Source organism: Anopheles marshallii, chromosome 3, assembly GCF_943734725.1.
Source record: "Anopheles marshallii chromosome 3, idAnoMarsDA_429_01, whole genome shotgun sequence".
Taxonomy (NCBI): Eukaryota; Metazoa; Arthropoda; class Insecta; order Diptera; family Culicidae; genus Anopheles; species Anopheles marshallii.
The window spans coordinates 51,285,144-51,422,107 of record NC_071327.1 but is presented as its reverse complement, the minus strand read 5'-3'; the positions used below and the strand labels follow the sequence as shown (position 1 = coordinate 51,422,107).

The 136,964-nt window shown below is 42.7% G+C and overlaps 4 protein-coding genes and 1 pseudogene across 4 annotated transcripts in view; all 5 read right to left on the bottom strand.

The window, feature by feature from the left end:
- Positions 1-3,410: 3,410 nt before the first annotated feature.
- Positions 3,411-3,812, bottom strand: LOC128712774 (uncharacterized; annotated as a pseudogene).
- A 1,774-nt stretch (positions 3,813-5,586) lies between these two features.
- On the bottom strand, positions 5,587-8,094 carry LOC128712773 (SCO-spondin-like). The gene is made up of 4 exons (XM_053807647.1): positions 8,028-8,094; positions 7,753-7,950; positions 5,888-6,055; positions 5,587-5,810 (listed from the first exon to the last, which is right to left on the bottom strand). Exons 1-4 carry the CDS (start codon positions 8,092-8,094, stop codon positions 5,587-5,589), a joined length of 657 nt encoding a protein of 218 aa, XP_053663622.1.
- A 10,309-nt stretch (positions 8,095-18,403) lies between these two features.
- LOC128711342 (protein still life, isoform SIF type 1) lies at positions 18,404-110,691 on the bottom strand. Its single transcript, XM_053806211.1, has 30 exons — positions 110,562-110,691; positions 110,180-110,364; positions 110,002-110,120; positions 108,995-109,193; positions 108,776-108,922; positions 108,295-108,560; positions 108,133-108,223; positions 107,822-108,035; positions 107,532-107,751; positions 107,244-107,460; positions 104,245-104,425; positions 103,909-104,166; positions 103,584-103,713; positions 33,193-33,338; positions 32,700-33,111; positions 30,943-31,554; positions 30,661-30,847; positions 30,468-30,582; positions 30,231-30,382; positions 29,771-30,084; positions 29,503-29,697; positions 29,318-29,426; positions 28,907-29,224; positions 28,584-28,741; positions 28,297-28,484; positions 27,137-27,308; positions 26,872-27,058; positions 26,636-26,786; positions 26,434-26,537; positions 18,404-18,483 (listed from the first exon to the last, which is right to left on the bottom strand). The coding sequence occupies exons 1-30, from the start codon at positions 110,666-110,668 to the stop codon at positions 18,404-18,406; spliced, it is 5,934 nt and encodes a 1,977-aa protein (XP_053662186.1). The 5' UTR covers positions 110,669-110,691.
- Positions 110,673-113,471, bottom strand: LOC128711343 (uncharacterized). The gene is made up of 3 exons (XM_053806212.1): positions 113,387-113,471; positions 110,929-111,043; positions 110,673-110,697 (listed from the first exon to the last, which is right to left on the bottom strand). Exons 1-2 carry the CDS (start codon positions 113,447-113,449, stop codon positions 110,945-110,947), a joined length of 162 nt encoding a protein of 53 aa, XP_053662187.1. The 5' UTR covers positions 113,450-113,471; the 3' UTR covers positions 110,673-110,697; positions 110,929-110,944.
- A 21,263-nt stretch (positions 113,472-134,734) lies between these two features.
- The window catches only part of LOC128713923 (protein lin-28 homolog), a 4,072-nt gene continuing 1,842 nt past the window's right edge, over positions 134,735-136,964 (bottom strand). Inside the window, exons 2-4 of the mRNA XM_053808795.1 lie at positions 135,182-135,285; positions 134,945-135,120; positions 134,735-134,870 (exon numbers count right to left, since the gene is read on the bottom strand). Of these exons, the coding sequence (XP_053664770.1) occupies positions 134,735-134,870; positions 134,945-135,120; positions 135,182-135,285 (416 nt within the window). The remainder of the gene's footprint in view (positions 134,871-134,944; positions 135,121-135,181; positions 135,286-136,964) is intronic.

Genomic DNA, 136,964 nt, shown 5'->3' with positions numbered 1-136,964 from the left:
ACTTCATTGTGGATCGTTAGTCATTACTCTGGATAACACCGAAAAGTTTCTTTCAGAGCTTATAAGGCTCGCGAACGATTTTATAGCAGACGGATGATCGTGAAGAGGCGAACTGCATTAGATATACCATTCTTAATCCATTATCCATGTCATGCGTTTAACTAGCGATGCAAAAATATGTTCTTGCTCTTATCGTATTGCGAAACATGAAGCAAACTTCTACTCAACAAAGCTCGTAAGGAACACACACCCCACCGGCCATTTGTCGTATTAATCCGGCCTTACAGTAACATCCTGGATGGCACATTTGACTGGTCAGTATCGGTTTAGATTAGCCAGGGAGGCACACTGGTTCACTGGAGTCTCTGCAGCTGTCATAATACTCACCAACAGGACAATCTTCTGCTTCTAGAACCAAGTGAAACAAATAAATGAAGATGTGTTGTTAACATTTAATTTACAAAAGTATATCGAAAGATAGACCTACTCGTAATGTAAAGCATAACTGTGAAAGTCCTATGTGTTAAAATCGAAAGAACTAACGATGACTTCATTGTAAAACGTTTATCCGCAATACCTTTCCTCGGAAATGATTACGTTGTGAGGTACTAGAACATGTTTCATTATATGGTGAACGCTTGACGAAGATATGACGAATGACTGATTCGATGTACTGTTTTTTTAATATAGTGCTAAAATTCGATTTCAAAATAAGCAACAATTTTATCTAACCAATATGATGGTTTGTATATTTAAATATTAGTGCGCAGCATTAGCCCATTAGCTAGGGTTTTGGAAATGCTGAAAACAACTATTAACAACCTCGGTTTTTATACTTTACCACATGCAACCAATTATACACAGCTGATAATATAATCCGTTTAAGTCAGGTGCTAATAATGGCCGGAATCATACGTACAGCCAGTTTTTTTGCATGAGTTTCAACGTTTCCAGGCTTATCAACTTACAGTTCCCCATAGAATGGACAAGCCAAATTCAGCCTAGGAAAAAATGCTCGAAACAAACATAACAAACCATTTTGTTGGCTGGTCTGAACCAGATTAGGCCATGTTTCCCTTATGCCGAAAATTGTTAACAAATATTTTTAACGAAAACAAAGGATTATTTTAATAATCAGACTTATTATTATTTTTTTTTATTCAATAAGAACGGCCAGGCCGTATTGCTTTAATCAGACTTATATGTTGTTTTAAATGAATTAAATTAAAATCAAATTTTGATACTTTCAACGATTTTTCTCAAATTGTAATTCCGCAAAAATGACCCGTTGTTATTCTTTATGTCAAAATGCTATTTCCTTCACGAATATGTACATAATGATACAGCCCGATACCTGGATTATTTGGCAGATACAGGCTTAAAGCTTAAGCTTTCTAACTTATGATGTATGTTCTGTCCCAATATTGGCGCGCAGTTGAAATATTCGGATTAGGTGTTGGGAAAGCGTGGTTCGTCCGAATGATATTTGATTCGGTTGATGTAAACCAATCCTCACGAAGTAACTATAATTCTAGTCATTGACATAACATTGACTGCCAATTCAAGATCATTGATCTATTTTATTAATGAACTTTGACGCGTCGTGGATTTGAATGCATGCAGAGCTGGAATCATCCTTATTATCAATTTGTGAGATTTGTTTCATGTCTGCTCCCATCTAAACCTTTTTAACATCGTAGTCATTTCCCATACCTATATCTATTAGCAAACTTTGTTAATGATTTATTTTATATGCTTCAAAGAACAAGGCTGTCAATCAGGAACAAAGCGGTTTTGCATCTGTAGAAAGTAGTACAGGCAAAGTAATTAGTTGAATTAGTTTAGTAATTAATTGAATGATCAGTATCTCGTTGACGAATTTCATTCAACAAACGTGAGCATTCGCATCAATCTGTTCAATGAGATCTGTAGTTTACAACGATGAGCTTCCAGCGCATTTGTTTGGCTGATTAACACCAATTTCATTTAACAGCAAAAGCCAATGTACAAATTTGCCATTCTTAGTCAAGTGTCATAATATTTATTTTCTCAGGTGATCGAGAATGGAGTCGCCCGGTGGTTTAGTGATATAGTTTATAAGTGTTGGGTAGTTTGTAAGATATACAATTTTTAATAAACTTTTTCTTCTTTATCGACACAACAACCTCTAGAGGTCAAGGCCTACCATTTCTGGCTTTCTTTGACTTTATTTACACGTAGCCTACGAAGGTTTGGCGAGGATTTTGGACCAGTCGTGTGTGAGGACCGGCGCCAATATCAATACATTACCGCTAGTGTCTCCCAACTTCGGTTCCTTCATCTATGTTGAATGGATCGTGAAACAGTACGGTTGAAATTACAGCGTTATAAAGTTTTCTCCGGATTGTAAGTACCAAACGAAAGCGAATATTTCAAGAATGTCCAGTATTTGAAGGCAAATAAGGTGTCCTATCGTCTCGCGAATGGGGGCAGCTGGTAGTCTCCGATGAAGGCTCCGTTCTCTACATAACAGAACCGGTTCCAAATCCAATCCATATTTTTCCACATATATGGAAGTCTGGCTACCTATCTAAATTGTTAAATAAAAGAATATCAAGCAATACAAATCAATAAAATGTCCTAGCTCCCTAGTCCCGCCAATGGAAGCAACCGGCAGTTTAACGGGTGCAGCAGGATTGCAGAACATACATTGTATTATATTTAAACCCGATCGTTTTTTTTCTTGTGATCTCCTGCTTTGAGTAAACCTAGTCAAGAATTAGACGCCAACTTATCTGTTGACCGTTGTCATCCTATTTATCCTTTTTTGGAAAAAAATGCCGATTTCATTCCCTGGCTGAATATGTGTCGATAAATAAAAAGAATCACCTCGGTCGAGTACACCAGGGACGAAGTGACCTTTCACTGTTTGGTGAAGGAAGTGTCTGCAACGAATGTGAATTGTATTTTAGCTTAAGTTTCTTTTAGTTATAATGGCCTGGTCGTTCCTCTTGAATAAAAAAGAATCACCTGAATCAACGACCGTATTATAATCTTAGGTACTCCTCAGTTTGCAATGTTCATCAACGATCCTGCCGAGCGGGTTCCAAATCGGTTTAAAGAGCGGTCACCTATTGGCCATTACAACTCTTTGGAGTTGATTGTCCACTCTGTAATTCCTTAACAATGTTCCTTTCTCGCGGGGTTTAGGAGCTTAGTTTGATCAACCTAAGTTTTAATTATTTTGTTTGTTTTCTTAGTTAAAAGTACAGATACACAATCAGACATTTGTGCATAACAATAATTAGAGCAATGTTTTTGATTTTTGATACGCTCGGTATAGTGAGGTTCCGTTATTATTTTTATGTATAAAAAAGTGGGGTTCTTTGATCAGTGTAATTAATGCTCAAATTTCTTTTTATTAGATTCGTTTAGTACAGCTCTTGTATATTTCTGTTCCCAATTCTAATTAATTGACATGTAATATGGACACTGACATTCTGGAATGCATTTTCCATTCTTAGACTCACGAATGAATCCAGGCTTACAGAAGCACCCTTGCACACACTGCAATGTACAAATTAGCTCTTCCCGATCCATGCAGGTCTTAGGACAAGCTGTACCGCACTCTTGATACTCCTCGTTTGGTCCACACACATACGAAGGGTACGGATGAGGGTAGGGGCAAGCTGTGGAGATACGAACAAAATTATAGACTTAGATTGCGATATGGACGGACATTTTCCCCACAACGCGTAATGCTTACCGCATAGTACGTTCTGGAGCGAAAGGATCAGCACGATCAGAGAAGCGATCATCGAAGCAGGTTTCATCGTGACTGTGTTGATGGTTGTGGCGGGTTTGATGCTTGAAGTAACTATCATGGATAGATGTGGAATGATATTCCGTTGCTTGAAGCAAGTACGTTTTATACCTACAGAAACAAAGCGATAAAGTAGTTGATCATCGACAAAATATGCAGGTGCAGTAGACGCTGGCTTTGTGTAAGACTATGTGATCGAGCATACCATCATCGTGTATCGACAAGTAAGCTACATTATGCACGCGTTTATGACATGTACATGGTACCGGACAATCAACATTGAAAAGAATGTTTAAACCTTTGAAGTAGGGAGTTTATTGAAATTTAAGTTCTTTAGGTTAGTATACATATGCGCCAACAAACTGAGATTCTCACAATGAGAAGTTTTGCTAGAACGTTTTATTTCTTTAGTACGCTTGAGAAACGTAGAGATCAATGGCGCATTTGACAATCATTTTTTGTATTATAGATATGTTAAAAAATTTCTATTATATATTATAAAATATTTTAAATACTATTTTATGTTATAAAACCGTGATCAATAGAACAAATCTAAATTTCTAAGGGCGATGTAACAATAACTTAAAATTATAGTTCATTGCTATTTTGATTATTTTATTGGTAAACGTTGTTCGCGCCTATGTCTTAACAATATCTTAAGCTTCAACATCGCTTTTACAAGCAGACTTACCGAGAGTCTTCGAAGTTTGTACACGGTAGAAATTACAGCGTTATAAAGTTTTCTCCGGATTGTAAGTACCAAACGAAAGCAAATATTTGAAGAATGGCCAGTATTTGAAGGCAAATAAGGTGTCCTATCGTCTCGCGAATGGGGGCGCTTGTTAGTCACCGAAGAAGGCTCCGTTCTCTACACAACAGAACCGGTTCCAAATCCAATCCATATTTTTCCACATATATGGAAGTCTGGCTACCTATCTAAATTGTTAAATAAAAGAATATCAAACAATACAAGTCAATAAAATGTCCTAGCTTCACGCCAATGGAGGCGATCGGCAGTTTAACGGGTGCAGCAGGATTGCAGAACATACATTGTATTATATTTAAACCCGATCGTTTTTTTTTCCTGTGATCTCCTGCTTTGAGTAAACCTCTAAAGTAAACCTCTAGTCAAGAATTAGACGCCAACTTATCTGTTGACCGCTGTTATCCTATTTTTCCATTTTGGCAAAGAAAATGCCGATTTCATTCCCAGGCTGAATATGTTTCGATAAAATAAAAAGAATCACCTCGGTCGAGTACACCCGGGACGAAGTGACCTTTCACTGTTTGGTGAAGGAAGTGTTTGTGATGAATGTAAATTGTATTTTAGCTTAAGTTACTTTTAGTTATAATGGCCTGGTCGTTCCTCTTGAATAAAAATCACCTGAATCAACGACCGTATTATAATCTTAGGTACTCCTCAGTTTGCTCAGCAATGTTCATCAACGATCCTGCTGAGCGGGTTCCAAATCGGTTTAAAGAGCGGTCACCTATTGGCCATTACAACTCTTTGGAGTTGATTGTCCACTCTGTAATTCCTTAACAATGTTCCTTTCTCGCTTAGTTCCTTTCTCGGAGCTTAGTTTGATCAACCTAAGTTTTAATTATTTTGTTTGTTTTCTTAGTTAAAAGTATAGATATACAATCAGACATTTGTGGATAACAATAATTATAGCAATGTTTTTTTTAAATTGAATACGCTCTGTAAAAAATAGATAAATAAAAAATGGGGCTCTTCGATCAGATTGGTTTAGTACAGCTCTTGTATATTTCAGTTACCAATTCTATTTCATTGACATGTAATATGGACACTGACATTCTGGAATGCATTTTCCATTCTTAGACTCACGAATGAACCCGGGCTTACAGAAGCACCCTTGCACACACTGCTTTGTACAAATTAGTACTTCCCGATCCATGCAGGTCTTAGGACAAGCTGTACCGCACTCTTGATACTCCTCGTTTGATCCACACACATACGAAGGGTACGGATGAGGGTAGGGGCAAGCTGTGGAGATACGAACAAAGTTATAGACTTAAATTGCGATATGGACGGACATTTTCCCCACAACGCGTAATGCTTACCGCATAGTACGTTCTGGAGCGAAAGGATCAGCACGATCAGAGAAGCGATCATCGAAGCAGGTTTCATCGTGACTGTGTTGATGGTTGTGGACGGTTTGATGCTTGAAGTAACTATCCTGGATAGATGTGGAATGATATTCCGTTGCTTGAAGCAAGTACGTTTTATACCTACAGAAACAAAGCGATAAAGTAGTTGATCATCGACAAAATATGCAGGTGCAGTAGACGCTGGCTTTGTGTAAGACTATGTGATCGAGCATACCATCATCGTGTATCGACAAGTAAGCTACATTATGCACGCGTTTATGACATGTACATGGTACCGGACAATCAACATTGAAAAAAATTTTTAAACCTTTGAAGTAGGGAGTTTATTGAAATTTAAGTTCTTTAGGTTAGTATACATATGCGCCAACAAACTGAGATTCTCACAATGAGAAGTTTTGCTAGAACGTTTTATTTCTTTAGTACGCTTGAGAAACGTAGAGATCAATGGCGCATTTGACAATCATTTTTTGTATTATAGATATGTTAAAAAATTTTCTATTATATATTACAAAATATTTTAAATACTATTTTATGTTATAAAACCGTGTTCAATAGAACAAATCTAAATTTCTAAGGGCGATGTAACAATAACTTAAAATTATAGTTCATTGCTATTTTGATTATTTTATTGGTAAACGTTGTTCGCGCCTATGTCTTAACAATATCTTAAGCTTCAACATCGCTTTTACAAGCAGACTTACCGAGAGTCTTCGAAGTTTGTACACGGTAGAAATTACAGCGTTATAAAGTTTTCTCCGGATTGTAAGTACCAAACGAAAGCAAATATTTGAAGAATGGCCAGTATTTGAAGGCAAATAAGGTGTCCTATCGTCTCGCGAATGGGGGCGCCTGTTAGTCACCGAAGAAGGCTCCGTTCTCTACACAACAGAACCGGTTCCAAATCCAATCCATATTTTTTCCCATATACGGAAGTCTGGCTACCTATCTAAATTGTTAAATAAAAGAATATCAAACAATACAAGTCAATAAAATGTCCTAGCTTCACGCCAATGGAGGCGATCGGCAGTTTAACGGGTGCAGCAGGATTGCAGAACATACATTGTATTATATTTAAACCCGATCGTTTTTTTTCCTGTGATCTCCTGCTTTGAGTAAACCTCTAAAGTAAACCTCTAGTCAAGAATTAGACGCCAACTTATCTGTTGACCGTTGTTATCTTATTTTTCCTTTTTGGCAAAGAAAATGCCGATTTCATTCCCAGGCTGAATATGTTTCGATAAAATAAAAAGAATCACCTCGGTCGAGTACACCCGGGACGAAGTGACCTTTCACTGTTTGGTGAAGGAAGTGTCTGTAATGAATGTGAAATGTATTTTAGCTTAAGTTACTTTTAGTTATAATGGCCTGGTCGTTCCTCTTGAATAAAAAAGAATCACCTGAATCAACGACCGTATTATAATCTTAGGTACTCCTCAGTTTGCTCAGCAATGTTCTTCAACGATCCTGCCGAGCGGGTTCCACATCGGTTTAAAGAACTTTAACCTATTGGCCATTACAACTCTTTGGAGTTGATCGTCCACTCTGTTATTCCTTAACAATGTTCCTTTTTCGCGGAGTTTAGGAGCTTAGTTTGATCAACCTAAGTTTTAATTATTTTGTTTGTTTTCTTAGTTAAAAGTATAGATACACAATCAGACATTTGTGGATAACAATAACTATAGCAATGTTTTTTTTAAATTGAATACGCTCTGTAAAAAATCGATAAATAAAAAATGGGGCTCTTCGATCAGATTGGTTTAGTACAGCTCTTGTATATTTCAGTTTCGAATTCTATTTCATTGACATGTAATATGGACACTGACATTCTGGAATGCATTTTCCATTCTTAGACTCACGAATGAACCCAGGCTTACAGAAGCACCCTTGCACACACTGCATTGTACAAATTAGTACTTCCCGATCCATGCAGGTCTTAGGACAAGCTGTACCGCACTCTTGATACTCCTCGTTTGATCCACACACATACGAAGGGTACGGATGAGGGTAGGGGCAAGCTGTGGAGATACGAATAAAGTTATAGACTTAAATTGCGACATGGACGGACATTTTCCCCACAACGCGTAATGCTTACCGCATAGTACGTTCTGGAGCGAAAGGATCAGCACGATCAGAGAAGCGATCATCGAAGCAGGTTTCATCGTGACTGTGTTGACGGTTGTGGACGGTTTGGTACTTGAAGTAACTATCCTGGATAGATGTGGAATGATATTCCGTTGCTTGAAGCAAGTACGTTTTATACCTACAGAAACAAAGCGATAAAGTAGTTGATCATCGACAAAATATGCAGGTGCAGTAGACGCTGGCTTTGTGTAAGACTATGTGATCGAGCATACCATCATCGTGTATCGACAAGTAAGCTACATTATGCACGCGTTTATGACATGTACATGGTACCGGACAATCAACATTGAAAAGAATGTTTAAACCTTTGAAGTAGGGAGTTTATTGAAATTTAAGTTCTTTAGGTTAGTATACATATGCGCCAACAAACTGAGATTCTCACAATGAGAAGTTTTGCTAGAACGTTTTATTTCTTTAGTACGCTTGAGAAACGTAGAGATCAATGGCGCATTTGACAATCATTTTTTGTATTATAGATATGTTAAAAAATTTTCTATTATATATTATAAAATATTTTAAATACTATTTTATGTTATAAAACCGTGTTCAATAGAACAAATGAATAAATTTGGAAGGGCGATGTAACAATAACTAAAAATTATAGTTCATTGTTATTTTGATTATTTTATTGGTAAACGTTGTTCGCGGCTATGACTAAACAATGTCTTAAGCTTCAGCATCGCTTTTACTACCAGAGTTACCGAGAGTCTTCGAAGCTTGTACATCGTAGACATATTAAAAGAATGTTTAATTGGAAAGAGAATGCTAAAGTACACGTATACACAGTGAAATGGTTTTTTGAAATGAGTACGTAAGCGTGGACAACCTAAACAGACGAACCCAGAAAACGATCTGGGCTAGTTGATCAAGCATTCAATTTATCGACAATTGTATAACAAACAGAAAGAAAAAAAATTATATTTATTTTGGATTTATCAATTGTACTATGTTGGACACAAATTTGTGGCAATGCATTGTTTCTTATCGTTTCGCACGTATCCCTTCTTACAGAAGCAACCTTTTACACATAGTTTGATGCAAGGTAAACCGTTATCCTTATTCTCGCAGGTTTTTTGGCAGGCCCAACCACACGTATCGTATTCTTCGTTCTCACCACAAACAAACGAATCTGCGCACAACTTTGTTCGAAGAACAAAGCAAAGTATAATATATAATATATATTATATTATATTATTATATATTATATTATTATATAATATAAGATTAATACACTATTTTAGTCTTATGTTACCTTCACTGGATGGTTGCGCTACCACAACGGTAAGCAGAAACGCCACCATAGCAAAAACTCCAAACGTAATGTGCATGTTTGGCGTTGTTTTCTTCACTGTTGATACAACCTCTCGTGGACTGCTGACGCGCTTGTGACACCGTTGCAACAATGTAGCGCTAGATTTATAAATAGCTGTGCGAGTACGTGAGTGTTGTTACTTGCGTGTATGCACGTGAATGAAATTGTTGCACACCGACGCATTGGGGAATGTATTTGCTGCATACCTGTTCTTGCTGTGTCGCATCGCATCGCGACCTCGTATGTGGTCCCCTTGTAGCGTTGTCACGCTTTACAGTTTTACAAGAATTACATTACATAGAAGTTTTACATTTAGCTCGTAGTAGACTCCACAAAACGAAAATATAATTTAAGACTGTGGAACGCGACAAATTAGGCTCAAATCGACCACAAATGGTATGGTACGTGGTATGGTAATGGTATTAAATAGTCTCGAGTCAAAAAGGTCGCGATTATGGATTGGCATACGACGGCGCTCGACAGCGGCGTATCGACAGTCGTTTAGCGTGTATTTGCAAGAACCCACTTCCATTGTGGTACGTGAAACACTAAAACTCCCGATCATTTCCAAAGCGCCCTGAAGACGCAACTGGTTTGGTTGGTTGCGGATTGACAGGAACAACACCGAGTGAAAGTGTCCTAGTGATGCCAATACCAATAGGTATGCCACGAACAGAAATGGGATAAAATTGCTCCGAAAATGCAGCTTCAAAAAATCATTGATGAGATGAGAATTGGAGAGTTTTCTATCCATATTACGATCGGTCGTCAAGATCCAAGCTAACAGTTTCTTTAAGTTACAAAAATCGCAGTTTTTGTATCGAATATAGTGTGTTTTTACAGGGAGTTCTAATTCTAAAGAATGAAATAAACAACATAGATGCGTGTCGTGTTTTAGTGTAAGGTTAGGATTTTTGGTGATTTTATGGATTTATTTTAATGGGGGGGTTGCACACATTTTCAAACCCATTTCGTTTTCAATAATACTTGCATCATGTGACGATCACTCAGCCACAAGCGCAACGAGTTCCATATGGCGGACCATTAATTACACCACCACGTCTACGTTCTAGCTGAAGTTGCTTGTTGGAAGTTATTTACTCTGTATAAAAGAAATCTTGATTTGAAAGACAAAGAATTTTCCGCCACGTCACGAAAGATTGCAGGAGACAACTGGAGGAGATGCACGTTGTAGATTCTGCACAAACACAAAAAGAATTCGCAAAGTTACTTAAACTATCGCAGCAAATCATTTCGCATCGATTGAAAGCAAAGGGACAATGATCAGGAAGGTGAAGAATTGGGTCCCATACGAACTTTTACATCGGATTGTAATTGGCGATGAATACTGGCTACATTCTCATAATGATAATCGGAACGGATTATGTACGTAAGGATACCTCGACCAAACCATATCGCCTGCAGCTAATCCAAATACTCCTGGCCAACAAATCATGCTGTGCATTTAGTGGGACAAGCGGTGCGTTATTCTGTTATGATCACAGTTCGCCAACAACAAATTATGCGTTTCAACCGAGCATTGTAAAAAAAAAACGGTCCCAATACGGGGCGAGATACGATTAAGTTGTTCTACAGGAAGTCAATGTACGGCTACATGTTGTGATACCTGGAATACTGAAGTATTACTTAACCCAACTTAATTGTTATTAGAATCGAAGGTCATCTCAGAAGGATGCCAAGCGGTTCGAACAACCAGATAAATAGTGGGCCACTTGCGTTTTATTGCAAAAGCGTGGGAAGGACGAGTGCAAAGACGATCGAAAGGAACATAAACGTGGAAATGGGAAGTCCTACTCCATCCAAACATTGCACTTTCGGATTAATATCACTCGATGTATCAAGATCTGACAGAACAGCACTTCTCCAAATATGATGAAGTCATAAAATGGCTCTTTTGCGTTAGCAGACAAAAAGCCGTATTTTCCTGACGCTTTACGAAACTTTTCTAAAAGATGGGAGAAGCAACGGAGAGTGCTATAAAATAGTTTTAGCCAAGTATAAATAATCTTTTTTTCGCATAAAACGCGTCAGAATTTGATAAAACATATGAGCTGTTTGGTACTCCTTGTAATTAATCGTAGTAACCGCTGACCGCAGACGAAATATCAAAAGATCGCTTGGAAAAGATTCGTGATTGGTATAAAGCAAAGGATGCTCTAAAAAAGAATCGCGAATCCTTGAAGAAGGCATTATAACATTCGACAAAACTTAATAAGATATAAAAATGCTATAAGAGATCCAGTAGGATCAGCTACAGAAACAGTTCATAACGTTCATAAATAACGTGTAAGTTGTATGATTTTAAAATAGGGTTCATTCAATTATTACGTAACGCTGTTAGGGGGGGGGGGGGGGGGGGGGGAGGGGGTTCCTTCAAACGTTACGGTTTGTTACATATTGGGAGGGGGGGATCAACTTTATATTACGTTACATAGAATAAGTTGTTCAGATGGCTAAATTATTGATGATTCTATTTTTCGTCATTCATCATTGCCACTGCTGCATAGTTTCGACCTCACTATTTGGGTCTATTTTAGTTGTGTGATTTGTATTCGCACCTTTATACATTATACATTAAGTGTAAATTTTTCTTTAAATTTAGTCTCAGATTCTTCATTTTGTATCATTATTGTTTGTATTTGTATTTGGAAAGAAGAATGGCGCCATTGTCTCGAGAATTGTCAGGCCTTGTTCTACCTCATGATCATTACGGTACCATTACGGAACCCATGATGAAAGACTTCGAACTATTGATTTGGAATTAGAGAAAAAGAATTTTAAGTATGCAGGTGAAACAGCTGCAGAAATATGGAACGATATAACATTCGGTGGATTCCCCGTAGTTTCGGATCATATTGACCCAAGTTCCTCTGAGTTATCGTTTGATTCCATACTTAGCTGTGATGCAGAATGGTGTTCATCACATGTACGCACTTCACAGTACTTTTTGCAAATAGTGAAATGTACAAATCGCAAATATTGCAGCACACCCAGAAGCAGCTTCGATATAATGCCAACGCAATTAATGTCTGCTCCGATTCGCATCAATCAAACTGCAGATGGGATTAAAGCCGTGTACCCAAGTTTTTCCAAAACGAGTGGATAGTTTGTTTCACTCTTCCTTAATAGCTCGATTAACACTGCAAAGATCCTACCTAAATCTCTTCCATCATACAAAGAGCTGCCATATGACCTATATTGTCCTTAATTACAAAAGGCGTTACAAAGCAGAGTTTGTAAAATTTGCGAAATATATTTTGCTTCACAAGTTTTGCTGAACCAACATAACCAAATTTATTCCACAAAAGATCGGTTGTTAGAATCGTCGTCACTGTCCAAACACGACGTAAATAAAAGTAAAAAGAAGGTGATTACGATCAAGGATCAGGAGTATATATGGTTGGGTTCAGATGATGAAGATTTGGGACACGTTGTAAACGATGATGCTGTCCCAATCGTCAGCATTGACCATCATATGCAGCCACTTGGCAAAACTTGTAATCTAAAAGTAAAACGTTTAAAAATCAGTAGCTTGGTGTTTTTTTTTCAGTATTATGTTCGAAATAAAAATGGAAGTTAAAATGTCGTAGATTTTTTTTGTAAAATAAAAAACAATTACTGGTTATTAGTGGGTAGGGGGGGGAGGGTTTCATAATATTACGTAATTAATTGAGGGGGGTTCATTCCAGCGTTATGTTTTGTTACAATGGGGGGGGGGAGGGGGTCCAAAATTCTCAATTTTTGCGTTACGTAATAATTGAACGGCCCCATATTAAATTCTGGTTGAAACTTACCAACTTTACTTACCAGAAAGAAGTACACCTGAGCTTTTTCTTTCATAATAAAAAAAAACGGATGCTCTACAAATATTCTTAACGACTTCAGAACATTGTTTTTTTTTTGTTGTTGTTGGTTTTGTTTGAGTGTGTGTTTCATAATGCTGCATTGTTTTGGTTTTGCACCCATTTTCGTTCTTTTGTTTGTTTACCTTGTTTGCTCTATTTCGTTTAACCCATCGTTTGACTGTTTCTTCTTCTTTTTCTTCTGCTTCTGTAGCATTGTTCGCCACTTTCTTTGATGGGTTGTGCGTAAGTGTGTATCCTAGTGTTATCCATGTGAGTGTATTTCTTTATGCTTGTGTACGTGTATGTGTGTGTGTGTTTACATTATCTTTATTGAATACTTAGACATTTCCAAAGGAGTACAAAATCCAACTCAAGAAACGGTCAGGAAACTGAGTTAGCCGTGCGCCTGTGCACCTACCACATGTGACGCGACCTTTTTGGAGCTAATCCGTTTTGCGTTTCATTGACGTTCCTCTGTACGTCTGCTCTGCTTCGCTCCCTTTGCCGCTGTTCTGCCTGCCCTGTCCGCACACTTTCACATTGTTTTACGATGCAGAATTTTCATTGCTAGGTTCGCCTTCCTTTTTTTTGGTTTAGGTTTTTTTTGTGTTTTTGTTTTCGTTTTGTTTCCTTGCTCACGTCTTGTTTTCGCTGACTAACTAGACTTTTTGCGTTCGCTGCATGTTCATGTTCGCTTGCTTTCGTCGTGTTCGAGGATTGTTTGCTAGGGTGCCGGAAAGTTCCGGCGCTTATAGTTAGTTTTGCGGGTAAAATGAGTATTTTTTAGTTTTTTAGTTTTTTTTTAGTATATCAACGCTTATGTCGTCAACAAAAGTACGGACAGAAAAACGGGAAGTATACAAAGAACGTTTGTTTTGCGGATTTCACTCACTTTTTTGCTAGGTGTTTTATTATTCTCCATCTCTCTTGCTCTCTCGCTTCTTTTCTCATTCTTGTCTTGTTTTTATAGGAAATTCGTCTTGCTTGTGTAGTGTGTGTGTGTGTGTATTTTGTATTGAATGTTGGTGTACAAGTGTTTATTTTCATGTTTTTCATGCGTTCTTTCGCAAAACAGCTTTTCAAATGCACGTACGTTAGTATGCGTTGCGTGCCGGTTTGCCAGTTTGGCTTCGTACTTTCGTGTATCATCGCTAGTAATCTTATCAATAATTGGCACAGGGTTTTAATGTAAGAGTTGTGGTTCCTTTTTGAGTGTTTGCATCATTTTAGACTAGAGTGTCGCATTTGTGAGGAGTCTGAATATGTACGTATGTGTACGTAAGTATGTAGGACACAACTAAACGGGCACAGTAAAACAGAAACACCACCGTTGGCTTTAATTTCGGTGTAAAGAACGTGGAAGAGCTTGTTTGCATCATGCACTAAGGGTTCACTTCTGCAACTGCAATAATGATCTTCGTAGAGGATCTTCACCCAGCCAAAAGGAACGCCATTATTGCCCTTCGCTTCTTCTGCAGCTCGATGAAATTGTATTTGTAGCGATCGTGGCATTAGTCGATCGTACCTCGTTATTCTCATTAAGGCTCTCCAACTTAATCAATACAAACACTATCAAATGAACGCACACATACACACACTGAACAACAAACCAAACCGATTGCCGGTGTGCATGAACGTTGGTTTTGATTTCTTCGTTTGTTTTTCTCAATTGTTGCTGCTTTTGTTATGCGTCTAGGCGATGAAACATCATCGATATGAAACGTAGTATGTGTGTGTGTGCGTGTGTGGGTATTAAAATCCTAATGCCGATCGCATGACAATTAGTGCGGAAATGGCATATTTGGTGGAAATGGCGCAACCATGGATCCGTTGCGCGGGTAGTACACTGACTACCATCGTGATTTACCTGTTTATTTAACTAATATATTTCTATAAACTGTCAACGTTTTGTGTTGCATTGTTCTAAGTACGTGTAGTTTTGCAAATATCTTAATTTGTTAGTGTGTGTTTGTATTTTTATGTGTTTTTTTTGTAGTTGTTGTTTCTTACTTTCGAATACTTTCAGGTGCAATTGAAACGTTGCTTTGTAACGAATGTTGTAATGAACCGCTAAGCCAAAATAGTAAAACATAAATGGTTTAATAATTGTTTAAAAAACAAGGTTTAAAATGTTATAACTGTCATTTTTTTATAAAGTTGAAAAAATAAAAACTAAACAAAGTACGAAAAACATACAACCTAACTTAACGCAGCATTTAAGTCACTGTAATGCTTACTTTAAGTAGTAAACAAACTTACAGATAACGTGCCGAACTGTTTACTATTTTAGCATGTATCACGTTAGTGTTGTTATCTTGTAATCGTCTACACTTTGCAATATGTAAGTGTGTGTATGTGTTGTTGTTTGCTTCGTGTGCAATGTGTTGGTGTATGTCACGCGTGTACATGATTGGGAATGTATGTGTGTGTGTGTGGTAATCATAATAATCATTAGTATTTAGTAGTTTTTAGTAGTGTTTTAGTAATTTTGTATAGATTTTCTTTATATTGTTTGTAGGTTTTTTGTGTGTTTCCATGTTTTTTTTTTCTTTCCCCCCTTTGTTTGCTGCTTTATGTTTCGGTTTCAATTTAATTGTTTTTTTTGTCGGCATTTTGCATTGCTTTCCTCCTTCGGATTTTGTTCGTTTGTAGTATCGGTTTTATGCGAGCCTTTACAGTTCGTGTAATCGTCTGCTTTTTCCTGCTTTTTCTTGTATATATGTTTGTAAGTATAAGTGTGTGTCTGTGTGCTTAAGTGTGTTGTTGTTTTTTTGTTTTTTGTTTGCTTTTCTACCTGTTAGTTTGGCTTAATTTTTTTAACTTTATTTTGGTTTGTTATAAAATTCAATTCCCTTTTCCATCGTACATGAAAGTTTTGTTGATGTTGTTGATTTGTTTTTACTATTGTGTGAGTGTGCTTAATTTTGGTTTATACCAATTTGCTTTTTACTTATGTGTGTTTTTCTTGCTCTTTCCATTTTGTTGCACGTACACACATATGCCTCACGCTCACTGTTCACACTACCCTTAACTTGCTGCCGTTCCGAGTGGTAGTGTGGTAGGTAATTTACTCTACATTTCTACTCTGTTTCTGTTTGCGACTTAGTTTAGTATGATCAGTTCGTCATTGTTGTGCCGCAGTCGATCGATCATCGACCACCGGGACGATAAAACAACGAGAACAGTTGTACGGAATGGGTTTGCGTATGTGAGCGCCATTGGTGCAGATAGTAAGACTTGCCCTGTTTGCGTAACACCACAGGCAGGAAAAACAGAAACACACTAAGGTAAACGTTACACGCAGTTCGTTACGCAACGACGCAATCAGAGTGTTTAGTTTTAGTGAGCGATAGAGAGTGTGAGTTTCTTTTATTTTCTACGGTTTTTTTTATTCGGGAAAGGTGTGGTTGTTTTGTGTGTGTAGTTTTTAATTACTAGTCTGCCCTTTTGCTTGTCTGCAGTGGTAGTTTTTTTATTTTTCTTAAGCCGCTGTCATACGCTAGCTTCTCAATTCGAAGTCTAGTCATTCTTTCACTCGATTATACAGGTTTATATTTTATATTCTATTGGTTTAGAATAAAAAATGATCAAAAAGGTAAAAACAAACTCTAAACAATGTTTCTTTCCCGTTACCATCTTTTTCACTTCTTCCCATAACACACAAACACACATACACACACTATTAACGGGTATGCGCTGCACTTCATTCATTTTTTGCTCCACACAAAAGTATCTTCGTTTGACATTCGTTCCTTCTCTCTTTCTCTACTTAGCACGTTTGGTTTGTCAGGTTGTCTGGTTTTATGGTTAGTCATGCTAACGAAAAGGTATATTTCATGTTGCCTGCTGTCTAGGTGTGATGTTTACTAGTGTTTCCTTTGTTTTGTTTTGTTTCTTTGTCTTTACATTGTTTGTTTTGTCAGTTAGAAGATTTGTGAGAGTGTGTTGTAAGTGCCGCGCGTGTGTGTGTGTGTGTGTGTGAAACAGTAATACTTTTCTATCGCAATTTGCAAAGATAATTCTTTCATCTATGTTTTTTTGCTAGTCAACGCTGCTCATTTTCGTTCCATTATCGCTAATACAAACACGGTTACGGATTTTATAGGGTTTGCTCGATGCTATTTTTTGTCCTCTTTTACTTCTTTACTTTTGGCTTTACAATTTTGGCCCGATTCAGGGTCAAATCTCAACGGTGTTCAACCATCTCACTATCGGTTCGCTTAGAAGTGATTAACAATCGTTGGTTGTCGAGCAGCGTGCCACACTGATTTGGCGTACGTTGGAAGGTATGGGAATTCGTTTAAACGACTCACTTCCTCTAGTAATTGGATTGCTGTGTCTGCATTGTTCAGTTGATTTCTCTCTTGCGTGTAATGTGCTTAGACGCGCTTAGTGTCCTTAGGTCAGGTGTTTAAATGTGTTAGTCGATCGGTTCACATTTTGCTTTTTGTTTTTGCATTTGCGTGTGTCTTAGGAAAGGAATAGTAGCTGGAAACGGACGTATCTATTAGGGACACCGTTTACGTAGGAAGGCGGCTGGGTTCAGTTGGGTGTTAGGCGCACTGTGAATACGTCACGTCTATTCTGTCTAGTGATGATCTCCAAATAGGTTAGAAAACACACTATCAAATGCCAGTTGCGGCACGTGCAGCATCTCTGGCGGGATGTTTAGCCCCTTCACTTTTAGATCTCGGCTCTTTGTAGTACTTAAAAATGCCTACATGCACGCATCGTGCCAGAGACGCAATAGTTCTTCGTTTATTTCTTTCTGTTTGTTTCTGCCCCTATGTCAACCTTTGCACAACTGCCCAATCTTCAGCACTGTACCTAAAACTTCCTGCAGCCGTTTATAAATTGCATCCCCGACTGTGACGGTGTCTGCAATATTCTTCTATTGCTCTCTATCATTCCCAACCGATTAAGGCTGCATCCATTTTTTTCAGTGTGCTGTCATGGAGACTCGTTTACAATTCGAGTCTTACGTTAGAGCCCGATCTCTGGGAAGTAGCAATGAAGGAGGGTAGTAATGGGAAAGGGAGACAAGAAGGATATCTTTTAATAGGAGGTTTTGTTTTGGAGGATTACTGGGCATTGCGTTTTTTTTTTGCATGTTTTGCTTCGAAAGATGGGTTGAGTAACGAGAAAAGTTTATTTACTTTCATCTTTACGTGATGTCGACGGGGCGTCACTTAAACTAATCATGTCTCTAGGCTTCCACACCGGGGATCCTACAATTAAAAAAGAAAAACAAATGGCCAGATTTAATGACATTGTTCGAATGGTTGTGTTTATAAGAGTAGGGTTTTGGTTTTGATTTTGGTTTGATTGTTGTTTTGTAGTGATTACTGTTGTTTTGTTTATTATTATTATTATCAAATCAGTGTAGCTTTCGCTTCTTTTTCTGTGTTTGATTTATTTTTTGGTTTTGTGTTGTTCAATTTAGTATTTTTTTGCTTCAATTTGTATTCATCCAATTTCAGCTAACTTAACTTAAAACCTACAGAAGAATATTGGCAGGAAGGTCCGGGGTTAAAGGTCGGTGACAGGATAATTTCATGAAACAATCAATAAGATAGAAGATTTGCACACGTTGGAGGAGTGAATGTTATGTATAGATAACAAGAAATTGGGAAATGAAAAAGTGAAAACAAGTTATAAGAAAAATATGATAGAATGATCAATTCAGATTCAACGTAAAATGGACGCAACAATTAGGGAATCAACGAACAGTGGGCTAAAGGCTAAAAGGTTTAGCGTCTAAATTTTAGCAAAGATTGAAGTAACCATTGCTCACCTTCAGCTCGTATGCTTGTTTTGCTTGGTGGCTTGGTGCTAAGCAGTGAGTATTGTACACACACACGCATACAACATACACGCACACTTTGCTGATGGGGGAAGTTTTGAAATGGTGTGATCTATATTGCTAAGTTTTGATGTGAAATGTCAAAAGAAGTACTTTACTGCATCAAATATTTCACTGCATATGCTACGTTTCTAAGGTCGCTATGATTTACGATCTATATTGCACATAACGTGTGTATGTTGGGATGGAGAAGTTATTTAGCAATCGTTCGATATTCATTAAGCTATACAGTTTGTTGTTTTTTTTATAATAAAGGGAAAAACAGTAATGTATTGATTCACTCTAGATCAACAATATTGTATACTAATAAAAGTTGCACTATTGTACTAAAATCTAGAAGTAAATATAGAACTGTACACAACAACAACAAATAAAGAAGGACAATAAAAACAAATAAGAAAAATCCAAATAAATAACATATATATCAAGAAGAGCATAAAAATGAAAAGGAGAACTTGTAACACATTAAATAAAACGTGGCCAAGAAGGCATAATTATGAAGTGGATGCAAGTGAAGCAAGGGTTTGAGGGGTAGAGCAGGGTATAGCCGATTCTGTTGGAGTGGAACCAGAAGGAGCTAACGGTAGGTACGCAAACAGGTGTGTTAACCATCGGACACTTTCGTGCATGAACCCTCGTACGTCAGTTTTGATATTACTTCTATTTGGCTTCTAAATTTTCTTGCACAAATACTAACACGAGTATGTCTATGATCTTAACTGATCCTCATCAGAGCACAGGTGGAAATACTCAACACTACATGGCGTTCCTCGGCACTAGTTCAGCTTTATCGGATTAGGGGCTGTTAGCTCAGTGATTGGGGGAGGGTTCTCTAGTTGTGAGGTTATGGTAGGGTTTGACAATTGCTAGGAGGACTACTGCTGCAAAGCTGTCAGTCAGGGTACATTCGCCACGTATACACTACACTGCTAATAGCTAAGTTACCAGGGGAATGTTTGAGTGATTTTCTAGTTCGGCAAATAACAGTCGTTCGGTTCCAAACAGCAAAGCGCTGCATGTAAGGCTGTGGGTATCGGTTTATGCTTTCTTATATATGTTTTTAAACTACTTTTTCCTAATGTTGTTGTTTAGTTTGTTACGTCAACCGTGTGCAGCTGCATTAGTCTCATATCGCATCATTAGCATATTGCTGTATCGTTCATGTTTATTGGTATGTATGTAGGTGTGTGTGCGTGTGTAATTTGTCCTTCCTGTCATTGTCATGGAACTGTGTGGATCGCATGCATGCACTATTGCAACAGCATGCAGATGTTACTGTAAAATATATGTCTTGATTTTTTTTAATCGCATCACGCGCAACTTTCAACTTGGATACTGGAATGGTTGCTACAGTTTAAAAGACTCCGTACCAATCGGATAGGATGAAGACGGGGAGAAAAACAGACAAAATGTTAACATACGCGCGTTGCGTGCCTCTGTTTCCGTCCGATAGTTCGTACTTAGTTGACTAAAAGCAAAAATAGTCTAACAGCAATATGAAAAACTCTCGTGCCTAACTAAACATCCTGTCAATCCTCCGGTTATGTGACTCCGGAGGGCCGTTCGGTACTAATCGAGCCATGCGAAAAGTGTGTAACAAATGTGGTAATTTAATTCCATGCTTTCGTTTTAAAAATTCTAGCTAGCTTTCATCTAACTGCCTCTCCGACTCTGACGACCACGCGCTCTAACCGTCCAAGCGATAAAAGATGCATTGTAGAAAAATAGAATTCTCGTAAGATATATTTGCTTTTAAAGTGTTAAACGGTTGTTTTTTTGTCTTCCTTTGGCTACATATATAGTGATTCATATCCGAGTTAAGAATATTCAGTGCAATTGTTTTTGGCTTAAAATTTCCGTTTACAGGAGCTGGTGCTTGAAAGCTTAAGTCGGCGAAATCGTTTCGTTTTTGGGGTGAAATGGTGTTACAACGGATCAGCGGAATTAGTGAACATATCGGTTAAAATGTCTATCTAACTTGCGTTACGATGTCTTAATGTAGTAAGGAGTACGTTTATAAAACGCTGTTTTTCGCTGTTTCTTATTTATTTAACTATCATTAACGATAATCCGGCCCCATTACTGTCATCCGTTTCAGGCGCCATGTTTTTTTTTAAGTTTCGCTAGAGTCGATATTACAATGAGAAAAAGTAATTAAATCTAGAAATCAATTCCACATACAAAAATCTACCAATGGGTCATAACAATTACGATTATAGTACGGTGCGTTATAACTTAAGTAACGCAAAACGCTGTAACGCTGTAAGTAAAGTGCACCGTTACGGATGGGTGACGCGTTTCCTTCTGTGGCACTTGAACAGCCTACCAACGAACGAACACGCACACCGAAGCTGGCCACGCGTTCTTTAACCGATTGTCATATTGTTTACTGCTGTTTGGGTTTCTACTAAAGTCTTGCAACAACAACCATCATTCGTCCATGAACGGAACGTTTGTTTTGACTATATAAAGTTGTAAGATAATTGTTTACTAACGATTCCTAACAGACGAATGGGCACCCGAGAGCAATGTTTGGAAAGAGTAGAATAAACTATAGCCCCTAAACTAAGGTTACGTGTCAGGTGCAATGTGTTACTGCACCGGAAAATGCGCAACAACATCGGCAAATTAGCAGGCGCGTTACGTTGCCGTCGCGGTAGTATTAAAATCGCTTTATCATATCAAATACCGGTAATCAATGTATCGGAATGTATCGCCCTGGCTTATAAGATAATTGGCACAAAATCACAACATTTTCTCGTACGCCCGGTGACTGAACGCCTCTCACTAATCGGTCACCATCGCCACTCCACTCTACAGCAAACATGTCGCTTAGTGGCGGTGTTATCTTTGGGCCCCACCCCATTCTCTATATGTAATATATGTGACCCAAAAAAGGGTATCGAAGGATCATGTTGGTGGAACTGAAAAGAAGTATCTTGAAAATCACATCATTGTCACATCAGACGGTAAGGTCCGCTCCCACACTCGTGCATCAATTCCTTCCGGCCATCCGGGAATCCTTTCGGGGAAGGAGGAATTTTGCTGTTGCTTTCTGTTTTATGTTCCGACCTACACAACGTTGACTATTATTGTTCGAATATGTTAAGTATATTGTTTTGTTTTTGTTTAATATTGATGTTACCTTCTTGCGGTTACTACGTCCTACGTTAACACGGTTATTGGGCTATAAGAGCGCGGTATGTTCTGTTACACTTCGTTATCTTGTATAAACTCACCTGTATTACAATTGTTACCTTGTGTATGTATATTTATATTAGTATGAATATTGGTTTTGCTAACATCCTTTTCCCTAGATATTGTGTGTACGTTTCGCTTTGCTTTTGTTAGTTTTTGGGTTGGTTGCTTCGGTTACATTGATTTCATATTGACTTGCAGCACTATTGCAGTACATCTCAGGAAGGGGGAAACTTTCACACTACGAATAAGATTGTGGTATATGCTTTTACGATGCCGTAACTAGCGGTAGTACTTGATTATGAGATACTTTTGGTTAACGCGGGCTGCACTTGTATTCTGTTGCGATTACATATGGTGTGTACATGTGTGTGTGTGTGTGTATATATCGGCACGTATACGTGTATGAGTCGTCGGATTTTTCCTACAGCAGTACTACCTTCGCCTATCCGGTTGTCCTTCGTTTGTTTCGTTAGTTCGAATCAAGGATCAAGGATGTGAGTGTAGGGTGGGAGTCGGGGAGCTTAAACACAACATTAAACAACGGGATCATCCCGAAACACACATTTGTGTTTTTCCCTGGACAAGGAGCAGGGCGACTTGATTCGGGGTATTTGTCAAATATGGAGAAGAGCCGGAGCACCGACACAGACGACCTACAAGAGTCAATCGTCGACAGTCGATGGGGCACGGTTGCGGTTTCGTTGCAGCCCGTAATTGAATTCCTGCAGCCCCAGTAACCGGGGCGAAGTTTCGTTTCCGTGGTCATTCGATTTTCTCACGCCATACTCTGGCAACGGCACCGGCTACCGAAGGTTTTGCAACAGCAAGAAGCTCTACCCGATGAGCAAGGTTGCGGTTTGCCGGTAATTTGATTTCGGAATCGTATTACCCGACCCGGGGGTTAACGTGCAGCACCAGCAGATGGGGCAGGTGTGGCATAGCTTTCGCATAGCTAACCTATCCATGTGCGGACTGTAGACAAGAGGCCGGAAATGATGTTTGCTGAGGGAATGGCAAAACAGATTGTTCACCGACACGCAAAGCGCAAAAGGCGCGAAATGGAGTAGTTTACTTGTTGCAAATTTGAATATTTAACCCCTTTTCTGGTTTTGGGTCTTGCCAGCCCCTAATGTACAGCGAGCCCGAAAGTTGGTCCACTCGTTCCAGGGCGGAAGGGACATTACAATGTGCTAAAGTTGGGACGCGTAGTGTGAAACTTAGTGTCACTTTTGAAACAAATTTGAATGACTCGCTTCAACGTGCCCCGGTCAGGTGGTAACGTAACGGAAGGAGGATATCATGACAACACCACCGCGACTTTCGGTTGAAATGATACCGAATCCAGCGAAGCTAGCATGCAAGGCTAGTGGTTTGATTTAGTGACAGTGTTTTGATTACATCGCTTCACTTCTGCTGTACTTATTGCTCGCTACGTGTTGAGGTTAATGTATCGGTCTGGTTGCTGCCGACCGTAGTTTGGATATTAATATATGTGGTAATTGTATATCAACTATTTCTTTTCTTGCTGTGCGATTGTTTTGAACGGTTGTTTTGCTACCGGGAGTGCACCCGGTGCATTCACTCACTCTCGTGGTTACTGTTTTGATTAATTTAAGTTTTTGATTTTACTGCTACAAAGCCATAGGGGGAGTTTACTTTGGGGTGCCGCGGTTATTGTGGATGGAACAGAAGGGATTGATTGAGCCGCTTTGTGTGGATTTTTTGTGTGTGAAGTGTTTATATTGCTCTTGATGTGCCAACCAGTTTCCGGGTTGTTATGTTCCATTCGTTTGCCTTTGGTATCATTTCCGGGTTTGAACGGTAAGCACCATTAATGTAACAACAAAAGCACGAGCTTAAACGTGAATTTCATCGTGATCGAACGAGGGTGATTTGTCGAAGCTTGCCTGATGGTACAGTCTGGCCCGGGACGATTTCTTCCGCGCACGGCTCTGCCGCGCGCGGGCTTTTTGCTATGGAGGCTTCATGTCCTGCATGATGCACTCCATACAAGAAGCGTGCGACTGGGAAGCGTACTGCTGCTGCTGCATATGATGTTGGTGTTGCTGTTGAAGTTGCTGCTGGTGCTGCTGCTGGTAGGCGCGCCGATCATGCTCGATACGAGCGTAGTGCAGGTTCGGATTTTGATCGTAATCCAGAAACGAGGAACTGTCTATGGAGCGCGAGGGCGTTAACCGGTACGTACGCTGCGGTGAGGCACCCCGGCTGTGACTTTTCGGAATGGGGATCGGACCGCGCGGACGTTCATAGTGTCGCTCGGGTGACGGTACACGGCTGTAGAACCGTTGGGGAGAAACTCCACCGCGGTGGTGATCTTTTGGCGGTGAGTAATTGCGACTGCCTCGACGCTGGGGAGACAATCCACGGGGATAGCTACCGCGGGTCGGTGAAGGACCTCGACTACTGTAACTCTGCTGTGGCGACAAGCCACGCCCGTAGCTGTGTGGTGATGTACTTCCCCGATAGTAGCCACCACGCATCGGCGAAGCGCCACGGCTTGTGTGGCCGGAACGCTGTGGAGATGGACCACGGCTATTATAGCCACGCTGCGGCGAAGGACCTCTGCTGAACGAACTCTGGGGAGAAATTCCCTTGAATGAAGATTGGGGCGATAGCGAAAGTCCTCGCGTCAGGGAGGTCTGTGGTGAGAGACCACGGGCATAGCAACGGCTCGGGGACACATCGCGGCTGTACACGTTGAGGGGAGAGCTAGAGCGACTGTACGACTTTCGGTAATCATTGTTGGAACGCTCAGAGGAGATACTGTAGCGCTTTTTGCTACCCTCCACGGAGGAAGCGTCAAAGCTAGTGTTGGGCGAGTACCCACAGGAAGATTCGTAACCCTCGATCGAGCGCATCCGTTCGGTACTTCCGACGGACGCACTTCGCTTCGCCCGGCGAACCTTCTCTTCGCGGGTATTCTGATAGATATGTGGATAGTCCTTCTCGACGCCAAGGTACTCGGTGGACAGCGAGAGATAGCACCGATTACCGGTCGCGGTTTGATATTGCTCATAGTCGGAAGACAAGTTGGCGTCCGTTTTCGATGCGGTACTGTCCGAACTTTCCGACGGTTTGCTACCGACGGACGGACTGGACGAACGCTTCAGTATTCCACCGACGATAGCGCCACCGTTCGGTTGCTTCTTCTTTAGTATACCGCCCTCGGATGCCTTCTTGCCGGTAGTAGTAGCAGCAGCACCACCGCTGCCCGCAGCAGCAGCAGCAGCAACAGCAGCACTTGGGCTGGAAGCACGTCTCGCCCGGTCCGGGCTCTTCTCGATACGCACGTGTCGTTCGATGTCGATACTATTGCGCGGGGACTTAATCTTTATGATACGTATAGGGCTCTTTTCGCGCTCTACTGACTTCATGCGCTTGGGTGACTTGGTTTTCTCCAGCTTCGGACTGAGCGTACCATCAGGCGACGAGTTCGCCGATGATGCACTCAGCATGTAGCGCTGCTCCGGATGGGAACCACCGTCACCCTCGGAAGAGCTAAGCCGCTCCTTCGTTGCGCCCGTGGATGACGGTTTCTCACCCGTGTGTTCCGAGCAGCTGTCATCGCTTTTGCCCGACCCGGAACTGGACGACATGTCGTGCTGACGATTGGCGACTGGCATGTCGGTGGATTCGGTCTTCAACGATTGCGGATCGTCGGGGTGGGATTTGTTCGGGGATGGAATGTAGGAGTTCTGGGGTGGAGATGTTATTGTGGTTGTGTGCTGTGTATGGGCTGTCTGTAGTGTCTGTTGTGATGCTGTACCAGCAGTGTCGGAGGTCGGTGGTGAGCGTGCTAGTGGTGGCGGTGAGGCAACTACTGCTGGTGTAACACTACCGGTGTGTGTTGGAGCTGTGCTGTCACTACCCTGCACGGTCTGTTCGCTTTCTAGATGCTTTTCCTTAAGATTCTCCATGTACTCTACTATGTCCGTCTCTATCAGGCTGTCGAGATTGAGGTTCTTGAGATGCTTATCCATCGCATTGTCCGCTTGGTCGGTTTGGTTCGGTCGCTTCTCGGTGGCACTTGGGCCATTCGTCGGTTCAAACATCTCTACAACACTCTTATCGCTACTGGGAGAAAGTCGCTTACCTAGATCCTTCATCAGTACCGGATGGTAGGTGGCCGGCGGATGTGAAGACTGTATCAGGCGCGCCTGGCTGCCGGTGCTGCCCACAGATAGCGTAGAGGTGGTGCTGTGCATTTACGGCCATAAAAACAGAAGTCGAAAAAGGGTTCATCACATTAGTTCCGAAGTAAAGTTTTCGAACCGTTGGTGAGATAAAACACTTACCTCAGCGTTAGATGATTCGGTGTTTTGCCTAGGGACGATTTCGGCTTAACCGTGCCCTGCTGCGAATCATCCTCCCCTTCCGATTTGGTACCGGGGTCCGGTTTTTCCTGCTCACGCTCGCTCATGTTTCGTCTGCATGCAGCAACTTGCTCTGGAAGGAAGAGGCGAACCAGAAGTTAGACCAAAAGAAACCCATTAGCCACATTCTGCACATTCGTTGGTGCTGGTCGTCTTACCTCCGACATCGCCCACCGTCTTGCTGCGCATACGGAACTGACCACTGTACTGTGGTACCGGTGGATCATCCGCTTCCTGGCTGCCCGAGGTCGTGTTATCGTAGTCGATATTTCCAGACGAGTGACGCTGATTGATCTTGGATTTCTTCGGCTTGCCAAGCGTCTGGGAGCCCTGCATGATCTGTGGCTGCAGGCAAACGGAGAGCAAAAGTTACGATAAAACTTTACACGTCGGCACGAGGACGTTGAAAGTTGCGAAACAAACCTGCTGCTTCGGTCGTTCGAGAGTTTGCGAATTTCCGGAGGAATTTCCGACGCCCGTCATCGAGTTCGTACTGCCGCCCATACTCTTGAGCGACGGTATCGACATATTGCGAACGCTTTCCCGTATGATCTGTCGGATTGTCTTGAGGAACGCGTTACGAAACTCGGCGGTGCTGTGGATGGGACGGTGGCCGTAGATTGAATAAATAAATTCCGGATAAGCAATAGCAAACATGCTGGAATGTTGAACGTTCATTCGATGGAAGGAAGTTAGGTCAGTACGTAAACGGTATGTACGGTAAAGTATTTCCGTTTTCTTTAAAATCCCGCAACATCTTGGTAGAAGCAAAAACGAAACCACACCCCAACCAATTCCAACCGTGACGAGCGAAACAATCGTTGCACTGTCGCTTCACGACCTTCTTCGGGTTTGTGTTTTTCATCAGGACCGAGATGAAATAAGGTTGAGGTGAATCGGGCAACGAATGTCAATTACTACGACGACGTACCCGGCGAGAAGGAAAATAGTGGACTGAAGTTGTTTTCTTCTCTCATCGTTCCGTTCGATAGCTATTACGTTAGCTTAAAAAGCTTCCCTACTAAACCGCAAAAATAAGGGTACGATAGGAAAGGAAAATTCCATGTAATGCATCGATCTTGGCAAGCAGCGGCATTGGATCACTTTTCTTCTTGGCGAGTTTACAGCGAAGAAAAACATCGTACAACTGGATTGAAAACTTTTCCAACCGATGATAGAAAATTTTGCAATAGAGTGTACGATTGTGTCCTTGGAGGCGATGGAAAGGGACCGGTTAAGAAACCTTACCTTCGCTGCTGCGTACAGTCGCAGGACGAGGTGCATCGTAATCCGATTTAAATTAATAGATTTCTGTTATTCCGTGCACTTGGTTCGGTTCGGAGTATGTACCAGCAGCTTAAGTGCATATGTGTACGTGTTTGTCTTCGTTGTGGATAGAAAAAAAAAGCTCGCTTTTAGCCGGCGAGACGCTGAGATTGTTTTTCGTCCATGTTACGGTACGGGGTTTCGTTCAGCCTGATTGAATGTGTGATTGAAAACTTTCCCTCCATCGAATGAGCAACTTTCCGCAACTCTTTGTAAGGGGCTGCAGTGCGCTGGTGGAGATTAAGAAAGTGCTTTACCTGTTCGATAGTACGTAAACTTTCTCCGATCGGCGTTGCAGCTGGGATCGTAGATGTATCAGCTCCCAGAGGAAGTGTGAGTCCATGTCCTTGGCGGAGGAAGCCCTTACCTGTACCTCGGTGACCGGTATCAGCACCTGATAGCGGATGATCTCCACCTCGTTCGTGGCATTCTTGCTCGAAACCCCCTGCGTGGAAATGAAGAGATTTCGCATAAGTTTAAGTTAGTTTTTGGGCATGTTGTAAACATTATCCCCCCACCGATAGTGAATATTGTGGAACCGTACCATGAGTTTTTTCTTCTGACGCAAACGCTCCTTGCACAGGAACACGACAGCCGACTTGAAGACGAAGCACATGGCGTGCAGCTCGAGACCCTTCTTGATCTTGCCGAGGAAGTCACTGATATTGAGCCACTCGACGCCACCATAGTAGAGCAGATCACCTAGGTCGTTTGGTGGGTAAGAGAGGGCAAAATTGTAGATCTGTTATAGTGCCAAACAGAAAGTGAAGGTTGGAAATTTTGACGAAAGCAAAAAACACATAAACTGCGAACGAAAGCCAATGGTTGGGAATGGTTAATTGTGGGGACAGTTTGTGTCCATACTACCAGGGCTGAGATCGATCGGTTGCTTGCAGGACTTCTGGTGCTGGCGGAAGAGATGATCGAAGATCGCACCGTACTCTTCGTGGATGCGCTGCATTTCGTTAATGTGTTCCGCCACCTTCTCCATGCCTTTGAGTGCCTCGACCAGATGCAGATGCTCGGCCGCATTCGGGTCGGTGAGGTTGCGAAGCTGTTGCAGTAGCAGCGGGTACTTGAGAATGCGCTGTATCGGTTTGATGAGGAATGACTCCAGAGTGCTGCTGTGCTGTTGCTTAGGGTTTCTTGCGGCCAAGAACTCCTGCAGTGCTTGATTGCCTTCATCTGCGATGGAAGAGATGGCGGGTGTTATGCAAAAAAAATGGAGCCGATAGCGCTTAATCGTGCATTTTAGCAAGTTGAGGCTCGGAAACTTACTTGGATGCAGAACTTTCTGTGCCTTGCTGTGACTGGCACAGAAGGAAGAGTATAGCTTAAAGTGGTTGACGTAATACAAAAATGCAGATCCGATTGCAAACAGTACATTCTGTTGGAAAGGGTTATAAATGTAGTAACAATTAAAGACTGCCCAATACATTTATGAGCGTGAACATCTGCCTTACCTTAAACTGACTAGGGTGCTCCAGCTGGTGGAAGTCTGGCTCGAGATCAAGCGCTTCTTCGAGGTTGTTCAAGAACTGACGCTGGAATGTAACAATCTCTTGGATATTGCCGAACAGTGCAGTAATTTCGGCATTCGATAGGAATGTTTCACGTTTCAGCGGCTCCAGATAGTACTCGAGCAGGTTGTTCAGGTGCTATTTTATTGCAAAAGCAAACAATTATGAGGAATTCAGCAAGAAAGAATGTTGTTCCTTCAAGAAGACTCACCTTAACGTACGATTTCTCGGTATCAACCAGCTCGAGAATAACCTTGCGAAGCTTCTCGGCATCGGTTAGCTGCCGTGATGGGGTCAGCATGACGTTCGACACGGATGATGCGACCGAACCGGTTGGGCTAGATTTGCGTGTCTCCTGCGGTGACCGGCAGAACCCGGTTACCTGTTCAGCTGACTTGAGCAGATTCTCAATCTCGAAGCTGCTGGTGCGCGATGATGGTTTCGAGCGGTCCATCGCTGACAGGTGCGGATCGTTGGAGGAAGGTGCTGGGGAGCTTTCGACCTCGGGCGAGTAGACCTCTTTGCCTGCAATACACGAACGTCCTTTGAACGTCATTTGACAGAAGAACACAGGTAGGTATGTGATTTGGCGTATATTTAACACGGCACAACGTCAAGCGAGGCAGGAACGGCATAAAATGCAATACAATCGTTATGCGATCGATACTTACGCCAACCAGGTGCGGGAACGATTAGGCCTGATATCATCTCCTCGCTGATAACCGGTGGGTCCGATGGTGGTGGAGGACACACCAACGATTCGATAATATCATCGGTAGAGCGCATGATGCCGACGAGATCCGGTGGTTCCGTGCGGGAAGATCTGGCGAGATAAAAGTTCGTTTGTACAGACACCACACAATCAGGTTGCCGAAAAAAAGGAGAATAGAATAAGCAGCAGCATTTACCTCATCATCATGCATAAGGCTTGTTCTTCCTGAAGCACACTTTCCAAGTACATCATGTCCAGGTCGGAAACGATTGCACCGTTTATCACAATTATTTCATCACCTTTAATGACACCTAAAGAAGTCGATCGGAACGATAAGACAGGTTCGTGAGTGCATCGTTAGACAGCGCGTGCAACGTTCTGCTACGTACCGTTCTGCATGGCAACGCTCTTGTCCTCGACGCGGCTCACGTAGCAGCAGAGCTCGTCCTGCCGGTCAGCGTTCTCGATCAGTTCCGCCTCCACCGAGAAACCCCACATTTGCTCGAGCGTTGTTCGTTGTAGTTCTACTTGATATAAAATTTTTGCGCACACTTCCACTACCTCATGGGTGTGTAGCTGAAAGGGAGAAAAATGGGAAATAGAACGTTGGTTGCGTTCTCCATAGGACACCTTTGGTTTCGCTCTTTTCAGCGTACATCGCGTATACTTACATATGTTTCAATCAAATCGTTTCTGTGAGGAACAAAGTAGTTGTGATCTTCCATATCCCGGCGCTTCTTCACCCGCACGAAGTGTTCCATCGGGTTCAAATTCTTGCGACTGCACGCACTCGCCAGGAACTCCTCCACCGACATGCCCTCGCGCAGATACACCGTGGCGAAGGTGTTTTCCGGCAGTGCGACCTTGTAGCTCTTTTCCGGCTCATCGCGTGAGTTGATTTGCATCGAGCGCCGGCTGGAGCCACTGTTCGAACGCGATAGAATCGGAGGCCGACGTTTGGTAGCGCCCCGGCCCGCCAGCAGATTGTTCAGCAGGGAAGGCGACCGAGCGCAGATGAACGCGTGGAACGACGAAACCGTAAATACTCCGAGCTTGTTGAGCGTATTCTTCGTGGGGCGTGATACGTGCGTTAGAAGCGACTTTGGATTCGGCAGCTCGCCGTTCTGCAGCGAGGCCATGTAGCAGCGCAGACGGAACTGTTCGCAGTGCAGACGTTCGAGGTTTTCTTCCCACTGGAGGATCTGCTGCTGGATCTGGTGGCGTGTGTCCGCATCGGTGACAACGCTCTGCTGCAGATCAGCCATATGCTTGAGCTTGTGATCCTGTGTTTTGGGATGAAAAGTAATCGAGCAACAGAAGTACGATTTTGAAAATTTGTTTTTATCGAAACATATTTTTATGGCGAAACTTTTTTGACAATTGAAAAGTGTTGCCACTTTTTCGTCAACTTGGGGTACGATATGGTGCGGCGGTCAGCGGTATTAAGTGAAAATTTCCTGCGGATTCAAATGGTCACCATAGTCATTTCCAGAAAAAATGCATGAAAGAAACAGTTATATTTGTACAACGACAATTTTGCTTGAGGCAATGATTTACATATGCACTTCCATGTACATGTACTTTTACACTTTGAGGTCCAGCGACACCATCGCTGTAATACCAATTAGAGGGGTAAGTGGGGCATTTTTTATTCTTATATCAGCAAAATAACCTCAAGAGGCCTAGGGCCGCCAATTCTGGCAGTCTTTGACTTTATAGCTGTATTTTATAGCTTTGACCGGTAGTTGGTCGGGATGGGATTTTGGAGTTGCAAAAATCATTAATATTAATTGAACTTCAGCGAACTGGTTCGTTTGTTGTGAAGAATTGAACGGATGGTATAGATCTTTCGTTCTTTTATTTTTCATCCAAAATATGTCCCTTACCATTTAACTAGGTCATGTAGTGCTTTCGACCTAACATTACCCGTCGTTCACTAAATGCTTCTACATTTGACGGGTAATGCTTTCAACCAGCCTTTCTAGATCGCTCACTAACTGTTCCAACATTCGACGAGCAATTCACTCAACTTGTTGTGGTAGTATGCGCCACCTATGTTACATTCCGTTCAACCTGCGTTACCTGCCGTTCAACCTGCGTTAAAATCCGTTCTACCTGTGTTCCAAACCGTTCAATCCGCGTTATAAACCGTTCAATGTTCACGTCATTCAATCTGTACAGTTCGCTTAATTACACTTCAAAGAACTGATCGAACTATACTGGTTTAGTTCATGCGACCCAATTCTAGGTGTGATACATATTTTACCAAAAATATTACAAAAATATACGGTCCACGTACCCCTTGGAATAATCCGCGTAACCGATATTTGACGCGGTATGGAACGTGTCAAATAGGATTTAAGGATTTCAGATTCAGATTCTAAATGAATTATCAATAATTTTAAACAAACAACATAACATCACTTACCGATTCTATTGCTTTCTCGAGGCGGAATATTTCCTCCTGCAGCAGATGCAGCGTACCAGTCTTGCCGCGATGTCTAGCGAACGCTGCCGCGCAGGCACTGTGTATGCTGTTCACCCAGTTCTCCAGCTCGACCTGGCAGGGTGCCTGGAACAGGTACGCATCGCCGAACGCCGTGCTGAGGCAGAAGATGTAGTCCCGCTTCGGATGTTCCGGTATCGGTTGCATGATCGCACCGTCCACTATGATCAGATGTTTCGGGGCAGCCTCGACCGAGCGGCCTTCGCGCGAATCGCACGGATAGAACAGCAGGGTCGTACCCTTCAGACACACCCAGTAGCCCTTCCAGCCGCGCTTGCGGGCCAGCTCGATCTGATGCTTCTTGCGCAGCAGCCACTTCTTCACCGACAGGAAGCTGTGCGAGGATGAGAGACAGTGGCGGATAAGAATTTTCCGGTGCAAAAGGATGTCAAGTTTTTGGTGGATGTTTACTTACCCAGCCTTTCGCACAGCACCGGTACAGTTGAAGGATGCGGCCGCCGTACCGGTCGCTTTCGCTTTGTACGGTGAGGCCATTACACTTTCCCCGTCGTCCTCATCCGAAACGGCCGTCGTAAGGCTCATGCGATCGTCATCGGATATCTGGAGGAGCGGAAATAAAGGCAACAAAGCACAGAGATGTATTATGGATAAGTTGAGCTCGGGAATAAATCGATCTTCGCAACGTGGACAGACAGATCCGCCGTAATCCCATCCAGCGGTAGGATAGTATCCCGTCACGAATATGGTAATACTCGTGTCACGAATTATGCATCACTATGTATGTAGCTGTAAAATGGGTGTAAGTGAGCACGATTCATTGTAATTTGTCATCATCCGTCCTGCTTGTATTCCCACGCGGGTTCCATCTACAGTAAACGTGACGTCGAGGGCGTATGAACCGAAGCGTGAGCATACATTTGCATTAGCGCTTTGCCCGTTGGCGATGGCATGATTGATTACGCACCCGCTGGTGGGCCGGCAGGTTTGATACAGCTCGGCACAACAAAGTGTAAAGTGTATTGTAAATTTGCACACGCTGTCACTGTGGCTGGAGGCACACCAAGCGGGAATGGGTGGCGTTACTGATCCGTGCAAAATAATGATGCCCGTAAGACTGTTAACGATGTATAAAGCAACGGGGTGAAATCTTCCTCATTGGTGGGGAATTTTCGGCGTAGGGGTTGCGTGGTGGGACAAATGCATTCAACCGGTTGCATTTCGGTGCGCCTGGTATGCGATTGGAAAATGTTGTAGAAAATGATAGTTTTGCCAGTTTTGCTGCTTGATTAAGCACGTAGTACACACGGCCCATGACCGTTTAATTAAATGCAACGGTGTGTGGTGGTTTAATTTGATGCAAAATTTATTATGAGTATTGAGCGGTTTACAATTCAATAAACAGTTACCACAGGCTTGACGTTTGCGGTGTATAACGTATGGGGGTTGGTGCAATTGTTACACTTATTGATCGTTGCTGAGCGGATAAAAAAAACAATATCCTCCAGTAAATTATTATTATTACGTTGGATTTCATAAGAGATTGACATGTTTGCATTAAGCCATGGGGATTTATTTATGTAACATGAAACAATTTTATCCCAACGAGTACCCAACCCATAAATAGGTGCCCTTTCACTGTCCGGAGAAGGAAATTTCCCGAAATTAATGTGAATTGTGCCGATGATGAAGATTTCGATACATTTAAACAATTCGGTCTGGTCGTTCTTCATAAATTGTAAAAAAAAAACATTTATCATGGTTTTTGACCTTTTCGCTAATAATTGTAAGGATTCTTTGCACAGCAGTCTTAAACAATGCTTTAGTAGCAAACGTAATTTTGTAACTTCTATTACCTGTTACTACCCAATTCTCCATAATAATGAAAAAGCTACCAAAATGTTAAACAGTTTTCCCTATCCTTAGGGAATGTGGATGATAATGGTTACTGCTTCAAATGTCAACGTCACACAAATAACACGCAATAAAGGTCAACCGCACCCATTTACCACTGGTTGGGCTGTACGACATCCGGGGACATTTCTGCGAAACAAATCTACGGTGTGACCTGTGCGATTACGGAAGGTGACATCGAGATGGATGCAAATAGCATAAGGCAAGTAAGCGGGATTCGAAAAATCTCATAAAGCGCTATCATATTTCTACATCTGCCCATGCTGAGAATAGCTTGAGTGGTACAGCAAGTGGTCTACAAGGTGCGCAATATTGTGCGATTATGACGGAACCACAAACCCATGCGCACAGCCACACACACGCCGCTTGTTTCGATCACAGGATCCGTGCAGGATGAAGGATTTATTTGTTTCTTGTTGGGAACCGCGAACGGGTTGGCCGTCGCCATTTGGCGTAGAGTAAATATAGTTAGCCCACGATTGCATCTGCTCACATGTGATTTATGGGACGGTTCGCGGGATAGTGATAGCGCTCGAATAATGTGCGAACGTTGCACATCTCATCCGTATACCGTTGTTCTCCAGCATGATCCGAACGGTGATGCAGTGCTGGTAAATGGTGGCAAGGTACGGTGGCAAATGGGAGAGTGCCGCGTGGAAAGTGAAGCTGTGTAAACAAGATAATAGTCCACTATCTTTTGCATGACCGTTGTCATCGTTGTTGTCCTAGCGTCCTCGGTACCGGGGATGTACCAGGGGAATCATGTTGACGACGTTGACAACAATCCTTCTTCATCTTGTGGAACTCACTGTCATTTCTCTATAATTCATTTCTGTTCTATTTTTTTTGCTTTATTCCGCACTCCCGTAAACGATACAGAAACGGCGAACGACGAACGACGAACGACGATGATATGCACAGAGGTAAAGTTCTTGTTGACAAACTCATTGGCCGTGATACGTATATGGGTGGCGTTGCGAAAGAAAAACAATATCCAGCACACTCAACCCGAGGCTCAAATCTTGCTTATGTTTCATGGCTGCATATTCTGCCATCATTGGCGAGGAGGCATTTTTCATGCGGACCAGAGAAGTCAAACACTGGTAGAAACTCGTACGAGCAACAGCAAATTTGGGATGTTTTTCGTAAACAATTAGTTACCTTTAAAAAACCATTATAATCAAATTATTGCTTAAGTAATCAATTCCCTTTAATAATGAGGACACTAAGTTACGGTACAATTTTGAGTGGTCTTTTTTCTTTAAATTGTTCAGACATTGTAAGATTTAGTACAATATTATCTATGTAATATGCAGAAATTTCAGCATAAAATCGACATATCCTTCAAGCTACCGTATCGTCAACATACTCGGTCAGGTCAAAGATTCAAGTAGGATTAGATTCCGAACAGTTTTTAAGTGTCCTGCTTGATCGCACGTATCGTGAAGCTTTACCAGGTCATCGGTTTAAAAGTCATCTAAGTGAATGTCAATCCCTTTATGAAGAAATGCTTTTCGATAAGCCAATATTGTAAGTTATAAATAAAAGGGCTTATTGGAAATAGCGATGAAAAAAAAACCTTGTATACTTATTGAATGCTACAAAGTTAGCATGAATCCTTTGTTTAAGAAGGTTTTTAACAGACCACTTTGACACTCTGTCGAAGTGCCGTGTGCTTACTGATCAATACCATAGCAAAGGCCACTCAAAACATATTTTTTAGCAATTGGTCTATCTTTAATGTAGATTGAGCGATCGGCGGACCCTTAGTCGATATCAGGCGAATATAACCTCAAAATTATTGAAGAATATCCGCGTGTGAGGTTGGGGCAAGAAGGTTCTAAAGGTTGCCTCTGAGGTCCATGGAGAGTGTTATTGGAGTGGCTATTTTTTGGCATGAAAGTCTAGGCAAGGTTAGTCTTAAAGCTTACGCCTTATGAAACCAACAACTTCGGGAAGAACATTTTCCAAAAGACTACATCCTAGTCCAAGTTACTACAATGTTTCGAGGGATACTTTTCTACCGGAACTTGGGTTGAAGATGCACAATACTTATCTTCTTGGTGGAGAACTTATAATACACGACCCCATGCAGAATGAATGAACGCGTATGACAATGGCTTAATTAAGTCGATTTTTATAACGCATACATTAAGCGCGTAAAGTTTCATTTTAGAATAAGTAGCTAGTTTGTGTGCGTTAAACGTACATTGTTGAATATTCAATAATATTTGCAAACATCTCTATTTTGCAAATTTTAAGCGCAATTATTCAACATTTTTTGCCAAGTTCATGATAAGTTTGACGTTCCTGGCGAAAACCGGTTGCAGCTTGAGCAGAGAACGTTGAACGAAAATTAGAATACAAAAAAAAAACGCATACATCAACACACGTGTACGTCAGGATCCCCGGCAGTGTTATGCAAGCGGTAGAAAATTTTCCGCCATTAATTTTCACCTTCAAGTGAGGTTGCGAGTAAGGGTAAGACATACAGTGCTGTGCTAGCATTCTACACCGCCGTGCTCGAAATGTTCCGTTCGAAAGGTGCAAAGTTTCGCTGCGAACGTCATCACTTTCAGTCTGGGTGGGAAACAGCCAGGCCTTGGGTTTTCTGGTGCCCCAAGTAGCCGGCTGTAGGGCAAAAACGGGTCCAATTGAAGCTGTGCTTTTACTAGTGCACCATAACACCGGAAACGCTGGTACATGGTCCTGCCCAAAATCGGGCAGGTTCTTGAGGTTTTTTTTTCATCTTCTAGAAACAATGTTGATGAAGCATGGTATATATTTGTGTGATGCACCTGCTGCTACTACTGCACGAGCTGCTCACCGGGAGCTCACCCATCCGTTACAGCCCTTTGGGAGTGGGTTTTGTCAAAACTTCACCCAGCACTCGGGTCTGGCAGTGGAAGAGAAAGCAAGCGAGAGTGAGAAGGGGAGGGAAAATAGAGCAAAAAGGCGGGAACGCTAAATCGAGATTGCTATTGAATCCGTGCGCTGGAGGATTGAAGAAATTCTTCCACCGGCACAATGCGCCCAACCCCTTGTCAGCTGTGGTTGGGTCCCCCAACAGAAAGGGGCACAGATTGAAGAATGAAAAAGTCCCTTCTTCCGCTTCTCAATTCTCAACACAGAAAAGAACACTCTCGGTAGCACAGCACCGTGCATCCGGTTCTCGGTATTCTCCAGCTCGGCTCGCCTGCTCTGACGCACAGGCACCAAGATGCTACTTTAATTAGCATTGTGGGTACGGCAATGTTTTCCTACCGCTCGTTCCACTCATTGTAGTAGCATTATCGTCGTTCATCGTGTCACTTGCCATGGACCGGCAGCGCAATGCTTGCGTATTTACAGAACGGATGCAGATGCAATGGTCTTGCAGGCTTTTGTGGCACCGGGGTACAGCTCGCTGCACTACAAGAGCTAGATGCAGCGTGCCCGGAAAGAGTCGGCCTACCGTTCCAATTTTACCAACCGGGGCCAACCGCACCCTCGCCTATCGGCGGTAAAAAACGGGTCACTTCCGATAAACATTAGCATATCTGGTGCGAAGGAGCACCAATGTACAGGACCGTGCTGATGAAACACAATGATAGATAATATTTGCAGTATGCAGATTCGGGCGGCCTCTGCTGCGAGCGGGTGTTGCTTCCATTTCCATCCCACTTAACGGGAACGGGCAGACGTCATCTTTTATTTATGTTATGCAACAAATCTTGTGCTTACTCTTTCCCCCGGCGAACGTCACGAACGCAAATAAGCTCCCGAACCCTTTCACCTTATCGGCAATGCATCTTGACTGGGTAGGGAGTTGATCTACGATACAGATAAAGGTGTTATGGATGATGTTATCAAAGGTGAAAACAATAACAGTTAGCTTACAACGGTGTATGCGCATTGGGTAGTTCAGAAATGGAATTGTGTTGATTCCTTTTATAGATAAGTAATACAAAACGTTAAATTTTTGAGTCGAATGTCAAAAAACTCCGAATGGCTGATGTTGCTGATAGAAACCATTCCAGTTTCATGACCTTAAAAATAAATTTAAAACACATACTACTTCTTACTTGTTACTACTACATACTATTTACTTAGTTCTTTACTGATTTTTAAATTAAATAAATGAATTAATTTCTATAAACATTCACTTTTCTGATTTATATTTAGATAACTTATGCATATTTTATCCACTACTTCTTGGACATATTGAGGGCCATAAATCTTTTGGATTATTTTCTCTTAATAATCCTAATATGTTCCTATATGTATCTTAAATGTTCGTATATGAATCTCCATATCGGTTTAGAACCTTTCCTAGTGATTTGTTTGATATTGTAGATCCATGTTTTGCCCACAGTAACATAATTGGTGTTTTAAGGGACTATCACACGATAACCACGGCAATTGTTTCGATAAATAAGCGAGGTTAAAACAGCGTCTATCTAAACTGTACGATAAACACTTATCGAAACACCTACTCTCGGTGTGCGTCAGATATCAGCAAACATGCACACTGGAACATTTTTCACATTCATTTTGCGAAAAAAGGCGCACAACGACACCGAAGAGAACGATGGCAGGAACCAATGTGCCGTTCCTGGGGTGGTCGCACCCGGTGCGTGAATTGAGCCCATTTCCATTTTTCGAGTCGGTTAGATAAAGCTACCTAATCCGTACGTCGACAAAATTGCAGCAGCACCAGGGTGGGCAGGCCTCCGGTTCGCAACCCCCACGCTTTGGTGCACACCAACCAAGAGAATTGATTCGGTTGATGGAATCTTGAGCACTCTAGGAATTGACAGAAATTCCCAATCAAGGAAAAGCTTTCGGGCGGATGTTGCGTATCGCTGCACGAGATGCATCGTTGTCTTTTGGAACGTTTGCGTTTGCATTTGCAGTGCGGTGGTCGCACTTTTGGGGCGACGTTCGTTATGGAAACCAATCAAAACTAGTACACGGTTTGATGCGTAAAGTACATCGTGGGTAGGGATTTATGAATGTCGTTGTGCGCGTGCAGCGTGCCTAAGTGGGATATATCTGTTTTTTTTTGCTGTTGGAAATGCTATTCGAACAGAAAAATGTATGGACAATGCTTGTCTAAACATCAATTTACAGCTTTTATGAATCTGATGTTGAACGGGCTGTTCGTGCTATTATGGTTCTGTGTAACTTTCAAAAAAACATGTCTTATTAAAAAAACCCAGAACACAATATTTCACTGAACTCTACATGACTGCCAACGGCAAACCCGGTGATTGACATCCGTCCATGTACGAACAAAGCGGGCTATGTCAGCGACACATACTGAGCTGATCATTACGACGGGCAAATACAAGCGTATTTCCAATTTGCAACATCCAGTCTAGAACAGGTGTAACCATCAATCTATGTTTTATGGTGTATGTGTGTGTTTTTTCTGTACGCGAGTATGAAGCACTCGAAATCTAAATCGTAGATCGATTTTTATCATTATAAAATCGCAATTCGTTCCTCTTGGTATTGCTACTCGCGTCCCGTCGTGTCGTGTACCATTTTGGCTGTGAGTTTAATGTGTATAAAGCTTGATTTATTCCTGATTTGAGTTTGATTGAACATTACGATTATGGTTGAAGTATGTGTGTTTGTTCCAAGTGCTGCACACGGGGTGGTGGGTGCTAGGTCATACATTGTACCCAATCCTTTCCGTTTCTACCTTCTGGGTCATGAGGAGTTCAATTCCGTTGTTTAAATCATACATTCTAAAGATGGTTGGGAATAGTTCGATAATTTCTATCCCTGCACTATCTTCTACAACTATGGAAGGAAAAGCAAGGAAACACTAAAACCCGGAACTCGTACCGATGCAATTCCGTTTCAATCTTCACAGGCAACGACTTTCGAATCGTTGCAGCGTCGTAGGTGATGTCGTGCAATCCACTTCTGGTGGACGATGTTCGATTTTTATTATACTTCACCTCCATTCTTCCACCGATGTTGGAGTGCAGGTGCCATGAATGGATGCTTTCCGGTTTTGCGAAAGTGAACATCGTTACTCATGTCTTGATGTATTTGCTGCTGAACGATTTTTATTCCTTCCAGTGAAAGGTTCTTTCCCAAATGGGAGGGGTTTGTGGGAAAGATGCGCCTTATCATGACACGTATGGACGTCCAGTTCAGTCTTTCAAACTTGTAGTAACGGTTTGTTTCAAACCGATCAAATTGTAAAGACCTGCTTAATTTCAGGCTCAAAGTCGTAAGATTAATATAACATGAAGAATTGCGTATGGAATAGGTTTATATTCCATTAAGAAAGAGAGGTTGAGTAGTATGAAGTTGTGGAAACGAACCTACTAAATACAACAATGGTTCAGATTTCACTTAAAGACATGTGAATATGTGTTTAGTATCCCAGCCTCTGTAGATGTGCATTAAAAAATTCGAAGTTATAGTTGTACGACGACGTATTTTTCTATGCATTATAGTTTTCCTTGTATTTTTCAAGCTACTTCCTCTTTTTATAACCACGATCAGTTTCCCTCTTGTGCTTTTTTTTGCACTCTGTTGCTACGAGATTCTCTTTCTATTTCCAATTCCGATCCCCAGGTAAAAGGTGTCACCTATTAGATTGTTCCCTTTGCGGGTTTGATTTAGTACCCACTAGAGGGTGGCACAAGGTGGTGTAAAAAAGGCAAAAATGAATGGAACACAGAAACATCCTTTTTTCGCCATGTTCTCTGTGCTCCGTTGCACCTAGTGTTCCATTTTTGTTGTCAGTTCATCCATTTCCGCTCTAAGCCGGAGCGTACATACCCTTGGGTTGGCAGACACTTTCTTTTAGCGTGCGACGAATCGTAACGATGAAAATGGCAAGAAAACAGGACAGGAATCATCGCCGGGAGAATGCTCTGTGAATGGGTCTGGAAAATTCATTCGGCAAAATTGCAACCAATGGCAACGGTTACGGTCCGGATCATTGTACGGTTATAGAAGTTATGTATGACCTGCCAAAGGAAATGTGCAGAAGATGATGGAAAATGTACTGCACACGGACAGCGCGCCCTTATCGCAGCGCAGGTAAGGGCTCTCCACTCTGCCCGACAATCAATATGGCTACTCGATATGGTATGGCGATGAATTAATTCCACGTGTTTGAGTTTTTTCCGATTCACCTGTCTCGGATGGCAGTAAATTGTATTATAGGTCCAGCTGTGTGAGGGTTGAAATGGCATCCCCGAGCTTCGAGGCTTGGCGAAGGAGTTGTAGTTGGTGCGTCCTAGATCGAAGATGTTGAGATTGAGGTTTGGGTAAAATATTACTTTTAGCCACCAGCACTTTCACAAATAAGCATCAGAATCGTTGCGCTTTTCTTTATTTCTGATCGATCGTTTTGGTATTTCCTATAAAGGCATTATTTGTTGTATTGATTTTATGGTTCAAAAACAACTGGCGAGTAGTCATCTCATTAATGAACTGTAAGAGAACTGGATAAAAATTGGAAAAACTTGAAGAGAAGACGCAAAATTCTTAAAATGGTGGGTCTGTGAGAATTCTACAAGTTAAAATGATGTTTTGTTGAAACTGTTCCATTAATGGATTGCTTGTAAATTAAAATAAAACAAATTTTTTATTGGTCGAAAAACACTTCAACAGAAAGCAGCGCTTAAAATGCAAAAGAATCAGATTTCAACTGATAGCTCTACTTGATGTACCACAAGTTCCTCAATGTATCAAAAATTTAAAATACACAAATTTCTTTAATTTAAAGTCCATAACTATAAATCACTTAGATATTTCATGCCATTGGAATTTAGGTATTTCTCGTTTAAAACAGAAAAATATTTTTACCTGTTATGTAACAGGTGTTTGTAATGTTGAGAACGAGATAGGTGAAAAACTTCATGAAAGTTCACGGAACTCTATCCTTAACTATCGCCGCACTTCATCCCGAAACATTCATTTTAAGTCATGTGTGCTTAAGTTTAGCGAGAAAGGAACATAGTTACTTTAAATGTTAAAACGATAACATACTATTTTGATACATTTCCTTCTTCAAAGGAAGTACGCCTCATTGTTACGTCAGCAACTATTAGCGGAATGAAAGCACGAGCAGCAATAAATAGATTAAACAGTCTAAAGTGACGCTTATGTAAAGCAAACTGAATGTTCATGGACAACGAGTTAGAGCTCTATTGTTCTGCATTAAATTCTTAGATCCCTTTTTTGAAGGATGTACTTAGTTATGGACATTTCACGGAACATGTTGAACGTGGAAACATGCAGATTAAATGTCTAAAACATTAAACCTCATTTCGCAGATTAGAAAAATGTTATCGGAAGGAAACTAATTTTTTTAATAAACAAGAGCTCAAAGGCATTTGCTTCCTTATAAAACATCTCCATATTCCGAATAGGAAAGAGGCTCTAGGCATCTCTAGACAACATTGAAACACGGTGTTACTATTTCGCAAATTAAAATTGCATCTAACCATAAAATGCGAGCTGGCTCGCCGAGGCCCGTCTCAAAGTTCTATGAACTGATCCCAGTCTATCCGTATTCATGATTAGGCGCAACTAATACAAACTGTTCAAAAGTGGCACAAAACGTCCGGATGTGGAAAAACGACTGGCCGAAAAGTTGTGTCCACCGGTGCCCGTGATACACGCAGGTTTTAATGGTAGATGTGTGTGTGTGTGTGTATTTGTGCATATAAGTACATGTATGTGGCTACGAACGCGCCAACTCTTCATTATTAAAACATCAAAGGTTTGCCCCGGTTTGTGGGCGTGGATAGGGCATCTGTTTTCTTTTTTTGCGTTTCAAAATTCAAATGAGACAAATCCGTGGAAAGAGCAGTAAGGGTCACGCGGTTTGTGGCAGAGTGCAGGTGTGTAGCAAGTGTAGCGAAAGCGAGAGTACTAGACGCTGTTCCATTCCAGAGACCGGAAACGTAAAATTGCCGACTCGTAAAATGAGAGTTTCATCAGGCATGCCGCAGCAAAGCGTGCAGATTCGTTTTTGATTCCACCTGACGGTGGGGCCAACGAAGTAAGGAATGTCCTCCATATTTCGTATGGCGGCGAACCCACAGTTAGATCGAAATGCACAAACGATCCGAAGGAGGAAAGTGTGCAGCTACGGAGTGGAAACTCAAGAGGTCTTGGATCAGGCCTCAGGAAAAACAGTGTTCCGAAAAAAATAAGATGGAATGAGAGAAACTGATGATGGTGCAATGTATGTCAAGTAAGACAAATATTTATAGCCCGAGAGAACACGGTTTGGCTGACGAAAGGATCACTTGGGCAGGAATTGAATATAATATGATGTTTGTACCATGGCATGTTCTTCCCGCTTGCTTCCGCAGGCGTACTGGGCGTTTTCCGCGTAGGACCTCGGAACCTTTTCGCAACCATGTATGCAAATATACACGGAACGGAAATTTCAAGCGCTTCTCAGTCAGCTCGGCCCAGTCACACTACCGTCCACCGTAGATAAGATATTCATAGAACGAACGGGTGCTCCCGACCGGTCGGAGACTTTGACTCCATCCCGTCATACCGTGGAGAGGCGCACATAAGTACCCTTTGCTCCCGGACTCTGTTGGGAAAGCACTGAGAAAAATTAAAGACCTACAGCACATGGGGCGTAGATCTGGTGGGTGGAATAGAGATGGGCACTAAAAAAACAACAAAACACACATCTTCCATCTTGTAACGAAACATCGCTCCGGTGCATTTCTTTCTCTTACATTGTTTAGGGAAGGGTTAGGGTTTGCCAAAACGTTGTGCCTCCCTTGAAGGAGCAGTGGACGAGCATCCAACCATGGAGCGAAACATCCGGCCAGCTGTCATCTTTCTTCAGCCTCACGTACCCTCCATCTCTTTCCCCCTTCGAAGCTGCTGCTTGACATGATAGGGACAAGGATGAGTACAAGGTGTCACATTACTACCGTCCGACGGTTGACTGACACTAGCTGACATGGTCCTGACATGTCCAACCGGGTATGCAAACAGGTCTTTTAACAGGATTTTTCATAAATGTCGGCTAGCTGTGACTGTGAAAACGCGTTCATCCTCCACAATAATAAACAACAGCACCCAAAGGGGAACTTATCAAAGCAGATAAAGAGAGAGAGAAAGATAGGGAGAAAGAAAAGAAAAGAGGATACGCTCCAACTCGACTACACCAACGTGCAGTTTTTCGTACCCACCTCAACATTTCCGGACTAAATACGGCTGGCCGTTTTCGGTTACTTATATTCACACACAACATATATTCACACACAACAAAACAGGCAATTGGACATTGGTTGAGAGCACCGGAAATGGATGGAGCGCTGCCCACCAACACCTACACATAACCAATGTCCACATACATTTCCTGTGACCCTTTCGGACAACGTATCGGGGTATACAATATTTGATCCGTGGTCTGGACGTGTTCCTTGCGCAATGCTACACAGTCCCACCGATCGTACATTCATGTTTTGATTACGGGTTACGGTTTGTTTGTTTGTTACTGCGCTAAGTTCATGTTTGAATGTTAAAGACCACCCTGTGTGGAAGGGGTATGGGGATGCATCAAGCTTTTAATTTCTGCCGCATTTGTGGGGTTTGGTTGGTATAGCTGCAATGGAAGCCCAACTCCCCTTTGGTGATGAGTTTTGCTGGCGCAACACACAACGCAAGGCAACAGTTTTGATTACATTACAGTGAACAGAGGAAGTGCAGGGTTTTTTTGTGTTTTTGAGATGACTTTTCTTCAGTAAATTTAATTTATCATTTCGTAAAGTAGGCAACCATGTGCCATAAAAGTTCTTGTTATCCGAATAGCAGTCTTTAGAACAGTAGCAAACGACCAGTAGGAACGAAGCTGATGCTGTAACGAGAGTGTCATGTTCAACTTGCTGTCCTTTATCTTCCATAATTGTACTATAAAATTGAGTAATAAATTATTTTATTTTGTTCCCAACTCTTGGTGCGAGTTTGATTAATTTTATTCTCTACTTTATTGATGGGAAAGTTCCAGTTTTACCTGTTCAGAACAGAACCGGTAATATTCCATAATGGAACAGTATAAAACTAGTATTTCCGTATAACCTACTTTCATCAGAAAATGAGAAAGATCCTATATTATCCTGTGTTTTTATTGATTAATTATTAATCATTAAACAAATTACCATAATTCATTTAAAATTCTTGATTTACAGAAGAATGTTAGATTTAAATTCGTTACTTTGAATTCTTCGCAACTACTATTGACGATCAATTTTTGTCAGAGCACTGAAGAAATTATTCAAGAGAAAACTATCACATGACAAACAGCATTTAGGTACAAAAAGTCTGCTTTGTGATTTTTTCATGAATCTAGGTTTAAAGCGTTCGACGGATGGAACAGAACGAACCTACTAAGTTTGGTATGAAACTCTCAACGCTAGCGTACCTAATTTATTGTGTTTGGTTATATTTATTTATCTTCTTTATCGCTGACATACCCACATAATGGGGGGTTTTTTTCAATGATTTTCCCTACATCAGTGTACTGCCGTCTGGCATATAATTTAGATCAATTATTTACAATTTATTTACTCCCGACGTTATACAACTCAAGCTAATTGTTCACATCCATTTGAGCAGCGTTTGAATTATGTGGAAAGAAGATGTTTTAATAATGATGATACAATTAAGTTAATGATGCATATGCGCATGTAATTTATTTACTCTGCAGAAGACTTCGAATCAATCGATTTAAATATATTTTACCCACCAAATGGGCTATTGGTTAAACATTGATCGCAGTACTGTGAATGATGAGTTGGAATATCATTAAAAGCTCCATTTTCAAAGCATGGAACGTTAAAGTTTAAACTCCCTTTGTGCAGTGTAACATCCATTACAGGCGATTAGTTTGTGCAGAAACAGAAAATGTTCCATCCACCCGCATTCAAAGTATCTATTTTACGATCCAAAATGCCATCGGAACTTCGAGGAAAGTTTTACAATTGGTACAAATCTAATCTACACATAATCCACTTGTTCGGTGTGAACTATTGACACACTCGACACGAAGGGACGACGAAAAGAGGTGGTAAAATGATTGAATGTGTTTGAACTTTGCGGCGTTTCATGGGGAACTTTTAGCAAAATGGCATATTTGGCAGGGTTTAAACGCATTATACATGCTTATCCCGTGTGAAATCATTCGAATCGGCACTGATCGTCAAATATGATTACGGTACTGCATATTATGTTTTTTTTCTTCGCCACAATTCACCGCATGTGCGCTTGCATTCCGGTCGAAATGAAGGTTTTGAATCGTGCAAAAAACAGTTCCGAAATGTTTCTCGAACTGTGGTTGCTGCTAACCGTTCTCAAATGTGAAGGTTGCCCGGTGTGGAGTCGAAAAGTTTTCGACTCGTGTGTTAAGGTGGCATGCAAACCCGGGGGTAAGTTTATTACACGCTGCAACTATCGACAGCGAGCAACTTTCATTAGTGCCAACGGTCCGGCAGCAAAACTTTACTGCCGTAAACCTTTCCGATGCGATGGGGCGTCCATGGAACGATGTCGATCGATCAGCCTTTTCGCTGTAATGATGTAGTACCGGGCTGGCAGTAAAGCTCAGGTGGCATGTGTGAATTACATTAGTTAGATCAGTAGTTTTTCACTCCGCCAAAAGTTAGCTGACTTATGGTTGTGCCTTTGAGTTTGAGGCTGGGCGAGAATACGAAATGAAATTGAAAGCTTTCCGTATTTTACGCCACCAACAAAATACATTAGGACGACGATGATAACATTGTACGAACTAGGCGTTCGCTAAGGGACAACAAAGTAAGCCGTGTGATGATTACGAACCAGGCCGAGTGGCGTTAGATAATTATCATTAAATATCTATTATGGACCAAATGGTTATTTAATACTGTGCCATTTGACCCCCGGTGTGGCCATTTTCAGTCCCAGCTGGTGGGGTGGAAACATTTCAAACGGTCGTTTACCGGCCTCGTAAGACGGCACATCGAGGTGTGAAATGGCTCCGGGTAAAAGTAAACACTATCTTTCGGGTTTTCGATGGGTCAAACCAGATCCGAAACCTCTGTATGGAGGATGCGGATTTTCTTCGCCTTACTACATCATTTCATCTTCCGTTCAAAGGTTGGTGCAGTGCACTATGGGCATGTATTTGGTTACTGACCGATTATTCAGAACAACATACAAAAAAAAAATCTGACACTAGTGAGTTTAATTAAGTTTTGAGCTCCATCTTAACGAGTTAAAAACATTACTTTGCAGAATAATCTTACTTGCAGTTTAATTGTCGAATCTCTTATATCCAGACTATTAGGTTTGTTTCCTTACAATCCGGTTTAACGCTAAATACTCAAATTTTATCATAGTTTATTATCCGAATGATTTGATGTTTTGATCACATCAGCTTTAAAGAATGTACTCAATTTTGGGTAGAGCTTGTGCTCTATAACTCGACTTGAAAATTGTTTTGTTTGAAAGCTCTGCTTTAAAAAGTCCTACCAAATTCAACCAAGTCCAAGTTCGGTTGAAAACAAAAATAATTTGGGGTTTAAATAGCTTTCCTTTGAGCGCAGTAACGGTCATAGGGTACTGCTTAGAGGCATATCTTTGAAATCAAAAATTAGTACTTATTTTGTAGCCATTTTTTGTCATTGTTTTGAATGTGTGAAAAATATCGGAAATGGACAAATCGAGAAAGAAAGACTGTAAAAAATTCAGAAAGTCTTTCTATTTTGGAGTTTTTGAGTGCAACTATTTGGGTTAGTTCAAATATCTTTAAGACTTCTGGAAGGTTTAGATTTACTTTGCCTATTGTGATTGATACACACTGTTAGCTGTTTATTTATAGTCTTGCAAAAATAGGAGTTATATCGGAACATAGTTCTGTATTCGATCTTTTTAAGTTGTACTACAAATTTGTATTCTATGACAATACTTAAAGAAATTATGTTACGTAGGCCAACGATCACGAAATGACTGAATGGTAATAAATATTATTATCACATTTTTGTTGAGTTTGAGTTTGTTTTCCTACGTAAGATCATGTCACCTCAACAGTTTTAGGAAATCGGATTTTATTAGAATTAAATTAATATATTTTAATTTTAACAGCCCTGACACCTGACATAACTCAATTAATCCCCACCCTTTGTGCGTATGATCACCTATTCTATCACAGTGCCATGGTATATCATCCGGATTAAGACAGCACACTTTCTGTTGCGAGTGAAGAACTAGGCAGAGAAAAAAAAAGATGAAACACCCAAAAACCAAAGAAAAACCCCTTTCCCACAAAGGTCTTTGTAACGCACCACTCGAACCAAGCGACAAGAAGCCAGCCAGGCAAACGAAACCTGCGCCCGTTCGTTTCATTTCGTCAGGGCCAGGTTGTTCGCGTTTCCGTTCCGGACCATGTTACTGTGCCCGTTCTAATTACTTAGTCAGAAGGCAGCTCCCTGTCTGGGGTTAGTGGTACCTTTGGCGGGTAGTGGTACCATGATTTAATTACACCCGGAAAGGAAGCATTTTCCTCCGGTTGGCGGCCAGTGAAGCTTTGCTTCGGGTGTTCAAGCGTATAGTGTTACAATTTTCCGTGTCTCGGTACGGTTTAACGCTCGCAAGAAGGGATTCTGCGTCTGCGTTTTGTTCGGTCGACGCATCAGCTTCCAAGTAGGGGCTTTTGATGAAGGTTGAGAACTCGCTTGCTCCGCAGTAATGATATAGTTGCATGAGGTGAAATTGTTCCGTGAGAAAGGAAAGCAAATGAGGGCGGGTAAAGCACCAAAAAAGAAGGAAAAAATCCGTGTTTGCTGATGATGGTGCTGGGCCGGTGTGCTTTTCTTTCCGAACATCACCACCGAAAACAACAACAACAACACGTCCGACAATCGTTGGCTTTAGGATAAATCGTCCTTTTTGCGCCCAGGAAAAGGTTCGTCCCTAGCCGACCGGATTCGGTGTTTTGTATAACTTTTTCGTCCTAGAAATCTTCTCAACCAGCTGCGTTCGCTTTTTTTCTTGTTTCACGTCCCTTCTAGGACACCGGGAGCAAGACAAACAAGGGGGTGTGATGTGCAACATTTACCGAAAGGATATTTGCCGCATCCCTTGCGCTGGAGCAATCGCGTCGTTTCAGTCGGATAATAGAAAGGGATGATAATTTATCTCGAGCAGGATGAGCAAAATAACTCAAACGAGCTGATTTTCACGCTAATATAATATTTCATGAATATTTATCCGCTTACGTAGGATTGCTACCGTCGCCCGGTTTGCGGGGCCAACCCAATTGGGGGATCGTGTTGTCTTCGGTTCCGAAAATTTCTAGCATTTCTGTGATTCCTAAACCCCAGCACAGCACGGGAACGCGAGGGGCACGTGTTTTGCCAGGGTGCAGGGTGTTAAAGCAAACCGAAATGAAGAGGAATTTATTTGCGCTTCTGGTTAGGAATTGGTAGATAGAGAGGCACGATAAAGCTTTCGAGCGTATAAAAATCATCGTCCTACACCGTTGTGACATGTTTGTAGTACACTGTTGGTAGTAGGTGTACTGCGAGTCTTGTTTTCAAATATTTTAATACAAAATGATGCAGGATTCAGCAACATTAGAACTTGTGGAATTGAATTAGAATTAGAATTGGTTAGAATTGAAGCTATGCAGTGGAAATTTACGACAATACTATTTTATCGATTCCTTGGTCCAATAGTGTATACTTTTCTAACTGCCAGACTAGATGTTTGTTTTTTGGACTAGAATATTTAGAACATAAAAGAATGACGGTACAGTGCATTTTCCTCCATAAAATTATTTTTGGGAAGTTTCGATGCCACGTATATTTGTAGCAAAATTAACCTCCTGGCTACAGGCTGAGACCAAGACAACTATTACGGCCTAATTTTAGATCCACAACACATAGCGCTAAAGACTCTATAATTCGAATGATGCCTTCATATAATTACATAAGTAATAACATAGTAAACATAATAAAAACACAATAAAGCTCATTCAAAAGGGCCTTCACTTAAATGGGAATTTGTCAGATCATAGCTCGAATTTGTAAGCTTTTGAGTTTAAATAAACTATTAGTTATTACTATATTATTGTTAAGTTTTAATTTTTTTAACTCTTTGAAAGTATCAAATTTGTATCAAATTACAGTTTTCTAACTGGATTCAAAACATGTCAACCGTATTGCAAGCGAAAGTGTTAAGATTCATGGTGACAATTTTGAGTTGATCTGAGAAACACAGTAGTCATGACCATAAAGTTTTGAGGTAATTCAAACCAATTTTATTTAACTTCCTACTCTTTGTCATTTTCGTGTTTGTACTTGAATAATGTTTTGAATACAAGGACAATGCGTATTATGGAAACTCAAATGGGGTAAAGAAAACATCGAGACAGTAATTCTCAAACGTGTCAAATGGAATATGCAATTGTCATTAGACAGAGATGTTTTTAGATATTTGAGAACCATAACAGATCTCAAAATTTTAAAGAGCTTGTAATTTTAAATTTGTTTATAAAAAAGTATTAGTTAGAGATTGTATTAAAGAACAGACATTTCCCATCTCCTTTATTGTTAGGAGGCTTCAAGATAACGGTTTTACAGGACAGACCTACGCTTACATCCAGCACTGTACGTTGTCTATTCTCAGGAATGGCTGGCCCGTAGCAAATGGCATCAGATAGTAAGGCAATACGAAACGGCGAGATGGGGATTGAAATCCGAACCGATCCGCCATCTTGGGTCACAGCAAAAGCGAGCTTCTGAAGTTTGTGGTTAAGAAGCGTGCTAAAGAGAAATATTTTTGTCCCTTTTTTGTCTTTTCCCACTACTCACACACATATATATTCCACGACGCTAACTCTCGGCCAATGGAAGTGTTTTGTTTTTTGTTCCCCGCTTTTGAATACCTTCACCGAATTTGGTTTACGATCCCAAGGTGAAGCTGAAGCCTGTCACAGGATCCCATCACACGAGCACGGCACACGGTAATCCCACGTACAACTCTTTCTCGTTGGTCCTCCCAGCGGACAGTGGTTGGCAAATTGTATTATTTCTTATTCCACAAGAGGCACACTTCCATCGCGTACGTACGAGGGGACACAAAATGAGCTAGGCAAATGACATTCGGCCCTCCGCCGCCTCCGCTTAGCCGTGTACGAACGGAAAAGGGCGTGGGAATCTCGTGACAAGCTTCGTACCCATAGGCACTTTCCCCGACCCAAAAGAGGTAAAAAATAAATAAAAAAGAAAATGAAGTGATCACGGTGGGTCGCATGGCACGGACGACAATAGAAAGCAGTAGGAAAAAAAACCAAGGGGTCACGGCAAAAGTGAACAACTTCAAACTGTAGAGGACATTCTCGTGGAGAATGAAAAAGACTTGAAGCTCCAGTACCGGTGGGCACAAAAAAGAAAAATCAAAGCACGCAAAAGCGAAAGAAAATCCGCAAGAAAAGCTAGCAAAAGCCAGCTGTTGGGAAGGTTTTTCGGGAGCAGCATAAGGATGCGGGATCGCAGTGCGAGTGGTGTGTGTGGGAAGGATGGAGGATGGTAATTTCGTTCCGTTCCAGCCCCAGTCCCAGCGTGTACCCAGTGTGCCAGCACACGTATCCTTCATACCGTTGATAAGTGTGCTTTAAAGGAGTACTTGCTCTTGTTTCTCGATTATTTTTCCGTTCCCTTTTCTTTCTAACTCTGCTGCGTCCATTCGTTGTTTCCCATGTTTCGTCTGCGGCAATTTTGGTACCACAGGTACTGGGGGGAGCGGGAGGTAGATTGGGGATTTTCTGTTGCTGTTTGCTTTGTTGAGAATGTTCACACCGCCCGAAAGAACCGTCTGAAACCGACGCGAAACCTGCGGGCCCGGACACCGTTTCCGGTGTATAATGATATTGTTTGCTTCCTGTGGCGTACGACCCGGACTGAAAGACGGCACACAGGTCGTTCTCCTCGGTGCCAGAAGATGCTTAGCGGGTATTCTTCTAGCTCCGGCAGGCAGTCTCCCATAATCATCATTACCGTGAGCGGAATTTTAATTTTTTGTGGCCCCGTTTGAGCGCACAAGAGGTCGCACACGGTATGTGGCAACAAAAGGCAACGGTGTGACCTCTCGGTTTGCTCGGGCAGCCCGGGTATTTCGCTGGAAAATGGTGGACATTCTGCCTGCTAAAGACGACGTAAGTGTTACACAATTATACTGATTATGGGACCGTACGATGCGTTGCGTTCGCCACGAGCAATGGTAAGGCGGTAAGGTTTCCGAAAAGAATAGCAGCAAAAATATCGCCAAAAGGCTTTACGAGCTGATTGAGTTCTTGTTTGAATGTGGAGGAGTTTCGAGGTCGGGCACGGAAATGGTTGTGAACCCTTTTTCATGTTGGAAGGGTGGGGTGGCATTATTGTTCGGCTGGTAAGGTTGAAAATCGGAGGCTCGTAATTTGCAATCATAACGATACACCGAAGCCGTTGGGAATGTGTTATCTGTATGTAAGGTTTTCACCCGTTGGCGATCTGCATTCGTTATCCATACGAGATGAGTACCGAGCTGATGAACAAAAGCGGACGGATATATCAAGCACGTATTTGAAAGATTATTATGCCTGATTAGAGATTCTAGCACCGGGCGGGAGCAAACAATCCGTCGTTATTTATAACGTTTCTTTTACCGGGCGGGCGGTTTAAGGCAAGTCCTCCTTACTAGGGCCCATAAATCACACGAAATCCAGATAAGAACTCCTCCAGAATGGAGCTGATTATGGGAAGCGATCGGATCGTACGGGTATGGAAATTAAATTACATTTTCATCAAGCGAAAGAAACTAATCTCCGGGCGTGGTATGATGTTTTTAAAATGTGTTCTCACATAAACGCACCCGGCAAGTCCAGCGGGACAGATATGGTTTTGCTAAACAATGCCCTTATTTGCATAACGCAAGGTGCTTCACGTGCAAAAGCGTGAATGGAAATTCATTTTTAATGCCACCATCGGAGTACGGTTTCCAGCCGTGTATCAATATTTGATTTAACCATTAGGCGCGTCTGCTGCGGTCAGTCAAACTCTCGAGGGAATGGGATGAAAGATGTCCAGAGTGTGATCAAATATTCAACACCAAAAACGCATAATGTTGCTTCAGGTGTACGCTTAAACCACTCTTTAAAAGGCCCTCTTTTCATGTGTAAACGGACGCTCTTAAAGTAATCTCTTTACCTCTGGAGTTGACTTTCATCTTCATGTCGACAACATCATTGCTCTTACTAGCTTCAGGGTGGCAAAAATATGGGAAGGTGGATGTTTGTGGGGATATGAGAGCGGGAGCGTATAATTATAACTCAATTAATGTCGACTGATTGCTCAAAAGGGTTCGAAAAGAATGAAACCTTAAGAGGCAGGCAGATAGGAGTAACTGACAGCCGAATTGAGGGTATATGCATAATGTGTTTCAACGGAAATTGTGGAGCATTTTTGTACTAAGCTATGAAACGTGTTGAAAGTGCAATTCAACCACATCGCACGTTTTAAGTTCCAAATTCATATGGGCTGATTTTTCCTTTCTGGTCCGTAAATTTTAGGCAATTTAGGTGCTTTATAATAACCACTGTTCGGATTGTACGGCAAATAACTGAGACCCACAGAGTGACTATTATGATTACAAATAATTAGGTGTACGATGGCTTAATAGCGTACTAAAAATTTATGCCGATTAATTAAAAAAAAAAATTTAATACAATCGATCTAAGACCGACTGATGAGTTTGCATCATGCAAAAGGATTCACTTGATTTTACCCTAAACGATTCATCTTTTGTTACGTTAAACGTGCGCAACGAAGAAAATATAGGGAGAATTTACATAAGAGCACCGTGTTAAATCCAACTATTATTGATTTGTTCTGAAGTAAAAGAACATTTGATTTTTAAAGTTAGCTTTCATTTTTAGAACATGAGAAATATGAGCCAGAAATTTGAAAACTTTGCCAGACGACTTTGAGAAATTCTTGTTTTGACAGTTGACTTCAAAGCTGGGTCGAATAACACTAACAGTATATGAGACTACAAATAAACAAACGAATACATTTGGAAAATAAAACTTGTTGAAAATATTACAGACCCCAATATCAGAACCGGTGAATTAATATTTATACATTTCTTGTGAGCTTGTAGATCAAATTAGGATTATCTAGAAAAAAGGTTAAATAGTTGTTTTTGTAGAAAAATATTAATAAGTTCATATAAATAACTATCATTGTAAATTCTGGAAAGTAGATTAATAAATAAAGTAAATATAGTATCAATGTATGTATAAAAATATATAGGTATAAAAAAATATGAGTACATAATAATAAATCTGCATAGTGTAAATATTGTGTCCCGTGATACTACAACACTGCCACTTTGCTTTTGCAGGATTTCTTGTTATAAAATATTGTATTGTACAAACAAGCAATGCACAACATTGTTTATCTAACGAACATTTATTTTGTCGTGCATCCTTTCCGTTGAGTTGTACCTATTATTTAAACAAATCCTACGGCCATATTTTGCCGCTTCATTAGCTGTGCTTCACGGGCAATGGGAAATGGGCTTCTAATTATTCCTCACCACTTCATACGGGACGAAGCGAGACAAAGCGACCAGAAGGCAGATAATTAAATGCCCTGTTCAAAAATCACTCAAATCAACGGTAGTAGAACAATGTATCGTTCGTCCGAGCATAAGAGAGTCGGCACTCGTAAGCGTGCCAGTAGCTGACGGCTGATGGTGGCTGTGAACTCAATTAGGGTCCATCTCGTGTCGGGACAAATAACGCAAACGTCGGATCGTCGCTTGAAAACGATGCCAAATGTCAAAGGTATCATTACGGAATCAAATTGCAGTTGCTTTACGATTCGTCACGCTAAATTTCTATCCCTTAAGGCAGCAGAAGCGAGAAAGAATACAAAGGGAACTGAACGTCGCATTGGATGGTCTACGGCAGGTGTTTGTTTCAGCGGATAAGGGGTGTAGTGTACGTTTGTGCCTTAGGTACGTAGCACGAAGAAAATTCTGCTGAAGTACATCGCACGGTTCACTTGCGCCGGGAAGGCAAGCACACACCACAGCACATGCCACGGACAACACCGGTCCGCTTTGATGTTGTCGATGTTCTATCGAGACCCGTTTCATCCCATTCGTTGAAGGGGTATTGTAGCGCAGTCTTCAGCAAAGGTATCGATGATTGGCCGTTGATTAGAATGGAAATCATCGATTGATCACAGGCCTGGTGCACACAAGCACCAGGGAGATTCCCATCCCTTACGATGTCGATGTTGTCGCGGCTCTGGTTTCCCCCGCATTCCGGGTTCGGGAAAGGAATTGAACGATTGAGGCTGTTTTAGCCGTGTCTCGGGTAATTAATCTCACCATCTTTGCCGTCACCGTGCTATTTGGTTCTGTCCGGACACGCTCCTTCGCAACGGAAACTGTCGATAATTCCGAGAGCAATAATCACAGCGATGACGGTTAGGTACAGGGACGGGAGTTTCTGGCCACCCTATTCAGTTAGCAACGCGTCCAGTCGCCTTAGATATCAAGTGGGTTCAGCTAACATGAGTACGCACAGTTGTTTCGCTACAAGGAAAGCTTCCGCAAAACGTTGTGAACATGAAACAAATAATCAATCCATTATGCCAGGATATCCAGTTGTTGCATGACAAAATGGAACCCAATCGTAGATTGCGGTGAACGAACGCAGTTGGTCGTGGACGGGATGATGTTTTCCGATTTACTTTCCAAAGCAAAACTTTCTACTCGTCTGAAAGCCGTTTACCCGGTGCGCTTTTATGAATGCTTTTGTGTTTCTCATCAAATAATCAGCACAATAAATGTTACCATCTACAGTTCGCATTTCCGGCAGCGAGATTCAAAATGGTCAATAAAAAGGTACACCGATTAGGCTTATCGCAAACGCTGGAGGTTGCTCTGGAGACAACGTTTTGTTGGCGGCCTTGTACGGCCGGAAAGAATCATCCAAGTGGTTCTGGTTTAGCCAGAGTGGCACTTTTAAGGGTTCGCCCCGCCCGGTTCCACCGTGCTATAAGCCGATTCCATAAATAATTTCGATTCACTCCCCTACCCTGTTGTGGACCGTTCGACCCGGACCATCACAACGTCAGGGTGAGCAAATTGCGAAAAGTCCACCTCTAAGCACATTTTGCGGTCGAGAGCTCACAATCGCCAGCTTTGCGTACGACACGGTTCAGGGTTTTTCCCGTGAGGTGGAAAAGGATAAACCGCGTCTCACGCTTCACGATTTGTATGCACGGAGCACGCGTAATGGCGTTAAGGACGGGGGCATAGCGAGGGCATAACAATCCATTCAGGTGGAATAAATGTTGGTGGTGGTCGGTCGTGCTGCTCGGCCGTTGTGCAATAATGTTGCCCCACCCAACGAAAAATCCTTATCCCACTTCCCGGTGGCGAAACACACAAAAGCAAGAGGTTTTGCAAGAAGGTTTTGTACCCAACGGCCAGGTTTAGTTACGAACCCATTTGCCAGGCAGGTTTTTCCTGGGGCGATGAAAATTGTGCGCTACGCCGAGGCATCGTGACGCTTTTGGAACGCTTTTGTCTACGGCCGTTAGCCGTACTTTGTGCTTCGTGTCAAATTTTTGGACACATTTTGGCGCTTCTCCGTTTTTGTGTGTGTCGAGGAATTGGTTTTGTTCCTGCTCTTCCGGTTGTTACGCGACACTAAAAGATGAAAGGTAAAGTGTGTATAAAAATGAAACGAAAATTATAAATTAACGTCGGATGTCGTCATTACTGGTGGGGAAGAATTTTTTTTTGTTTGGTTCTGTTTTAAAATCAACGAACCATCAGTTCCAGGACGGGCATGACCTTTATTATCGTGTGCAAAATGTGAAAAGAACCATCTATCGGCAAGCGCGAGCTGTGACGAAGAGCAGTCAAGTTCTTTTTCCCTTCCCGACTTTCTCTGTTGTTAATAATATTTCCTTCCCGTATCCAAACTTCTAGTGCCAGGGAAAAATTTCAATTTCCATCCAACAATACGAAAGATCTCCGACAACATACGAGAATCGGATGTGAAGCGTATTTGGATGTACAGACAAAAAATGAAATAGAAATAAAATTGTCCATAGTGGAGTGGAAATGAAAAACCATCCGCTACGCCACACAAACACCGAAACTCTTATTGGTTAAAGCGCACCGAAAACCTGCTCCAAACGCTGGGCGCTACATAAAAGAGATCTAGTGGCTTCCATTGCTACTGCCCGATAAGCAAATGAGAAGCTACGCAAAGGGAGTAAACAATAGGAAGGCTAAGTAAGCGGACAGAGCAACACACAGAAACCGTTCGCCTTCGGGGGACTCTCCCGAACGCCCGACGGGAAAGCTTGCCGCAGTATGAATAGCAGCGATCAGGGCGCAACCTCGCAAGTGCTTCGTGCAAATCGAAATAAATTGATATTTGAAAGCGGAACGATGCACGAAATAGAGTTAGCCGTCGTCTTCTCGAGTGCTTTGCGCGTTTGCTTTCTTCTTCGCCCAGCCAACAAACCAAACAGCGAACGCTTTCTTTGACTGGGAGATACCGGAACACTCGGTTAACCTCGCTTAACCCTCCCCCGCGAAGGTAGGCAATGTACAAGAAATCGAGACGTTGCCGGTGAAAAAGAAAAGAAGTTCATCCCCAGCAAAGCCACTTGAAGCGTTCATTCCCACCGAAGGTTCCACCGGGAACTCGTCAAGTGGAACCGGTGGTAGACCGGTGGATGTGGGCAAGCTTCTCGAAACGCCCGGTACGGATGGTGACGATATGAAAATCATCGTCACGTACCGGATCCACAACGATTCCGTATGCGGCACCGATTTTAATGTGCACGGAGTTTTAGCAACAATCAGCAACTTTTACGCGGTAAGACACGAAGCCAACACTACGCACCAAACCCCAAGCACAGCCGCCTTGTGCCATAAATCGCAAATTTTCCTCCCAAATCAAGCCCCACCTGCCGCGCCTTGCTCCATATGTCCCAATTGGCGAACGGTATGCGTGTTCGTTCGCAGTGTGTCTGAATACTCCTCCGCTACTCAGAACATCCACCTCGCACACACACACCAAGAAGAAGTTCCCGGGATGGTCCCGGTGCGCGAAAATGAGTATGGTGGTTTTTAAGGGCGCCATGGAGAAATGATTTCGGGCAAAGTTTTAACGATGCGTAAAATCAAAAATAGCACTCAAAGACGCACAACCCACGGACGTACGGTGTGCGTACGCGTGTGAGAAAACCAATTTTACTTTCCGTACTCGGGCTTTACCGTCTGCTCACAAATGTCTGTTTCTGGGCGCCCCGGGGTTTGCTTGGTGCTTGTTGGATCTACCATTATTGGATTTAATGTGTGAAGCATCATAAAGCTTTATAACGTTCGGCTCGACGGTGGGACGAACGTTCGGAATGGGTTCACCCCGGCAGGGCGCCCGTTGGTGTCGGGTTAAGTTTCCGAAAGCAATAATGCCGAAATGAGTGTTTAAAGGGGAGTTATCTATTACACGCTAATATGTGCGGGTGTCGCATACTACCCGCGGGGTAAATAAAACAATAAAATGATTTTACAAAACATAAAAGCTTTCAGTGTAGGGTAACAATTTAATTTCGGCAATGGGAAGCGGACATTCCGGCGGACCAATGTGCGCACATTAAAAGATTGCCGATAAGGGGGCCGATGAAACTTTGCTCCTTAACGAATCTTTTTCACTCGCACATTCGTGGAAATATTTGTGGTTTCTTGTTTCACTTTCGGTGGGCTTTGCAATTGAACTTTCCGGCAGTGGAATTGTTGGTAGCAAACTCCACACAACAAATGGAGGATTTTTTTTAATCCTCCAAAAAATAAACGCAAACGTGAAACAACGTCTGTAACGAATTGATAAGCAGTCGACATTCAGTTTTGGGTGTGTGTGTGAAAAGCTTAGGGAAAAAAAGCGAACGCCAAATTAAAACTTTTCTTTCCTGCCTTCGCTGATGCTTAAACTTTCTGCGGCAATGTACTCGGGCAAAAGGTCATTTTATCTACCAAATGTCGATGCTTTTCAAAGGGAGATTTCTTTTTTTCGTTGTGTTCATGCCAGATCACTTTATCTGGGTGAGAAAGTCTGCAACATGCGTTCGAAGGCAAATGTTCGTTTCCTCGGTGTGTTGTTGCTGGTGCTAAAAATCCCCAAACCTCATTGCTTTAACGCTCACCTCCAAAGAACGGTTCGGTGTACTTCGGTGGGTTGTGTTGGGGGACTCTAAATTTCCCGGCCCATTCCCAAAGCGTTCAAAATAGAACACATCCTACGGAGAATCTATTTTCCGGTTTGCGCACAACCAATGGCTTCATTCGGATGTGTGGCAGCTTTTTTTTTTGTTTTGGAAGAAGCTGTTATTCCGAGCAACCGATCGGTCCCAGGCCCAGAGATAGACGACGGAACAGTTCCGCAGTTCTCAAATTTCTTCCACTCAATTTCGGACCCATCCACCCCCTGGGCGGATGAGAGGGCGTGCAGAACGACGAATGTGAGACAGGGCCACAGAGCACCATACCATGGATACACGAAACCACCATCGCCGCAGGGAAATGGACGTTGTTGTTATTGTGGCTTACCGGATTCAGTTACATTCGAGTGTTTTCCGTAGTGCTTAATTATAGTGCGACCCAGGCATCTTGGTCCGCTATTCGGTGCCCGATCGTTGACGGTTGGGGTTTGATAGGAAAATAGTCCGCTCGAATGGCGCGATGGTCTAAAAAGTCCCGGATACCCTGGTTACTGAGCAAATAGCACTGCAGTAAAAGGTTATGTGATGCTGGGCTGGAATTTTTTGTTGTTGCCTTTGGTAGTAATGGTATCAATGTCTGAAGAATGATAACCATCTCGGGCAGTATGCGGGGGCAATGGTTACACGCCTTCTATCGGAAGCCCTTTTAAAGTCTATCGAGATTATAATGGGCTACGGTTTAGACAGCGAAAGCAGTTAGTTATTCCGTTGTTATGTACTCAATGCAGAAGGGTGTTATTAATTTTCCTGCGTAAGAAAATTTAAAACAAAATTTAAGCGTAAACATACCAAAAGTTTGATGTATAAAAAAGTCCTTTTTTCAGCAGGTTTTGTATGATGATAAGAGTAATTGGACTGGTCAAATGAAATGATGGATAATGTGAGGAAAACAAAATTTCAATTATTCATCCATTCGTTCAACCGTCCAATCGAATAAAGCTCTAAAAGCATCATCAAGCTTCTGACAGAATCCTTTTCCCGTGGATGTACCAGAGCGCAACATCCGATGAATGTTCTATCTGGACCAGTTTCCTGCACACACACACATATCATCATCATCATCAACGTACATCTGTAGAATTCCATTTGAAAGAACATGCTAAACTCATGCTTTTGAATTTAAAATCGAATCAAACACGATAACCATCCACATTCAGATTTGTGTAGTGTTGTTGTTGTTGTTGTTGTTTCCTTTCCCAAGAGGATCGAAATGCAAATCGAAATCTGTTGCAAATGCTGTCACCTTCCATTGGCGGGTGTTGTGGGCAGCTATTTACTTCAAACCATCACCACTGTTGTGCGTGTTCTGAGGTCTCAACAAAGACGAACAAAAAAAGAAGCGTTTTCCCTTACAAACCGTTCCCAAACTTCAGCTTGTGAAAGTGGAAGGTGATGAAGTTTTGAAAATCGAAAAGATGGCTTCACAAGAAGGCCGAAACATGTTAGTGACATCCATCCATCTAACCATACGGAGCGTGTGTTTTTTTTTTTCATTCGCTCTCCCTCCAGCTGAACGAATGGGCCAATTCCGTCTTGAGGGCGGGAGGCAAGGCAATGGTTCTTGCTGGGATTACACGCGGGCGCTGTGTGCGTGATGTATCACTTAGCACCGTGAGGACGGTTCATCTTCGACAGGGTGTAGAAATACGATTAAGAAGCTTTAATACGATACAGTCACACAAGTCCTCTTGCGAGCTTTATCTGCCTTCCGGGAACGTAAAACCTTCCGGTACAAGTGCAGGTCCCCGATGTTACGGGTTGTTTCGGGTTCGACCCCTGTCACTCAACGTCGCTGGGGAGAATAAAAAAAAGGAAACGATTTGTGCACCGCCGGTACGCCGAGGAACCGTGCTTTGAAGCTGTTGAAGCTTTCCTCGGACCCGGCACCCATAAACATCAGAAGAAACCATCGTCAGGAATGCAAAAAGATGGATTGGATTTTTCCCACCGTTGGTGACTGTTGGTGAAACACGGGCTACTGACATGGGTTACGGGACGGGTGAACTTCGGGCACTTCGATCCCATCGCAATACACGGCAGATCAAAATGGAAACCGAAGAAAATGGTGAATAAGAAAAAAAAAACCACCTGATGAGGAGATGAAATGTGCTCGAGGGGCGATTATTACGATGTGGGAATCAAATTTCGATCGTCAATATGATTCAATTCGCCAATCGCGCTTTCGGTCGCTCCACCACGCCGACACTTTCGTTCGAATCCGATCCAAGAGTCCGGATTTATCATCATCACTTCCGACGAGGTCAGTGATGGCTGTGGGCGATGATGGGTTGCCGGTGCCCAATTTTCGGCTCGTAATTGCATTACGCGCGTAGGACTAAAATCGAGGCTAGGAATAAGGCTACGTTACCTGATCGAATCTTTAAATCTAATTAACAAGTGCGGAGTTGCGAACCGAAGGTCGAATATCGAGTGCCATCACCTACCTGAAAGAAGAATCGAAGGAAAAACGTGAAGAGAGAGAGAGAGAGAGAGAGAGAGAGAGAGAGAGAGAGAAAAGAAAGAAAAAAACGTATAATTAGTAAACGTGAGCCATGGTGCACATTACGCTTTGCTGTGTAATAATTTGGATGGCTCGAAGATACATTTGCTAGAACTTTTGCGAAACATCCTAATTGCAGTGGGTCAGCGATTCTGACCCGAAACATAATCGAAGCTAATCAAATTGAACATAAGCATCAAGACACATTCGGCTTCTCGCTGGTTCGATTGCGATGCAAGAATATCGCTGGGGAGGCACTACGGTCTTGGAAGAATTAATTCATAGCAGGAAACATTTTCCATCGTGCTCCGTCATGGTTCCTCCGCGCTCCGGGTGTGGGCTAAGTGATTACAAATGGACGGAAATAACTAAGCACAAACTGACTGTTTCCAAGGGAATCACGTAACGTGCTATCGGCGGGCACGCTTTAGCCCACTCCAGGCGCGTACTCATTAGAAATTATTCCAACACGCTCGACAGCTGTTTGATCTGGAGAGCGTAAAATTCCAATCGGAAATGTAATCAGCAGTCGTTTTCGGAACGACTTCTAATTTCCATTCCCTTCCTTGTGTGTCGCCCTTCCCGCTTCCAAATGTGGGCCCGTGTCCCACAAAGTTTCACTAAACATTGCATCCGTATCCTCTCACCCGAACAGGACAGGGAGGGACAGCAGTCACAGCATCCTAACCGACCGACCGTTCGGGTTTGCCCAGCTGCCGTGCTGAAACTCATTTGAATTCCGAATTACAATTAGACACGCTGAGGCACGCTTACGCGCACGTTCCAGCAACCGGGCCAGCGACCAAAAACACTACCAAACAAGAAGAACCTGCCTGATCCAAACACTCCGGATTTGAAACCCCAAAGCCACAGCCCTCCGTAACACAGCGAAGCGAACCCATGACGCCATTCTCTTTTTACCACCGAAGCTGCCTACAGTTGTTGGCAATTCGTTGTAAAATTGTTCTACAGACACAAAGTCAGTGGACGGTCGAAGGGATGGCACGGTTGTGGCAGGGCAGAGGTCTAGCTCCTTACGCTGGGTTTTGTTTGGGTGTTGACTGGATCCATTGCAACTGCAACAACTACACCGCGTGGCACGGCGATAGAGAAATTAGGATAACAGCAATGGACCATAAAAATCTCATCCAGAGCACGGTGTAAAAATTCAAGTGCTTATTGCGATCAAAATTGCAATTTCAATTTTTTTTAACAAACGGTAAATTACCTTTAATTTCCTTTAAATCAGAAACATATTTTGTGAATATTTTCAAAATATAACGTTTCGTAGGCACCTACTTTGTCTGCTGATAAGTAAGTAAGTAACTCTACAAAATTTCCAAGATTCTTCGAAAAGCGAATAGCTAATACGCGTTCCAATTATGGCAACAGTGGAACTCTTTTGTATCGTTAGTTATATGCTGAACTTATACATATGTAAAATAATCCACTTTAAAAAAATGTCGCCAAAATGACCCCCCTCTTACCGTTTTGATAAATACAACAAAGTTGAAAATAAGACTGCTTTTAAGGCTTATAATCATAATTTCAAAACAATAGGGTCTCGCTGTTTCTCTTCCATAGAAAAAAAATATAATTATTTCAGCTTTAAACAACATCAGAACGTAAATTATTATGTTTTCCACTACATTACTTACAAAAATAGCAAAGTTTTATCGAAAACACCACCTTTTCCGCGTGTCTATAATAATTTGCATTGTTTTACGTGGTGCCTCGCTTAAAAAACTACAATTCTTCCAGTCTTAACTGCAAATAACGAATTTAGCTTTTGCTTTGAAGATGGCGTGTATAGCGAAATACCGGAACAGTAATGGGTGCATTCTGATGCAATTATTCATTGCGAGTTTCTGCAATTATGATCAATTTTCATTATAATAAGAAATAAAGGTGTATTGGTATATTGGAAGCGGAGTCGGTAGTCACACGACAGGACGGAGGAAAAAATCCCATGCGAGCAAATGCCCGCATACGCAGTACTGATTTTGGGGTAAAATGAGTCTACAAAGCCAGAAACGGCAGGCAAGACCTAGTAGAACGTTAGTCCAAAAAGAAGAAGAAGAGGAAGAAGAAATATGGTCGCGTTGTACAGGCCCAATAACATCCATGGAACAGAAAAGAAAATTTCCATATTGATGACATATCATAGCCATAATTGGGTCACTTTCGTTAGTTGAAGGTTTGTGCATATTATTTTGTAATCGTTACACATGTTGACAAATTTCTTTTTCACGCATCAATCTGTTTTGTTATGGCATTGCTTGGCTACTTTTAGATCATTAACAGAGTGAAAAATAATTTCCATACGATTCCAAAAGAAACTTATATTAAGAAGAATTGTTATAAAATTGTTTACCACATTACACAATAATGTTGTAATAAGCATAGTATTCCATGAACATTTCATTACAATAATGGACATGTTAACATGTGTTATACATCGAACGGGTAATGCTTCGTCCAACAAACATTTATACATTCGTAACATATGCATATAACCAGGCATTAAAAACCATACTCCCAGTGTGCAGTTGCATCGGAGGAAGAGTGACCGACATGGATAGCGTGGCCAGCATAGCAGCCCCAAGGTAGTGGATGCTAGTTTCCTGTCCAGCTCGACACAAACACTCACACACCACGGGTTAAGAAACCGGAAAAGTCAGCAAAACGCACAGTAGCAGACGCGCCTGTTGTCCGTATTTCCGCCCAGAATGGTGCAGGGAATGTGTACCGGGCTGGTTGCATGGAGTTTGCAGTTGCAGTTCTGGTGTCGAGATAAATGTGTACATTATGCGAACACGCCTCGCTGCTGCTGGTGATAGTGGGGATAGTGATGGTGGTGTTGGTGATAGTATGCTTCACGAGCATTATACACCCCACGTTCGCAAGCCGTGTGATGCAACACTTTAGTAGTGTTCAAACCCATTGCCCACCGACTCCCAGTAACCGTAACCGAGATAGTCAACGTCGTCTCGGTGTGAGATAGGGCAGTGTCAGATGCTGTAGCATTGTCGATTTCTCTTTTCCTTTTTTTTTTGCTACCGCACCGAGGGCTAGCAGTGTCGATCTACGTCATCGCTACCAAAACTGGAGGCCACCGTGTGCATGCGCCGTACCACTACGTAGCGTATGACGTAGCTTGGCGTGGTTCGGTGTTGGATAGTTGGATCTTCGTTTCCAAAACGCCACGAGACTGCCGTGGGGCTGGTTTGGGAAGGGGCACAAAGGGGCATGTTACGGGTTTTTCGCAGCAGAGTGCTATTTTGAACCGTGTTTTAACGTGTGGCCCAAATCTTCCCAAATTATCGACCTCCAGGGTGGTATGAATCAACGATTTCCTGCGGGGAAAACGATTTCGCTAGATGTTGCTTTTTTTTTTTGGAAAATCACAATCATAACGAGCGTTCGAGAGTTCGATCCGTTTGAGCGTAACATGTTCGACACCGGTGGCAAAGAGGACGATTTGTAAAAAAAAAGCGGAAACTGCAACTCGGTTTCATGATTAGAACAGGATACGAAGATGTTTCGTTACAGAAATCTGTCCCCCATTACATCTCCCTGCAGCGCAGAAGGCCGAATCCCGGGGTTTCATTTTTTCTGTGTGTGTGCATGTACCGAGCCTTGCACAAACAACCGACCCATGATAGAGTACCCGCAGGGCACGGATGGCTTTCGTCGCTTCACGTGAACCCTTCCACCGGTGGCAATGGTAACAGCTGCCCATAGACCGTTTAGGGGGCCCGGCCACGACACACACACACAGCCATAGCGGAGTCAAGGTTTTTCCAGGTCGTCGAAGCTTAATTAGCTTCCGGCGAAGTTAATGAAAGGCGAACTGCGTCTGGTGAGGCGGTACGTCGCAAGGCAAACGGCAAGCCTTCCGACCGACAAGCCAAGGTCACACTTGGGGGAAGATAAGCTGGGATTGAGTTGTCGTGCAATTTTTGTACGATTAGGGTGAATTAAACTATTTTTAAACCATTAGCCTCTAGAGCCATCTAGCGCTCTGTGTGCCGTAAAGAACTTGCCAGCAAAAGCAATAGGCAAACATTATGTGTACACTTTTTTTACACAATCAACCGGATGATGGGCGGATCCGGCCCGGTGGGTATGTTGCAAAACATATTGGCTGTGCTCTCTTTCTCTCCCTATTTTTGAACTTATCGCAATGCGACTGATGTACGAGAAAATATCTTGGCATTGAGCCTGATTGTGGACCACTACGCAATCGGCATGGTATTGAAAGCCATTTCCATCGTTCGATTCTGGTCTGTCCTCTGGGCGGTTTACGTGGTTCATGTTTTTGCAAATTGGAACAGTGTTGTACGAAAGCAATGGAATAAAAATATAACGTATCGCTTCCGTACGGCTGCATCTGCACGGTGGCCCAGATTTGGTCCTTCGTGGAATAGAATCGAAATTGAATTCTTCCATTCTTTGACGGATCTTGAGCGATGTGTCCCACTTTTACGGAGAAAGCCATTCCAAGATTTTTTTTTGTCATTTTAAGCCAACGAAATTCTAGCGCGTACATAGCATAGCTTAAATTTATAAATTCGGAGCATCAAAAACAGGAAAAAGTGCGTATAATCTCAAACAACATATATCCAGCGGTGTTCGTACCGAAAATGCTTAGAAAAAATCCCTGGCAAGATTCGTTGTTTAGATATTTGATCTTTGCTTATTTTTTGCTTCTAGAAACAACACACTACCTTGCGAAGAAAACGCTCGTTGCAGTCCTTGGCCGTACCGCGCCAATGTCGATGCCGGTACCGTGAGTTACCGAGCTTGGACGAGCCCTTCAGCTCGGCGGCCTCGTTAACGACGCGCCGTATCGTTTGGAACCGGGCCCGATTGCATCGATGCATGGGCTTCAATACAGCCCCCCGTTCCGGTTCCGACTCCGGCCCGGATTTGTTCGGATCGTCCTCATCATCCACCCAGGCACTGAGCACCCCCTCCACGAAGTTGTACAGCATCTGTATGTTTGGCTGCAACGGTGCCGATCCGGACGGGGTTTCCTGCAGCGGTTGGATCAGCTTTCGATTCTGGCACACCTCGCGCAGCAGATTCTCACCGAAGTGTACCGTTTTGTGGCGTCGGCGGCGCGAATTCAGCGATGCTGCCGACAGTGACTTTGTCAGCTTGGAACCGTTCGAGCCGGACCCGGACGCGGACGCGGACCGCTTTTTCGACGACTTGAAGGACGAGCGAGGCAGTGAGCAGCGACTTTCTTCGCGCGACAACCGACCGGCACCACGCAGTGCAGGTTGCGGTAGCGGCTGGTGTTGTAGCGGCGGTTGCGGCTGTGGCAGCGGGTACATATAGTGCTCGGCATTTCTTGGCAGTGAGTTGCTCTTCGCCTTTGCGGACGGGCCGATCGGGGCCCCGATCTGACAGCGCGCATCAGTGCAGCGAGGCAGCGAGTTACACTTGTTGTTACACTCGTAGCACATGGGGCCACACTTTGGCGTGCTCTTCGGGAGCACGCGGGGCAACGAGGCACACCGGGGCGTATCGTAATAGCTGGTGGTGGTGACGGGGATGGGCTGAACACCTTCACCACCGAACATGTAACAGTTCGGATCGTCACACAGTGACATCACCGAACAGCTCGGATCCGGACAGCGCGTCAACGAGGCACTTCGTTCGGCGGCACGGGCATGGGAACCGGATCCGGTCGGCATGGGACCACCGCCGGGACCGCCACTCTTGTGGTAGCCTCCCGCCGCCAGGGAGGACTTATTGAACTGGTTAATATCGCCGACGGTGGCTGAACGCTGCGTCCGGTGCCGTCGGGAGCGCTCCTTCTTGGCGGACTTAACGGGCGCCTGAGGCACGAATGTCGATGTCGACGGTTGGGGCTGCGGTTGCGATGAAGGATACTGGAAGTGTTGTTGCTGGTGCAGCGGAATCTGGGGCATCGAGTGTTGCCGGTGCGTGGTGGTAACGGTGGTGACCGGGGCCCGATCGCGCGAATGATACCGGAAGGTTCGTTCAGGTTTCTGTGGTGCAATGCGTGTTTGGGACTGGGAGTGAATCGGTAGATCGGACTGTGACGATGTGACTACTTCACTGGCCGAGTGGCGTAGCTTGCGCTCCCGGTGACTGTGTTCCGTCCGGACCTCCTTACGCCGAACGTCCGTGCAGCTGGATTGAGTGGGATCGAATGTGTGCTTCTTCAGCTGCCGCAACGGATACTGGATCCAGTCGGTAGTCTGTTGCTTATGGAAGAACTCCTCATTTGGCCCGAGGGAGTGACGCTTTAACAGCTTCGCTGTTGACGTGCTCGAACTTGGCGCCGGGCCCGCTGGAACTCCTCGTGACATTTTTGACGGATCGTAATGGTGTAGCGTGAGCTCCTCCTTATCCTTACATTTCTTCGTCGCACTCGTTTCCTCGTTCACCTTGCTGAAGATCTGCTGTTTCTTGAGCCACTCCAGTATGTCATCTCGGGTTAGAGCGATCTCTGCCGGTTGTTGTTGTTGAGATACACCCCGTTCGACGGTTCCACCCGATATCTGGCGCTGCAGCGGTTTCTTCGCCAACTGCTGCAGCTGCATCTGCAGCTCTTGCTCTTTCTCATACTTGAGCTGAGCACTTTTGGCCTTCTGCAGAAACTCGACGCTTTTCTTCAGGGGCAGATTAAGCAACCACTCGGAGATGTCGGACTTTAGCAGCTGAAGATCGCTGGGCCCGGACGAGTGACGCTGATGTCCATTGCCACCACCATCCTTGGTGTACTCCTCTTCATCACGCCGCGCCGTACTTGCGTCAACCGATCGTGAGGAGTGTCTCTGTTTGAGGTTCCGATCAAAGAATTCCGTTTTGGAGATCGCGCCCGTACTGGTGCCTCCAACGGTGGCTGCCACCGAGGGCAGCATCGGTTCGGACTTTGGCTTCCCGAGGTGCCCATTGGCGAGAGGTAGCTGGGCAGTGGTGACGGTCGGTTTGTTAATGTTACGCGCGTTCGTCTTGTCGGTGGAGGTGGACTTTTCGATCTCGTACTTGTACTGCTGCAGCTGCTCAATCCACTTAATGTCCGCGTTGATCTGCTGCAGGAACTTGATCAGTTCCTCGTTGGTGAGCTCTTGGCTTTGGCGCGGTGGTGGTGGTGGCGGCTGTCCGGTCGAACCGGTATATGCGAGCGATTGGGAAGAGTGCTGCTGCTGAAGCGGCTGATGCTGCCGATGCCCGGTGGTGGATGACTTCGCAAGGATACCCTGAAGCGGGGCAGTCCCAATGGCATTGATGGCGCTGGTAGAGGATGATTGGACGTTGGAGGTGGCTAGGCTTTGGTGTTTCTGCTGCTTTTGACTGGCCGCTAGGGCTTTCAGGTCCGCCAGCTTGTACTGCGTGTTACACCGACAGACCGGCGCCCGACCGCTCGTCCCTCCACCTCCTCCACCTCCTCCTCCTCCGCCGGCGCCCCCACCACCATCGTCACCTATGGTGGGCTTTTTGGCCGACGCCGTCGTTGTCACGTGGCTCCGACCGGGTGCTACGGGTGTAATTTGCACGATCACGCAGCAACAGTGTAGCAGTAGAGTGTTGGGTGACTTGCCCGGGGTGTGTTGCTGATCCTGATGCTGGTCGCTGTAGCCCGCCCGACCGTTCTCAACCGCCGAACCGTTACAAACGGTGGCCGTATCTTGTGTCGAAGGTACGCGCTGCTGCTGTTGCTGCTGCTGATCCGTGGAGGTGTATTGCTGTAACGCTGCCAGAATGAGCAACGGTTCGGTGCGTAAGGCGGTGTAGTAGCTTTAAACAATGTGCCGCGGCGTAATGTACCGCGCCAAAGGCCTCCTGTGCGTGCTGTTGCGCCCTGCCTGCCGTACCAAACGGAGCGGATGGCCGTGTCTGCCCGTACCGTGTGTGGTCCTGCGGGATGATGCAACTGTACGTACGGATGCGGTGTGCGGTTGGGTGCGAGTAGCTCTTCACTGCCACTGCTGCTCATGTCATAGCACGCTTTGTTAACTTGGTTGTACAATCGGTACTACACTCGGTTCGTTCCGCCGTTCGACAATTCACGAGAGCTTTCACCTAAACAAAAACAACAACCAAAATCACTACAGCCTTCATCCGATGCCACAGCCAATGGCTTTGCCTTTTTGCGACGCCGTAAGGGGGCACCTTCGGAGATAAAGGTGGTGCTCGCATACAATACATTCACTCCACCGATAGGGCAACACTCGCGCGGTTCCAAAAGGACATCTTACGGCCTAGCACTCACGCAGCGCACAATGGCAATGTCTCGGTAAAACGCATTGCAACCATGTCGGGGACGAATATTGAACACTGTCATTAACACCACGTTTTAGCTGTAACATTTGCGCACCCCAACCCCCGGAAAACGTTAAGGGATACACATACACAGTGGGGGGTTAAATATGTTGGATATTACACTGGAAAGAAAATACAAGACGTTTTCATCACACCACACGGTTTTTTTTTACTTCAAAATCACATTAACTACACAAGCATCTCAGCTACCCTTACTCGGGCATGGCTGGATGGGTGGAAACTTCAATGCAGTGAAGATTTAAACGCAACGCTGCACAGACACAGACACTTCAGAGCTGTTCTGTTGTAAGCTTTTGTGCTTCAGCTTGCATGTGACGTCGTCAGTCACATAATTATCCTTCGCTATCATTCGGCTTCCCGTGGCTGAAACCAGATTGCGGTCCACTAGCACCAGTAACTGTTTGGTGGGAAGTCGTCAAGGCAGACGCTAACCGCAATGCAATGGTGCACTCGCTGTCATAACCCATTCACATCCAGCAGCAGGAGCAGCACCACATTGCAGTTGTGATCAAGTGCCCCACGTAGCGGTGGCAAGACAGGTGACGTGAGCAAAATTGGTGTTTCATTCGGGTCGAGCACAATTATGTAAACCGATTACCGCACACAGTGCGAGGTGTGAACAACAGTGCGTGAGTGTAGGCGTGTGCATTTCTCTCCGTGTGTATATGTGTTGCGCGTGTATCTTGTTTGGTGTTGTAAAGCGCACACTGGACACAACACACGACCCGTACGGGTCGAGGTTGTCACTAGCACGTCACGATCGAGAAGGATGGTCACGAACACTTGCGCGCACTTGCGAATCTGGACGGAACCCTGCAGGCTGGGAGGCTCGCCAGCAATGTCAACAGCGTAAGATCTTGAAAATAGAACTGCCTCCGGGTGCAATATTACACGGCTACGGTGGTGGGATTCTGTGTGTGGAGCTTAATTAGATTTTGCAGCCGCTTCCGTGGATCGTGTTGGCGCACTTTAGCACCCATCTGTGACCCGACGTGTGCTATCGACACGAGGGCACAGAAGGCTGATGCTTCTGTCGGTATTGCACTCCACAGGCAGCTTCACACAGAACCAGTACCAGCTGGAAATGGCAACCAAACGGAAGCTGCGTACGGTGGGCTTAAACCTTGTCCTTGTGCGGTCCCAAATGCAACAAACACAACACCAGAAAGGCGGCCCTTGTATTTAACTTTTCTTTCGCGTTGTTGTTGGTAGCGTACAACACCAACACCACCACTAGCGGGATACACGCACGAAAACCGCGGACGCGAACGCTTGTGTTTGTGTGCTGCTGTACGTGTGCTTTTTTGTGCACAATTTTTTGCCGTGGCCTTCACCGGAGATGCTTCCAGCATCCGTGTGCGTCTTACGAATGGACACCGCGTTGGGTGGCGTCTGCTACAACATCGCCCTGATGCTGTAGCTGGTGCTGGCGTAACACTGCACAACTGCACACTACGTCACACGTTCAACTACGCACGTGAAGCACTAACGGTGGCAAACCCCGTGCTGGGCAAAGAAAATGTGCTGCCCGCTTGTTCCGGGGTTTCTTCAGCCGGGGCAACCGTATTTTCCCGTTGCACGCTTTTGTGCGTGCATGTGGTACACAAAGAAGAAATAAAGAAACACACGGCACGGCACGGCACGGGTTTACTCGATACGCACCGATATAGGCGGATGAAAAGGATTGGTTAACTTTGGCAAAATTCGTGGAGGGAATCACACCGCGAGGAATCACACACAGGCCTGACCGTCGCACAATCAGCAGCGTGTGTGTGTTTGTGTGTGTTTTTGTCCGTAGCCTGGTAAAGAACCGAGAACCGAACAGCGGACCGTGCGTACGGGCTCGTATAGGCTACTGCAGGAGGGCCGCTAGAAAACTAAACGTTTGAAAAAGGTGGTTTTTGGAGAAGTTGATTCACGGTTATGATGACATGACGCCCTTATTCGCTGGAAAAACAAGTACCCTCTCTCTCTCTTTCTCTTTCTCTTGTTCGCTCTCCTTCTCTCGTTCTTCGAAGATCTCTTCACTTTCATTTGCTCGACCGTTCATCCTTTCGTGTTCCGCTTTGAACGACACAGTGGCTAGAGTGCAAAAGGAATAGAGACAATCTCTCTTTGCAAGCTTTTATTAAACTCTCGAGGATATGTCTGAGCAGTGCTCAGGCTTGGTTTAGCCAGCATCACTAAGCGCCCTTGCCTTTTCATTCCATCGAGGACTTTTCCTCCTTTGTTACGCTCACACTCGAACGGTAAAGCTGTTCATCTCACGGGCGCGTAACTATCGCAAATGTCCTTGCGACTCAGGTCGTTTGCGTTGCTCTCACCATTTCTCTTTCGTCGTGGGCCGTTTCTCACAGCACCCGACCAAGGTTACTTCGGGACGGCATATCTGCTCCGAGCTCGTGACGTTTACTCCCAGTGCTGTGAGTTTGCAATTTTTATCCCAGAAATTTCATCTCAAAACATGAAAACGTTGAAGGTTGCGTGAGCGAGAGCTGCGCTCAACACAACAGGCAGCCCCAAACACAAAAGAGTATGACGGAGAGTGTACGCTTAACAGGACCAAGCTTTGGCGAGCAACACAGAGATGAAGCCATTCGGGCATTGAGCGGGCAGCTTTTGATAGAAACATATTGCAAATGTTCGATCTTATCGTGGGTCGTACACACACAGTTCGAGAGATCAATGACAGGATAGTGGGGTCAGCGTTTGTTGAGAAGCGAGGTGATTTGATTGGGGAGGTTTTTTTTCCCTGTTACACGTTATCACAAGTTGCGTATGTGGCGTCAGGTTTTGTAATACGATATTTATTTTCATTTCAGATAAAAAATGTCAGCATTCCTGGCAGTCGAACATAGGGAACCGTTTTGCCATCACAAAAACTAGAATCCAGTCCGCAATTTTAATATGCTCCTGCCCTGTGCCTTGGGTAGAAAATGATATTCACGGGAAAACATGTTCATGCGAACGGAATCTCGCTACTGCGCAAAAGCTCACCTAGTGGTTGCAAAATAGCACAGAAGCTTGGAAGCTGGACTAGCTTTAGCGTCCGTGTGTTGGTGCACACGGTTTGTTGCTTATAGTGAGCGTTTCAACTGCACCAAATCCATATCTATGGGAGGAGTTGATTGCATCGGTTGAACTGCTTCTGGCGAACGGGCGAAAGGACGCAATGAATACTGTACTTCGCGCTTCCAGCGCAAAGCTCGGTACGATTGTGAAATGACAGAAAAGAAAACCGGATGCTTGATGGAATGTTGTTGCAAAAAGGTTTCTACGCCGTGCTATTCTCGTCTGCTATTCTGGTCACAGGATATGGTAGCATTACGAAATAGGTGAGCTATTCGTGAACGATGTATTTATATTTCTCTCAATTGATGTGAATTTTGACAGCTTAAGTCTAGTGTTGATGCGTTTAAACACATTTCATTAATATTAAACGGTCAGGGCAATAAAAATGTCGTTTTTCGAGCATCGTGCGGTAAATAGAAATGACGTTGAACCTTTCTGAAGGATTTGATGAACTTTATTGTCAAATGATCTCATCATTATTGAAGGTTTTTGATAAAAATATCGCGTGAAATAAATTTATTTTGTTGAAATATGAATAATAACATTCGGCTTGAAACGAACATTTTTAAAACACGGGAAACATTTGCGAACGTAGTCAAATATCTTTGAAGATGTTTTGTTTTGAAAAAAATCCGAGAGGATGATTGGAGCTAATAGCCCACAATTCTTGGAAGGAAGAATTTAATCCTCAATAAAAAGCATCGTTTGTCTTGAAATGTCGAAACACACAAAAAAACTGTTTGAACATATCAATGACCTTAGCAATAAACAACCCTGAATATCATGAAATACCATGCGCCTCCATGAGCCTTTTTTTTATTGATAATTTTTATATGCATTATTGATTCAGAATTTTAATCCTTATATTTCCTTTTTTTTAAATTAAGGCTTGTTTTGTATAAAACAAGATTAATTAACTGCGTTAATAAGGCTAAATCATGAACAAACCGATGACGTTTACATGTGAACTATAATGAATGGCCAGGCGTCTCCATGAGGAAGGCAGTGAGGGAGCGATTTATTATTATCATTACATTGGAATTGGAACATCATTGACTGGAAGTATGACATTTTTCGAGGTTCAAATGTCTCTTGATTAGAACTTTTATTTATTTCCTTTGACTGCTACTATACGATCGTACGGGAGATTTTTGTTACAGCCAGACGTGAAGTATCGGGCGTCTCCATCACACGGATCATTTTTTTTAAATGAAATAATGCGTTTTCGATGAGCTTAAAATAATTGCGAAATTCATTAAATCTTTCACGCTATCGCGTATTAACTTTAACAAATCAATTTTTATGGACATAATCCATCACAGTTAGCAAGTGATTGCTCTGTTTTGATAGAGCATGTGGTTCTCGGGTCAAACGAGAGCACGACCGGGCGTACCCCAGTGTGTCTCGTAAAGTACTGAGATTCATCTCGAATCCGCTCACATGCTTTTGCAGGTGTGCGTTACGACTCACTTGACGGTACTGATGCAGTGCTAGTGGCACTTCAACACTGTAGCGTTCTAGCGAAATTCGGACACAAACAAAGCGCTGATACGAAAGCAGCAGCCCTCCACAAACACCAACACACAGACAGATGCAACACGCTCCCAGGGTGGCAGATTGAAGTGTTGGAAAAATCACGTGGTTGATACGGTAGTGTATGAAGTGAAGCACAGCATTTGGTACTGTATTGAAAGCATCGTGTGTTGGTAGGTTCCAACTGAAATCCCCCGTCTATGTATGGGGGATACCCGGTGTTGGTATGAGTGGTCCTACAGAACCAAAGTAAATGTACCCTTTGCGCGTACAATATTTGAGTAATGAGGCAGGGAAAGCCTCCGGAACTTGTGTGAAGAGTTTAAAGACCTCATTTGTCCAGGAAACTACTGCGTACCGTATTCGGTTCGGTAACGAAATGATGTCACGACTGCTGCACGACACATTGCGCATTTTTATCAACTGATTAATTTTTGTGGCTTGTGGAAGCATAAAATAGCACAACAACAACAACAAAACCATCGTACTGTACACCGAGGCAATGTGGGTCATAATGGTGGCAGATAAAATTGATTTACTTTTTTGCGGCTTCCCGCTGGCAGCGAACGGCTACGGTGACTCCGGCCGCTCCGGGGCTCGTCGATGGGCGCTGAACTGAGCGTTCCCTCAACGCTACGACCGTTGTCTCGAGCGGGAAAAGCTGGCGAACTTTCCGAAACACTTTTTCATTGTCCTTTCCAATCACCGGAACGTAACGCACGGCACGAGTTGATCTGCCTTCTGATGGCACGCTGTTTAGCTTCTAGGTCACGCACTCACCACACACGGAACTCTTGGCACGGGAGTTTCGAAACAATAAATTGACAAAACGGCACGAGCTAACAGTAAACCGAGTTACATTACTGCCAAGTTGTGCTGCAGGTTGTGGCGGTACGTGTAGGCTTTCCCTTTTGTTACACCCTCAACATCCATCCCATACACGGAACTGACGCTGGTGGATCCAGTTTGCCTGCCGGAAAAGTTGCAAATAATGCTTCATAACGCACCACTATCACGGCAACTCACGCACACGCACATTTACGCACCGCCACCACCGCCGAACGGAAGCGGCTCGAGAGGAAATGCGTTTTGCGTTTTGTGTCACTGGTATGGCCTCTTGACGGCTCTAAAAGCTCAAAAAAGGCAAAGAAACAACGAATTTCACCGACACCGAACGGAACGGACGCGCTTCGAAAGCTGCCGTACTCTCTCGTGTACGTTGTCTCTCATACATCCATGCAAAAATACACCCACACACACACCCGCGCAAGAGACGAAATCGCTCGTGAATCTGCCCCGATGGCTTCGCCGTTTCTCACTACTGTTGCTCACACACAAATTTGTCTTCCGGAACGATCCGTCACGCACACAACGATAGAAAAAGCGTCTACATTATGCAAAGGCGGGAAAAGTGTGGTGCATTGTTCCAACTTATTATGGAATTCGGAAGGATTTTGAAACTATTTTCTTCTTAATTTATCTACACTATTACTCCCAAAGAACAAATGATGCCACAACGTGTATGAATTCTTGTAGCAACGATCTCACGCACACTGCTATAATGACTTTGTTTTTCGTTTCCACGTTCCTACGCTTGCTTCGATCACCGAAACATACGCTCAATGTACATCCACTGTTTGACCCACATATAAACGCACGATCAAAATTGTTCCACGGCCAAGGTAATGATGGTACTAAACCGGTACTCTAATTGAATTGTTTCCGCTGCGAGCGATGATTTATGATTGGACTGAAGCACCTGAAAGCACCCTCAGCCGTAGGCCATGACCATGTGAACTGCAACATTCAGGTCTGCTCTCTGTCGGCCACAACCGTTTACCGTAGGCTTTCGATCGATCTTGGTCGATGTTTTTTTTTTTTGCAATGGAGGCTCAACTTAGCTGTGCTTGTGTGTATTTGTAGGCCTCTGTAGGATGGAAAAAGGCGACCAACACCATTGGATCATCCTGACGTCCAGCGACAATGGCAAAGGACATGTGTGCTTTGCATCGGTGTGCTATATTTGAACACCTTAGCCTCAAGTGACATATCCTGTTTTATGGACGGGGGTGGAGAGGGGAGGAGGTAGCTTTCAGTTTGAAATACATGTGTGTTTGTATTATCAGTCCGTACGAATCAATGGGAACATCAAACGTAAACGTAACATTGAGAGTAGCATAACGATTGTTTGTTTTAATTCTTTCTTTATGGACTAATTCAGATTGGTATTCAGAAGCTATACAAGATTTACGCAACGTTCCAGAATGTATTTAACAGTAGTTAAATTGTTATCAATAAAACAGCATTGCTAAACATGTTTAAATGTTCATATTATTTTCATGATGTGTTAGTCCTCAAAATAGAACAAGCTCATCTTGTGTTTGGGTACGAAATCCTGTTACCAATATCCAGAAAAATCGTCAATTCATTATCTTAAAGAGGTTTAAGCCTTCTATTGCAAATAGCGTTCTTCTCGTTAAAATTACCGCTCGACACCTTTTTTCACTAGAAACACCACCTCCCTCATAAAAACACTCACCTTCCTCAACATTCAACAGTTCGCCAAGTGATTCGGCTGCCGTTTTGTTTGTTTAGAACAACTCCTGCAAATAACGCATCCTCGACAAGAAATCAGCCATATTCCAGTAACCAAAAGTACAATTTGCAACAAGAAAACCACAAATGTGCTAATTCGGTTCTGTTATGGCATATCCCTGGTTTGATTTATGACGTGTTGAATACGTCAAAATCGAGTCCCATTTTTCAAAACGGCTAGTGGATCTAACATTTTAATTAGAAACAATTCGAAGAACAAATACACGGAACTTACTAATTTTATTTCGAGATGGATAAGTTATTGAATTCTTGAAAGAATTTAAATTAAAAATTGTAATGGCTGCTTATGATTATGATTGAGTTGATAGTATTGTTCCTATTCGCCTTTCACCGAGAAATAAATCAGCCAGTAAACGTCAGACAGCATTTCAATTTTGCTCAATGCTCTACATTTTTTCTGTACAATTAGCCGAACACAAAGAACTGTCAGTTTTTCTTTTGTGAATTTTTCCCGCCATGGAAAAACACACAAACACACACACTTAGTTGGCATATAAACTTATACTATCTTGCGCGTATTGTGACACGGTGTCCTACTTTTCGGACAGCACGTAATTCATCGCCCTTCGTCGTGTTACTTTTTTCCAGGCTCCGAATGCAAGGAGCTAAGAGGCTGCTATTGTGTGCATGCAACAATGCAAACCGGGAGCCAATTCGCTCATAAGCATCGCATACAGGTGCATAGCACGCTGGTCGTAAATGGGGAGAACTGTTTTTCTCGCTGATCCTTCATTGGCCTTTTCGCTCACATTCTCTCCTGCGATGATGGGCATGGTACAATGTGCAATCACAACAATCCCGTTGATTCTTTCGGGATCGATCTGCTGCCTCGTTGCTAGGATACAGATTCGAGCAGGCTTGCTCCAACTGCAACGAGCTGTCATGCGAAAGCGATCCCAGTAGAGCAGGTCTGTGGTGGAAGGACCACACAAGGACAAAAGACATGTAAGACGAGCGTGGTACCGCATGACAGCTCTTTGCGAGAGTGGAAGATGATTGCTCTCGCTCGGAATGCACAAAGAGACGCCCGTGAGGCACGCTGCATCGAGGACTATCCGTCTGTTGCATCATCAGCCTGCACAATGTAGCTGCACTATATTTAGCTCGCATTTCACAAAATCGACACCGATCATCGCCCTGGAGACGATTGCGGCGGGTGTTACGCCAAGGCGATGATGCACATTTTTCTCTCATTACTTGCAACTCTTCATCGATTACGACACCGACTGACGGAATAGGAGAACGATTTGTAGGGCATGTTGGGTGGAGTAGATCATACGGAGCAAATGATGGATCGGGTCGAGCTATCGTTCACGTGTTTCACAGATTTTCCAGGGACCTCCGTGGGTGCATCAATCAGATGATTGATTGCTTGCGAATGGTTTCAGAGTGGGGCAAAGGTAATAATCAGCACTCTTTACCCTATGAACGTCGGTGGAAAATGATTAACTGCGAAAGATTTGTTTGCTAAGCGAAAGCAATGAGTTTTTAATAGCGTTAAAACGGGCAGTTTAATTTATAGGAAGTTTTGGTAAGCTTTATTTTCTCATTCAGTCATAAAGACGTAGCAATTGATAAGTTTATGTGAAATATTAAAAGGACCTCAGCTCTGAGAGGTTGATGGATTACGCTTCGTTACCTTAACTTTTTTACCACTGAAGATTTGTTGTAGAATTGTCTGTTACAGAATGGCTAGGCAGTACTACTTAGACTTAGAATTTAAATTTAATGAATAGTCGCATGATAAGTGTTAACATAAATGACATCCCTATAGAAAGCGATGCCACAAGACCCGTTCTAAAAGCAACTGTTTAAGCATTAGGAAGAAATTCTAGGTCAGCTTTCAAAACAAAATTCCGAATCTTTTTGGTATCATTTCCTCTTTCGAAATAAATACAGAAACCAGTCTAATCCTTGTTTTAGAACGATAAAAAATTATTTAGGTTCAAATATTTACGTCTGTTTAATGATTGATATATTCTAGTTTACTATACGACTTATGCTTTCGCTAGAGAGCAACGAAACGAAAGTCGCCTGCAAACTTGTGAGCTATCTTCTCTTTTCACGGATCAGTCTCATTCTCGACAATCTACTGTACAATCTCTGTACTCTACTGTGATTTGTTCAAAAATAACTTATCATGCTTTATGATTGCTTACGTTTATGTATCGAAACCACCCTATCTAATTTAAGCCACAACTTTCCACCACGAAATGGAAAGTTGGATCGAACTTATTTCGAACTTGTGGCAGTACTAATGTCAAATCGATTTCTGTTGTTGACATTGACACGGCACGATGATGAGTGCATCCGTAGTAATAATGATTTATAGTGGATAAATACTCTAGCAAAAGTGAAGTTTAATTTAGTAATATAATGAAATTCCACGTAACAAAGTTCGTGGAGTTTCCTGGTTAAATTCGAACGATAGAGGTAAACAGTACGACGTTTTCAATATATCTATCTATATGATATAGATATATAGATCGCATATACGTTAATCGCATAAATAAGCTATAACTTGGAAAAAGTGGAAATGGAATTTTTGAAATGTTACACTTAATCGTTAAGTTCAGTTTGTAAGATGTATCCGCATTGAAGCAGATTGTTTGAATGTTGCAACATACGCTTACGAATAAGTTAGGAATAGCATGTTAATGTTAGTACTATCACAAGATGAAGACGAAAAAATAAAAGGATTAGCATCAATCAGAACTGTTGTTCTGTGATAATTTAATTTAGAACATTCTTTCACGGCCCCATCAATCAATAATTGATTGAGTCGTTATGAACATGTAAAATGGTCCTGCGTTCTTGTCATATATATATTTATTTATACTTCTTTTGTAAATCAGTATATTTTTATAACTAAGGACAGACTGTGTTTGAGTCTGTGGTTGTAATCAATACATAACGCAAATTTCTTACAAAACCTTCCTGTCGAGAATCCATCGTACATAAATCATAATTGATATTAATTATGTTAAACCATGGAAACATAGATTGCAACATGAATTTCCATCACTGGGAAAGCAATATCTTGTTTCCATCCTTCTTGTCCCCTCAGAATCGCCAGCGAGAATGGCAGCGAGCAATCAATTTCATTGGAATGCTCCCGGCAAACAATGCCAATGATTGATTATCAACATTTCACAATTTTCACTAAATCCAAATCCCGATCCCAATTGACTGCCCTGCGGGAAAAGGATTCCCATTTTTCGTACTCGCACCCGCCCGACAAATGTAAAGAATAGGACAAAACGAAAAAAAAAAGGAAATACAAATCTGCCCAAACACAGCTGTCACATTTCAACCCGCACCAGTTCATCAAAGTGGTGTCAGATTTGTGTTCGTTGGCTGCGGTTTTTTTTTGTTCACAAAAAACACACACACACTCATCTACAGCCGGGCAAAAATGTCATTGGTGCAATTCATTCTGTAACGCGATGAAGCGTAACCACATCCGGTTTCTATACACGCCTATGCCTGCCCTCGTATTGGTGCTTTTAAATCAACTTTTACTGCACGGGATGGGTGACGGGATCATGCGATAAACGTGCACGGAGGAGAGCAAAAACAACACAAACCAGTGAAAGCAATTTAAAAACAAACATGGTTGTGCAATAACAATGGAACAATATGGCGACGCATTCGGGAAGGTACCCTTAGCTATCTAATGGACAAAAAAGCCAGGGAGACAGGGGGACCCTTTTCATCGAATACAATGGATAGGAGCAAAAGTTGCCTGGTTTCACAATGAAATATTGCCATCAATAAAAGTGCACTGGTGTCGAATGCAGCTGCGTGTTTAGCCGCTTTTTTTTCGGCTTCCCTTACAGATATTACTCTCCGTGCGGTGGTCCGATTGGTACGGTGCAATTGTTTCTGCGTTTCTAATTTCCCGCAGCACAATCTGTGTCGGTGGCCCACCGGATCCGACAGTTTATGCAAGCTTTTCGCACTGGGTTTGCATTTGGAGTGCTTAAAAATTCCCCACTCCACACGCTCTATCGATGAATGGGTAAAAAACGCAACAACAACATTGCAAAGCTTAATCTCAAACTCGTTGGGTGAGGCTCAGTGAAAATGAAAACGTGGTCTGTTTGGAGGAGAGAAGTGAAATAGCATGTGGCTGCATGTTGGCGAGTGTGCAAATATGGAAGATAGCGATTCGGGTGCAAATTTGACCGAAAGCAACATAAAAAATAGAGCTAACGCACCCAGGTGGAGTGGCAGCCCGATTGGAGTGGTTATAAAATAAATTTGAGCAGATATATTGTTCCATTCGGGCTGTTTGGCCGACACTTGAGCTCATTTCAAGTGCAAGTGCTTTTGGAGAAAAGCTTTTTCGCCACAGCAGATACGCGCGCGCGCGCACATACTCACACACAATTAGCGCACGCTTTGGCGGCTTTTCCCTCCATCCGCTTCAGTACGTCCTTCGCTGGGTGGAGCATTATCTCGTTCTATTCGACCAAACAACACCGGGACCGACTAATGGCTCACGAAAGCAATTTGAATCTGCGGTCAATTATGTGTTGTTGTTTGGTTGCCTCGATTCCACAGCATCCGTTTTGGGGTTTGGGTGGAAAACTTAACTGGCAAGCCAAGCTTCCCACACACACATAAACCAACTCACCACACACTCAGCAAGGCACGGAAAGAGGCCCGGAAAGGATTATAAATTAATTATCTTAAAATCAACATCCAACCAACCGTGGAACCTACGCTTCACCGGCAACCCATACCCGTCAGCCGCATGGTGGCGCGTGCTTCCGTCATCTGTTCGGAATCGATGAAACTGTTCGTCCCCAAAAATGCCACGTGCCCGCTCTTTCTGCTCCAGTAACAGCATTTCCGAGCGCAATTTCGGGGTGGCGGAACAATTTTAGGTTCTCGCGTATGGCTCAAACAGTCAAACGGCTTTTTTAGCTGCGATTACGCAACCAAACCCTGGAGGTCGAATCGATAACGCAATCTATAACCCGGGCTGAAAGTGGGGGTTTTCTCCGCTTCTTTTTCCAATGCAGTCATCTGACTTGTGGAGAGTATATTGTCCGGGATGCGTCACCAAATATGTCTGTTTTCTGCATGAGGATCATAATGAGATCAATAAACGATTGAAATAATATGAAAGAGTAAATTTAAGGGGCGGTCCGGTGACATGATGGTAGCGGCGCCGGTCTTCACACGAACGGACCGAACCAAAATCCCATCCGGACCAACCCCTTGTAGCAAGGACTGACTATACGGCTACGTGATAAAATAAGTCGATACAGCCAGGCCGTTCTAACGAAAAAAAAAAAAAATAATAGAGACGATTAAAAGACAAACTTTTTAAACAATTTAATATGTAAGACATAACTAATTAAATTCAAAACAGCATGTGAGGAATTCTTCAGCAATTTATTAAGTTATTGGAAGGAAAACTTCATAGAAATAACTCGAATGAGACCCACAAGTAAGATTCTTTTAGAGAGCAGCTGCTCGTTCTTGTCATTGGGAATGAAAATATTTGAAACTTTCACGGTTATAAAAGTTTTCATTAGCCAGTAACTTTGTTTTATATAATAGTTTGTAGTCTAAACATCGAATGACCTGCATTTGGCCTTAGTTATGCGATCGTTGTGTTTGCTTTGAAACTCTGTCCATTGATATATACCAGCAAACTGATCAGCAAACTTTTCTTAGCAAAGAGGCAAATATCTTAAATACACACGTTCAAAGAGCCAGAACAAGAAAGTTGGTTCTGAAATTTCAATATAATTCGTTAAGCTTTATAGGATATTGAACATTTCATGTTAAAAGGGCAATAAAATCAATAACTGCGACTAAATCGGTAACCTGAAACGTAACGTTTATAGAACACTGCATTCTAATGAAAAAGAAGTTCCCAATCATTTCAGGAAAAATACAAAAATGTCTGGAATTTATTGTAATAATCTCATGAACTATAAACAAGGTTCAAATGCAGGTACGATTGGGAAAACTTTAGTAAACTGTATGGGATGAATAATTTTCGACGAAAATCGACCATGAAAGCGCAACAGAGTCGAATGCCGTAGTTAGCTATCAATCTCTATGGCCGGTCTCAGCAAAGAAATCAATTTTGTCTAAGGTTTTTTTATGTCATTTTGCGTACAATCCATGTCATATTAGCCAATGACAAAATGTTTGACAGTTTGAAATGTAAATAAATAATTCATTCCATTCCACACTCAATGTATATTTATTTCCATGAAAGATGTGTATTTTAAATGTTGAAATGTCAAAAGTATTTATAATTCATTCAAGTAAATTAAATTTGTGTTATTTAAAATTTAAAAGATTATGCACTTATTGAGAAATAACAGACGAAGTTAAATCATCCAATGTTTTTACTCATTTTTACTAAGACACATACATCGGCAGGATATTTATGATCGTGCTCTGTTTGAAAGTTCCTCATTATGCCGCAGAGTGCAAGAACGCAGAAAGGGTGTTACAAAAGAAATAGCGTCATCACAGCATGTCGTTTTCAGCATCACTCACCCACCCATACCGGCACGATTGTTGTCGAAGGCTGATTTATGTACATATTTATTTTGTGCTCGAGAAAGTCGCAGCAGCCGCACCACGATCGCGGCCTACAACCGCGAACTATTATTTGTCCGTCACGAATTTTGCCACCCCAAATGCTTCCCAAAGGGAGGGCCGCCTCGGCGATGGCAGAAACCCGGAACAATAAATAGATGTAGATTTATATAGACCGTGTGCGAGCGGAGCACGGGAGTTGCAGCGCTGTGCGACACTGGGGAGGATAACACCGATCTTTAGCGCAGGAAGGGGGGAGCAAGCGGATGGGAACGGAATCGGAAGCATTCTGGCGGGGCAGAGTGTTGACATTTGTCAAAGTGGATTTCATCTCCGCGCGGTCGGAAGTTCGGTGTGTACAAGTTCGATGATACGCTCGGCTTGGCGTTGACTGGATCGCTTTTGTATTTATGTGTGTGTGTGTGTGTTCAGTTTGAAGGGAAGTCGAGCTTTTTTACCCTAGCTCTCTGTGAATAGATGGCTGAAACCGTTGGGGGAAGGAAGCACCGAACGGAAGGAAGCAGGAAGAATATTAATGTACTTGGGAATTCGACTGCAGCATCCGAATTCGATGCCTGCGGAACGATAGGCAGGCCGGATAAATAAACATTACTACGCCCCGAATCCGTTGTTCGACATGCAGATTGATGGTTCGGAATTATCCAACCATTTCTGTGCTACCAACACAGGGTACATCAGTGTTCCTTGTGCTGGAGCAGTTTCGATGCTCAACAGCCAGGCAAAGGATATCCGAACATGAATTACCAAAAGCCCACAAGCTGATGCTTATTTTAATGGAGCACTTGGTTGCAACAAATTTGCATTCTACAAAGTCAATATTATCGTTGATGAAAATGCGTTTATTGCTTCATGGTTCTCCTCCTTCCGGAATGCCTTGAGAGTGCGTCCAGCCAAAAAACAAGATTTCTTGCCTTCCGTTAGCTGCACGTATGTGATTATACGAGAAACTGTGTAAGTAAAACTGTACGTACTGGTGAGCAAAACATTATACTTGAAATGTTCATCTTTCCAGCACTTGTTTTTCGACGTTCGAATCATCGTTTGGCTCGTGGAAAAGTTGCGGCAGTAATTGGCCCCCCTAACTTTCAAACTACCAACCCAAAAACAAAACGAAAAATCTTGGAAAAGCTTACATCTGACGGCACCTTCACCATTATAATATCGTTACGTTTGCTTACTTGCTTCAAAGCACCCGGCCAATTCATAAGTTAAGTTCACTGCACAAGCGGATGTGCACATTCCCGGTACTTAGTCGAGTTGGTTTGGAGCTTAGCTCCCCGGTGCGGTAACCGTCAAGATTCGTTTCGCATCAATCTTTCCCCATGCCATAGCCTACGTCGTAGAAACATTTGCTACAGCATTCCGGCCACCACCGCACGATGTACTCAAACAAACAGCTACTTGCGCGCTAACTTCTCGAAGCATTCTTTTGACATTTGTCTACGCTTGTGAGGCTCCATTAGCAGTAGAACCGTGTGAGGTTTTACGTTGGTGCTTTTGTGAAGAAAAATCGTTTCTTCCAAATCTCGGCGGGAGACAAATTATTAGGCAACTTCAGTAAGTAGCTCTGGTTTACGACAGGGGTTTTCGGGGTTTGCGATAATTGTTTTGTCTTCAGCTCATGTGTTACATAATGGTACGGCTGTATAATGGACTGATAGTTATTGTTTAGCTAGTAATTCATAGAAATAATTTCTTATATATGAAACGAAGCGAAGTTTGGAAAGCACATGTTAAACATTTATTGATTAATAAAAATAAACTTTGTGCACTTTAACGAAAGTTGAATGATAACATTTTGAGAATTTGAATGATATTGAGCCAAAACACCACCAACAAATTGGATATCTGTTTTAAGTAAATTACTTGACGCAATATGTCAAATACGGAAACAAACCTACCGCACTTCATAATCAACCTAATATTACCAATGCTACCATAAACGTTCACCAGAAAGCAAAGCAAAACTAAGCGTAAGGAAAACAAAAGCCAGAAGAAAAATGGAAATCCACGTCAGAAAAAGACCAAGCTTACGATGGGCACGTGACTTGCCATGACTATCCAGCAATCAGAGAAAAATGCAAACACACTCACACACGCTCACATCAACATAGAAAAAATGCCGAACGAAGAAAAAACTCGAAAAACACGCAAATCATCCAATGAAGCACACGCCCTCGAACGAAAGAAAAGTAAATTCCGCACTTTCCACTTCCAATTTAACCATTCCCGTTCGCACCCCCAAAAAGGCTCATAAATGGTTGAAGAAAATTTTGACACAAAAGGAAATGATTGTTTTCTGCTTTCCAGTTCGTTAGTTGCATCGTTGCTTTTTCTTGCGTTTCCTTCTCACGTCTCACGGCTATGAACCGGAATGGGCCCGACCGTGACGTTTTTTTTTCTTTTTCTCTTTTCCGTTTATTCTTTCCTTTGCGTGCCATACGCTTCAAGGAAGGTAGGTGCTAGTAACCTGCCCTGAGTGAAGCTGTGGTGCGGTGTGGCCATCGTTAGGACATAAAAAAAACACACACACCAATACCCTCCATATGCCACGGAAAGCGGATGAGGGCGGCGGAACGGGGGCCATTTGTAGGCACCAACGCTCGATTTTGCGTGCCATTAGATACCATTACGCGGGTGGATGTTAATAAACGCTGATGGAGACCAAGCGAATGTGGGCGACTACTTGGATATCTGGAAGCGTTGGCACCAAATCGATACCTTCCCTATTCTGGCACGCAGGTATGGAAGGAATGGAAGATACAGGCACGTTTTCTCAGCGTGCAAATAGATTTGTTTTCTCTCCGCGTCATATGCTCAAACGGCAAAAGTTTACCCAAGAGCTTGTTATTAAGTCGGTAGAAACTACTGTTTGATACGGAGAAGATTATCCTTGCCGGTCGGTCACGCGGGACCAGTTTCGTGATAAATTGCAATTCATGCAAGTTTTGATATTATGTTGAACAAGATGTCATTGAAATTGCTGTTTTTTGGTGATGTCCATTTTGAACGAAATTGGATTTCAAAGGAAGCATTCAAAACCATGTATTTGATGGCGTCTTTACATGGCCAACTTTATGTATTTGAAGGCTGCTTGTTTATGAGAAAAGTTATTTTCACCAGAGAAGGCACGCATCATTTCACAGCGCATTGAAAAGTGCTAAGAATATAAACTAATTTCTGTGGTGTCCATCGGACCATCCCAAAGCTTTTGCTTGCAGTGTGAAACGAACGTCGATAAATCAGTCTTTATAAACCATTACTTTGTTGTGAGATACACAGTTGTTATTACATTATTGAAAACTTGGAAAAATCAAGTAAGAAAATCTGAACATATTGTGAATTTCCAAGTGATCGTTTATATTCGCAAAAGGGAGTTCACGCCTCAAAATTCGTGCAAAATTTATCAAATTTTTCTTAAACGCAAATATTAGTTAAAGGCATATTCCGCAATTTTTCCCCAAAAGTTAAACAAATTTCAAGATAATATCAAATCCAGCCATCTGGCAAAAAAGACGTGTGCGTCATTTTGCTTAGAGCTTAACTACATCCTTTCCCAATGTACGATACAACCGAACTAACTTTCACGCCCAAATCTTTCTCTGCGGTAGAAAATATAAGACATGAACAGAACAAAGCACCAGAATGAAACTCGACCAATAAATCGTCCCACCAAACGCCATCCATTTTGGTGGGAAGGGTGTAAATGCGAACCATAGTGTCGTTCGGTGATCTTTGGCGTGGGATCGCACGGTACGGTACGTTTCGGTAAGCGAATGTTCACGATGGGGTGAAAATGATGAGATCTGCCCAGCTGGGTTCAAGCTGCCGGTACGGAATGAGGACGGCCCCATTCCGGGTACCGGGTACTGGCGGTAGTTCATTAAATCAATTAGGATTCTACTCCGGTCCGGAAGATCGAACACACAATCCGCAAAGAGCGATAAAACCGGCCAAACTTTTTCCCCGAAAATCTCGTTTTTACTTCCCAGCAGGACAAAAGGCGAAATAGAAAAGCGTTATTCTATTTTTTGGGTAGTGGGTTGCCGAAGAGTTTGCGGGAGAGGTTGTGGAAGGTGAAAAGTGGGGAAGCAAATAAAAAGAATAAATATTTCCCCACACATTTCTGGGCTTTTCTTTCCAGGAAAGAAGAAAAAAAATTAAACGAAAAGGGAAAAACACACCAAACCATTTACGATAAGCGATCCGAACCGGAGTTGTGGGGCATGATCGGAAAACCCGAAATCGGACCCCCTTTCGTAGAGGGCAAGGCTCATCCGGTTGGAAAAATAAGGTTTGGAACAAAACATGCTTAAGCAAATAGACATGCTCGCACACCCACCGTATGGTTTCTGCCACCGCAATGGACTGACGTAAGTTTAGTTATAAAACTTAATTTGATCCGCCCTCTGCCGAGCGGCACCACATCGAGGTAGCCATAAAGCAACCGGGCACCACCACCATTGGACGGTACGCGGCGAGCGGGACATCTCCGCAGGTCAGGTGGCAAAGTAAATATTTTCACTCGATAACCCGAACTTGGGACCGGGTCGCAAAAAAGGATGTTTTCCTTTTGCTACCCTTTTTTTGGTCATCCTGGTTCCATCCAAATCTACAACCTTTCCCACGCCCGGTCGGTAAGACCAATTGAAATCGGTAAATGGTTATCCATTCCTGAGTGCGTTCCTTCGTTCGGCAATCCTTCCCAACAGTGGCTTTGTGTACTGTGGACCGGTTTTTTTTTGTTTGTTTGTTTTCTCCCAAATAGCAGAGAGCGAAACGATTTCTTTTTTATTGTTCTGAGTAAAGGATCGACACACACACGGACATAAACCACACCGAAAAAACTCTCCGTGATGCAAAGACAATCCAGGTTTAACGAATTGAAACGGACGGATGTCCTCGTTACTGGATGCGTTCGTTATTTTGGCCGTTGGATCGATTCGAAGCTTCGCAGCAATGCTGTTCCCAACAACGATAAATAGCGCACCCATTTTTGGCACCTGCCACCTCCCACTTCCGGCCACCCACTTGCTTGCCCGCGCCCTCATTACCGCTCCATTACTTAGCGCCGGCAGTGGCAAACAATTTGCCAGCTCCCGTGCCGGATTCAATCCCATTTCGTCTCGCCAAATGCGATGCGCGACACGCTGCTCACTGTGCCAATGAGGATGGCGCGTGTCGTGTGGTTAGCATCCTCGGTAAATGGTTCGAAATTCGGATCTTTTGAGTGGGTCGAGTAGACGAAAACGAGAGCATGAGAATAAAAAAAAACAGAACGGAATCAACATCAGCCACAACCCGCGACCATTGTAGCGAAAGATGGCTCAGCTCAATTCGGCGTTTAGTACATCGCCCACCGGGTACCGGTGTTTGGGAAAGCGCTCATCAGCAATTCAATTTATCTTTCCAAGAGCCATTTGTTATCATTACCGTGGATCTACCGAATGAGTACGTTTGAAGGTGCATTGTTTTGGTGGGTGTGGTGTTTTGTTTTTATTTTTGGTTTTTAATCAATATCAATTCCACTCAGCATTTATGAAAAGTGTGTAGAAAACAAAACCGACATCAAATAGAAGAAGCGGTTATTCAAGATGGTTAGATTGCATTGCAAATCTTGTCACCTTTTTTGGGGGCACTTTTGAAAGAGCGGATCGATGCCTTGTGATTGAAAACTTGGTATCATCTACCTCATATACAAGGAAGGAGATAGACTGAAGACAACCAGCAGCAGTTACAGGGGTATTACAATGTTGAATATCGCCTGTACAATATTCTCTCGTATACTACAATATCGTCTTATCCCATTCGTAGAAAAGGTAATTGGAAATTGTCAGAGGGGATTCCGAAACGGAAAATCAACCACTGATCAGATGCTACAGTTCTCCTGGAAATGCAGCAGATCTTGTAGAAGATGGCGGAGCAGCAGCTCCACTCTTTCCATCTCTTAATTTATTTCAAGGCCGCGTACGAAAACATAGCCAAACTAAAACTGTACCACGCAATAAGCTATCACCAAGATTCATAGCCAAATTTTGCATTACGGAGATGGGCTATCATCTCTACTATATAACCCCGCGCTGAGAGGGCCATACACGACTCGGAGTTGGAATCTTCTATAAGTCATTCTGCTCTCTGCATATGCTGATGATATAAGCAACATTGATTTGTGGCTCTCGTACGTAGCGGATTGAGCACGAAGTGGAAAACCTCGGGATGGAGTATACCTAGACAAAACCAAGTTAATGGTGACACTACCAGCGGTCCTGCTAACAAATTCTAACTTACGCAAGGGTGACCTACAAATAGGTGAGCGTACTTTCGAAGTCACCCAAAATTTTACATATATTGGTTCTATAGACAGCACTGACAACAACGTTGATGTTGAGATACGCGCTACAGTCTAAGGAAACTTTTTTACTCAAAACATCTGTGACCAACAAAGCTGAGATTATATAGAACCTTCATAGTTCCAGTACTCACATACACCTCTGAGACATGCACTTTGTCCAAATCTGTCGAAACACTCTTAGCCGCGTTTGAGAGGAAGATGCGCAGAAGGATGTTTGGTTCCAGCCGTATGACAATCTCACTGCCGTATAGCGGATTACACTCGCCAGGCTCCGGTAAGTGGATCAGGTTATTAGAATAACACCGAACAACCCAGCCCGTAAATTCCTTTAAGGTCATCCACATGGATAGAGCAGGCAGGGCAGTTCTAAAATAAGTTGGCTTGATAGTGTTGATGCATCCGTCAGAAAGGCTGGGGTAATGGATTGGCAAACGATGGCGCTCGACCACAGGAATTTACAGAACTCCTTTAACAGGTCAAGACGCCTGATAGCACCTGATAACTAAGTAAATATGTTAGTTAGTACAGAATATCTCCTGAGGTATTAGTTTCAATTATACTTCCTTCATTTTTTTACAACAAGACGTTCAATTGAATACCAAAAAATTCTAACATTCGTTCAAGTTTAAGACAATCAAGTAAATTATCTAACAATGTAAAATGTTACAAACAAAAGCTCCTGTTTCATCAGGGAAACTTTTGACATCCAGCACCTTATATTCTACGCATTGTTTTTTATCGTTCTAATTGCTGGATTGCGTAGCTCGTTGTAAACATCACGTTAGGCACAAATAATGGGTCGCACAAGCACCATCCTCAGTCTTGCATCCATTCAATAGAGGACAATGGATCGACTTTGCAGGTGGATGAAGAAGTAAAGAAATCTTCATTAGTGACGAAATTGTCACTAACTTTAATCTTCTCTCGCTTTTGTGTTAAGCTGTAGCTCGGCAGAAAATTGGAATATCCCATATCCCAGTGACGCTGAGCTGAACTAAGGCTGGGCGAAGGGCCGGGAGCGCACATAGCGCACCAGAGCTCGACCACTTTCGTAATTGGGAAGTCAGAAGTGACCAAATAGCAAAATAAAAGTATGAAACGAAATGGAAAAAAATCCCTCCACCCACTGTGTATGTGCGCGGTATGTGTGTTTTATAAATCTGGATTGCGAGTTCTACCTTTCTCACACAGCAGGTTCGGGGTGTTGTTATCCGTAATAGATATTTCCCCTGCCTTCTGCATATCATCTCCAGCCTCACTTTTTCCTTCTCGCAACCGTCAACTGGAGCCAACCAGCAAACAAAAAAATGCAACAGGAGTGAGCCGAGCCGTGGATGGTACCACGGTCGACGCGCTAACACAACAAGTCAATTTTAATTATCCAGCGCAAAAAGTCACTTCCACTTTGGTGCGAGTGGCAAAGCACTTCAGCTTCCTGTCGACAGGCGAGTGTCGGGCATCGTTTTGAAATGCGTTCAACAGCCGCGGCCCTGTTAGCGCGCCTGTTGGTGCGCTCGCATTCCTGAGACGCCCGTCAACAATGGGCGGGCATTGAAGCATAAAGGTTCGCGGTTCGCGCCATCCGCTCGCCCCCAAAACCGGCGGCACGGGACAAGCATTACGTCATATTTTTATTAAGCTCGAGCTCGATGTAATTATCTACCATCAGGGTCGGGAATGGAAGCTTTATAAGCGCCCGGATGGCTACATAAATGCCAATTCGGTGTCTGGCGTAGAAGGAGGTGCTGCTGGCCGGGTAGAGGGAGGTGCGCTACTGCGTTGAGAGTTGAGAAGTTATTTTAAATTTCAGCCCGCCCCATGTTACGTCTTTTTCCTCATTTGTTTGTTTTGTTTTGCCTGTCTGAGCCATGATGATTAAGTTACAGTGCTGTGCAATTTGGATGTGCCCGGCACGACGGCTAAGGCTTATTTGCTATTACACGATTCCGATACACAGATAAACATGCTCGCTCCTCCCGGGACAGCAAACAAAACCATCAAGATGAAAACTGATTTGTATTTCCGTGTACTTCCATAATGAAAACTAGATTAAAAATCAGCAACGATCGGCGACACGGTCCAGTGGCGAACGGATCGCGCCATCTTTTCGCATCGATTGATTTTCGAGCAGGGCGACCTTCTGGCGGCCCTTTTTTTAAATTAAATTTCAAAATTAGCAATAAATTAAAACCAATGTCCGTAAAAATTCCGCACCGGTACTGCCGGACATCGATAGCCTGAAGGATACACATCGGGCCGTACTCTGCTTCTTGCTCTTGCTCTGTTGGCAGAGAAAGCAGGCGTAGCAAAGACTTGAGTGTTCTCCCGAGACCACGAGGTGAAATTTATGGTTTACACGCAGCCCAGACTGTGCGCATTTGCATTGATATTCAATCAACGGAATATCCATCTTCGTTTGGTTCAGGTTTGATCACGTTGATTAATATTATACCAATTTAAATGAAATCGTGTCTTCCCGTGGCTTGGAAACATATTTTGATGATAAGACAAGGAAGAGCAAATATTTACCGTGCTAATATTTCGCCATAGTTATCAGGATAGTAAGGAATCGTTCATCACAACAGAACCATGGTGCAGTACGTAGGTTGTTTAATATATCTCAAGGCATCTCGTTGCCACTGGTTGGACATCTTTTTTTTAATCCTTAAAGTATCAGGTTGTCAACAGAGATCTACGTGGTCGCTCGTTGGTGACTATTTCCTAGAGGACGTTCTGGGTTAAACCTTATGATCTAATACCCAGTAAGCGTGTATTATAATAAATTTTCTTCTACTCGTAGAAGATTTCCATTAAAATGGACATTAATACATAAAAAAAAAACAAAGTAGAACTCCGCAAAATTTTTAGAATAATAATGTCCCTTAATAATAAAAACCCTCATAAAGGATGTGCCACATCGAATTTCATCACGGAAGAAACGATGTAAAAAATGACCCATTGGATATTTTTCTTCATGCGATTTTTTCTCGCTGTCGGTTTTTAAATTTGGAAAAAATAAGTCACCCGAAAAGCTACGTCACTAATTGATTGTGCTCAAACCCCTTGAAAATCCTCAACCCTCTCATCGGAACATTAAGAAAAAATGCAGAATCGTGTCATCCACGTTGAGGTAAGTGGATAAACGTTACTTGGAGTTGGATCTGCCCAAATTTATCGTTGTAAGAAACGAGGAACGGGAGGAACTGCATGCGTATAAAATGCACATCCACGCTCCAAATCGAAACTGTCGGTGAAATACTGCAAGAAAGTCACAACCCCGGAAACTGTACATTAAAATGTTACCGAAATCTCATTGTCTCTTCATGGATGATGCGATCCCGTTAAAGTGTATTTCTGGAAGCTCCCGGGGCTTCTGTTTTCCACCGTCAAGTTCAAATTAGATGTTCCTTAGCTAATAACGAAGTAAAAACTATCAAAGTTTGTTTATAAAAACATGATTTGGCAAGCGATCTGCTATTGGGGCACACGGATTGCGCCGTTCATTACTACTGCGTACTATTGTATAGGGAGAGAGCTACCTCAAGTGTTTACAAAATCGACTACTTCCTATTTTGAAATCATACGAGGGTATGATCTTCTGACCTGATTTAGCTCCTGGCCGCTATTCTCATTTTTTCTGGGGTAGTAATGTAAGAACATGTATCCCTATAACCCATCGGAACTAGGGCCCGAAAGAAGCTTCAAATATATGTTGTACTAAATCTCATCTAAAGCTTATTAAAGAGTTATATTTTATTTTCTTAAAGTCCGTAGGACGGTAGAAGAACGATCGGTCAACTAGGTAACAGCGTTTTCCCCCTGATGTAATTCGTGATGTGTAAAACCCTTTTCTCCCTGATGCAACGAATAACATGATGTGGAAAAGCCTTTCCCAGGTATTTCCCAGGAAAAGGCTAGGCCAATCTAACGCCGAGGTGATACGTTATCAACTGTGGCTTGCATATCACTTTTTGGTTACATTTGTCGATGTTGTTACATGTAACTCATTTTATGCGTGCTCCCTTCGTATTCTTGAGACTAAATCATGTGTTGGAGGTATTCGTTTAACAACGAATAACACCATTACTACAGTCTGGTCAAAAATGCTTCCTAAAAAAAATATCATTGTTGCATACTGTGTCATACAACCCGATTAGGGCCGAATCACAAGAAAACTCCACGCTACAGAATAATGTTGTATCCTTTTTCTATAATCTGAAGAAGATTTTATGAATATGGTTTTTCTGACTTATAGAGCATTTGGCAAAATTTCTTTAAAAAGCTGTAAAAATTCCTATGGTTTCCCAGTATTTGCACAATTGAAACGGAATCTGCTGCTGGAATTGTAATGAGAAACACGTAAAAATAATTGCTTTTGTTGGTAAACCCGTGAACATTTACGGGAAACCTCCATAGTGAACTGTTGCAAAATCCAAGTCAAACGGTTAAAAAAAACAACTCCGTAACACTTTTTTTAGTGGTTTGCAGTTTTTTGCTGCTGTGTGTCGTTGTTGACAAGGCTAACAAGTTGTTCCATATTTGTTTCATCTTTCATGACCATTCAGCAGCGCCCTTACGGATGCTGCTTGACCGGCACTTCATCAAAGGCACATTATTTCACGCACAATGGCATTAATTATGTTTTATCTGGTCAATTTTATTTATTGCAAACAGTTTACCGTGTGCGCGCGGGTGCCCACGGACCATTATGCAATTTACGATACATGTTATTTTAATGCAATATTTTCTCAACCGGTATACGACGCAATACCGGATCGGTGCCCGACCGATTCCGGCGTCGTGCTATAACCATAAATTATTTTAACACAATTTCCGTATCCGTTCACCGCCGTGCCACTAAACGGGGGACACATTCGCTGCCTGCCCAAAGTCTGCCTGTATCAAACGAAGCACACGCGTACAACCTGGGCCTCATTAATCAAGCAGACTTTGGGCTATAAAATCATTAAAACAGCCACAAACTTTCGCCACACTAATTTGCATCGAAGTGTGTGGGTGTGGTTGTTCTTGCTTTCTTTTTCATTATTACTTCAATTCCACTCGGTCACATTTGTTATGGGTGAACGGAATCGAAGCAATGCTTGTTTTCCTTTAATTTGTTCTATTTATTTTTTTGCACATTTTATTTGTGTAGCCATTTTTTATTGGCAGCTCCATGACGAAGCGTGGTATCACAAAATGGAGATGCCACGTGTCGCCGGACCAACGTGAATCGTGGTTCTGCTGCTTGATAAATGTTACGCAACTCTATCGAGCTGTACTCGGTTTGGGTTCATTCTCTCTTTTTTTGTCCCACGAACGCTGGACCACCAAAATACGTCACGATTCAAGTACAGTTGCTTAAAAAAGCAAAACCACTACAGACATTGTAGGAAAACCAACACGAAGCGCGAAAGCGGTTTTCATTGAAGGTACGCCCTGTGCCTCTGTGCCGTCCGATTTTGTCGTCATCTTAAGGCCATTTTTCAAGCTTTACGCATTTGCCAGAATCGTGTTGTTTTATTGTACTGCTGTATTACGAAACGTATAGGGCACTCAGTACGGCCGTTTCATCATGGTTCTTATAGCTGCTTTTCTGTGATTAGGAAGCAGCGCAAAAAAGATCCCAGATCTTCATCGGTTGTCTGCTCTCTGGTCTGAGTTATTTCTTTTTCTTCAAACGTTTAATGCCGTTGCCTGTCGTTTTTTCGGTGAAAAAATACACACCAAATAGACCAACTCCCGTCCCGCCACACACGCAGTAGTGAGAAGCAAAATCGAACCGAAGCTAATTTTTACCGTCCGTGCATTAGTGAAAGACAATCGGATATGGTGCTGTTGTGGGCGCTTGATTTTCTTGCCACAGCAAATGTAAGCTGTCCCGGTCAGCTCAAGAGCACTCCGTACGGCATTCGCGCATTCGAGCCATTCGCATCACATTCGGCAAAACCATCGATGATGGATTGGATGGGAAGCAATTATAACTTTAACACGGCAGTTGTAAACACATCAAAAAGTCCAAACTCAATTACCGGGCTGCACTTTGGTCTTTGCCGTATCGTCTGCTTGCTTTGTTTCTTTTTGTTTGCTCGCCATTGAAACGCGTTGCGGTGTCCTTTTTCTTCGTCCGCAAACTCTTATCCAAGAGGGTGCTGGTGATACTGCCTCACGGATCTAGAATCAGAAACACGCGTCTTGGACACAAACACAACACCGGGCAGCATCCGAGATGGAACGGGTCTCGATTGTGCTTGAGCACCCTTCGGAAGTGTATTTCCTGCACTAAACGGGACCATCAATCAGCGGGAAGAAATTAGAAATGATTCGCCCACATAAGAAGAAAGGGATTCGTTCGGCTGCTTAGTAGCACAAAACTTGAAACTCGGTCTTGTCTAGGATGTAGGAGCAGGGGATCGGGAAACAACGAGCTAGTGAATGCAAGAATGGGAAAAAGTTTTCCTCGGACGATTGGCGTCCGGGTACTGGGAGCTGGGAGCTGTTGGGAGATTGGGAGTTACTTCCTTTTTTTTTTTTCATTCAACTCCAACCCGGTAGAAAAGTTGTCGTCTATCGAATGCGGCAACCCCGGACGGGTTTGACATGTTCGAGAAGCTCTGGTTCGGAGAAATGTGGAGTCGTGCGTGGTGTGGGATGCCCGAATATTCGAAAGTACCCGTCAAGTAAGCGTGTTTCAAGATGGATCATTGTGGGACGAAATTGGGGGATATACAATCGGTAAAAAGGGTTTTGCTATCGATTGAATCGGTGTCGTACAGAACGACAAACCGCTTGTGAATGAATGCTTTCAAGAAGGTGTTCCGAGGTGTGCTATCGTAAATGTTCAAGGTACTTCACCTGTGAGGATGGAGTGAGACACTAGTTCTTATCCTTAAGAAGAACATGTCACAGCAATTTTATTTTGATCATTTGATATCCAATTTCTGATTATTTAATTTTTCCATTAAACACCAAAAATATCACATCTTGCATGGTTATTTCCATCCAACATCACTCATCGAATAACACTGTTACAGGATAGATATTTAAAGAATTCCGTGAAGGGAATGTTTTCCCCACTGACTCAACTCGAAACAGGCAAAAACACGCGGAAAAGGGTTTTGGCGTTACAGACTGACAGCCCTCCCACGATTCAAGCTCTCTTATCTTGCCCATCATTCGAGTGCCTCCGGTTCGACACCCTTTCCAATGCTTGCTTTCGGAGTGTTCCGGTGGAATTGCTTTTGTCAAGCCGTCGCATGACAAATTTGCTGAAGCGCCATCACGGGAGCGTAGAATCCTATCGACGGGTTTGCCACTTACATTTTGGAACACCTTTTCATTGCGCTCATGCTGCACCGTTGTACAAACACCAAACCCCGGGCGAGCGAAATCACTTCACGGAAGTCAAGATACTATTATACTGTTTCAGCTCCGGGGTACTCCGGGTTTGAGTTGCGACGGATCGGAGAAATTCCAGCAAGTCGAACCCTTCCCATTTTACACACTTCTACACACGAGATCTTATTCTTTTCGGTTCCACCATCGGACTAAAGTCGTATCCGCCTACCGGAAGCATCGTTCAAGTGTGGGAGATCCCAAGATGGGTTCCCAAGTAGAAAGTCAGCTTTTACAGGTTTCCTGTGCTTGTTTCAGTCATCCGTTTTGGTTGTGGTTTCTGCTGTGGTTCCTTTGCTGGTTTACAGACACACACACACACAGTCCCGTACTTTCAAACAAAGAGTCCTGTTCGCTATGTGCGCCATAACTCTTGGACAGGGAATGACAGCCATTGGTCTTTTACCTCATATCCAATCCGAAACCAAATCCTTCAAAAGAGGAAAAAATCATTCAAAACTTTTCACCCGTTCAACCACAGGACGCCGAACGTACCGCAACACACGAAACAAGCGTCTTTGAGAAAAACAGACACAAAACAACCCGTGCGGGAGCGTGTACAGTGTGTGGGAGATACAAGAAAGGAAAAATACAAAATCTGAAAAGTTGTCATACATTTGCAGCTTCATCCCAGCCAACGGTTATGCGGCTTTGCCTCGTTTACATCCCTACCCATGGGCCTGTTGTACCCTTTGCGTGATTTATACTCCATTGGCCTGACGGGCAGGATTGATCGCTAAGGCATTGATGTGACAAGGTTTCACTCAACTGCGCCACCAACATGCATGCCCGGACGGCTTCTGGTGCTTCCTGTCACAAACCCTTCATCGAACCGACACGCAAAACGGGATACTTTCTAGGGAATCCGTGTACACACATATGGTCGTCAGATTTGTGCCTTTGTTGTACAGCAATATCTCGTACATTGTCTTCAAACCCGCATCGATTGGCTTTAGAAAGAATTTCCACTCACCAGCTGGGTACTGTAATGTTATGCGATTTTTTTTTATTATACTAGAGCCATCTGAACATTTAAGGTTTTTTCTGCGTTTTATAATTCCATTGCAGTTGATGCTTGACTTTTGTCCTTCAATTCCATCTAGCACAAAATCCAAAACTGTAAATGCTTGATGCAATTAACACATATGAATGACAATGATGATGAAGTTCCATGATGATGGTTTTATGCCCATTCACAGGAATAATGTGTTTATAACAAATATACCAACGATTGGGTTAATTTACCAACTAGTTGCATTCAACAATTAGAAAGAATTGGAAATAATTCGGGCGAAGGAGCGATTGTCGCCTAAAAACACCCCAGCTTAACTCCAATATCAAGTTCAAATTCCAATATATCGAAAAATGTCTGCATTTCGAAAATTATAAGGTAAAACTTAATGATGTATCTCAAAATCATATTTTCATAGAATCAAGGACAGTTGTCAAAACTAGCAGACAGTTAACAACGTCAAACATTGTTGCGTCTTCTACTTTGCTGGATATGAGTGGTCAAAGATTGATATTTCCAAAAGAATGATTAATTTGGGTCGGAAAATTTTACAAAGACTTCTATATTTTCAAACATAATAGTAATACGCTAAAGTTTTACATATGTATGGAAAAAACTTACTTTATCGTAAATCATAAATAAAACAACAAAAACTGCTCGTTAATTAATAACAATTTCGTTATGGACGTGATGCCATTTCAAGAGTATCGAGAAGGAACCATCTCCTCAGGTTTGCTTTATTAAAATTTATTAAAGAATTTGTAGAATTAATAAGAAAAAAATAGCAAAAAATACATCTAGACGTCTTATGTAATTTTAAACAAATTAAAAAAACATTAGTTTTACCTATTCCTACATAATTTCAAGTAAAATGCAATAAAAAACACTCCATTTACAGTGTATAGTTAACAGTATAGAGTAATTGTGGTTCGCGCTGTATAAAATTGCTATGTTTTTATATGTTGCTATGTGAAGCTATTCGTGAGGTTAATGTCCTGATCTGACGAGGTGGCCTGATCTTATAGTACACAAGCATTGTTTGGTGCCCCTCAGCACATATTTGGAGTCAGCGCACCGAAACAACCCAACGTAAGGCAACGCGATTTGCCATCAGACTTTTTCCCTGGAGAGCCAATGACTCATGCCCAGATTATCCATGTTGTCTGCTTTTGGGACTCCAACCACTGGCGGTACGACGTACGACGGCTCAATGTATGTTTGATGCTGGTCTGATCGGAAACGAAATTTACACACCATCGCGCCTTAGTTCCATCGACTTTTTTGCGTCGCCTAGGAGTCTATGCTAGCCTGAAATAATTCGGACTACTAGCTTCAAGAATACTTTTGGCCAGACAGAACCAATCCGATGGATCCGAAAATTTATCGGAAATTACAACATTTACTACCACTTAGGTATTCATTCAGTAGTTCAGAATGTCTGATGAAATATAAAAAAATAATAATAGTTATTAAATTAAAGGTCGACTACCTATTAAGATATGTTTTGGAAGCACCCTCTAGTGGAAGAATGATTGGCATTGCTATTGCTATAAGATATATTTGTTGGCTATACTACCTATTCGAAACTGTCCATTGTGTACAGCCCCGGTATGCAGAACTGACTACCAGTTACACGGACAGTTACGTATATATATAACATCAAAGTAAGCCAGAATTAGACCTTAGGCAGGACGAGATTGTAATGTCACTAAAGAAAAAGAAGATGCCATTGAATTCCGATGATTTTTCTTATCCTCTCGTTTAATATAGAAGATCCAAAACCCGCTTCAGAGTGATTATCTTTCCATTATAGCTTAATCATTCTAGTGTTAACGAATGGATTGTGATAGTATTGGTATTCATTCATTGTCATTGTTGATGAAAACTCTTTAACTCATTTCATGCGCAGTAAAACGCACATAATCTTTAACATAATTATATTCCAGCAGGAAAATTAGCACAACTTTATATTGCCCATCCGAGCGTGGTGCAGCACTTTCGTGCATGATGTAACGGGGAAAGGCAAAGTGACACAAATGGCCAGAACAGCTCACTTCCGTTTATTCGTATTGAAGTTATGATGTTTTTGCAGGTTCTTTTTTTTGGTTCTGCTGCTCGAAACGTGTATGCGAGTCACCATAGCATGAAACGTTCGACACATTGCCGCATTAACTTTTGTGCAGACAAACTTCCGACCCCTTTTTTGCGCCGTTACACTCACCTGTCCGTTCCTTGTCCTCTTTATCCTATCCTCTCCCAGCAGTAAGGATTGTACTGATAAAAATGCCGGATGTGCAACCGAACCGGGGTTCAACCGATGGTAGCAGGTGAAAGTTTTTTCGCTCATTAATTATGTTACATTTCATGGAAATTATTGTAATTAGATTACTCTTTACCAAAATCCATTCCCCGGTGTTACTGGCGTTGGGCTAGCCTTACGAACATGGAAGGGGGCGCAGAAATCCCACCGGTGACTTGGAACGAACGGAATTTGGACAAAGTTTGTTTCGACTGCTAGCGCGGCATAGTACCAATGCCTGGTACAGAGACTGTGTGTTCTGTGCGGCTTTGCCGCACAAAGTTTGATGCGAAACTATTTTGGACGTACGACAGAAAGGCGGTGCAGAGAGCGAAACATAATCACTCAATCGTTGTACCGGTGCTAAATTACATCAATATGCGTCACGTAATGAACCTTTATAGTTTTAATAAATACGGTGACAGTGAGGTTTCTGTGGTGTACAGCATGTACTCTCGCATACGCCCCGGCATCCGGGAAGCTAGGATGGGAATTTGATTAACGCAGCACAGTATCGGATAAGTTATTTACACCCATCAAAAGGCTCTTAAACTCCTTGATGTGCTGCGGCTGGGTGGGTTCGGGTGCGGACGGGCAAGTTTGTGGTAAATTCTGTAACGTTTCATCTACAAACTACTTCCCAGAACGAACGGTTTTATTCATCTGGCCTTTCGGCTTAGTTAGTGTTGTGGGCTCTCGATTGAATGTTCCCCTAATCTCCTGATAGGATTATTAATCGCAAATCCTCTGATCAATAGCACAACCCCCACCCACACACACACACACATTCACATACGGGTCCCCTTATCTCCGCACCTGAGAGGAAGCTCTTTTCTGTTGTGGCGTGCACATTTCTCACACCACGTACAAAACAACAGTCAAGTTCCATGTAAGTTACCGCGCCCGCCATGCAGCCCAATGGAAGTGAAATTCCAGAAAATCCTATATCCCCCAAAACCCTCCTAACTGCCCGCAACCGGTGTCCAGAATGCTCCAGTAGCTCTGTCCCATGCGGGCGATAAATCAACGAGGAGCAATCAGCATCGGAGCGTTACCCGATCGAAGCCACACGCGAATGCCCGTTGACATGGTTGTTGCAAAATAGTTTAACGAACAGCTATTCAGCCGCTAAGCCCGAGCTGATTTGCCCCGATCCGCACTCCGCCTTCCCTTGAGACGCGATTTTGAAAGAGTGTTGCACGTGCGCGCTGCGCTGATGTGCCAATGGGGACACGCAAAGGGTTGCGGAAAGAGCGTGTGCCTCCACTGACGAAACGAGAAGCAATTTTATCGGCATTGGAATTTGTACGGATTCTTGTGCCGGTTGTTCCGATCATGCTCGAAGTTAATCATACAACATGCGCCGGTTGCGTGGCACAAGCTGCAACAAATTCCTTGCTAGTTTCGCGGTGAATGTAAGTTTCTGAATGTACAAGCAAAGCCAAAACCCACCCGGCCGTTGATTGTGGAAGGTGCAATCGAAGCAATGGAGTTTCTTCTGGCAGTTGTAAAAAGCATATCGATGCCGGGACGAGATTATGGAGATAAAGCGGAAAGGTACGATCGAAAATGAATGCAAACTTGATTCACTGCTGAAATGGCTTTGAATAGAGCACAAAATTGCATTGCTCTGTTCCTGCCGGTCCTAGAGCAGGGACATTCGATCGATGATGTTCCGTATTGGTTAATTTAAATTCAACCCGGAATGGGCAGTGCCCATTTGTTTTGACAGTGTGTGCTTTGAATTGGCATGAGCATAAATATCGGTCTGTCCTCAATTCTCCAATAAGCGAAATTCATAACGATTTGGTTCCAGGAAATTTCATGATAAATTCGTAAAGAGAATGGCATTTCGGATAATTAAAGGTAGCAGTGTAATTGAAAAAGCACATTGGAATGAGAGAGTACACCTACCTCTGATGACGTCAAGTAGCATAAGCGCGAATCGGTGCTGTCGATCGATGCTTGCTGCACAATTCCGTAGCGTGGCTCTCTATCGCTCATGTAGTCCGAGCGCAAACTGTCTTGCCTATCGAAGACACCTCTGTAATCACGAAAGTAGAATTGAAGGTTTAGTTCTGATTACTACAATTAAAGCAATCCTATTCAAAACAGATTTTCCTTAGTTTTCAGAATTGAAGTTGATATACTTTATTTCAATGGTTAAGAATTAATCAACTTTGTCCATTTAACAATTCAGCTACATTTTTAATGATATTAAAAATTGTGTAATTCTTACCTCTGCTCGAATGAATCTGCACGATTGCTTTTGTAGCCCGAGTCGTTGAGGCTCGAGTCTTGCCGTAGCGATGGCAGAGAGTCCCATGGGGACCGTTTGTGACCACCGCCGGCGTTGCTCTGCGACGAAACCAATCCTGGCCCGGACCCGGATCCAAACGTGGAGCTACCCGAGCGCCAACCGTCCGAGTGCCGGAACCACTGAGCACGAGCCGACTCTCCAATGCACGACGCGCAACGGGTAGTCGTTGAGTAACTGCTGCAGTAATAAGATGCAAGTACGTGGTGAGTAATATCAGTAACGGACAGAGGGAACCCTTTTCTTCAGCACACTTACTTCGAGTTATGGTCACTAAGATAACCGCGGTCTCGATCGCGATCTCGCTCACGCTCACGTATCAGTTCATTGCGATCGCTATAGTATCCGTCACGGTCGCGATCACGCTCCCGAACTGTCACCGGACGCTCGTTTCCGCCCAACCGGTGTGGCAGCGGAAGTGTCGATGATTTGGCACTGCCTGTAAAACAAACATAGAAAGGGTGACGTGACGCAGAGATTAAGAAACAATGATTTGAAATCACATCACAAAAGTTGCTAACTGGTGCTGGTTTTACGAAAATTAATTTCCTTCCGAGAAAGCTCCCAAGAGCATTTGCCTGTAAAATAGGAAGATTTCCCCGAACTAATCCGACCTTTCCTGTGTGCGATGCGGATGAGAAAAGACGCTGAGCAAATTACCTTTCGCTGGCAGAGTGCTTTCCGTTCAACCGCCCACCTAAACCCATCACTCATCGGTAACAAAACGTCAACCGAAGCGGGCTGTGAGTCTGTCCCGTAGACCGTTCAAATCAAATTTAATCAATTATTCAAAATTTTCAACTCCATTTGGTTCACACTGGGCGGTTCGTGACAGTGGCAGCCAAGGGTAACAGGTGCCCGCTTTGAACGTTGCAGTTAAGGTATGCCATAAGTGGAAGAAGGCGGATTTGTGTGTTACAGGTAGAGGTTATTAAATTGTGTCGTTCTAGTCAATGCCGTCGCTACAGGAGCCCTAATCCTTTTGATGGTCCGTAATCAAACGCTCGTGCATTACATAACACATTCTATTTTCAGTGTAAACAACCCGGAGTGACAAACACGATGGGGTTTGGTTCTTAAAGTCTATTTTTATGGCTAAATTGAACGGTAAATGTAATGGTTCGCTTAGTTTTGAATCAATTTATCGATAAGGCATCATTTTAAAACTGAAAACGAGTCGTACATAATTAAAAAAAGACACTGGATTGATTAACAAAATTCATAGTTATGGTTATAGTATAACGTAACTAAACACAGATTTTTTTGAATTCATAATAAAATGATGTTAGAAATTATTGTATCCACATAATGATGACGTAGAATGGCAATATTAGAGTTATTCAAATTTGTTTCTAGCTTCAAACAAACAAAGAAAATGAAAATTTTTACACTTTTTGAAAAAAAAAACGTTTAAATTTTATTTGTTTTCATGTTGACGAATACTGGTTTGCAAACAATATTAGAGTAATCTGAGCAAGAAATCACTTCCCCAAGGAAATTCATTGAAAAGGATGTAAATATCCTTGTATATTCTTAAGTAAATGTTAAAGTATACTGGCATATTCTACGATGGATGGATGCATACAATTTTTTGTAGGTCATTTCTGTAGTAGTCTTTCACATGACAGAACAGGTACCTAACTTGTTAATATCTTACGTAGCACGTAGAACGTCAAAACACAATAAATAGAAGGTCAATACCTCCGAGCGCGTGGAGTCACAAATAAAAAACAATGTGTCAATAAAAGGAATTATAATCATTCCAACGACACGATAGCAATGGTAATTTATAGGCAATAAATATTAAAAAATCAAGACCGATCAAGAGTTGTTCAAATAGTTTCGTCAACAACGAAGGTGACAACAACATAGTTTGTATAGGTTCAAAACATGATCTCATCAACATCACCATCGATAACAGTTGTAGAAGCGGATAAGTGGCAAAACAAAATTGAACGACATGTTAGTAAGGTAGTTCCACATCGCACTTACTTGACTTATCGATAAGTCTGTAATCTTGAGAAAGACATTTCCTCTTCCCCTTGTAAACAAAATTAATTCACTTATGGTAGAAATTAAAATTTAAAGTGTACCATTTAGCACTGTAAGTTGCAAAACACACAACATCTTTTAAATAATTGTCTAAATAGGTTCAACCAAAAAAATAGTATTAAGATCCATATTGTCTAATTCAACTAAGGGATTGTTTTTCTTCTGTCGTCAAGCATATTTTGTCAGTTGGTTCGTTGATTGGTTATCTTTTCGTCGCAGTGTTAAATGAAACTTGACTCGAATGATAAGCCATTTGATCGATCCCTTTTAATGGTTTAGGAAATGTGAAAATTTTACAGGACTTCAAATTTTACCGCACATCTAATAGCTTTTCATTTATTATTTTAAAAAACATCATCCTTTGAAATAAACTTCTAGCGTATTCGATGTTTATACCACACAACTAGAATAAAAACCTTTTAAATATTTATATTACATTGACGGCTTGAGAAACTAGACTTCTTGGTGTAATGTTGCCAACATGAAAACAATACCACATAACAATATTGTTTTTCGTTGTAAGGATGGAAAATGGTGACTTAATTTGAAAATGTGGTGAAATGTTGTTTGATTTGTTTTATATGTACAACATATCGGTACAGAAATACAATTAGTACAAATTGTAATAGTAAATTAAACTTATCACTTTTTAGGAAACCTTCGATAAAAATGATGTGCTCCATTAAATGAAGAAATTCAACAGCATTACAAGGAAATAATACAGTGACTGCAGTTCGATTACAAAGCGATTATGAACTAATTTGACACTTGTGTGTTATGTCTTGATTTTGATCAAGAACTTTGGATAATTACGCGGTTGTCATTAAAATATAGTGATGTAACTCGTGATACTCTACGCATATGAAGTATTTAGTATTACTCTGGTAAATAATCCTCGGCTTTACAACCTAGTATTGGTTAAAATCTCGACTGGACGATGCTTCCCACAACCTTATGATGAACAGGTTGCTTCTACTATGGGTGAGTTAAGTCTCAAATAATCAGCCAATAGCTAATATCCAACGAGTTTTTAAAAGATTCCCATCTGCCATTAAAGGGAGTAAACCTCGTATGGACCATCCACTCTTTTATTTGTGAATCATCAAGATGGCAGATTAATGCTGGAATAACGCTTACGTTACTACTTCATCTGACCTCGTTCAATTCATGACTATTGAACACTAAAGTTTCCCCCAAATACTTACTTCTACGAATGGGGTATGGGCTACGTTGATTGGAGCCGGGCAAGCTTTCGGCTAGTTCCAAATTCTCCATGCTCTGCGACAACAATGCTTCGAACGTATGCAAACTATACGACTCTGCATCCATTCCCTTTGCCAGCGTATTCCTCAGATGCATCTCGTACTCTAGCAGCAATCGTGAAGTTGGCGAGCCCGGAGTAGGCGTAACGTTTGGGGGATTCTAAAAAATAGATACGTAGTTGCATATTTTAGTGACGACCGCTCATCGAATGCTCTGCCAGCGTGCACTACCTGATGGTGATGCGAGTGTCGTCCACTCTGCCGTCCGTACGGTGGTTGATCCTGATCCGAATTGCCATTGCTCGAGCTGGGCGTGGTGGCGTAGCACTGATTGTCGAACATCACATTATCCGATGGAGGGGAACCCTCCACACAGCTTCGTTCACGCTCCAGCTCTAGATAAAGCCCACGTCCGCCGTGCTGATGTCCTCTGCCTATTTCGTGCGACGATCTGCAACGGAGATGTTCAAACGTATCGGTAACTATCGGTGCGATTGCATTGATCGAGCAGGGATAGGTACCTCGAGCCAGAGAAGCGGGAGCTCTGACTAGCGTTACGTGAAATGGTGCCATTATTGTTTAACATATGTGCATTGTGAATAGTGTGCTGATGCGTATGAGGAGTGTTGGTTGCGGAGTTATAGTAATTGTAACGACGTCTGCCCATCTCCGGCGATGTCACGGGACTTTCTGCACTTGGCATCGGTTTCAACATGCGCTTCATGGTAGATGAATCTGAGGGTGTAATAAAGAGGAGCAACAGTTAGAATCACATACAAAACTCGTCAGTTCGCTTGCACAGGGAACAGTTCCCCGTAACCTTCACACTAACCAACATTCATATCCTCCGTGCTTTTGGATTTGTTTCGTCTAGCCGTGTTGTTGTTGATGATGTTGTGATGCATGTCGTGTTGGTCACGAGGCTGTAGAAACACGTGTTGAAACAGATATTAGAAAAGTAGTCGACAGCACTGGGACCGGGAATATCGCTTACCATCTCTTCATTGAAGTCCTTCGTTCGAGTGCCGGTACCGGTGGAGGTGGTTTTGGTTGATCGTTCCGGTTGCTGCAACGTACCACCGGCCTGTGTTCCCTCCGATTTGGATGTCTCTTCCGGGCGCTGATTGCCCATGGTGGAACCCGATTCATCCTGCCCAATCTGCGACCCGACGTGGTTCTGCGTAACGGCCGTTCCGGTGACTGTGCCAACATTGGTCATTGTACTTGTTTCTTGGGACTTTGTCTGTCTGTGGCCAGTTTCTGTGGTGAAATACAATTCAACGAGTGATGATTACAGTCAGCAATCGCTATCTGAATCTGAGTTTGAACCTCATAGCATAAACAATCTAAAAACTTGAGAATACCTGTTTAGCTTCAACTTATCGGGACTCTTAGGCACAATAGCTCTCATACTTGTACAAGCCAATTGTACGCTTACCTAGTTAGGTTAAAAATACATTTTATCAACCTCATACCTTGACTATTGATGGTATTTCCCTGAGTATTGTTAGCTCCGACATTGTCGTACAGTGAGGTGCTGGAGGTGGCCGTCGCAATCTTTTCACTACGAAGTGTCTCCGTCTCGGTGGCCCGGTTCGTAGCCCTCGGAAGGGTTGATGATCCTACAAACAGAAGCGTTGGAAGGTTGGAAGGATTAGCTTGTTATCGTTGATCGTGCCATTCTTGTCACTTACCGCGGTACCGTGGATCCTGGGCCCGAATTCTGGCATACTGTTCGGCGGTCATGCAGGTGCACTGTGGTTCTCGGGCACGCGACGGACTCGCCGGTGTGCTGAGCGGTTTCCTCTTCGTCTTAACCTTGCCCTTCCCAGGTGGATCAAGTTTTAGTGAATAGCTTGAGGAGGCCTTTCGTGAAAATTTGAAAGAAGGCGACTGTAAAACGTCGCACTATTATTAGGGTGATGAATGGCTATGGCGGGAAGACGGCACAACGGACTGGACACGGTATCGAGATGTGGGTGTTCGGGTGCGGGAACGTGTGGCAAGGAATAGCGGAATGTGAATGTGAGGTGCCCGGTGCAATTGTACCAGGCAATGATGAACATTTCGCGAGTGCACGAAGGTAAACCATCGCTAGCGGTTCACATCTCTTGGATTGGATTCGAACGAGTGACACGTTGGGGGTTTGAGATGGAGTTTAATTGGAACGTGTTCCGGTTAGCGTATTCGAGGGGGACGGATGCTCATTAACTCACAAATAATAGTGCAACATTTTATTAGCAGCATAGTTTAGAGATAGGACAGTAGTCGGTAGAAATAGTAGACGGGAAAGGTGTGAAGATAGATACAGGCAGCAGTTGTTGATGCGGTTCTCGTCCAGTAACGAAGTGAGTTGCGAGACAGTGAGCGTGAATGTCAGTGTGTGTGGCAGGAAAGCCATGGATCTTGTGATCGTGACCCTCACAGTGTGAACACCTACGTATCATACGTACACACGCACAAACACACGTACAGACACACGGAAACAATCAAGCAGGATAGAACGGGCGGAGGGTAGCGTGTGGCCGATCACACGTACACTCATCGTACACTTAGAACACACAGACGATTGGAAGCGGTAGTAAGAGTAGCAGTAGTTGTAGTAGAATAGTTGTGATAGTAGTAGCAGTAGCAGTAGAAGTAGTAGTAACAGCAGTAGAAGTAGTAGCGCACTAGATGAAAGATCGTTAGCTATACTTACACAACATTCACGGAACTGTTTGGCATCGATCGGAGATGTAAAGTTCAGGCCCCAGGTATCGTTCGTCATCGGGTCCTTCCAGTAGATGAAACATTCTGAGGCCTGCCCGATGCGTGTCCCTAAAACGAGAAACGAACTCTGTCAGCCTGTGGCAACTATCGACGATCGTGCCTCTTACCTGGTTGCACTAGTCGCACGTCAAGGATCTTATCCACCTGGCTGTTGTATGCGGTGATGTGGAACACGCACTCGGGCGAGTCCTGAATGCAGGTGATGTTCACCGGCACCAAATCCTCCGACACCTGCTGCCATTTGACTGTGCCGGCACCGCTGGCCGAAACGTGGAACACTTCCGCCCACAACCTGTAACAACGAACGGGCAGAGGCACAACGGCAGTGTGATTAGTCACATTTTCTTAGTAACATGAACAACATTATTTCACTATTTTTTCGTTTGGTCGTTTGGTTGTGTGGAAAAGATATGGATGTGAAAAGTTTTCCACTTTTCCACTTTTTCCTCATCTTGCCAACACGGAACCAGAACCATCGCACCGACGTACCTCAGGAGATGGCCGTCCCGCCTACGGGATGCTTGCCAAGGAGAATCTTCATAACGATATGCTTTCCGCATAAGCGGTGCACACGAGCAGCTTAGTTTATTACCCATAGCGCAACTTGGGCACCCAGCCTGTCCTCCTGTGAGAAAGGAAAGAACGGCAATGAATACAGATTCAGAATGAACAGAATGAGTTCGCAAACGAAGGGTTTTTTTTCCCTCCGGTAAGCACGCGATGGGCTTGGAATTAGCAGTAGCGCTTGCTAGCTGTGAAGGATTACGAAGACGCAGTGGCCCGGTGGGAATACGGACGTTGGGCCATTTTCGCATCTTCGCATCTGCAGCGCGTTGGGTTTCGGGGTTCTCGTTACCTGAGGTTCCTTGCTGTCACCACATCCCACTGACATCGGCCCGTGAAAGAGCTTGGCCTCGGTTCAACGACTGGGACCGTTGGTTATGTCTGTGGCTGTAGTGACGGCTGCCACGCTATAATGGAAGAAGAAACGCAACGCCAGTAGTGTATTAGTACGAATCGTAGCTTTGCGAAAGGGCTTACGGGTAACCACCGCGGGGGAATTGTGCACACATTTCGGGAGCATTCGGTAGTGGTGCATTATTGAGGCGGGTTCGGGGGCGACCTTAAGGGCGTGACTGGGATGGGGGAAAACCTGCACGGGAAGTGCTGAGAGAGGAGCCGTTGTTGTCGCATGTTCAATTCATATCTCAAAAGCATACAATATAGCCACCAGCAGTACGGCAGCAGTATGTGTGAATTTATAAACTTAAAAAACTCCTACACTGCACACTGCACACTGATTACAATGGGCATGTTTGGACGAGCGGTTTTGCAAAGTGCAATTGCTGCTTTCTTGTGAGAAGGGCATGCTCACTCACACGCTGTACCGTGGACCGCTCGGAGCGACAGGCGAGTTGACCTAAATTTATATTTAATACAACCTTCCTTCGTTCTGCCATTGAGCAGCCATCGACAGGAAGCCGAATTGCGCGTGAGATTAGGAAGAATGGCATCGGAGGCAAACCCTTCGGAACCACACGGTGGGTAATCTCACTATGGAAGCTGTATGTTTCGTAATTGACATTAGGTATTGGTACTTTTCGGGTATGGATTGAACGTAACAACCCGTTTTGGAGGGTTGGAATTTTCTTGGGCGTTGGACGTGGAACACAGGGGCTAGTAGGATTAGTGACGGAATGTTTCATGCTTGTGGGTTTCCTTTTTTAGATTTCTGATGAAGTTCATGTATGGGCTAAAAACAAGATGAGGAAGTAGATTTGTTGGGAAGGAAAAGGAATGATTGTCCAATAAGTACTTTAAATGAGTTTTTTCTCTTTCAAAAGCAAACATTTTTATCGTGAGTTTTAGAATGAGATTATAATTCGGGCTACGTAGAACTACGATGAACTGTACAATGCTGTACAATCGGTATGAGAATGATGGTATAATTGAGCAAATGATGTCGGTTCATGAACAACCACCAACAACCGGGTTATCGGTCGGTCTGGTTTTGAGCTATTTACACAAGATTACGTACGAAAGCGCTACCAAAACTACCAGAGAAAGTAACAAAAAAATCGCTTCAAAACAAACGCTCGATAAAGAACGCAGAACTCGATCGCACGATGCTACCACCTGGAACAAACACACAAACACACACACACACGCACATATTACACAACCCTTCGTGGGGTGGGATGGGGGATGATGATTGTTCCGCGCATAATGAAGCAGCATGGATGCAAACGCTTGAGCGAATTGCGCAAATATGTGAAAAAGTAGTCAGAACAATGGGCTGTTGTAGATGTTTTGCGATATGGTGTGCGCACTAGCTAGCAACAGGGCTAGTGCCCTGTTGGTAAGAATCAGAAACAGAAAGCAACAACAGAACAAATCGAACGCTGGCTTATGTTGAGAACAGAAAAATGCTACCAATACGGCACAGAGAGTGGGGGCATTACGCACTCTCCTACGCTAAGAACAAGAATGTCAAATTTTGTTTTAACAAACCAAAACATAAAATCAAACAGACAAAACATACACACACACAATCACAGCGGCTTTCAAACTTTGTACACTAGAGAGCGAGGCGAGAAGTAAAACAAGATACGAAGGATGAAAACGTTGCGAAAAAGCTGCAAAAACCTGCTGCGATGGTAGTAGCGCTGAGTTTCCGTTCTTTATGTATGCACCAAAGCTCATTCGCAAACACGGATCGTTTCACATCATTCTCATAGTGTAGTGTTTACTTATGCACCTTTAAACTGTCGGCGGAGGGTTTATTATTGTAATCACTTGTGTGTGTTTTTTTTAGCCTGTTTCCAGACAAAACAAAAAAAAGGGATGTGTGTAAGTGGTGTTAAAGCTTCTTGTACTGATTTTCTTCTTAAGGGGGCATTGTTTTACGCTTCCTCTGGGAGCTTACGCATTGCTAGTAGTTTGTTAGCCCAAGGGAAACTGTTTTGGTTTTTTATTCTTGAAACCCCTTTTATTTTACTGTGGGCCGAGTTCGACAAACGTTCAACATGCGAAACATGTTGCAGCCCGTGCACACGACGAAACCACCGAATTTAGCTGTTTACTGTTTATAAATTTGTTTTATTTGATTAAACCATAAAGCAAAACACCGGACGGTAACGTAAAACGGTGTTGGATTGGAACGAGTCAGAAATGAAACATATACAGAAAAAAAAACAACAGAACATCGAAAAGGATGCTACGTGTGCGTCCTGGACAGAAATAATAGCGAAAACCCAAGAGAAGGGTGTGAGGGAAGGGTGAAAAAAAAGTAAATCGTATCGTAAAAAACATACCTCGAAGTGGCCCCAGCCATCGGCGTTCATCTTGGCAGCCTCTACGCTACCCTTAGCTCCCATTTTGTCTTACGCGTGTGTGTCTTGCACTGTGTTCACCGAGAACGCTCAAAACCGGGATTGCTTCTTCGTTTCGCCGTTTTGGGCCACCGTTTTGTTTGTTTTGTTTGCTTTCTTTTACTGCCAAGTTGAAAGATTGCTTTCGTGTGTTTCGCTATATTTTCTTTATGTGTTTTTTTTCTTTGTATTATATTTTTTTCGTATTTGCACTGTTGTATTACGTGAATTTCATAGTAGCAGCGTGGATTCTTTTACTAATCACACCAATTGTTGGGGTCGATTTCGAGGGGTTCGGGGGTATAAAAAGTTCACTAACTTTTCGTACTTGTTATATACAGCTAGAAGAATATGAAATACGAGGGTTTTCCCTCTATAGATAAAGCAAAAATTTTAGCACTTTTCAATCACAAACACACACATATATATATAGATTCACAAGCTCGCGCTCTCTCTCTCTCTCTTTCTTTCTCTCTGTCCCTCTCTCTTTCTCTCTTGCGCGTGCTTGTTTTCGTTCGCTCTCTCGCTAATCTGTCTCGTTTGGCCTGCTTCTGCTTTTCCCACTTTCTTTCTCTCTCTAGCGCAATGGGTGTCAGGGAACTGTTGTCAATTAGGAAAAGGAAAACAAACGAATATTAAGAGGAAGAAAGCTATGCGTCAAACACACCCATCTTAAAGGAAGCACAAACCGCGAAGAAAAGTCACAATTCAATTGGGAAAATACCTTCTTTTCAAATAAAATAACGGGGAAAACTTATCACGGCTGCAAATTGTTCTATTTCTTCCAAATTCTCGAAGAAGGGAACGCATTTCTTCCTTCGTTCGAAATGTCGATGGTGACTGTATTCTTCTTCTACCGAGTTCGTCCTTCCCTCTCCTTGGTGGGAACATGTTTCATCATACAGAACCGTGAAAACTCTTCCTCCATTAGGAGCAAACCAACACCCCGAATACGTCACGGAAAACGGATCTGCATTAACAAAATTCCCCCCACACATACACACACTCGCGCTAAATGGAATCATCTCACGCACCCGGGAGTAGTACACACCGTGCGGAAATATCTACTTCAAACTCGCGTGCCAAAATGTCAACGAAATCGGCTATTTTTCACATATTTGTGCTTGAGATTATCCGCACACAAAAAGTAACACACGCCTGTACGGGAGAAACACAACCACACCAACGGCTCTCGGCGCAACCACTTTCGATCGATCGATGAGTGCGTGAGAAGAAGTACATCCTCCCGATTCACGCTCAGCTCGCCGTGCATCTCACCAGCACCGTACACATACTGTCACACGCCCGTCCGTACGCATTCCTCTCAGTCGCTCAGCCTCGGTCGGCTCACCGTGAGGAAGGACAGGAAGGACCCTTCTCACTGCTCGCTGTTCTATTTCACTTCACGAAAAGGATGCTGTGTGCATGATGACAAAACTGTTATGACCACACGACCGATGTCTACGGCTTGAGGGAGCGATGTCTACTTGCTGCTGACTCCCACAATCGATTCCCACATAAGAACCGCGGATCACCACACGATTGCTTACAATTGCTTGAAGATACGAAGAAATACGGGCACCACAGCAGCTTCCAAGATGAGCTGTGCGTGTCCTAATAAACGACTCACGAGCGACTGAGTTCGAATCCTCACTGGTGCCCACGGGGGAGCAGCGCAAACTGTCATAACCTAATTTCCGCCGAGCAAACAAAACCGATCTCCCCACGCAATCTCAATCCGCAACAGAGCTCTAAACACACACGGGAATACAGCACAGAAAACAGGGCCGCAAACAGCCGATTCTTACTACTGGTTTAATACTACGCACTAAACTATCAGCTACGAGCGAAATTCTGTCACAAGTTCGCTTCGTTTACTCTGGTGTAGTGTACAACTTCTATCCCCAAAAACTCCGCACCAGTGTTCAACGAGCTGCTGTCTTCGAAAAAGCCCTACTTTTTTGTGTCATTCCTCACGGGCGCTCACCACTCGCTCGCACACGTACACATTGGCACTCTAGGCACTGGCATTCCGGGAGCAGAAGCAAAATTTGCCTTTTCGCAAGTGGTTTTCCACACCAACACGCATACCGTACGGGTGGAAAATCCCGTCCGGATGCTGCGCTAGGTGAACGCACGCACACAACCATCGGCAGACTCGGCGCGCGAGAGATGCGAGAGAATATCGTGATGAGAGTCACCTGAGACGGAGAATGTCCTGGCGAGAGATTGTTCTCCCCAAACCGACCCATCCTTTCCGCTCTACTATTCGCGCAGGCGAGGGTTGCTATGGTGCCGTGTTGTACAGCGATGCTGGATGCGCTACACTACCGTTTGGAATAAGTGAGAAGCAGCATCGGGGTTTCTCCATTTGCTTCAACACAGCAACCGTAGTCCTGTAACAATTTTTTTTCCTGCCATGTTTCGCGAGCTTTCGAGAAGTGGGCCGCCAGAACAAAAGTGCCATAGTATTTGTCCCGTGTGCATCTATTGCGTGCGTTTTTCTTTTCTCTTTATCTCTCCCGTATCGTTTTCGGCACAGTTTGTTCTCTCTGTCTCTCTTTCTCCTTCTCTCTATGTGGTAGTATCGGGCACTATCCATCTATTATGCTCTTACCGCTGCTCTCGTCATCTATTTTGTATCATGCAGTAAACAAAAATTTCATTCACGAATTCGCCCAACGATGACGATTGCGATGGATGGATGTGCTTTATGCTACAAACGCATCATACATACAAACGTACCCACACACACACATACGTACGTACGGCATGTGAGCAAAAAATACAACCAGCGTCAGTTTCACTATTTAGCTGTTACTTTTGTTTGCGTTTGCGTTAATTCATCATCTCGTTAAAACATGCACCTGCAAAAAATGTTCGTTTTTTCCACAAAGGTGTAAAAATATTTGATGAACTAATTGGCTGTATCTTGTTAAATATAAAAGATAGCTTTGAATAGTTGGAATTAATCTTAGTTCGTTAAATAATCATACGAATATTTCATTTCTGGAAAGTGAAGCACATAACAAACGTAGAACAAGTTGCTCAATCCGTACCATAACCATAAGCTCACTTTTCTTTTAATTGCATACAAAATTTAATTGAGTGTAAGAAGAAAAGTTTAAGGGAGAAAAGTAATTCTGAAAGGTGTCTAAATGAGAAAAAGTGATGTTCTACGAACTTACAGTAAGTAAGCACCACGTATCGTAATGTTTTTACACATTTTTACTCACACTGTTGCAAATTTTTTCACCAGAAGTATTTGTGCTTTGGTGGTCACATACATTAAATATGCGAAATACTTCTTCTCTTCTTCTTGACGTAACGACCGACTAGATTATGTGTACCATTTCTAACTTACTAGACATAACCTATTGACGGGTAATCAACCCTTGAGAGGAGGGAACGATCCAGATGGGATTTTAGCTCGGTCCTGTCATGTGGGACCGGTGCCGCTACCAAATATGCAACGGAAACGCCAGATACGAATGGCCCAATGGTGCAAATTTAAAACCTAGTTGAATTATTATTTCCATCATCTATTTTTTCAGTTGTGTTACATGAAACAGTGTTCCAGCTGATGGAAAAATATGCAAAAGAATGCTTAAAAATGTAACAGTTCTAATTGCATTAATTTGTGACCCAAACAACACGTTGTATTTAATAACAATGAATTTTTTCTATAGATTTCGTCAAATTTGTCTTGTTTTCTAAAATTGTAGCCTTATGTTATGATTATGTAACAATGAATTTTTTCTATAGATTTCGTCAAATTTGTCTTGTTTTCTAAAATTGTAGCCTTATGTTATGATTATGTTACGGACTGTTTTAATAAAAAAAGCGTTTTTTGTGCATTTAATGAACCGTTTTTTTCTGTTCATCAGCAGCATTTTAATGTCAATGTCTAAAGTGAATGTCAATGTCAATGTTTAATGGCAACCATGAACTAATCTTACTCCAAATTCCATAAATATTTGTAATTCATCTCGGAATATCTCAAAATTATAAAGGAAATGTACTATGTTTCTATTTGGTATTCTTCGAAATTACTTCGAAATACTGAGCTGTAGAGCTTTTCCGATAGCTTTTTTACACGAGTTTTACATTTCATGAAGTTCTACTAAATAGCTGAGTGTATTGAATTTTTTTTTCAGAAAAACACGGCAAGAACATCAAAATTTCTCTTATGATGTAATGTTTCAAACCCTTTTGACTGAAATACACTTAATATTCCCTCGTCACTGTTCAGTTTTGTTATCTTACCTAAAATACACCACCACATCATGACTGTTGTACAACTTTCACCAAGCCATACCATACAAGCGTTATTGTGCTGTGATACTAAACAATCACCGCCAAAAACCAACACTCATCTCATCCAACCTAGACAAAGTTAGCAAACAGAATGATCCCCCTTTGGTTCTCTGCCGCACCCGAACTGAAGATGAACATTGCAATTCCAAAGAAAAGGGAACACTAATTGTGTGGTATGACTTTCGCCGACGTAAAATCAGGAACGAATCATGGTAGTTTTGTTCTTGGCCGTGTGGTATTAGCATTGCCGCTACCATCACTTCAATTGGATCTATTTTTATGATCATTTATTGTTGTGCTCAGGTTTATTGCTCCGCCCAGACTAACCAGCAAATCCATTTTCATTACATCACAATAAATCGTACATCAAAATTGTGAGCGCGCAAACCACCCGCGAAACCTAACCACCATAAAGTGATAAAATCATTTGTCTCCGGAGCATTGTGTACAGCAAAAAAGTAAAACCGAACACAGAAAAAAGTACACCGCTCCCGTTCGAGGTAGAATTCTACTTCGTGAGATGGTTGCAAATGGCAAAGACAGCAAATCAAAAACAACTCTATTACACCGACTCTCGAACTCGGGCGTTTTACGTCTCTTTTATTACATCGTAAGTAGCATCATAGTGGTGATGGGACGGCGGTGTAAATGTAACTACATTAAACAACAACCGAAAAAGAGTCACAACCACCCACCCCAACACCTCTTTCGCTCCACCCCTCGATTAGTTGCAAAGTTACAAGGGATCCCATCACCCTCGCAAAGTTGACTACCCGGAGAAGCGCAGGTACTTTAGCGCTATTACATTTGCCTGATTCAGAACTTTCGGGCCTGGTGCTTCAGCAAGCATAGGGTGGCTAAGAGAACACGCCAAAGGACACATTTAATCATGCCCGGCACGGGTTTTACGGTGCCGGTACCGTGTGAGAAGAGCTTAGCCGATGTCCTCAAGGCTCATCAGTTTGATTATTAATATGTATGATGGGATGGAGCAATTTTATGGAACGCATTGTTCGTTCGGCGATCTTGACCAAATCTCTTCTGGGGCTCTCTTCAAACGCGATGACGCTGTGCTTCTTCAGTACGGTCGTGTGCTGTCGAGGCTACTTCTCTTTCGGGAGAACCACACCGCTGGCATGGGCCTGCTTCAAACTGTGCACTCCAGAGGACACTCTGGGATGCGGCATTCAAGTTCCATGCCCTGCTCAAGAGCCTTTTGCTGTAACTAACTTAGGATGGAGTTTGAATGGAACGCTGCGTTGGGGAATAGAAAATGGCTTATAAATATCTGCCCGTTGGAGAAGCGTGTTGGAGAATCTTCTGTGAGGATGACGCCGAGAGTGTGACATGGAGGAAGGTTTTATAAAGAAAATGTATTGTATGATTAATACAGTAAGGTACCGATAGAAATCGGATATTGATTTCAATGTTATTTTTCTCTTCTTCTTTACAACAAGCTGCTTGTGGCGATTGTTAGACTGATTTGTATGGATACTTGGGCGTAGTTTCGAGCCTCAATTCGCATTGTTGTGCAGATGTGTAATTCCATGTTCGTATTTTCTTTTGCAATGAAGAAGCACAATTTCATGACTAGCTCTATCTACTGTATGTACCGGACTTGGAATATTGTGGCATCGTTTAAACATAAACAAATAAACATACTCATTCTCACATCCAATCAAACGGAACAAACAATGAATACTTAAACACACAGACACTATGCACTGATTACTCTACTGTTACTCGGTATGAAACATTCTCGCAACACAAAGGTGAGATGGAACTAGATACAGGTGAGATAATTCATGATGACTTCTTATGGGACGTGACAATACGGGCTTTTCTCAGTGTTTTCCTTACTTCTGGAGGCTTTCAAAATCTCATCTAGCGAATCGCGAGTGTTGTCGATCGCACTATTACAACAAAATGCAATTTAAAACTTTTTAACCATTTGAAAGCCATTCACCCAACAGGTCCTCCAAACAAATCTATACTTTCTATGCTACATGAATAGCGACCGCAGTAGCACAATTTACTAGGTTTAGTTACATATTCGGGGAAAGTCACAAACATTTCCAACATTGTTATGAGACAAATGCAACTCCAGCACTATTCAAAACGCTTCCTTGAGTGACTGCAATGATTCCCTATCGATTACCCACTTGACAGGCAAGCCTAAGATGATAAACAACACACAAACACTAACTAACCTATATACACAATAGCATCTGGACATGAAACACACCTTTTCAGATATCGAGAGAAAGAGCGAGAGAAACGTAAGATAGGGCGAAACGGTTTAAAATGTACATTCACAAACAGGCGATGACCGCTACTTTGTAGATGAAGTTGATGAAGTTCGCACTTAGCGCTGCTGACGTTAGAGAAATGACACCACAATGAATGTTCGGTTGATGAAGTATGGCGGGCGATGTTAAGGCGATGATAAGACACACATAATAGCACACGTATGCAAAACACACACCAAGTGGCACAATGATAGCAATCAATAGTGATGTGGCCAAAACAGGCACGCGGCCACGCAATTAGTAGCAGTAGTAGCAGTAGTAGTAGTAGTAGTAGTTGTAGAAGAAGTGATGATAATGATGATTGCCGCCGTAGCAGTAGTGGTGGAAGTAGCAGTAAAAGAACCAATCGAGAAACGGGAAAAACGAGAAAAGAAAAGGAAGAAAAGAACAAATCGCAATCAACACAGTATATCAACAATTATGCGAACATTTAAAGAAACAACGAAATAAAATTAACAACAAACATCGTTGTATCGTTACAATAAAACGAAACAGCTCCGAAATAAAAGCAAACATAAAACAAAATCTTCACACAAAACACACACACTCATACTAGTAGTACCAAAGAAATAAGAAAGAAAGAAGAAACAAATAAGCAACCGGAAGCTGCAACCGGAGCAGCACGCATTGTCCACGCGCGAAACAAAACTCGATTAATGTTGATGCGGCAGCAGGCGCCGATCTGTAACACTAGACAGCACTCGATTGATGGACGATCACTTACGGGTTCAAGGTGTATACAGGAGTTGAACAAAATAGAGCATGACGATCTATTACTGCAACAGCATCTCATGAATTGGCGGGTGGTACTGAAACGGGAAAGAAGTGAAGACAGACATTAGGGCGCGATTGGATGTTTGAGGGTTCGTTCCTTCATATTTCTATGGGTGTCTGAGATTTCTGTGCTTTCCAATCTGCAAAGCCTAATCGAATAATAAAAACTGGGAAACTGGGAGAAACTGAGGAGAAAGAGAGGAAATGCGACAGGACGCATCGCATCCTGAATAAGTGAGCCTAATGTAGCATAAACGAGATCAAACACTGCCTTATCTGTCCGTTCTAGTGCGAAGTGGAGATAACATCCACTGCATGCTGGTAGACCGTGGATGTAATTTTTCGGTTCTTTCCTTCCGTTTTTCGCCTTGGACACAAAAGATACGCTTTATGCTTTTAACGCGCATCAAACCGAATCGCGCCGAAACCGACCGGGATGATCAGCGTGTGCCACAAAATCCACTTCACAGGCACTGCTTGTGCATATGCCCATGCACATTATTGCATAAGCGATGCGTTTCCTTCCCGTTCACTTCGCCCACGCATGCCGTACGTATCTCGACCTAGATTTGTGTGAGCGCTGCTTCCCGACCGCCAGTGTCCTGCCCGACCTTGAGCATAATTGAAATAGGCTGATGACATGTACACCCCGGCAGGGATAGGCACCGTAGAGTTGAAGGTAAGAACGAAGCAAGCCGTTGACGTGACCAAGGCACCGCTGCAGACCGTTGGGAACTACGCTGCACTAGTGAGTCAACAATGAAGCGAACTATGGTTCTTTTTCCACCAGGCCAATGTTTTTTTTTTTAGGCCATTGAACATGACTCCAAAGAAAATGGAGGACTTGAAGAGCAGGTATTGGAGGGGATGGGACGTACCACGGAAGGACGATCACATAAAGCGCAAACAGTGCAGTTCCAACATGCAACATCGGCAAACGGTGCTAGGACATGAGCTTCCCGTTAACCTCTCGACACAATTGACTTGTCGTCGCCGTCATTGTACTCGACGGTCGTCGTCGTCTCCATCGTACGGAAACGCGAAACGATAAGAAACCGGTCGCGAATCATTCGCCTCACTTGGGACGTGACGTACCGGTGTAGGGTGTGGTGCCGGCGCAACGATGTCCTTTTATTGCTGTATTTTTTTTCTTTTTGTGCTCGCTCCACCATTCAACTAAAACCGTGTATAGTTCACGCTCTTGCTCTCTCCTACAACCGAGACCACCCCGAAAGAGAGTGGGTCGCGTGTTCCAAGTGCCATGAACCGCGCCCCATAGTCACGGAAGAAGTCACACGGAACTGGCGCTTTTGGAGGGGGCGAACTGAGCGCTTTAATGTTTCGAAACCGGACGACCCGGACTAGTCATCCTCCCCCTTTTCATCAGCTCCACATGCACATGCCTATCCTGCCCTAGAACAGAACGGGTGACATGTGCACGGTTTGGTGCTGACAAATGAATGCATCCTGGATGGTTGGTTTCGTTGCACCAGACCGTGGAACGGGAGACGACGGTTTTCCATCCTCGAGGTTCGAATGAGGTTCGTAGTTCATAGTTGCTGCAAAGCGATGCGAATACACTCGTGCGGCTGCGAACGAGCATTCTAATTAGCTGAACCGACTCGCATGATCACCAAAAGCCCATCACCAGCCATCACACCGGGGGCTTGACAAACTACAGCTCCTGCACTGCAGGTCCGGTGGTCCGTGGAAGGATGCGCATTTGTCCATTTGATGGACTCTGGACCTCTCTTGATTGAGTGATAGATGCATTCCGTTTGTAGTTCATACCAACCGTGACCATTGTGGTTGATGAGTATTATTTGTGATGATGTGGCTCGTACAAGGGATGAATGATCGGCAGCAGCCGAGTGGGATGGAAGGGTGAATACCATCTGGAGGTTGGTATTCTTTGCCCACCAATGATGAACTACATAGAGTGTGGTTCGTTTTATCCGCAGCAAAGAGCGTCTTGTTTCACTAGAATTTCTTCAAATGCACTATCAGAGCTTATCTACCGATTGTTTTCACTTTTGTAATGGTTTCTCGTCGGCATATGCTACCAATTCATCGTGAACGCCATATGGAGAAATATTTGCATGTGTTATAGAATATTGATCTGTATCTTATAAATTGCAGGTAATTTGGTTAATTTAGGTCAATTTAATGTTTCTCTAGATGTAACATAGTTCGGTAAAGACCTTTTAACTGCACGAGAGTTCTGTTTTGTAAATGATTTTTCTCACATTATCGAGTCTAAACACTCATTATAAAATTTCAACACCCGGTTATGCTAAAGCAAACATTGAATCATTGCGGAAGGACTATTAAACAAACCCTTCACTCTAAGTTTCAAGTGTGATGTGACATCAAGGAATTGCGAAACAAGCAAGAAATACTTAATTAACTAACTAACTAACTTATATATTGCAATGAGCTGGCAAGAGTTATTGGAATACACAATAATGAGATTGTAAGCAAGAATAATCTAAAAAAAATTATTGGCAGATAGATTCGAAGTCAACGATTTGAATACGGTAGATTAATAACCGAAAATCATTATCTGAAAAAGCGAAATTTTGTTGCTTTCTCACTTTTATTGATGATTACTGTACAAACGATTTTCAAGAACCGGTTTTCAAGGATTATTTCGGTGGATTTGAAACAATGGATTAAAAGTATTAATAGGGAGAAACACAATGAAAGGCGTGAATTTTTAAGGCTTTTTAAAATAAAATTAATAGATGTTGTTTCCACAATACGCGTACACGATAAAGAGTACGTAAAAACATACAAAAATACAATAAAAAAAATCAAAATCCATTGTTTAGAATCGTATAAATCATCCAACTTTGTAGTACCAACTGACGTTTTGTACAAAACAAACCCAACTGAACTCATACAATTGATAAGAGATAAAAAAAATATGAGTGAACAGGAGCGTTTATTGTTGAAGAATCGTTTTTATGCTGGATTTTGATTTCTGCTTGATGCTTGATTGGACACTTCTGGAAACAAGTATAAGGACATCCCTTTTTCACACGTGTTATTAAATGGAATTTGATGAGAATTGTCTGATCAAAGTTTGTATTTAAAGTATCCGTAAAGGTCACCTTACAACCGCGAAATTGCAAATTTAAAGTAAAAATTATTTCGTTTAAAAGATGTAGCGGTTTGTGATACATGCTATTTAGAAGGGAATCTGAAGACATTCGTCATTTTGTTCGACAAATATTCCTATTGCTGCAACATTTCTTCATCAACCTGGAACTTTTACCAACTCTGTAGTAGCAGGAGCATTTTCACTCTCCGTTATCCGATATCATATGATACAGATTGTTGATTTGAGGTCAATAGCTTTGTTTGGTTTCACAAACAAACGTAAATGAAAGCTTGGCCGACTGTGATACAACAATGAGCCGCGCCACATGCTGACTTCATCATTCATTGTTTGTTCGTTTGAAAGCTGCTAGTGAGCCAGATCATACTTTCCACCAGTTTTTATGTGCCTTTTGATGTTTTAAAGCTTATCCGTTATCAGCGTATAAGTTACGGTAAACAGAAGAAAGCAAATTCAATAAGTTTAATACAATCTTTTAAATAAAAACTAATACTGCCTAGCATCAACATACTCTTGAGGTTCGCCGAAACATGCGTTTCGGCTTGAATAAATTGCTATATTTATAAAGCTATAGTTTAGGAACAATTGAATATTGTATTTGAAAATTGTTATAAATAAAGTGATTTCTAGGAAACGTATTTAAACTTTAATTGATTTTCCTCTAATCAAGGTTCCACAAAAATAATATCTAATCTGTTTCCTTTTAGCACTACGACCTTCTAGCTCATGCCTGCAATTTCTCACTTAATTGACTTAATTTTACCACGTAGCCGGATAGTCAGTCCTTTGTAAACGGGGGATAGGTCCGGATGGGATTTTGGACCGGTCCTATCGTGTGAAGGCCGGCGCCGCTACCAAAACACCACCGGCCGCGCGTTATCTAATATCATCCTTAATGTCTGAGACCTTTACGAATCTCTACGGAATTATATAATCTGAAACCTGGATGATTTGATTATGCCGACTTAAGATTTTAACTTTGTAATGAAAAGTAAAAACTTGACCAATGGCTTAACCCTAAATATGAACGTGTTTGCTTCTAGAGTTTGAGACCTGCTTGCTACACTGTTTGAGACTTTGTAAACTAAACTAAAACGACCAATCGATGGCTCACTTATAATAATTACATTGCAAGAATGTGATAAAGCCATAGTGAATCTGAAATTTAAATGCAAGCGCAAACTTCCTTCCCATTGTTTTTGTTATCCAATGCGCTGTTCATGCATGCCCGTATGGTTTGCTTAAACATGCTCAATGGTTTACCGATGAGATTCTTTGATTTTTGATGTTCCGCTTTGGTTGTCATTCTCCATTTCCTTGCCATGATAACCCGATCGTTACGCCACTCTGCGAGATGTATGTTTGCTTTTCCTGACTTTCCACCGATCGTATCTACTGATGCCTGCTTGATTATGTAGTCTCAACACCCTCTCGGCCTGTTGTCCTTCCTCTCCTTTCCCTCTCCACATCGAGGGAAAAAGCAAAATGGGCAATAAAGTTTAATGTACACACCACCACCGGTCAATAGGAAAGTATCTCTCATTGCTAGAACGCGAACGACATCCTGAATGCTAATGCGGTTCTCGTTCGTGTTCTCGCCTACTTCAACCCCACCTACACATGAGCTGGAGACGAATGGAGAGTCGTACTGCGGGTTGTACCTCCACCACCCCCCATGACGTCACCATTGTAGGATGTTGACCCGATAGCCCGGGCGTTTGCCGGGGTAATGGGTGGAAATCGAATCCTAATGCAGTCCTAATCGTCCTAGCCGTACCCATAAAACCTCACCATTCCCATAAGCTGCAAAGTAACAAATAACAATCGCAGAGAGAGAGAGAGTGTGTGTGGAATAAGAACAGAAGCATAAAAAAGGTAGGCAAAAACAGTGGAGCGGTGTAGCACACAGACACAGACCGAATGGCACCACTCACCTCTACGGTTCCCGTCCGTTACGCGAATGAAAATCGAATCGAGTTGATCGTACCGGGATGGTGGTGACAGGATGAAGGCCTCCGATGTGTGGCTGCTGCTGTTGTTGTTTTGTCGTCTGCTTTTGTGTGATTGTATTTCCTCGAACGAGGCAATATTCGATATTAGCGACCGGGTATGTTAATTGGATTATTGGACCGATTGCCTTATTGCCCGACGTCAAATGCCTTCCGCTGGTAAATATCTCCGATGACACTATCAAACCCCGGAGACACTCAGTGGAGGCTTCCTGGCGACCTTCCTTTGTCGCTGTCAGGGGTTTTCTATCACTTTTTTGTGTGTGTACGTGAGGCCTTATCCTGCTGGATTTAGGATTTATTTGTTGGAAGTTGTTTGTGCTGGGGATTTTTCCTTCCCCCGGACGCACCTTAACGCGTGCTAGGACACTTCCGCGTTTTGCAACCCTGCGCTCCTGGGCTCTACAGGGGTTTTTTTATGTTAGCCGTACAAACTCATAAACACATACACAGATATGCACACTCACCCTTAATTCACAGAACTATTCACTCAACAATTATCTGCCATTTTGGGGGGGAAAGGATTCAAATCACATTACAATACGTCACTAAATTTCTTTACAAAACCCACCCGAGGAAAACGGAAAACACATTCACTACTAGATTGCCCTCCCTGAATGGTAACAACACACACACACGTTCACACAAACACCTTTGAAAGCGTGCGTTACCAACGTTACACACACCCAAAATTGTGGTGTGCTTAAAGAATCGTAACAAAAACCATCTTTGCATTGACGCGCCTGCTGCAACGAACGAGGCCCCAAACTCCCGTGTGCGATGTTCTTGCGGGTTTGCAAATTGCTGCCCCACCTGTTTGCATACACCTGGCACGGTGGCCACCACCAGCTTTTTCCCGGTTTCCAGTTTTGCTTTCCTCACAACGCACCACGGCACGCCCCGCTTCCTGGTGCTCTATTTCCGTTCCGACGATAAAGCGAAGTGTAGCACTGTATAATTTATAACAATTGTCAATTAGGACGAAAATATTATGTAATTTTCTCATCTCCCTCAAAAACCATCTTCTCAACTCCGCACACACACACACGCACGCACACGTACACATAGCGCTCTCTCACTCGCCTTCTAGAATGTTTGTGCTTCCTCTCTCTCTTTCTCTCTGTTTCTCTCGTTCTCTGGTGAGCAGAAGGAATTTCCCGACCCCCGTTGTGTCGTCATCGGTCATGATGCTGGCTGTCGTCGCTTACTGTCACTAAAACCCGTCTCACCAACTTCCCACATCCCCCTCCCCACATATACCCTATGCTTCCCATCGGAAGATGTCAGGTTTGTTTTCTCATCTCTGATCTCGCGATCTCTCGCATGCACGGTACACTCTCACGCACCGCAAGCGATAGACGAGGAGGGTTTTCTTGAGACGTAAAGCAAGCGAGCATGGTTTCGCTTAGTAGCAATGCGCGCGTGGCCCATCCCTTTCAGGGTAACCAGGTGGTCGTTCCGCTGGTTTCCGGTTCAGATCACGGCACGATACAGCGAAACGCGTTTGGAAAATGTCCAAAAAATAGTGCACACGGGAGAAGACGATTTTGGGTGGAAATTTATAATTCTGCTTCATTGTCGCAATATTGAATGAATCTTCAATTCCCAAGAATGAACGAAATAATCCACTGAATATTCCTTAAATATTTTCCTCAAGGATTCTTCAAAGTGTTTTAAAATTTTTGATTAAGTTGTCTAACTTTTCCAGTTACACGGTACATCATCATCATGGTGATGTATTATAAAGTATACCTGTCAGGATATTACCGTGACTCCATCTTTACAACAATTTCTTGCTCAAACTTCAAGGCATCCTCACAAACAGTTCCAGAATTCCAACGACGGCTTACTAAAGTGATCACCAAAAGCCACCGCCCACCAGGATGCAAGTTCACGTCTAATGACGTGTTATATCAACAGCTGGATTTGGCCGCCAGTAAAACCACACCAAGCGGCAGTACATCGAAGGCTTCGACAATCCCCAAAAATCCCGTCAGTATGTGGCCGCGGTGTTCGCTTCTTTCGGGGAAGGGTTGGTTTTTTTTTATTTGGTCTCACACACAGGGGTTTATGCTTCTCTTCACGTTTTGGGCGGGTCACAGGCACCGGAAGTTCCACGGCACGGCATCGACACTCACTTTAGCATAGCCTTCGGCACACATACACACACACACACACACACACACACACACACACACACACACACACACACAAACAAACACACGTTGATGCTCTCTCGATTTCATTTTCAAATATATGCCACCATTTGCTGTTGTTGCTGTTGTTGTAATCATGCGAGGATTACGATTCTTTGCCACAACACCAACAAAACACACGCAAAGATACACGTTTTTTTCATCTACGCGGTTGTCTCTTCCCTTTTGACGGCCAGTTAAGATATGCTGTGACAGATGAAGGGAAAGTACACCGCCTACTAGAACCATTGGTTTCCGCGTACAAAAAAACACACTTGCCTTTAGATACCCTTTCGCACAATGGTACGCGCGCGCGCACACATACACACACAGACACACTGCACAGCACTGAGCAGCACCGGATGGTACACACCGAAGTCACAGCGTGTCCGCTTCTAACTGCTGATGGTGCTGCCAGTAGTGCTGCTGCTGACTGCTGCTGCGGCCGTTGGGTGCGTCCATCCACGGTGAGAGTAAAAATAGTTTTATTTATTTAGTTTCGTGCTCGCACCGACAGCACCGTTCGTCGTCCGAGCCCGAACCGAACTCCGGCCGGTTGTCGTGAGAGCGCGAGCACGGATGCCTCGGTTGTCTATTATCACGCGGACTCTTTTATCATACCGCGTACCCGAAAACGCATCCATTTTTTTCCCCGAATTGTTGTGCCTGCTCCGGCAGCAGGTGAAGCGATCCACTCTCTGCGAGATTGTCTTTCGGGATACGATGTAATGCCGAAATCGGATACCAGGGAAAATCGACCACCGTATCGTATTCCTCGCCCCATTCCTTCGCTGTTTGCTACTACGGTGTCCGTATGTAGGTTATTCGACGGGTGCGGCTGACTTTCGGTTCGGTCGGAGAGTTTTCTTTCTATTGCAAAAGGAAAAAATCAAAACACACACACCAACGATTTTTTTTTATATGTGTTTCCGCGCGTACACATGAACGTCAACTGCGTTTATTGGTGCATTCGTATCACGGGAATGAAGACGCTAGGATGTATCATCACGTTTCATGGCGTTTGCTTTCGATCATAATTCAGCTTCAGGATAGCTGTACGCTGTGCTTTTACGATGTTGTTTTCGCTAGCGGTAGCTAGCAAGTAAAGGTCAACTGTTTTGCGTGGGTTAAGCAAAGCGGACGCCCGGTACTTTGTAGAAGTTTGAATGGTGTTGAAATATAATATACATTTATTGTTGTTTTTTTGGGCTAATTTCATGAAAAGTATAAATAAAAGGTTATTCTTGTAACAAAATTAAATCCCATTTACTCTAACCGATGAATATCTTATTACAGCGCTACTGTTCGATGTAAGTGCATCAGTCACCAGCAGTTGGCCCATTCGCGTTATGCAACGAATTAACGACCTTCAATTTTTCTCGTTTTCAAATTCTTTACCATCCACTTACTCTCAATTACATAACACCTGCCAGCCACCGTCACCACCACCACCCACGAATCCGAATACTTTTAAACCCAATCTCGTGCCTCGGGTGGTCCCGCATTTCCGGCCGGATAGCAAAAACCATCGGAACGGTGGGTGCGTCACGGCCGGCAGCGTGCAGAAACACGCAGAACATCGAGCGATCTCGGCATAGTAGACATATTTCGCAGAATGGAAACTTTCAAACGGACGAATTCCACGGCAGAATCTGGTATGGGCGACTGCAGTGAAACGGGCCTGAACCGTGCCTGTCCTGGCTGGTCGGCATGAGGATGGAGCCGCACACTACAAAACGGGGAGGCCTTTGATCCCGATCATGGGTGCTTTGACGAAGCTTTCACTGGTTTGCACGCCCGGTATTACACCGCCTGGTGTTATTCCGTTCGAGGCCCGCATGCATTCTTCTGGGCTTCTGATTTTTTTGTCAGTTATTCTTTTTTTGTTAACTAGTATAGAAGTACGAATGGTTTAAATTAACGAATTTGCTTTAATTCAACGGAGTTTTTGTTCACCTTTTCAGATACTTTTTTTTTGTAAAAACATTTCGTTTTATTTTTCGAACCTATTCAGATAGTTTCTGAATAATCTGTCACCTATTTTCATACTTATTTAATTAATTTTTAATACAGAATAGCAACTTTACACCCTAAGCCCATCAGCTGTACTAGTACTTCTTTTGTTAAGAGGAATAGTACACTGAGGAGCTCAGGAAAGCTCAGGATAAGAACGGATTTTATTGCACCATTTGTTCAATACTTCAAGACGATATGGTGCAGACAACGATTTTTACAAAGACTTAAATGTAAAAAAACGATACCTACATCCCATACAAACTCGAACTATATAATAACGAACTATATTGAAATTTGTATAAATTGCAAGTATTTTTAATTTAAGCAAAATTTATAAATTTAAAAGCACTGTATTTCGATATATTGACTTAATAATTGTAAACCAAACCAAATGCATATAAATTGGTTTACATTACAGCTGATATGAAGTTAATAGTATTTTTCACTCCGAGTTAAAAATTTTAAACATTTTAACGTAACTTCTTCCGAGTTTAAGTTGCCATTGGTATTGTGCTATGACGACTGATGATCGAATCATATATCGTTCTCGTGGCTGGTTGGTTTTCTTAGAGATTATTTTTTATCTGAAGCTAGATAATCAGCCGTTCATACATGAGCACATTGGAAATAAATCTAAAAAAATCCTTTTATGACATTCAATAATCTGGTAAACAACGAACACATCAATTAGAGGAGCAATTATAAACATAGGATAAGTATCATAAAATCACAACAATTATTGGAGCTTATAATTCTATAATATCCGAGGTAGTTGGGCCATCGTACATAATCCGACATAAGATAAATGATCACCAGAGGAAAGGTTAGAACATCCCAAAAGAAATACAATTTGTAACGATTCCACCCGCAATTTGCTGCAGCTTAATAGCGATAGGAGGAAATGTCTCGCAGCCAAACGAAAAGATTGAATTAGTATAAATACGTGAGTGAATATTAATTATTTTAAGTATACTTACAACCCAGATGAACCCGCTCCCAATGGTCCAAAAATCACACATACTTTAATCGATACTTCAAATAAATTTCCAACTTCCGACGAAACCCGATTTGAACGTTTGGTAGATATAGTTTTCAATCGAAAATTTAGACAGAAACAAAATATGTTCAAATTACAGAAACAATTCAAAGTTGTCCCAAGTGAACGAACTGAACGACCATGTCATGTTCAAGATATTCTATAATGGTTCTGATTTTACTGCATTCTCCCTCATTACAAACCGTCCAAAGATTTCCATCCCATCAACGTTGACACATTCTTGGCCAGAGAAAAAGCCTTTCGTTTCTCCCTTGCACCGTATCCGTATCCCTGTCAGCAACGTTCCGGTGTCACTAGTACGGTTCAGTGTGCGGGAAGGTCGTTCAAAAGCAAATTATTCTTCCCAAACGCCTCCTAAGATGCATCACTTCATCTTTGCGCCTTACGCAAAACCATCCAATTGGGTGTCATCGTGAGTTAACGGGATGCTTCAATATCACCACAATGGGATATTACAAAATTTGGATAACATAGAGTGTATGAGTGTGTGTGTGTGAGAGAGAGAGAAAGCGTGAGCGTAGAAAGAGTGAGAGATACACCAAGCACCCACTAGAAATGACACAAAAAGCGAAAGAAGAAACACAACTTTGAGCGTGAGCACATATACACAAAAGGGTCGTAACGGAAGGATAATGATAAGGGTGAAGGATCGAATAGAAACCTCCATCCCTTGCCCTTTCCTTGGCTTCCTTTCCAAAAAGGAATCATGAATCGATCAGTAAACCACAAACCAAGCCGTGTGGAAGAATGTAACAAGCAGGAACAACGGAATCACTTTCTCTTCCTTCCTTCGGGGGTTTCCCCCCTTATGCTCTCGTTCTCTTATGCTTTTCCGCGCTAACGTGCTTATCGTACGTTGTTGTTGTTTTTTTTTTTTTGCTGCTTTGTTTGAAGTGTTCGGGCACACACCAACCAACACTTCCACACGGTGGTATATCTTAAGGAAAAGCGTGGATAATAAATTGGAGATAAAATTATGACTGCTCGGGGGGTAAGTGGTCCCACCCCACAGAGGTGGGAGGGAACCATCGCGTACGGTGTTCATTCATCGGAGTCCCTTGCGAGATGGATTTTATGGTTGCTGCATCCTGGGTAAAAAACTCAAACTAAATTTATTATTAAGCTCTGAAAGGTGTCACCTGTGCTTCGGGAAATGGTTGTTTTTTTTTCCTGTCGGCATCGAGAATTAAAAGGTTTTATAATGTTTGATTATTAGGAGTGTTCAAAGCAGGCTCTTGATTGTCCAATGAGATCCACACATTTTATTTGTACTGCCTTATAAATATTTGGTAGATTAAAAATATATCTTTTATCTAAACATTGTGCTTTGAAGTCACCAAATGTGAATAACGCATTCAAATCGTAAAAATTTCACAAAATATTGCAACTAGATCTGAGTGGCAGGGCAAACCTTTAACTAATCGTTAAATAACCTCACCATTCGACTCGCAAACAAGGCAATCGTGAGTATCGTCAAGTTTCTCTTCCACAGTTTACACAGTCTAAACGACGCTAAGAGGTCCTTAAGCAATTCGCTTATTCTACCATCCAACCATCTTAACGAGTAGAGGGGACGGATGCCACTTCTAGCTCGCATCAAACCCACTTCATCATGGTGATTGGAACAGGTCGAGCCATATCGATGATCGGTACGGGTAGTCCAAAAATGTCCCCGAAAGTGACACATTACCGTAATGAAAACCCCGTTACTTCCGCTGGGTCGTTATTTTCTACGGAATTTAAAGCAGGATAGCTTCGTCAGTTCAGAGTAAGTGAGTAAACCTAAAGTATATGAAGGGTTCAGGGCATATGTGCACGAAACGGCGGTCTGTTTTATCTGTGCGATTAAACTATGCACTATTTAATTCATGAAACTGTAACTATAGAATTGCTTTAAGGTGATAATTCTAAACATTCCAATTCTAGTTATGTTTCATTGCACATTCGAAATTTTTTTTCGAATTCTTTTGTAAAGGCATATCAATAATTCAATCTGTTCATATTTTTATACTTTACATGTTATGTCTTAAATAGGCTTATCGTTTCCTACGTACGTTTCATACGACTCTTTGGCACTTTTATTGTGGATCTTCATCGAAAATTCGATTCAATCCATATACTCAATCCATTTATCATAGATTCAAAATGCTCAATCCCATCCAAAAATTTTAAAAATTAAAAAAAAAAGGTTATGCATTTGCATGCATTTGAGCAAAATTGCTGATATATGAGAGTGTTGATATCTGAGAGTAAGGAAATGGAAAACTTGTTGTAATATTCCCAGAGAACGATAAGAACTTGGGATGCAGCTTTATCCATTGTGTACTGCTGTATCGGATTCTTAAGTTTGTGCTTTATATTAGATATTCCCAACAAATAGTAGTTGGCCGCATAGATAAAGATATAGAGTTTTCTTTTCTTAAGTTAATTTAACATATTTTTCATGTATGAATGAAGATATTGGAGTTTGTTGTATAATGTTTAAAGGTCTTAGCTAGAAATTGTAACAATTTCGAGAAAAGCGACGTTTTTCCGTATTGTCGGGAGTTAATTTGTATAACAACATTAAAACTGAGTGTTACTTATTCAAGCAGAATTTTTTAAATTGTTAAGTTGGCGAACATCTTTGAATATAAAATACAATATTATTACAATATTAATAAATAAATTAATACAATAAACAATTAAATTGAATTTACGTATCCAATTTATTATTTTGGCAATTTACAGCTTTGTTCTAAAAAGCTGTCTAAACCTCCTGAACCTAAGATCTAAACCGATCTAAAACGCACATTTCAAAGATTCGCACAAGAGCGACATCTATGTTTACTGGATGGAAACTCAAATAAATGCCTTTAGCGCCACCGGTGGCAAGGATGAGAAGTTTCTCACGCTATTGTAGTTCGGTTTCTCACCACTGCGGCGCGCCAACCAGTAATTATCAGCCTTCGAATAAAATGTTCGAATAATGTATACAAATAATTGGTTTACTTTATTACTCTTTCTGCCAGATCATATTCGTAACAATAAGGTGGAATGTACAAGGAAAAAAAATCGAATACAACTTTGTAACTAAGGTGTGACGAGTTAAAATGCTTCAACCAAATATTGATACGACATTTTTTAACAATTTAAGTGATTAAATGTATCTTTAAACTGGGCTTCATATTATAATTCTACTCTTAAAACCTCAAAATAGGTAAAATTTGTCCAGCAAGTATTACAGTTCAAGACACAGGCCCGAAAGTTATAAACGATTACAGCGACTTTAGATTTGATAGCAGAGGTTGTTAAGCATAAAAAAACATAAATACGGTAAAACCAAACAGTCCTTTTTACTTATTACAAATCATTTTTATTACTTACTTTCCAATCATTTCACTGTCATCTATATCTATGTATAACTATTTTAAGAATAAAAGGATTTTGGTCATACAAAACTAATTGTTTATCTGTACTAAAAGCAACGAAATGCATCGCTTCCTGGGAAGAATCATTTTGGGGGCGGTTTCGTCGGACAGTCCGCTATTAGGTGGTCTTCGCTTCGACAATTATGGCAGCGCTTTGGCAGTGGTCCTAACGCACACTTGGAGGCTATGTGGTTTGCAAACTCCCCACAATTGTAGCACCTAGCGGAAGGAAATGTGTACAATTGTGTAAAATGAGTGAAGGAAGACGATTGAAGTGCAAACACGACATTTACCTCACTTTTCGGAACCTTCGCTTTTTGCTGTATGGCCGAAAGTCGCTTCCCTTGCACTCCGCATGTGAGGGTCCATAGACGCGGGTCGCTTCGTATCCTTTCGACGTGAGCTTAGACTCGAACTCAACTTCTTCGTTTTCACCGAGCGAACGAAACCCACCCATCTGTATGACACTCTGGAATACATTACGCGGACACATATTACGTTATGCAAGGCACATGATTCCTCTATATTACCTGATGCACAAACACTTCCTGTCCACCGTCGTCCGGCGTTATGAAGCCCCAGCCTTTCACGACGTTAAACCATTTGCACCGTCCTCTGCGCGGTCCTACCTGCTCTGCAAAGGTAAAAGCAAGGGGAAAGATTAATATAAGAGTTGTCGAACACAGATTTACAGTTTTGAGAAGGACATTTACGGCATCTGTTTAAAGTCGATCGCCCAGAGGTCACAAAATCGCAGATTAATGTCAACCCGTTCGGAGCTGTTTTTACAGGCCATTCCATAGACCTTCAACAGGGGGATTTCCAGTTAAAAAAATCTCATTACGATTCTTCCAGCTGGACATATCTCACGTGCTCAAATTTGCATTTACCAACGCCGTAGTACAATGCTCCCGCTTTACAGCGAAGAACACACATACAGAGAAGCATAAGTAAGGATCAAGATGTGAAATAGATCCTTCGTCATCGTTTGCTGTCCCGAAATTCTTCGCACTAACGGTACTGTTGGGCTGAATTCCATGAAAACCACGTCATTTATGACAGGCAGCAATCTCTTGTCGAGATCTCGTCTTCGTTTTTTTGCCCTAGGATCCTTGCCAAGAAAAAAAAGATGCGCATAGAAAACAACATCTTCTAACTCGTTTTGTCCAATGTCACTGTTCTTTAGTTCATCAACGAACCGGGAAATGAGACTTGCAAAAGCGTAAAAAAATTACACGCAAAAAACCGGTTCATCTTCCACCATGAAACTGATTTCTTGCTTTGTTCGCCGGGACGTCGTCGGTTTCCTCCTTTCCTTTCGCCATCGCTTATTAGTCTAATTTTGCCACGATGCCGAAGAAAAACATCCAACTGAGCCTGTTTACAAGCATGTGAATAAATTATGATTAGAAACACATTAGTCCGATCGTGTACGCGACCGAACGTGCGCCGGCCCTGTTACAACGAACGAAACGAAAGAAAGGGAGTTCCTTCCAGTGCAAGGAAGAAAACTTCACTTTTCGATTTATACTTCGTAAGACTGCCGTACAGCAACTTGTCCGTACTGACGGGATGGGTCCATAAATTTTAAAAGTAAGCCCCTGCCTTGGAACTCAAACACAACAGCACCCTGACAGGGAAGGATTTTCACCTCGTGGCCGATGTAACCTGCTTTTTTTTTGTACGGGTCCATTTTTCGCGGTTCGAAAGAAGGCTCACATCTTCCTGCCGGGGACAGGTTTCTAATTTTCCTAATAAAGGATTATTTAAATGAGGTCACAATTGTATCGCTTCAGGTTTGGGGTCTTTTTTATGTAACAGCGGAATCGTTACAATTACGCTGGACAGCGCACCAATGGCTTTCTCTTCTTTTCCACGCGCGTCATGTCATAAACAGGATTTTTAAGACGAAACGGGCTGTTTATGTTTCGGAAAAGGATACACTTTTGTAAGCGAAGGGGTTTTTTTTTTTGTTGGATGAAATGGCAAGAATGTGCACAACAATAACACAAGGAATAATGTGAAAAGAATGGCTGTTTAGTTTTGCATCTTTGTCGGTAATGATCGAGGCGTATCGTATGTCCGCGAGGTTAATTTATTTCCTGGACGAAAATAAGAGCATAACATGCAATTAATTGTGATTTATTGTTATCGAAACTAGAGGCAAAAAATATGGATTTTCATAAATTCCAAGAATAATCGGTTTATTAGTGGAATATGCGTTTTCCATGTGACAATTGTAACATAAAGCATGCAAACCACTCAACAAAATGCAATAGCACTGTGAATAATGACATTTGGATTGGAAGGTAA

What these genes read in the sequence shown, in the direction of transcription:
- LOC128711343 (XM_053806212.1), bottom strand. Translation starts at nt 113,449, where the DNA reads ATGGGAGCTAAGGGTAGCGTAGAGGCTGCCAAGATGAACGCCGATGGC. An exon ending in ATGGCTGGGGCCACTTCGAG is followed by an intron (nt 111,044 to 113,386) that starts GTATGTTTTTTA and finishes CTTCCATTATAG; the next exon opens with CGTGGCAGCCGTCACTACAG.
- LOC128712773 (XM_053807647.1), bottom strand. Translation starts at nt 8,094, where the DNA reads ATGAAACCTGCTTCGATGATCGCTTCTCTGATCGTGCTGATCCTTTCG. An exon ending in GCTCCAGAACGTACTATGCG is followed by an intron (nt 7,951 to 8,027) that starts GTAAGCATTACG and finishes GTATCTCCACAG; the next exon opens with CTTGCCCCTACCCTCATCCG. An exon ending in GCTCCAGAACGTACTATGCG is followed by an intron (nt 5,811 to 5,887) that starts GTAAGCATTACG and finishes GTATCTCCACAG; the next exon opens with CTTGCCCCTACCCTCATCCG.
- LOC128711342 (XM_053806211.1), bottom strand. Translation starts at nt 110,668, where the DNA reads ATGGGTAATAAACTAAGCTGCTCGTGTGCACCGCTTATGCGGAAAGCA. An exon ending in CGGGACGGCCATCTCCTGAG is followed by an intron (nt 110,365 to 110,561) that starts GTACGTCGGTGC and finishes TCGTTGTTACAG; the next exon opens with GTTGTGGGCGGAAGTGTTCC. An exon ending in CCGAATCATCTAACGCTGAG is followed by an intron (nt 26,538 to 26,635) that starts GTAAGTGTTTTA and finishes GTAAATGCACAG; the next exon opens with CACCACCTCTACGCTATCTG.